The sequence below is a fragment of the Typha angustifolia genome, chromosome 9 (genome assembly GCF_048772165.1).
Source record: "Typha angustifolia cultivar Huaian chromosome 9, ASM4877216v1, whole genome shotgun sequence".
In the NCBI taxonomy this organism is placed as follows: domain Eukaryota; kingdom Viridiplantae; phylum Streptophyta; class Magnoliopsida; order Poales; family Typhaceae; genus Typha; species Typha angustifolia.
This window is the reverse complement of record NC_133247.1, coordinates 10,913,350-11,047,173: the sequence shown is the minus strand read 5'-3', so window position 1 is coordinate 11,047,173 and position 133,824 is coordinate 10,913,350. Positions and strand designations below refer to the sequence as shown.

The window sequence follows — 133,824 nt, the reverse complement described above, 5'->3', positions numbered from 1 at the left end:
TTAATAGTTATTTATGTAATACTAGACTAGACTAGGTTATAACAAGATGTTCGAAAGAGATATAAGAAGAGTGATAAATTATAATAAAATATTTAAGAGAATTTATATCCAAAGGGAAATTGGTAATTATGTTAATATATGATATAAGATATAATTCTGATAAATAATATATATATTTTAGGCTCAAATAATATATATATTCTGTAACCACGGTGGTTAAGTAATTTAATCTTTTATTTTTTAATTCGCCTACATTGCACAAAATGCCCACGTAATATACTTATAAACACCCAAATCCTACGTCATGTCCCCTTCTCTGTCTTTGCCACGTCATCAAAGAGAGTGAGTGGCATGCTATCTGGGAGGGAGCACTTAATTTGCTGACGTGGCCGGCTTGGAAAAACATATTTATTTAGTGGGTTAATGGAGTGTTTGATAGAAATTAAAACTACCGAGTAATTAAATCCTCTTATTTAATTTTATTTTTAAGTGAGTATTTAACTCATTCAAGGACTCCTTTAAGATTCATCCGGCCCACGACTTTAAAAGACCAAAATACCCTTCCGAATTCTTCTCTCTCTATTTTTCTCGTTGAGAAAACCATAATTATGTACATACAACCTCTATAAATTTAGAATTTATTACTTATTACTCTGAAGTTAAATACATATATAAAAAACCATTTTAAAATTTAATTATTTAAAAAACTCTATATCTTGCTCTCTAATTAATAACCTATCATGCTAGTATTTATCCCATGAAAGGATTTCTTCTATAAAAAAAATGGGTGGATTGTGTATGTGTAGTCTATTTATCTTAGCTTATAAATTAGCTTAACAGCTCATAATCTCGAATTAATGTAATTAGTAATCAAGGGGGGGGGGGGGAATGCAGGTATGTATGTACAGGAGGATCAATCACGGACATCTTCTGCCTGATAAGATCACGACGGTAGAGTTTCTGCCACGTGGACAGTTCAGTTATACCGGCTCGGTTAAAAGCATCGATTGGATCATTTATTATCGCTAACGATCGGGTCCCAATCCCAGTCGGAGTTGGTCAGTTTCCGCCTCCTTCCTTCCCCAATTCCTTTTTCTTGTTTATTTTATTCCCTCGGCTTTATAAACCCCCGACGCCGCGCCCAGTTCTCTATTTCCCCATCTCTCTCTCTCTCTCTCTCTCTCTCTCTCTCTCTCTCTCTCTTAGGGTTTCTCCGATCTCCATCGCTCGCTTGCTTTCTTTGGTAGGGTTCGATGGTTTCGTACTATGAATACCTCTCGGCGGAGGGAGAGAAGGACGAGGAGCTTTTGGCTGGGGTGAATAACCTTGTTCACCTGAAGAAAGGTATACGGAGGGGGATGCCGGAACCGGGTGTCGTTCCCGATCTCCGTCCTCCTCGCCAAACGGCGGAGTCGGTTCAGGCGGCGGCGGCGGTGGAGATTCGGGAGAGGTATCTGACGTGGCCGACGCGGAGGAGGAGGTCGCGGATGATGACGATGGATGGGATCCGGGAGGCGCGGAGGAGGGATTCGGCCGCGGCGGCGGCGGCGGCGCCGGCGCCGGTGGTGGAAGTGGATGCTACGATCGCTGTGCCGATGGAGTCATCCCCGCCGCTAGACCCGGAGGCAGCGGGGGAGGGGAAAACGACGGAGTGTGAGAAGCGGAAGCGGAAGAGTCCCTCGACGCCGCTCCAATTCAACGGCGGCGACGGCGCGTCGACGAGCGGCGCGAGCGGCGCATCGACGAGCGGCGCGAGCGGCGTCGAGGAGGTGCCCAGCTGTCCGGCGAAGAGGCCACGGCCGGCCGCAACCGGGACCAAGGTATGTGGTTCTTGTCCACTTCCGTTATACTATTTGACCACATTACCCCGATCAAGTAGTGGAAATTACTTTCTTCGGACTGCAGTTGCCTCAATTCTACCCCCCGCTGTGCGTTATCTCGTTTTTGGATTCGTTAATTTTTCCATACTACTTTTCCAAACAAGATAATTGTTTTTATGTTTTCCGCTTTACTTAGTGTTTATCTTGTCGATCGAATCTTTTTCGATTTTGAAAAAAATCCTCTTTCATCACGCTTCCAGAAGTAGGAATTCTTTACTGTCATGGGTTGGCAATTTCCCCAAGGGCATTATGGTCATTTAGGAATAGAAGTGGGTACTCTCCCGTCTTCTCCCTCTGTCACCATGCTCCTCCTCTGACTCTGACTATGAACTCCCCAGAATGACCCTGCGAAATAATCCCCGATATTTTCCGCCCCGAATATTTTCCACGTCGGTCGTCAGGTGGGTTCTCCATCCGCGTCCGACGGTCAAAACTGGCGTGGAAATAACCAAAGCTTCGGTCGGTACTATACGCATTAGTGATTAGGCCCATGTTTCCTTCGTGCGATCGGATTCATATTCCGATACGTACGCGTGGCATTGTCCTATTCGCTGCTGTATAGAAACTACGTGGCACGTCCTGGGCGCCCTAGTCCGGCGGACAGCTGTGGGGACGCCGACGTGGCATGCCTAGCGTCCGGCGGCTGGAGTCCAGTATCTTTTAACCACGTGGCGATCACTGACGCAGCTTTTCTAATTCTTATTATTTTTTAAAATTTCCAGGTGGTGGTTATGGTGCCGCTGGTTTCCCAAACCCAGGGTCCGCGACCGAAGAGCCCACGGCCGAAGAAGACGATGGTACGTTTCTTCGTTCACGGCTATAGCCGGAGGGTATTTTGGTAACTTTCGGTCTATTTTTTTTCTATTATTATTAACCGTGGGTGCGGGTTTTTGCGGTGATCCAGAGGCCCCTCGAGCTGCAGGAGACGGTGAGATCACTGGAGGAGGAAAGAGAGGTGCTTCGCAAGGTGAATTAATTGCCTCTCTTTTTAACATTTTACCCCCTAAATTTACGTCATAATTGTTACCGGTCCGCACTAACGTCGAACGGAACACAGGAATTGGAAAGGTGGCGAAAGATTCGCGAGGCGCTGGCATCGGAGAACGGGGAACTCAAGGTGACCACACCACCCCTCTCTCTCTCCCCCTAAAACCGCATGCTCTTTTTTTCTTGCGCTCATTTTACTAATTGACTCCTCTTTTTTAGGTATATATGTAGATTACCATTTCGGACTAGCTATTCTTTATTCTTGACAAAGAAAAAAATAAAATCTTTCTGCAAATATACCTGAAAATAAATAATTTTGTACACGGTGGGCTTTCCCTTTAGGTCAAAATGTAGCTACGATTGTGACATGTAGAGAAACCTAATTCCGGGTGAGGACTGCTTAGTAACTTAGATCGGAAGATATGTGGATTGCATGCGTTGGGGTTTGGTAAGCGCTTCGTATCATCTGTCAATTACTTTTGTCCTGGGAAAGAAGTGGTGGCATTGTTAGGCTTTATTATTAGCTAGGTTAGACGTCCATCTCTTATCTTTACCTGCAGTATGATACATAATTCGTAGGTTTAATTTACTAGCCGGAAATATCAAATGAACATTTAACCATAAATTTTACTCTCTTTTTGTGCTAAAATAAAAGTTAGTAGATCTAAAATCACACTCATGACACTCATGGGTAACTAATAGATGAGTATTTCAGATGTTTCTTATAATTAAGAGAGTCAATATGTTACGAAAAATAAATGAGATGATCTATATGGTAATGGGCAACAGATTTAGAGGTTTAGATCTAAGTATCCCCAGTTAGTATCAGAATAAGTTCGTTACTGGTCCTATGCTCTAGCTAGGTGTTCTTTTCAAAGTTTTCAGAGTTCATGGGGTAGCTAAGTATTTACAGTGGAGATGAAAACAAATGAAATAAAAGAGCAAGCAGAGGAAGGGAAAGTCGAAGACTTGATATGTACGTCCCACCTGCTGACCCACCTAAACCTTGTTTGGTAGGTGTACTTAACGGTTGCAACTAACCTGTGACCACCAATTGAGGTTGCTGACTTGATATTTTCGTATTATTATATAGTTTCCTTCTCATCCTTCCAAAGTGAGGTTGTTGGCTTCAGAGTTATATGAGCTAACGCATAGAGAAAGATTTAGATCTCAACTCTGCATTCGAATCCTCTTTTAGGCAGCTTTCCCCCTCTTCAGTGTTCTATAATGTGCAATAACGTGAGGAGCTAGAAGACTTGTAAGATCCTGTTTTCAATCCAATTACCTGCACCACTTAAATGCGCAGCTGCAAGATTTGATGTGTAGATTTGCATATTTGTCAGAGGATCTTTTAGAGTCCTCGTGATGTGTACCTAAAACCTTGAAACAAACTGATTGCTAGACAGCAATAACAACAAAAACTATCTTCTCTTGATCTTATGTATGCATAGATATGATGGATATCTCAACTCCCACTCTCATTAATTAGCACAGAAACTATTCTCACATAGCAATTTCATGCATTTTTATTTTACAGCAATTCCATTTCTGATTTGACAATTAATCATGTCTTATATCTTGTGCAGTCAAAGCTACAACAGCATGCTGCACCAGTAGTAACTTCTTCAACGGAACATGAAGCAAACCAGCAACAGCCTCAAGTAGCATCTCTCCAGGTTGCCTCATCTTCTCCCGCACACCTTCATACAGGCGGCTTTGAGTTTGAGTTTGATCTGAATCTTACACCCGACGAATTCGAGCTGATGCTCTGAGCCCACATCGGCGATAACTGCAATTGTATATATAAAAGAAGGCCCAGTCCAGCGGACATCACTAGTGAAGGCGTGCGATAGGGTGATTAATTTCTTAGGCTTTGATAAGACGGCTGCTGAAGAGGGTGGCATAACTTACATTTTGATTATAGATTTATACTACTCGTTATTTAGGGCTCCTGGATCTGCTTGCTGAGTTTATCCCTTACTTTCTTATTCTCATTTACCCTGATCACCAAATTTCAATTGTAATTAATTTTGGTAGTCACACGTTGCTCTGGGGGTGGATGAATCATTGACAATTGTTATCGTTATTATTTTGTTGCATATTATATATAAATCTCTTGATTCAATTATCCATCAGTTGTTCTTCTGCTTCTCTTTACTTTATTGCGATTAGTTTCCATTCTTTGCTTTGTTCTTTTGATGACGGTAGCGTCAGATACGTGCGTTAATCTGCTTTCCTGATTTCTCCAAGCAACCTACGTAGTTTACTTGCGGGTAAAGATTAACTATTATACCAAAACCAAAACCTCTTCTAATAATATTTTTGTACTTCTAATACCTCTCTCTCTCTCTCTCTCTCTCTCTTTCAATAGTTCGTCCCCTTCTCAAGAAAGAAAAATTAAGGACAACTAAAAGAACAAAAAAAGAAAAGAAAAATAGATTAGTTTGTTGTCTCTTGGGCAACTCCCAAATTTCTTAGACGCAATTGCTATAACATTCTTGTGCGGACGCTACCAAGCAAGTAAGTTAACAAATGGTTGCAAACTGTCTTTGTTAATCAATCATATATATATACATATATATGTTTACACACTTAAAACAAAACCGTGCACAAAGACAAAAAGGTTCACGAAGGATCGATCAAACTTGTATAGCTGAAGAGCTCCGAAAAGCTCATCGATGGCCACCGGAGCAGACGCGCTGCTCCGGTGCGTCGTCTTCGAGGGCTGCATCACGGCGCCGGACTCCGAGATCGACCGCAAACCGTACCATCGCAACTGCAGGTGTGCCTTGCATAACCCCAAGGCGTGTTCCAAGGCTTCTCCATGCAGGAGGATCTCGTATCCCCTCCGTCGTTCTTGGAGTGCGAGTTGCTTGATCTCAGGGTCAGATGAGTCCTTACACCCTCCTCCCTTGAATTCTTCTTCTGTTACCTCCTCTAATGGTGATCAAGATTAACGCATGATAGGAACTGCATGGGTGCATGATGTCTTTCTCCAATAAGAATGATTGAGTCTTTACTTTACCAGAGATCTTGCAGTTGATTTGGTTTATCTAATGCAAAGTTTTAAGAATCATCTATTATGAGCTTTTCAGATGAAAGAGTGATGATTTCAATTGTGAGATATTTGAAAAGTTTTATGGTGGCAATCATATAATATAACCCTTTTATTTATAGGCATTGAACATAGGATATTGGACTGGGTAAGCCAATATTGCTATAGTCCACCAACTAATACATTAATATGGATTGCTGAAAAAAAATTATTGCCATTAGAAACATCTCAAAGGCAGGGCAATGCAGTGAGATCAGACACCTTAAAATTTTCAGATATAATCAGAAAAGTTAATTCCTAAAGAACCTGGAGCAAAATAATATACAGCACAATTATTTTTTTATTTCAATCGGCAAAAATAAAATGCGACAGAAATTCGCAACTTTAGTTACTTCTAAAATCTCTGCACTATGAATGAGGAAAAGACTTCAAAAGACATCAAAATTGCTAGATATGTCTTCAAACAGAGGCAAGATACAGGTCTAGGCTTTTCCATTCCTTTCCAGATGATCTAATACATATCAATAGCCTATACTAGTTCGTGAACGAACATTAGCCTCACAATTAACTTTTATAGTTTCTAGTTTAACATTTTCACGCTTGCTGCTCAATATAAAGACGGGTGTGGTCACGCGTCTTCAAGTGGGGGGAGGTGAAGTTTCTCCAACTCGGGGCGGATATCAATTTCAAACTATCTCCTGCTGTTAGCAGTTTTGGTCTTGCTGAGGCTTGCAAGCTCTTCAATCAGTTTTCTCTCTTCGCTGTTTAATCTCTTCGGAATCTCTACCTGAACACGCACCAATTGATCTCCCCTAGTGTTTGGCTTCCCAAGGAATGGAACCCCCTTCTTGGCCATCACCAATGTTGTTCCTGGCTGCGTTCCAGCTGGGATCTTTAAATCTACCATTCCATCTACTGTTGGGACCTTCACCGTGGTTCCGAGAATTGCATCAATGTAAGATACCTTGCATGTGTAAAGAATGTTGGTTTGATCCCGCTTGAGGACAGAATCAGAAAGAACTTCAATGAAGACATAAAGGTCTCCCGGAGGGCCGCCTCTCCTTCCAGCATTCCCCTCTGATCGGACCCTCAGCCGGCTGCCAGAGTCCACTCCTGCCGGAACTTTGAGACTAATTCTTTTGTTCCTCCTCACACGCCCATCACCTCCACATGTACCGCATGGGGTAGATAATTCCCCAGTTCCACTGCAAGTAGAGCAAGCCGTGACCTGCTGGAATATGCCAAGTGGAGTTCTCGTGGAAGAAATAACCTGACCTTGACCTCCACAAGTATTGCACTTGCTCGGCTTTGTGCCAGGTTTGGCACCAGACCCATCGCAGGTCCCACAAGTCTCAAGCCGAGTTATCTCAATCTCCTTCTCCACCCCAAACACTGCATCTTTAAAATTCAGGACAAGATTATAGCTCTCATCATCACCTTGCATAGGTCGATTACGAGCAGCTCTGCTTCCCCCCATTCCGCCCATTCCACCCATTCCACCCATCCCTTCAAACAATGACTCGAAGATATCAAAAGGATTACTGAAATCCTGCAACAACAGATTGCACATTAGAGAAAATAACAAACTATACCGAGAATAGTGTCTAATAAAAAGAAACTAAATAGCTAATTGATTATTGAGACTAACCCCCATGCCCATTCCTGCACCTTTGAGGCCAGCTTCTCCATACCTATCATATATAGATCGCTTATCATCATCAGATAATACCTGCAACACAATGTCCATTAGGGACATCAGAGGAAATCAATGGTTCTTTTGCAGCTGCAATAGATAATGGGGGCTAACCTCATAAGCATTGCTAATCTCCTTAAACTTCTGTTCTGCACCAGATTCCCTAAAACAGATATAAAGAAAGTTAGGTCTTCCAAGTTATAAGAATGCTAAGAGAACAAATCACCAAAATTGGTCAAGAAACATAAGCAGTGTAGGATTACAGTATACAGTTTTCCCTCAACATGCCATACCTGTTCATGACTTTCTCACCAAAAAAAAGGAAAAAGAACAAAAAAAAGAATACCCATTCATCAGGATGATAGGCAGCAGTGACTGCTATTAAAGTGTCATTGCATTGCTGCAGAACATATCTGCACAAGTGTTCTGCCATACTTTTACAAGATTTCGATGTATCAATGATAGAAACTACTCTTTTAGATATATTATCAATGACATATATTATTTACCCCGCATCCTAAGCCTGTCGTGTCCTACTTTTTTCAAGATTTCCATAGTAGTATTGTCCTTGAATATACATCTGACTAACCTGGTTGAGTTACATCATTAAGATATCAGACTATAGATAATTTAAGCATACAATTTGCTACAAATTATAATAAATCCATAGAAATTGTTGCGAACTCTTAGCACAGATAAACTCAAACAACACAGGATAGTGTCGCTAAATTCACCAGGCAATTATTGGGTAGCATGACTTGCATTGATGGTTGCAGTCTAGACTCTATGACCAATTATCATTTCTCTGAAGTTCCTCTTAACATGGAGAGAATATACAGAGAAAGATGGTAAGTTTACGTGCAGGAAATAATTTCAATGCAAAAGACATAAGGAAGCCCAATTTTAAATAAGCCACTAGTACATGACTTCAACTCTCCATGCAACAAATAGAAACCTCTATTTTAGTCCAGAGTAGTATCTTATAATGAGACGACTTGTAATCAGGAGAAAAGGATGATGTTTGCATTTCCTTTATAATATGATGTTAAAGAAGATAAAGGATCATATAATAACAATCATTTGATCTATCAAAGGAATGATCAAAATGATTGACTGAATAAAAATAGCTGTTGCAGCAATTTGTGATAGTTAAGAACAGTCCTATAAAGTTTAAAACTTGGTGTGGCTTGACTTTTACTAACTCATTGCATCAAGTTCACTGAAGGTTTTCAAACTTTGCATACATTAGGGTTGCCAAATTTCACCAGATCTAGATATGCTTGACTTAAGATTATGCAGAAAATAACCTGAGGTAAATTTATCTTCACATATATACCCAAAGCATGCACATATATACCCAATCTAACCCTCCAACACATGCACATATAGTTTATTAATTATCTAAGGATCATAACATATGACACCTAATAGTTTTTATGCTAATGAGTTGTAATATTCTAATACATTATAAGTTTAACCTTACTTCTAAACATAATTTCAATTTGTATAGGAAATGAACTAACTTGGAAAAGGTTCGTAATAATAATTATATTAGTTTTGGTGATTCCCTATCCTGAGACTGATTAGCATTAGGGCATAGTTGGGATCTCTGAAAAGAAAGGTTGAATGGTTTAGCCCTCTTCAACCCAAGCCCATAGAGAAGGGAACGGAGGGGTTGATAACTTCCTATAACAACCAATGCAATGCAGCAGGCTTTTCTTAAGCCCAAGTGGCCTATGAACTTTAGGGGCAAGGGGTTCTCCACAAACAGCTTCCTGTATTAACTGATACAAGGTTTTTCTTTTGAGCCCTGAGTGGCATGACCTTAGTAGTCAATTTTACCTCGCCGCACACTGAAAAGCGTGTGATGAGGAGTTGAAGACCAGGAAACTTTAGGTAAAATTAGAAAAAGATGCATAATTTCTCTAATTTCTACCACAAACTGAAAATTCAAAAATTAGGCTAAATAAGTGAAACTATTGATTATTGGATGACACATCTTGCAGTTTTGACCTTTTAATAAGACATCTCATAAAAGTTGCCTTAAATTTAGGCTGAAATTAGGTCAAATTAGAAAGAATTAAAGAAATGAATTTAGTCTCATCAAGTCACCCTAACAGTTCTGATGAGGCATCTTGTGCATATTCCTAAATTAGGCTCGAAATTTCAGGCCAAAAAATGTTTGAAGGTTCAAAAGAACAAAAACTCTATGTATAGAAATATCAATAACCATTTCCACCACAAAGATTATTCTTAGAGTAAAAGCTGAATGATTGTTAGGCAAGTGTATTTCATGAAAGGAAGATAAACAAATATATCCTTAGAAAATTAACTTGTATCTACTTACTTGTTCACATCCGGATGATAACTCCTAGCAAGTTTCCGATATGCTGGGTAACAAAGAAAGAAAGTAACAATATTAGATACCTAAAAATTACCATGTGATCATGATAACCATATTCAGAAAATTAAAAGAATTAAAAAGACAAATGCACAGACAGATATACCACATGTTGAGATGTGAACATGTGCGTATGGGCAAGTGGTATATGTATGCATGTGCCTTCATCAAAAAAAAAAAAAATTGTATGCATGTGCATAAAAATATTCAGACACTTTCCAACATTAAAAAATTGGTTTAACGAGTGTGAGTGACTACAACATTCATAAATAAAAAGTAAGTACAATAAGGTACCATATAGGAAGTGATATAAAGGCCATAGTATGCAGGGAGATGGAATAGGCAAAGGAGAGAGGAGACACTGAACCTGGCTGTTGTAGAGTGAGAAAGGTGGAAGATATAGACAATGCCACAAACACGGCCCGTGCCGACACACAACACAGTCAGCATGGCTAGGAAGAAAGAAGATAAGAAAAGGAAGAAGAGAGGAGAAGGAGAAGATAGAGAAAGAAGAGAGGAATATATTGGAAGCCCTCGCTGGCCATGCTCCATCTTAGTTGTTGTCATCATGGTTGCCATCGCAGCGTTGCAGCTAGGGTTTCACAGCAGCAAGGGATATCGCAAAGAAGATGATGGGTTTAACACTTAAAGGATCGTGAAATATATTTTTGATGGATTGTAACCTAAGTGATAATAGATCTAACTTATATTAAGTTATAAAAAGATCCCAAAGTAATAATGGATTGTATCCACTGTCCTTTATACTTCCCCATCTTCTTCTCTGCACAATTTTGAAGAAAAAACCCTAACAATGGCTGCCACGAAGGTTGAGGGCTTTCCTTCTCCACACGGCACAAACTCCTCTGGCTCCTCTAAGAGATTGTGAAAACCTTCATTTCTCGCTCATAAGAAGATTACTTTTTAGCCCTTTAGGGGATGTTGTCGGCAGACCTTGTGCCATGTGTTGGCCGGCATGATCTGTGCAAGTCGGCACGGCAATCCTTGGATACAACTATACAAGTAAGGCCATTAGATTCTCAATCTTGCTTTAAGCCAGCCAACTCGTGATTTCTAGCTTTCTGTGAATCATATCCATATCGCATTAGCTCTAGCAGGCTCCTGCTCAGGTAGCCTATTAAGGCAACTAAAATCCTAATCTCAAAACTTGACTTGGTTTAACTTATCAGAACCTATTAGAAGAAGTTAGTGAGCAAAACCTAATTCACTTTTCTCTGAGAAAGAAAAGACTGACAGCTTCTGTGGTGGAACCTGATGAAGGCAACGAGTGTTAGAAGGCAAGGGAGCAATGAGCATTATGCATAGGTAAAGGGTTCTTACAATGTCATGGCATAGCACACATATTTCTAGCTATTGCGTATTGCCGAAACGGCATTGCTGCTGCAAGCATATCCTTAGTCCAAAGGGCAAGAGTACATTAATTTAATTCAATTGAATCAGCATTGATACAAGCAGATTTAGTACAAGAAGTTCTAGAATCAAGAGATGACAAATGTCCCCTCAGCCTCAATGTCAAACCATGCGACACTCTTGATCTACATAAAATATATGAAGTGGCAAGTGATTTTGCATGTAAAAGACAATAGATGAAGTAGCAGATGCCAAATTTGCAGTTCAAAAGCATAATTTGAAACAAATGAATAATCAAAAGACCAAGACAAAAGGAGAAGTAACAACTCCACATGGACAAAATCAACCAAGCATGCAAGTAAATCTACTAAATGACACTTACCACTCTTTATTTCAGATTTACTTGCATTTTTTGAGACACCAAGCACAGAATAGTAATCCTGTAAAAAAGATTGCACCCAAATGATAATGTGTAAATTTGCATCGTCAACGATCAAACGTATTTAGTTGTTAATTTTTATGAGAATGTACAATTATACTTACACTATCAGCTCTAACAACAAGCCTAGAGCCCCTGCGATGCCAAATAGTTTGAGGTCTATAGTTAAAAAGAACAGAGGAGGATAACTCAGCAAAGAAACTTGCACGAGATGCGGCCAAATATTTCTCCTTGCTTCTATTGCTGCAAAATATATATAGCAATTACTGCAACGAACTCAATATAGAAAACAAGGAAAAGATGAATAAATTCAAATATTAATCAGTAATATAATGCATAAACTAATCTCCTTCTCAAGTCAGTCATTAACAGTGTTTTGAAAAGTGGCTAAGGCTGCCATCTTGGTGGGAGAACCACCATAGTATTCACTTTCCTTTCTTTCTCTCTCTCTCTCACATTGGGAACCACCACTTCCATTATTTTATTTGGGAATCATCATTTCCTTTATCCTTTTTTTTCTCTCTCTAACATTGGAAACCACCAGGTCCACCACTCCCTTTTCTTTTCTCCCTTCGTTTTCTCTCTCCCTCTCACTAGCTATCATGCACTCACTATTTCTAATTAATTTTAGATGCATTAATAAAAATACATACATACATACATACATATATATATAATTATATATATATATACATATTTGTGAATTGTGATATTTTGTTGTTATGATTGTAAATTGCACTATTAAAATTTCTACATAATTTTTCTAACATATTGTATTAGTATATATTGTATATCACATATAATTATTTTTTAATTATAGAAATGCCTTGGCGCCCGCCTTCCATCTTAGCGCTATGCAATGGAGTGATCACCTGCAACTCGTGGCCGTCTTTCAAAACATTGGTCAATAATAAATTTTTAAGACCCTTTTCTCCATTTAACCTAATTAAAGCCAAAAAAATTTAAAACCTAGGTAATAAGTAATTTCCTGATACCAACTCCAATTCCATGGTTGTAGGAAATTGGGCAGATAAAAGCATAAGAAAGGGAGGAAGTCAACCAGATTAGTATTGTTAGAGTTGTCCTATGCAAGCTTTGGAAATACTAAATTGACACTAGAAATGACCAAAAGAAAAAGAAATACTGTGATAAAATGAGCTTATTAAGCAAAATTAGTAATATATATATATCAACACTGAGAATTATATTAAACTATAACTTTCATATACTCTACATCTCTAGAGGGATGTCATTATGTTAACAGTCTGTTGCGAAAAATTGTCTAACTTTCTGTAAATCATTTTCAATATCAAAATTGCTGTAGCTAATGCCATAGCTACTTAGAAATTTATAGAAGAGATTTACATATATACACAGAAACCCATGTGTCAAGATAGTTACTAACAAAATTATACAAATATAGGAAACGAGGTTCCATAATTGTAGCCGTAGGATTTGGAATGCGCATCTATCTTCCTACTGAGATGGTTAGCAGTGAACGGGGGGACAGTCACATGTATTTGTAAAAGGAATCTCTAAAACTTTGAGTTTTTCAGAATCTAAAGGGAACCTAAAACCTTATCCATTAAAAAAGAGAGGAAGTACAAAATTTTCATCATAACTTAAGAAAGAAGTAAAGAAGATATTAGCTGCCCAGATGAAAAAAAAACATAAGACAATCATAAAACAGTAAGCAGAAAGAAGTACATATCAAAAATTCAAAAGTATTGACTTACCAATTTTGCAGCATCAACAACTTGTTAGTAAAACAGCATGCCCTTGTTCCTGGAGGAGTATGTCTAAATACCAATCCAGGTTGTGCTCCTAGCTGAGGTACTGAAGTACCTCCACACGGTATGATTGACATCAGACAGATTTTGGCAAAAAGGATAGATTATATATTCAACTGCGTCACTGCAAGCACAAAGAAAAGTCATTATATCACACTTGAATCAAAATAAGAGTGGACCACATAGAGCACATTGTAGCAAAATATGGAGGACAAAAACATGTATGTATATGTATGTCTCTATTTGTGTCTAAATTGTCTATAGTTTAAAGACATAAGTTTGGGTGTCTGTTTGTGTAACCTTCAGTAAAATCAGTACGATATCATATTTTTCATTTTCCCTGCAGAAATTATAAATCTTTGATATAGCTCCATAAAGAAAAAAAGAACAAGCATTCCACTAAAGATCATCTACACTATGATTTTGGAGATTGGTGGACGAACTTCAAGTATCATATCAAAGAAATAGATACAGACGAGTACATTAGTAACAGCAAGAAGTGAGCTTTACCTATAAAAGAACGTGATTTTGGCGGCATATTTCAGCTGATTTTTTTCCTCAATGGAAATTGACAAAAGTATAGAGAATGTAGTAATATGTATACTTTGTTACTGAAGACCTTTTTTTTGTTTAGAATTGTGAACTGAGAATGCTTCACCTACCACTGAAGCCTGACTCTGCTTCTGACAGCACTAGATAAGCATGAAGCATCATGTCACAGATACAAGCTTATCTACTTATCTACAAATGGGAGGATGCATTTAAGAACTTATCTACTTATCTACAAAATACATAATGACATATTATTAACTAGCATTATGTAGCACCTAAAGCAGAGCTAGTAAGTTCAAGAATATGAACTTGAAAATGAGAACTTGAAAATTAGTCATTTCAGTCAAGGCTTCGGCTTCAGTTCAATTCAAGAAAAAAACAATAAAGTTTCAGACCATTTTGATCAATCTTCGTTTGGTCTCAAAAGTTTTGATTTATGTATTAACTAAAATTATCCTAGAAATTTAAATGTAAAACAGAAAAATAAAAGAAGGAAAAGTAGTATATCACTATTTCTCCCTTAAGATTGATAACATAAATGAAAAATCGAAAGCCAAAAACACTATTAGAGAAAGAGGGAAGTATACTCAGTACAGGCAGACTCCATCTAAGCCATCCATCCAAGTAACCTTCAGATGCGCACCGGCTCATTGATTGTGCAAACCAGGATCACAACTGCTCTAATTTACTGGGTCTCTTGTATCCTATTTTGGGCATAATTGTGGTTGTCGAATGTACACAATCGATGCACTAGCGCATATCTGATGGTGCACCTGGATGGACCTAGATCTGTTAGCTGCATTGAAGCCCCTCTCTAAAAAGACAGGCTCATACTATCTAAGTCAAGAGAGGATAAAGATGCCTAATGCCCAAAGGGCAGTAGTGTAGGAATCCCTCAAATCTCTTCCAAGAGTCAGGTAGTTTTCCGGCACAGCTATGTAGCTTCCCCTCTGCTCCTATTACCCTGTCCCTCCTATAACTATTGGAACCCTCGCCAACTACTATCAATAAACACTCTCTTTTCATTACTAGTTCTAACTCTCAACTGCCATTGACCATCGTCAGAAGACATATAGCAAGAGAACTGATACTTGACTTCTCTCTCACTCCATGGTCATAAAAAAACATCAAATTACAAAAGTTTCTTTCCTATAAACTAATAGGCAACATCTAAGTTAATAAAGTTCACTTATTTACCACATGTTCTCCACAAAGTAAAATCTTGGCGCGCCCCAAACGAATCCCTCGACAAATTCCCCAACTTAGCCCGCACCCCCTAAAGCAAATCCCACCATTAACCGCCCTCAAAAAAACCATTAGCAACAAGCATACAAATCAAGAAACAGAAGTAATATAACCTATTCGGATTAATTTGAGAATCTAATCGTAGAGAGAGAGAGAGAGAGAGCGATTGAGAAGCAGGCGAAGAAGACGGACCTCAACCCTAGAGAGATAAAGAAGAGAGAGAAAGCGGTAAACAACGGCAGAGACGACGGCGGGGATCCTCCCGTGAGAGGGGAGGGGCGACGGAAGTCTCCAGACGCTTCTAAGCCGTTGGCTTGACGTTCTCTTCTCTCTTCTCTGCTATCTATCCATCTATCTATCTACTTTCTACCAACAATGGAGATGACGAGTGGATGTGAGCCGTCGGATTGGATGTGTGATGATGTGAATGGGCTGGGCTTATATTGGATCTCAGTATATTTAGGGACGTTTGGTTGCTGCTTGCTAAAAAAAAAGTGAGATAAACATTTACTTTCAATAACTTCTCTAATTTTAATATTTAATTATAAATATTAAACTAAAAAATTCATTTTTTTTAACTTAACAAAAAATAGTTTTATTTTTTATTTTTTATTTTTTATTTTTTTATTTTTATAAAATAAGAGTAACTTTACTGAAGTGAGACACTTTCTAACAACCAAACACATTTTGAAATAAATCCTTATATTTTGTGTTTATTATCACCTATATAGTTACACCATAAATTTTAGATTATTTTTTGATAGCCCATGAGCCCTAGGCTAATTAGGCAGACAATTAAATTAACACACTTTTATATATAGGTTGGACAATTGGATTATACATTATTACAAAATAGGCTGTAATGGGATTAAAATGATATACACATAGAACTCTAGTAAAATAATCTATTATAATAACTATAATGTTCATAACGCAATTTAAACCTATGAACCATGACATCTATTATAAGCTAGTGAAATTCGACAATTGAATTATAATGGCAACTTAAATTTTGGAATTCACTACCATAATTTTTATTTTGTTATAACATATGTTAACTTAATCAAATATTTTTGACTAGTTTACTTTCATTGTCAAAGAGTATTATTGCTTTACAATAAACTTCGATTTAGTAGACTTCACCGTGATCAAAGTATGAAGAACTTGCACTTTTGTTTTTCAAGTTCCTCTCTTAATCTTCATCAAAATACACTTTCTTTTACATATCTCTCTCAAGAGGAAAATAAATGAATATAAAAATACATTATCTCGAACTTAAATTTCAGCTTTGATTCATCGATTCGAAATATATATATCATATTAGAATGTTTGTTCTTCTCGTGTGAAATGAACTAAATTTATCGCATATTAGTGAAAATTATTTAAAGTATGTTCGAAACACACTTCAAATGTTAAAAGTTTGTCTAAATGACTTCAAATAATAAACAACTTCCTTATTTAATCTTCGTTATAATTGGATCTATTTATCTCCAAGTCTCTATAAGACATCATGTTATAGCTTATACAGTAAACTAGTAAAATTATATCACGACTCACTTTATTTAGACACAAATTTATTAGTTACAAAAATTAATAAAATTTCTCTTTGGTAATTTTGTGGTAGAATAAAAATTTCCTAAATATGTAATTTCTTGCGATACATCATCTAATAGAATTAAGCACATAAATTTCTTTAAATGTCTATCAAATCTAAATGATAATATTTTGCATTAAATATATTTTATCCCTATACTTATGCTCAAAATCAATTTATCTCTTCAAAAATCTCAAACCAGTTCTTATATTAACGACTAAATTAAGAAAGCGCACTCAAAAAAATTTCAAAAATTAAATGGTTGGTTAAATTCTCTCCATTTTTATTTTTTTTATAGAGAAAAATATTCTTTTCCTCTTATATAACCATTTTTTTCTTCAAAAAATACCCACATATTTTATTCTCTTCCTTTCTAGATTGTGCCAACTATATGAAGTTTAATAGTTATATCACAATTAAGAACAAGACAAATATGGGTTAACAAAAATTAGATCAAAATTCATTTATTTTGCCTAATAAACATGAGCGGGCATTTTGATTATTTGAATATACTCCATTAACTTTGACTGTTACATAGTAATATAGCTTAAAAAGGCCATCACTTTTGAAGAAATTATTTTATATTTCATTCTCCTAAAAAATAAGTTGTAAAATAGATAGAAAGCCAGTAATATATATATTTTAATAGCTAGTTATATTATGCTGACCTATCCTCCTGCTGGGATAACGGCCTCCTCCAAAATGAGGTTACATAATTCTAGGGGGAGAGGGTCTGTTGGCCCAAGCCTAACAGACCCCAAATCTCGTTTTCCATATTTGGCCGCCCAATCGGCCACTTTGTTCCCTTCTCACCTTACATGACTCGGGCGACAATTTACAAAAGAGCTGAGTAACGCGGCGCACTCAGCAACTAATCCCCTAACTTCCCACGGACAACTGACTCTTTTCTGTATGATCTGAACTAACTGTAATGAGTCGGATTCTACCACCACCTTGGCGTAGCTCGCAGCAAGTCGCAGTCCCAACCGGAGGGCGTGCCCCTCGGTTCGTAGCGACGACTCGCCGACGGACGATTCCCACACTATTGCTACCAAGATATCGTCCGCGGCCCTTATTACAGCCCCTGCCCCTCCAAGCCAATCAAGAGCAAGTTTGTAAACCATTTAATGACATAGCAACCAATTTAGAAAAACTAAGTGACAACATACTTAGTAGAACCATAATACTTTAATAAATGATTTAAAAACTATACTAAAATAGTAATAATTTTTGCTAAGTATATCAAATTTGTCATAAACTCACATATTTGTCTAAAAAGATTGTTTCTTTTATTTGACCAGTGCAATTATTTTAATCTTTAGCTATGATAACTGTTTAATTGAAAAATTAATAGTGGGTGATTTTATGTAATATCATCCCCTATATTTATATCCTTCTTTAGAAAATCCTTCTCTTTTTTTAACTACTCTTTTTGCTATTTCATAACAAGATTCTCTTCTCTATCTATTTATTTTCCAAGAGAAATCTTCTTCTTCACCTATCATTTCTACCTTTATACAAACAAATATATATACAGAATGTCAAAATATTTATTTATCTATGATTAATATGGAATGTTTGCATTAAAAAATCATAAAATTTTGGTGATAATAATAATAATAATAATAATAATTTTTACAAATATTTTTGTATATAAATCGTGTGCACTTTATTATAAAGGAAATGTGCAAATGTAGTAGAAGAGCTCAATCTTCTTCTTCTTTTATTGAAATTTTAAGCCAAAACCAAGCCAAGTCTATGATAACATCCCACCAAAGCCTAACAATGGAGTAGATCTAGCCAAACTATTAACAATATAGTTTTAAAGATCTATCAATAAAAGAACATGTAAACTTATCTCTTTTATAAGAGCTACTCCATGCAAGAAGGATTAAAAATAAATCACATTCTCATTAAGAATAATCACCACATCCTTGGCATTAATTTTAATAGTAATATCAAGTAAAATAGACTTTGAGTTTACCTTTAAAAACTAAGTCTACTAAACCTTGCCATAGCACTGAACTCTTTTTGCAAGGCTTGCTAAGGATCCAAATCCCAAAATCTCTTGTTATTACTAAAATTTAAAGGTTTTTCTTCTTATATCTAGAGAAGGACTTCATTTGCATAAAAAGGCCATTGCAGGCCTAGCCCAGTTCTTGATTTTATAAAAGGCCTACCCATATTACCTTATGATGAAGGGAAATTTATAAACAGCATCCTATATTTTGGATTTATTATCTCTAACACCTTTTTGTCCTTTATATTCATGTCCAACTTTTTTATTCTTAAAGAATGATATAACCCTATAAAAGCAACTTTCTCCCACCAAACTTCTTTCCCTTTTTTTTTTCCTTTCTTAGATAAATAAATAAAATTTAATAGTGTCCGAATTAAACCGATGCATTAGAATATAAAGAACTTTTAATCATATACTATTCATTAAGATAAATTATCTAGATTAACACAAAGCATAAGGAACCTACCATGTCTTTGTGGAGTCTCTCATCTCCTGAGTCAAGAGAGAGTGAGAGAGGCTTCATATTTTAACTAGTATACAAGAAGACATGCTAATGGATAAGATCAGGATAGATGATGGGTGGATAAGATGAACACTATCTTCTTCCTCCAGTAAAAGAGAAGCAATGAAGCATACTAAATGGCTTGCTGTTTCCTTTTTCATTTCAAGTTTGTAGATTATTAATTCAATACTTATAATTAAATAAATAAACAAACACAATGGAAAGAAGAAATAATGTATCTTGTCATTAAGACATAATTGTCTGTGTCTGAGACTCTTAGGTGCAAAGTTAGAAGAATGACCAGTAAGTAGAGGTGGACATGTTTGTCATCTAATGAGATGACCTGGTTAGGCTAACCTAAGAAGGCTGTTTTTTTTCTCATTTATCTTTTAAAAGCACAAAGACTTAATATAGAATAGATAAAAAATCAACCCTACTTAGATATAAAGTCACTTAGGCCTACCAAACTTTTGGCTATGTGCGTCGTCGAACTAATATTTCAAACTAAATGTTATCGAGACATTGTTTCAAGTCATCGTATTGTCGAGCTGATCTTTCAAGCTACTGTATCACTGAATTATCAATCGAGCCGAGTCGTTAGGCCAAGAGATTAAATCACTAAAAAAAAATTTCAATAATAATTGTTTGGGGTTAGAATCAATCCTACAACCTCCTTAGTCGAAGGAAGTTAATTACCTCTCAGCTTTGCTAAAGTTAGTTAGTAATTATTGAGAAATATTAAGTTACATTTGTGTCAAAAGACTTCTAAAGGTGATGTAAGGATATAAATACATGAGATCAATCATTTCTATAATTGTTTGCTTTGGATTTGTACGAAGAACCACTAAACTAGGCAAATATTAATTAAAAATACACTCAGATAGAAGAAATACTAATTGCTAGAATTTAAATGACAAAATCTCTATCTATTTAAATTAAGTCTATTTCGGGCTTGTTAAAAATAAAAACTATTATTTTTTATCAGCTTAATTTTTTAGAGTAATTGATGAGTTAACAATAACAAATAAACTACAAATAATACTGAAACAAAAAGATTTATAAAATTTAGTTCTAAAATGAAACAATTTCAATCCTCTAATTTATTTATTTCCTAAGTAACAAGCTCATAGGATTAGAAAAAAAAAAACGATAGCCATCGCCATCTCTGAATACGCTTGATTGGATAGCTGAGCTAACACTTCTAAGAAACGCATTACAACGAGACACGATTAACCCAAATCATTCGTATATACATAGTGCTATATTAAAATAATTTTTTTTATCAAATATCAATCTCAATGTCTATATAATCTCTATCATAGAGTGATAAGGATCGAGACCACATTGGCTCAATCTTCCAATTTCTTCCCTTCTTGGTGTGGGGACTTCAATCCCTGGGTTCTCTGAAAGTGCCCTAATAAGAAGAGCTATCACTTGGGGGAAAAGAAGCAGAGCTACTTTTCACCAGAGACAGACAATTTATGGGATGAGCATCAGATGCTCAGCTTCAATTATTACCATCAAACCCAACTCACACAGCCCTTTCCTGATTCACTTCTACCACAGCAGCAACAGCAGCAGCAGCAGTGGCATCCTTCCTACCTTTATTGCATGGCATGCAAAGCCTGAGGGAAAAACAAGGCAAAGATGGGTGAACATAAATGTGCTCATTATTATGACAATTCTATATTGCAGTACCTTTTGACTCTTAGCCAAAAGCCAATGAGGGCAGTGAGAAATTGGAATTCCTGTATGCTTTTTCTGCTGTACTTAGAGAAGAGGACAAGGAGCTGATCCTGTGGCAGAAGAGAAAAAGGATGCAGCATTGAGTGCAGAGTGATGAGTGATGAGTGACTCAAATAAATTCTTTTGCATCAAACTCCCCACCATTTGGTACAAACATCACCAGGCCAAGACAATGTGTACTTAATTGTTGAAAAGGGAGAGGGGGGGATAGTGTTAAAACAAGGAAGAAACAAGGGGAATTTATTATGGAACACACCCTCTTTTATTGTTCTTCTTCTTCTTCTTCTTATTATTACTATCATTAAATATGCTAGGTTAAATTTAGATTTTAGTTACATTTTTGTCCCCTTGATGCAGCATTGTTTTTGAATCAAACTCTGATTTCTTTTTAAGTTCTACTTGAATTTTGTTTTAAAATAGAGAGCCTTTAAATATATACTAATTTTTTTAATATATGATAATTTTTTATTAAAGAAAAGCATTGGAGATTGTAATATTTAACCTAACAATTGCTAATATAATAGAGCATATTCTTTCACTTTTTTTTAAAAAATATCTAAATGCCCAATCATAAGTACCCATATTGCATAGTGTTAATGACAATAAGAGTAAAATTAAGATTAAAAACATTAGAGATGATGGAAGCAACATGTAAGTAGAGAACAACTTCCATTAATTATGTATTTTAATGACTCTTTCCTTGATCCCAATAAGAAGGATGGACCATATAATGTCCCACAAAAAGGCCAAAAACCCCCTCTTAATTAGCAATATTAGGATACTTGATGCTTATATTTAGTCTTTAAGAATATTCATCTTGAAGAAGTGCATTAACTTCCAGTACAAGAAGAGAAAGATCATGCCAAGTTGTCCACTAAAATAAAGAAATTTTGGCACTTCTTAGCTTGAAAAGTACAAAGCCAAGCATGAACTAATGGCATCTCTAAGCAACTTGCAATTGGAACATTATGAGCAATTTCCATCTTCTCAACATGAGGTAATGCATCATTAATTAATCTTAATTCTCCACATATTTTTTTTTAAAAAAAAATTAAACAAAGCTTTATTAAACACATATTTATGTTACAAATTTGCAAGCAAACGTGGCGTGGGCCGATTGGGACCACGTCAGCGGATAGTGGATTCCTCACGAAAAACCCAACTACCTACTAATAATTATTATTAATTAAGTCTTAATGATGGGGTGTGAGAATCTTTTCAAAGCCGCAACGTGGCATCGTCGGCGTCCACTTAGGGGGATGCATGGGAAAGAGGGCGATTGGAGCGTCGGCGAGGGTGGCAGATGCTGTCGGAAATTAATTGCAACGCACGGGAAGGAAGAAAGCAATTGACGCGCGATGTCTAACTCCCCTTGCTGGGCCTCACCCTCTGCGATTAGCCATTGAAATCATGGTCGAAATCGAAATACTAAGAGTACCCAAATGCATAAGCGATGTAATAACAAAGCTAGACTCAAGGGATATAGATAATTAAGTAGGACTTAAGCTTATCCACTGCTAGATTAATAAGGATAAGAGATGACATCTCTTGATATTATCTTTAACCTCCTAAATATCTACAAAAGATATTTATGAATATTAGTAGCTAAGATAAGGGTCTGAACACTCTACTTGTAAATCCATTTAAAGTTAAGTAAATAAAATAAGTGAGAACTTCACAAAGAAAGCTTGTCTAAGTTATTAAAATCTCTCTTTTTTTTTCTTCTATACTATTTTTGTTTCAATGCTTATTTTATCTTCCGAATAAGATGGAGTGCGACAGATAAAATTATTTCTTTCTTTCCTGTAAATTTTATTTATTAATTGTCAAAAGTGGCATTTGCACAAAACAAACCCTCTAAGTTTTTAAAAATAGTAAGTAAAAATGGTTCCTTATGCATATCTCTTATATAAAAATATACGTGTCTACTATAAAAAAATAAAGGCAATCAGCTTCAAGAGCTAATCTTAGTATTAATAAAACCTAAAAGTTTCGTTTACTTTAGGAATAAGGTCAATTCTAGAATAAATACTTCTTTGTTATCCCAAATTAAAGTTTTATTCTATAAATTACTATTATTTCATTTTATATCAATAAAGTAAAAGAAAAAAATAGGAAAAAAATATTTTATTTTTTATAAAATTACTTTATAGATATATGTTAACGTCTCTATTTAACAATTATTTAACAATCTATATAATATAGAATAAGGATATTATTATTATTATTATTATTATTATTACTACTATTATTATTATTATAAGAAGATCAAATTAAATAAGAGGTATTGAATTAGTAGTTTTAGGTATAATGGAGACATTCCCAAACTAGAATAGTAATTGAATAGTCCTAGGTGTTGCAATGTTAAGTCTTATGTTAGCCACTATGCACTATTTTATACAATGATACTATGAAAGAGAAAGACTAGACAAATGATATTCTTATCTATTAGGATACATTAGAGTATATTCCATCAAGAAACATTAGGATCAGAATAATCAATTGAGTCTTATCATTTAATATCATATTTGGTGGGCACTCTAAATTAGTCCCACCTAATTAAAAATGTAGAATTTCTTCTTTTTATTTTTATTTTTTTGTTGTATATGTACCCCTTAAAAATCCTCTTACATTTGTTGTATGGATACCATTTATTATTATTTTTTGACAATTAATAATTCTCATTTTTCTCATAAACAAAATAAATTATGAATTAAAATCGTCACGCTTTTAAGAACCGTAAGATCAAAAAAATAGCTTTGCGTGTGCGGATAAAATGCAGCCGTTTGTTATTTAAGAGCCCATAGGTTATAAGCTTGATATTAGGGTCAATCACCCTCGATAATTTAGCTAGACGACTGTGAAATATGCCACAATATTAGAATACAAAATTTCAACTGAAGTTTTTAAAGTAATCAGCGAGTTATCATGGTATTAAAATAGAGCTCCTAAATTTGAATCATGTGATATTCATCTATAATTTAAATTATAAAATCTTTAATTATCTAAAATAAGACTATTTCTTAAGCTCGGCAAGTAATCTCACCCATCTTCTGCTAATGGTTGGCCCTCTGCTATTTTATTTATATGCTTGGATTTTAAGCATTCATAAATTATCAGATTGATAGGGGTATAAATACAAATAAAAAATTTAAAAATATAAAATAAAACGCTGTTGATTTAATTTTTTCTTAATAAATTATGAGTTAAGTAGACTTTCTCAATATATAATTTTGATAACCGAGTCAATTTTCCTAGAAAAATAAATTAATATAAAACAAACTTAAATAATATATAAAGAGATAAAATTAATTAAACATCAATCTCAACGGCCCCACGGAGCGAATCGAATCCTATCAATTATTTAAGTCCTATTAGATTCGGCTCCTAACCTTTTATCACATCCTCCGATGCGCAGCGCGAGAGTATATTAATACCCCTCCAAGTACCAACAGTGTTACAGCAGAAGTGGGGGTATTTCCGTCATTTCATCCGTCGGCGAGGGTACAATCTTCTCTCCCGACACCACCGCATAATTAATTACCGCAGGCGTCCAAAAGGTCCGGGGACCGCTCTATCCTCACCGCCGCGGGCACCACGACGTCACGCCAAGTGGCTAAGTTCTGTAGAGCACGAGGATGGGGACCACCTCGGGACCGGAGCCCGGGAGCCAGTGGAGGAAGTGGGTGCAAAGGTGGGGGACCACTCCACTTCCGGATGAGGCATTTAAAAGCTAATCAAGTGGTCCGTCCGTCCGTCCGTCCATCCGTCAACCCGTTTGGTTTCACGGCACTACTAAACGACGGAGGCAATCTTTCATTTCACACCCTGTTACTTGTGCTTATTACGCCCCAAATCGAATCACAATAAACCTATAATATAGGGTGTAAAATGAAAATATCTTGTTCTTTGATAAAAATATCTTTGAGACGATGATTTTTTCTTCTTCTTTTTTTGTGAAATATTGTACAGTTTGAAAATAGGATGTGAAATAGACCTTTTCCCCCCAAAGAAAATGACAAATTTTGCTTGCCTATTGCTTTACTACGACGGAAAGATACTCCTTGTGGTCCCAAATTTTATTAGAATTATTATTCAGGACCACAAACCAACTGACTTGGCTTCTCAAGTACGAACACATACATATCAACGTAGACTTCTTCGTCAATTTTTCCTGACATATTAATCCTCCTAATTATCTAAAATTTTCTAACACCCCTACCGTTAGTTATCCGTTATAATTTTTTTAACTTAAAAATATGATTAATTAAAGAGAGAAAACTTAAATATCATAAAAAATAAAAATAATTTACGTGATAATATATTATAGTTCTGAGGTTTTATATATATATATATATGTTGGACAGAGTGTGTTACCTAACTTAAGTAAAGTTAAAATTGATAACCTGATTCATATTAATTATGCTAGATATGTGAGTTGGAAGATTCCGCTCTTCGAATCATAATGACACTCCTTTAGTTGAGACACCATTAAATTCTCACTTTTCTAGATAAAAAATTAATCTAAACGTATGCACTATTGTGAGTGCCTAGAAAAACCCAAACATATTAAAACAAGTGTCCAATTTAGGGTTTCTTTAATGAAAAAATAGTTTTTTAATGAAGGGTACCTAACACTAATATCCACCACTTTTTGTTATATATTTAATTATATAATTTGAAATGCTTTTATTTTTCATTTTGATGGTGATATTGATCATAATACACATTTAATCGATGAAATCGTTATCATAATTCATATATATGACATATATACGATACATATATTATTGTTCTTTATACTTTTAATTCAGATGATTTGGTGATAGAAAACATAAAAGTTAGAGAAACTAAAGTAATTTCTACTCAAACAAATAACATTTATAATAATAATAATAATAATAATAATAATAAAATCAAGGGGGTCAAAATGATTAGTGGTTGATGCTTAACCATGGCCTTTTCTGATCATAAGATATTTTCTTATACACGTTAGGTTATTAGATTAAAGATACTTTTAGCCGAATAGAATTGTATGAAAATATTAAATAAATAAATAGCTTTGCAAGAATGTCTAGAAGTAGGCTAAATTATATGGAAAATTGTAATTTAACCCAAATTTTGTTTTAAATTATAAAATTAACTTATTAACGATTTATTTAGGGAGGAAAATATTGAGCCAATAGAACACCGTAATATTTGGATGGAAAATCTAACTGTTACTGTTTGTCTACCGTTTTATTCTCCAGGGGTTCATATCATATTCGATCACAATGCAGGGCTTAAAATGCAATTTAGCCACACAGAAAAAATCTAGGAAAACCTTGACGGTCGCCGTTAAGGACAAGCCTAACGGTTTTATCAGAGTGGAGGGAGGGCGGGGTGGGTGGGGACCACGCGGCAGCAACCGTACAAGTAAATATGGGGGCGTGTCTCAGCCTCAGCCGCCGGCGCCACCTTTTTGTCTCTTTCCCATCGCCTAAGGTCAAGCCCACCCTCCCCCCTGGGGTCCCACCACCCGTCGCCACGCGTTGCGTCCTGATTAGCCGCGCCCCATAGCGTGCTCCTTATCTGGGCCCCGCCTAGGTGGTCCTCGGCGCCTATTTCCTCCACGTGGGTTCTCCTTCTCGTCCTCGCTCCCCCAGCGCTGTTCTAATCATGGAACAAAAATATCGTGGACGTGGTGGTGGTGGTGAGATGGAGTGGGGTTTGGGAACGAGGGGGGGTGAGTTTATCACCGAACCGCCACCTGCCCAACTAACGCAGCGGGTTGGGTGGTTTAATAATCGCTTGTTGGGGTTCCTAACCATTATGAATAATAGATTGCGATCGTGATTCCCTTTATTAATCATTTGGAAAATTGGGGTTCCTTTTCTTTTTGATGCAGATTACCCCCTAGGTTTGAGTCTTATTAAAAGAGGTGAGTAAAATGGAGGGGGTTAATTGTAATTAGATTAAAATATAGGCGTTGATATGCAAAAGAAAGTCATTGAACAAGGCCTAGATAAAAACAATAACAACCAACACAACTACTAGTCCTCTCTCTCTCTCTCTCTCTCTCTCTCTCTCTCTCTCTCTCTGATCGTGGAGCTAGGCGTCTCCGAGTGGGGGATAGAGAAGAGCGGAATCGGGTCACCGCAGCGTGACCTTATGGCGTTCCACGGCCACCTCTCGCACGACATGGGAATCCCTCCCCAGTACGCGGAGCAACACCTTGGCGACAACCATGCGGTGCTGAGACCCACCATGGACCAGCTTGATGGGAAGCCTCACCTCGGCGCCGGTCCGGCGTGGCTTCTTCGGCAGCAGGGCGGCTACTCCGACGGTAGCTTCCTCCACCTCCAGACCACGTCCGACTCCTCTGCCTCGCCATCGTCCGCCGCCGGATGGATGCCGCGCCCGGCGATCTTGCAGAGGAACGGCAGCGCCGGCGGAGGAGGGGGCGGGGAGTCAATGATCGCGTCGGCGGCGGCGATCTCCGCGGATCCCGATGAGGGACACGTGGCTACGGGAGAGGCGGCCGCGGAGGAGAAGGCGAGGTACAAGGCGGAGATCTTGGCGCATCCGCTGTACGAGCAGCTGCTGTCGGCGCACGTGGCGTGCCTCCGGATAGCCACGCCCGTAGACCAGCTCCCGAGGATCGACGCGCAGCTCGCGCAATCCCAAAACATCGTCGCCAAGTACTCCGTCCTCAACGGCGGCGGCCAGATGATCCCAGACGAGAAGGAGCTCGATCAATTCATGGTGAATTCCCCCCCTCTCCTCTCTCTTTCTCTTATGCAAAATTTTTCAGGTCTTTGGTTCTTGAATTCCTTATACCTTGTTAGCTCTCAACTAATCCAGATTTTTTTTAAAAAAAGATGCTTTGCATGCAATTTTATAGCTAAAATGGATATCATACAGATGCTTTAATAATCTAATTGGAGGAGTTGTTTAAAGAATTCAATGGTTGCCGAGATATTAAATGTTTTTGGATGGGATTTTTAGAAGTTATGTGCTTCACCATCTTCTTCTTTTCTTTCCTATAGGTTTAAGTTATTCCCTAATCTTTTTCTCTGATCTAATTCTTTCTTGAGACGACTATGTCGGCAAATCCCTGGTTGTGCGCTTGGACCTTTGCCAGAGAAGAATGATGTCTAATATCTCAGCATTAAATGCTGGATTTTTACTTATCTTGTCATTAAGCAATTTATTATATTGAAGGATTTGTACCCACTTTGCTCTCTGGGCTCTGATCAATGCAAGATTGTGGAATGACAATTTGGAAGTTCATTAATTTCATCTCATCCGATTCAAATGTATGGAGCAACCTTAAATCCTTCAAATACTTTTTGTTGTTGTTGTGCTTTCCGATGACTAAAGTTGTTCTCCCTTCTTTGTTAGGAGGTACATCTTTTACAGTGAAGAAGTGAATGGAGACCACATGGTGAAAGAGAAATTGGAGTTTAACAGATTGCAAGTTGCTAACCAAAGATCATTTCCTTTCTTTCTTGAACTTGGAGATTTTCTTTTTGAAATTTGATCACCAAGAGAGCACATTAATTCAATTAGGCAAAAAATTCTTTCTCTTTAAGTATATCAGGTGGATATTCCTCATTATTGAGGCGGACCCCACCCAACACCAGTTGCTATTCTTTTTCGTTCAAGCATCAAGGAGAGACAGATAGCTAACTAAGTTACAGAACTGACATGCTACTTCAGGTAGATCTGATTGATCTAGAAATTCTGTAATTAGTACTAGATGGAACAAAGTCGTAAACAATAAAATGTGAAAGGTGGGTATGAACAGAGGGATTTGACTCGGTGGATTTGCATTCATCAGTTTATTTGTCATGTGGATTTGGAGCTGATTAAAGTTCAAAAACCCAGTTTCTATTGAAATTTAAACACTTACTATCGAGGGATAGGGTTCACATTGGTGTGCGCCTTTCTTGCTTCAAAAGTGTGATATAATTTTGATGCAGTTTCTCTTTTGATCAAATTATGCTGTTTCAAGGTCTGAAGTAACTCCACAGTCCACGTTGATGTTCAGATTTCCTTGTTCATTGAAAAGAGTTCTTGATTAAACTTGCAATTTTATTGGGTCACTTGATAGTTGATACAATGGTCATGCTAATTGCTGCAGGTTTTCTCTCATTGTTCACTGATAAATCTCTTGATTCTGAATTTCAGGATCAAAATAATGTCTGTTTCTTTGGACATTAATCGTTCTATCTTACTCTTATTTTTTTACTCTGGCTGTTTTGAAAAAGATATAGGGCTTGTAGCCTTTTGTGAAGCTCATTTGTTTGTTTAATTTAATACAAGAAAGCGAAGTTATAACATCTTCCTCCTCTTTTTCTCAGACACACTATGTCTTGCTCCTATGTTCATTTAAAGAACAACTACAGCAACATGTACGGGTTCATGCAATGGAAGCAGTGATGGCATGCTGGGAGCTTGAACAATCTCTACAAAGCCTGACAGGTGAATTTCAACTGCTGCTACCCTTTTTCGTGGGCTTTAGATCAATGAAACAAATAATTTGCAAACCTAGCACACGCATCATCTTGGACCTCAGGCATACTTCACTTCTGACCATGATGTGGCTATATAGCCTATATTTTTGTGGAGTTATTTGAAATTGAGCTTAGAAGGATTGATAATCTACATATACCAAGTGGTTTGACCCTGTACATATTGATCTTACTAGATCAATGGCACTGGAGTCCTTATCTTGTCATTAGGATTATAAATCAACTTTAGTGTATTCACATGAACATGTTTAGCTACGGGTATGCATATCAATTTGACAGTCCAGATTTAGCATTAGCACTTTCTGTAGAAAGCAAGTTCAGAACTTCAGATTAATAAACAAACCAACTATTCTTTTCTTAGTATAGCATAGTATCAATTAGCAAGGATTCTAATTGTTGTCATAATTTATAAAGACTATTGTACGTAAAAGGTGTGAAATGTAGTCACTGTGAAAGAATTCAGTATTCAAACAGAATCTTGTTATCCTTAACATGGTATTAAAGATTACTTTTTCCTTCGTACTTATGTTGTTTCTTGTCCATCCTTTTACATATTTTAAGGTAAATTTATTCTTACTATGTGCTTTTGCCATGTGTATAATAGAAAACCTGTCAGAGGAATATTGACCAATGGCAGAGGAACTTAGCAGTAAATCTACACAAGCAACGTGCTTATTGGATAAATTTCCATACGGAAACCTCCTGATAATTTAATGACAAACATACTTATGCAGTTTGGCTTTCTATGTACTTTTGGTTACCACTACTTAATCTGATTGTAATATATGAATGCTGCAGGAGTATCTCCTGGTGAAGGCACTGGAGCAACTATGTCAGATGATGATGATGAACAAGCAGATAGTGAGACAAACTTGTTCGATGGAAGCCTAGATGGACCAGACAGCATGGGCTTTGGCCCCCTTATTCCGACCGAGAGTGAACGATCATTAATGGAACGCGTCCGGCAAGAGCTGAAACATGAGCTTAAACAGGTAGGCAGCAAACATTTTACTGCAGCTGTCTTGATTAATAGTTTATTAACTAAATCTCTTCAATTTTCAGGGTTATAAAGAGAAGATTGTGGACATTCGTGAAGAGATTCTCCGCAAGAGAAGAGCCGGAAAACTTCCAGGAGATACAACTTCGACTTTAAAAGCTTGGTGGCAATCCCACTCTAAGTGGCCCTACCCAACGGTAAGTGAGGATATCGTCTTTAAGCAAGCACCAATTCATTTCTATTGGATTGCTGATATTTAACAAGCTTAGTAAGTACTTAAGCTACATTGGCGGCTTCAACCAGAATTATGTGATTATAGCATGTAGAACCTTCTTGAACTAGGACTATTTTTGAACTCATGCAGGAAGACGACAAGGCAAGACTGGTGCAAGAAACAGGGCTGCAACTAAAGCAAATTAATAATTGGTTTATCAATCAAAGAAAAAGGAACTGGCACAGCAATCCATCCTCATCATCTGCACTAAAAAGCAAACGAAAAAGGTATCACATGGCAACCTTCTTTGTCTGTTTCCACCTTTTTTCTTCTTCTCTAACACTTTCTGCTTATTGAAGTAATGCAGGTGACAGAGATGCCTAATACCTGGGGTAGATGATCGCTGGAATGAAATCATAGAAAGTGTGAAAACGTTTTCAGTGTGCAGAACAATTAAACTCAAACCGAAAAGTGCACAACAATCTCCAGAACCACCACCAGGCAATCACCCCAATGTTTTTTCAAAAGGAAAACACTTAAAAATCATAGCATGAAGGCAAAGGCAAATAGTACTGCAAGTAATTGATTATGAATCATTGTAGCAGCTCTTTTACAGGTCTATAGAGCAGTGGCAGTAGTAGTGGGCATTGATAGATGAGGTAGTATAGTAGTAGTGTTCTCTTTCCCCTCATCACTGGTTGGTGGGGTTTAGTTTATTTTGACCCTATACATGTACTTTGTTTAGATATATACAAGTGTGGATGTATATAGCAATAAATTGCCATGACAACAAATTGCTAAAATTACTACCAATTGACATTAGTGAGTATAAATTGTGGGGGTTAGGATAGCCAAATTGTGCAAGGTGTACCTATATATATATTTGTAATAGTCGTACTTTTATTGAAGTCCTTCATCATGGTGTGCTCCGAATCACTCTTATAGTCTTTATCTGTTACAAGTGAGTAACAATTCTGGTTCTAATTTTTTTTCTTTTTTTGCATGCAGCTAGGTAGTCATTTTATTAAAATCTCCAGGTTATGGGAGCATTTGTACAGAAAAGCTTTTTTATTTTCTAAATAGAAAAAAAATAGACTCATGAGCGTATCTTTTATATAAATTATGTATATGTTTTTATATAAAAGTATGTGGATCTAATATAAAAATGAACTACTTTAGTTTTAAGAGTTCAATCTTTATTATTACTAGAACTTAAAAAAGTGCCATCTCCATGTAACATATCAAACGAAAAGAGGAGAGGCCTATTGCAAAATTCCGGAAGAAGAATTCATATGGATGCAATAGAATTTAGTGCGTGTTGGTTAAAGTTGCACTTTCCATGAACTTGAAAAAGATTGCCATGAGGTTAGTCTTTAGTTGGACGCATAGGTTGCTGGAAATTGAGCATGTCTCAACAAACTTAAATTTATGACATCTTTTGTCCCTTTTTATTATCTCTTTGTGTTTTAGTACTTGATCTATATAAATTATGTCTTAAAATTTAAAATTTGAGTTATTTGTCCCTAAGTTAGAAGACCCAAGAAAAATAGGGAGGAAATCAAGAGAGTAGGAGAGTGTTTTAGGACTTTAATTTAGCCGTAAAATTCTATAATTGGGTTTTTAACATAATTGCCACCGAAAACTTTTTAAAACTTATTATTCTTGAGAAATTATATCATATGATTAGTTTCAAACAATCGATTAAAAATTGATGCTTAAAGAGGGGGAAATAGGACCACAACAATGGGTAAAGTATTAAATGCAAACACTGAGGAAGACTACAAGATACAGAGTCTTAAAAGCAAGCCATTCGACTGGCCAATTGTGCCAGCACAACAAGTTTTAAACAGCAATAGTCTTGGAAGGCAAAGTTATACAACAGAAGTAGCACATCAGGAAAGACTCACAAGTAATGGAGTACTACGTCTAGACCACTAAAATACCCATCAAACGTAGACCAGAGAACAAGTTATAGAATCAAACATTAAAAAACAAAATCTAGCTCATGCGTGTACATGCACACACAAAGATGCAAACCAAGTGGAGGTAAATAGGCATGGCCGGCGGTGGCTATGTGCGGACGGAGACGGGGACGAAAGTGAAAGTTTCGACGGGAGGGGAGAGGGGAAGAGCCACCCCCCTTGGCAAGGAAGAAACCTCTTCGACGAGGGAGGGAAAGTTTGAACCCTAGCTGATGCCAGTTTTAATAATTTATTAGTTACATATTTAACCGGTGAAATGATATTTTTGAAAGAGTTTAATGAATTTTGAAGAATATAGTGGGTTACCGGCTATTATCATATTTTAACAACTTTCTATGGCCATTATGTAAAATCCCTTTATTTTCAGACAACACCTCCGGCCCTGTCATAAGATAGGGTGAGAGAAAAATAAGAGACTATTCACCTTCACTTTTTATCGCTCGTCACTTGCCTAGTCTCCGTCACCTAAGAGACTATTCACCTTCACTTTTTATCGTTTGTTGCTCGTTACTTGCCTAGTCGCCATCACCTGAGTTCACGATTAGGGTGCCTTAGCTCAAGGGAGGAGAGAGAGAGAGAGAGAGAGAGAGAGAGAGAGAGAGAGAGAGAGAGAGAGAGGGATCGATTGGCGAGCGGCAATGACAAGAGCAAGTTCAATGATGCGGTTAATAATAAACAGTAAAACTATTAAGAAGGGTGCAGTGCGGTATAAATTGGCAAAGGAAAATTTGTGAACTCGAGAAGGTTTCCTAGCTCTTAAGCGTTGATACATCCTCTAAAAGGGGATTTTGTCACCAAGTAGGCGGTTGGGTCCTTGCGCCAAGAAAGCGTGCCAGTTCACATAGAACATAATTTTTCTTGAGAAACTTCAAATTCAGAATATTGACTTCTGCAAACAGAATAGAATCATCAATCTGATTGCAATATGGGCTTAGCCTTTCAATGCACTCTGATGATAATTATCAAAAGAAATTGGATACCTGTCACTGTAGACACATGAATAAATTATAATTATTCTGGACAACTTGACACTGATATCGAACAAAATTGGACATTACTTGTTTATTAAATGGACATACTTGGCCAGTTTAAATGAAAGAATTGAGGAAGAAAGTCCTTCACAACACTTTGGAGACAAGGGTAGCAACTGCGGTAACAAACTATGAAACAATTGGCAATAGTATTAACAAATGCTATGGACACAACCCTCTACAGTGTTTTCCTAAAGGCTGCACATAATACCTTCCAAAGGCTAATAAGCTGCACACAAAATGACAAGCAGGTAAAATCCCCAGAGTATCAGAGTGATATACAAAATTGTGTCTGACTTGAGTCTCGACTTCTGGATGCGTCTTGGTCTTAGGCTTGTCCTTTTTGTGGAGAAGCTGCCATAGAACGCAATCGGCTAGCAATCACTGTAAAGCTTGGCCTATCTGATGGTTCAGTAGACCAGCATTGCTCCATCAATGATCTCCATTCTGGGTCACAAGACTCCGGCACTTGAGGACGCAACGTGTTACTCACAATACCACCTGTCAAAAATGGAAATATCAAGTATATGCGTCTAATGTTTGTCTACAAAGATGAGAAAATTCTGTTCCGTCAATAATGTGCCGAACACCAAGGAAAATAGCAGTTTCATCCCTAATGAAGGATTAATTTTCTATTTAGAGCTTAGTTCGATCAGCCAATGGGGATTCTTCAACTTATGTTTAGTCAAATTACTAATCTCTGCAATAATTCCTCCCAGATGATCAGAATCCTCTAGGAGTCAGGATAATAGATTAAGTTATCATAGTAACATATAAGTTTATATAACAGCTCGGTTCTACAAGATATTACCTATAATGACTCCATAGTGTAAGTCTGCATAAGGCTCATCTCCAGTAAGCAGTTCCCACATCACAATTCCAAACGAGAAAACATCAACCTGAGAATAGGTTTCAATCAGACAAATGGTCATACAGGATAAAATCATAAGGAGCTGACATGACGACAATCTAGAAGTAACGTGCTGATCTAAGAACAAAATGCAGAGAGAAAGCAACAGATATGGGGGGAAAAAAACATTAGTAGACCTTCTCTGATACCAAACTACTGCCACCATTTAGAAGCTCAGGAGCCATCCAAGGAAGTGTTCCTCGTACACCACCAGAGATTAAGGTCTGGCATTTCACTTTTGAAAGACCGAGATCACCAACCTGCAAGATGCATAAACCAACCACAGAGACAAATAAGAAAATTTCATTACGTAAGTGAGTTTCCACATATTCCATGTTTGCCCGTCGTTGCCTGTCGAGTTATATAATTCCAAGATAAGTTATGCAGGTATATGCTTATGACAGTTACATATGCAAAAAAAAGAAAAAGAAAAAATAAGAACTATCCTTCACATTGAAACAAAGCATCACTATCATAACCTGAGTCCCTAATCCTGATAAGATGTAATTGTGAGCCAGCATGTTGACATGGAATATGTAGCTCCAAAAAAACTAGTAATATAACAAACAATTCTCCCAGAAAAGTTGTTATTCATATCATAGAAGAGAATTCTGATTATGTTACTCCCAGTAACCATAAAAACCAATACTATGCAAACAAAGAATTCACCCAAGTGTTGGAACCGATTTCAGACTTCATAACATACTAACATGATAGATCAACATCCCATTACAATGCAACAAGGGACTCAAGTTCACAAGTTAGCCCTCATGAATCATTCTCATGGCAATGCGACGAAATAGCAGAATAGAGTGTGCCACAATAATATTCCTCTAAGGAAAACTCCTTCAACAGATTCATTTTGTCATCCTCTTTGTACACATCTAGCCATGAAATAGATGATAACAAACTGGCACCAAACTTGAGAAGTGGAATCAACTTGATTAGGATGACAGTTCTTAAAATTCAAACCATCCAGACACATTGTGGTAAGTAGCAAGCATATTCCGCTTATCACCATTCAAACCACTTGGGCACATTGTCTAAATAGTAGATACTAGTAGCCATTAGCCAATTACAAGGTAACATCAAACATTCAATTGATATTCAACAAATGTTCCATATAAGCATGTATGCGAGAGAGATGATAGTTTCAAGTTGAAGATTCATCAAGGAGCCATGCCAAACAAGCACTTGCCGTGCCAATGATGAATCAGCGCCCAAAACCCACTAACCCATTAAGGGTTAGTCAAAACCTCAAAGGCCTTTGGCGGCAGCCACTTCTTTACTAGAAAAAGGTTGAAATGAGAGAAAGAGAAAGAGAGGAGATTAAGGAGAAATTCCAAAATTTCTTGGTCAAATCCCATCAAAAGGTAAATTATTCTTTTATTCGCTTAAGTATTTTCTTTGTTTTACACTTTAAAAACTAATTTGGATTTGTACTAATACTAGATCTAGCTCAATTTTACCGGATCAATCATTTTTAAAGATCTTTATATATAGATACAATATTTGATGCTAGATCTATGAAAAACACTCTTTAAAATGTAGGAACCAAAGAGAAAATTTGATTTTCTCCATTTATTTCCCCCAGATTTCAAAAATCTTGAAATTAATATATCAAATTCATTCAAATTAGGTCAAAATTGATATGTGAACATGTTATATATTGGTTATTGCTATAACTTCAATAAAGGCATTTACAATATTATGTAAGGATAGAAGACTACTGTAGGCTTTAAAGCATATATTCAAACAAAAAACATATATTAAAAGACTTTTTCAGGGATAAAAGGCATTAAAAATATATATTATAGGTGTATATTGACCGGCTATCAGCATGACACGCCCTTCAACACGACAATCCTTAAAGATCATTTACAACATTTAAAGACTTAGAAACCATAATTCATAAATCAAGTCTCTCTTAATCAAATAGAACACAAAATAATGTTTTAAAGCTCCAAATGAAATAAAATTTGTTTAAAAACAAAGAAAATTTCAAAGCATTATCAAGATCATTGGATTTGATCCATCATCAAATTACCTGACAATGAGTTGTCCTGTGTACCCTTTATCACCACTATCCAATTTGTGAATTCTTGATGGAAAAGTAACATTTGCAGCATATAATTGAATACTAGGTAGTTGGGATGTTCCAAATCCTATTATATATATATATATATATATATATATATATATTTATATATTTATATAAATAATTCTAATCAAACGATATTGAGGACTTCTTCCTATTGGAAGCTCTCTCCATATATTTTTCTTCTCTTCCAATTTCATTATCTAGAAAGATAACTATATATACATATCTTATTGACATTTTTGGACAAGTCTAGAGTACACCACTTTAATTGATTTCCTCTCCAGTGAACTCAATTGTTGTAGCTTCAATTTGTCAAAGATGCAAGTATTTCTTCTTATCCTTTATAGAAAAAAGACGCATAAATTTAGGCTTGTTGCTTTCTTATCCCACAATAATAAACAAGATGTTTTGGATATAGATGCTTATTTAGATCACATAAATATAAATTATGCAGAATTAGATATACACTAATAATAAGACTACACATACCAAGTTTCTTAGTTTCAGCTGATCCCGATCCAGATTGACTGAAACGGATTAGGATCGGTCATAGCCGATCTGAATCCCACTACAAAACTAGTCTATTGATTGATTTCAGTGAGGTATCGACCAAATCAACCAATACCAGATCCAGATTGGGTAAGTTTTGGCTGAAACGAACCAAAATCAGAAGAAAGAAAGGGAGAAAGAGTGGAGAGAGGGAGAGAAAGAGAGGATAGAGAGCTCATCAGAGAGAAAATAAAGTAAAAATGACATATTTGAAGTTGCTGAAGGTTGGCGCAGCCTGATTGTCGTTGGAAGAGTTCGTCAGACATTGACGGAGGTCAAAACTACGTTAAGGAAGCATCAACTTTGGGGAGAGAGGAAGTGGGAGAGAAAGAGGGAGAGGAGGGAGTTGGAAAGGGAGAGTATCAGTTTGGTTTTCTTGAAGTGAGTGAGATTAGAGATAAAGAGATTTTTCTAAAATTTTTAGAATTTTTCAATGTCTTAAAATTTATTCTAAAATACAAGCTGATATGAATAGCCAATACTGTCGATACAATTGATATATATCGTTTTTTCGGACCGACAAACTATATCCTGATACTTGGAATCTTGGTGCATACGAGGTCCTAATTACTATCGAAATATATGTCCAAACTGCTTGGCTTTTAAGAGTTTAATGCAGACAAAACTAGTCACATTTCAAACATCATATGGTCCTAGACTCCTTGGTAATTTGGTAGCAACATGTATACATTCAAAAATATATCTTTTTTGGGCTTTTTACATAATTGCCATTGAAAACTTTCAAAATATCACAATTGCCATTACATTCTTTAAAATATCAAAATTGCCACTAAAATATTTTGACTTTTTCAAAATTGCTATTATGATTAATTCTAAACAGAATGTTCCTAACAGATTATTATTAAAGCTAATAGACACATAAATTGCTAAAATACCCAACTTTTTTTAAGTTTAGAGTGTAAAATATTTATCAACAATTTTTGTCACATAAAATAAGATATATTTCGTTGTACTATAGTAATGAGTATAATATCGGATAGCTTTTAAACTATTTTTAATAATTTATATAATAGCAAAATATTCTTTTTCAGATCTAAGTTGTATTATAATCATGATATGTTAGATTTAACAAATGGATTGCATTTTTGAAAGAGCACAATGATTTTAGTGGTACTTATGATATTTTGAAGAATGCATTTTAAAAGTTTCGTGACAATTATGTAAAAATCCCATCTTTTTTTTAACATATTTGTATGGCTAATGTCAACTATAATATTGCTGAAAAAAACATGCTTTTGATAACTAAGTACGCAAAACTAATGATGGATTGAATGGCTATATGATGTACTCAAAAGAGATTCCATCAATTTTGGCATTGCAACACAATCAAAGATGCTTACCTTGCATATTGGACGCTGAGGGTCCCTTAAATTCACGAGCAAATTGTCGCTTTTCAAGTCAAAGTGTACAATATTCTTGCTATGCAAGTATTCCATTCCAAAGGCAGCATCCATTGCAATAATTAAACGTTTACGGCGATCAAGTGTCCTGTTGAGGAATAACGAAGAGTCAAAACACTCTTTTCTATAAAATTATAATCTTTCTTTTTACACTTATAGAAGGACCACAGTAGCCTAATACTGTAAGGATATAAACACATCAGATAAAAAAGTCTTGTAATTTGAGGAAATACTTGTCATTCTTCTGTAAAGCATGTCGAAGAGAACCATTAACCATGTATTCTGTCACTGTAGCAATGGATCCTCCAGGTCCATCCAGCACAACACCGTAAAATGCCACAACATTTGGGTGGTGTAAATCAGCAAGCTTGGATGCTTCATTCCAGAAGTCAGACCTCTGAGGAAATCCATGAATACTGATAAAAGCAAGACTCAAAACAATAATACATGGCAATAAGTTTAACAAATCTGTGCATACCGTGCGTTCCTGCTCTGATGGTTTCCCAGCGAAGCACCTCTCATTAATTCTCTTTATTGCAACATCAGAACCTCTCCACTTTCCATGATACACAGTTCCAAATGTTCCTGAACCTAGCTCTTGCAACTCTTCAAGGTCACTGTTCTTTATGATCTGGAATGAAATAGAGAAAAGGCAAATCAACAAAAATAAATAAACGTATTAGGCTTATTCATAAAATTCTTAAAGATGAAAAAAATAAAAGAATTCTAAATCGAACCTGCAGGCGTCCAATGTCATCTGCAATTGGAAAACCAAGACTAGTCCTCTCCGGCAATTTGCTTTCTAGGACCTGAATTATGTTCAGTTCAGCACCAAGAGAAATCAAGAGCATAAGATTGTATAGAAGATAATTTGCTCACCTCAGTGATGTGATCTTCCCTGACTATATTACTATTGATAGTGCCACTTTCTTCATCAAATAAAGCAACAGATTCTTTTATTTCACGAGCAAAAGAAGTTTCAGATGATTGGAGAACAGATGCTACCATGCCCTCTTCCATAGCTTTCAAATCTAGCTCAAAATGTTCTCCTGAACACGAGCCAAGAAAAACAGAGTATAAGAAAGTATTTATCTTTCCAAATCCTAAACTCAAGTTGAACTTTTACACATGTCATAAAATAAACTAAGTTAGCAATCCAACCTTTGACGCCTTGAACAAGTTCCTGATGTGGTTCCTTGTTTAGTATGTTTGGTGTCTGGTGAAAAGCACTTTCATCTGAAGGTACAGTTACATCTGATAATTTGCTATTTGACAAAGAGTTGTCAGAGCAAAGATCCTTTGGACTGATCGACTCTTTAGAAGCAACCTTCTTAGGTCTTGGTGGCAGTACATTTGTGTTTCCTAATACTTTCCAGGGGTCCTCGTTGCCAAAAACTGAATCTGATGAAACAGGTTCTTGCAGCTGTTCCATGCTCCCACTGTGAGTAGTAGCAGTTCCTGAAGATAACTGAACATTGCCACTTAGCGGGATGATTATATCATTCGGGCGGGTTTGTGGAACCGCTTCTTTCCAGTCCATAATAGGGTTCTTCATGATAGTAGTACTACTGTAGGCAAGGTCTGTACCATAAGATGATGTGGGTACCCCAGCAACACCAAGTCCTGTTTCAGGATGATAAGGATAAGGGTTATTCATACTTATCATGCTTGGCATGTGGCTTACATAGGAAGGTTGAAGATTCTGCAATTGTGTCATGGTTGAAGAGGTATATGTCGATGGTTCAATTAGAGTATCTGATTTCCCCTCTGGAACAACACTGAAAAAGGTGTTAGTATGATGCACCTCGTTCTGTCCTTCTGGTCTCACCACAAAATTACTCTCTGCAGCATTCTCGGTTTTAAAATCCTGGGGAGTGGCAACATCAGGTGATACAATGGGTTTCCACTGTTCATTAGGACCAGAAGTGTCAGCTGAACTCACTCGTAGCGCTTCCATCATCCTATCCACAGGCTTAACATAGTTAACTGAGAATGCTGGTACGTTATCTTGAAACATCTGCCCATCTCCATGAAAGTTTGGATTTACAGTTGAATTAGCATCAAGAAGAAATGGATTATTGGCAATGTCCTGCTCAACTGGATATCTACGTGCCCCAATATTTGGTGGCAGTTTCTGCGAAAAGTCCTCATGCCAAGGGCGTGTAGGGTCAATAAACATTGCATATGAATTTTGTGCATTTGTTGGCAAAACCATTGAACTTGGTGGAGGATGATCTGCATAAGAAAGAATTACTTTCTCCTTGTCATGCGGCATCTCAGGGGTGATCTGACTAAATCTATAATCCCCTATAGGCTGCGCAGCAGCTACCATCTTCTCCCCACGAGATTCCATCCCACGATCTACTATGCCTCCAGAGATTACTCTTTCTGGTGCGATCATCCTCGCGACATCCTCAGGGCGGAGGCTGTGGAACATTGGACTCATCAAAGGAACAGCATTTGCACGGCCATCAGCATAATCATTTAGCAATGTATCAGAATGAGCATGTGGTAAGCCTTTATGGCACATATTACAATCCTCCAATCTCAGGTTCTGACCTTGCGTCAAAGGCATTACTGGGTACATCCCGAACTGCTCCCCACCCTGGGTATTGAAGAAGGAAGGTGGCAAAGGCGGGAGCTGGGACAAAGGCTGCTTATATTTCGCCTCACCAGGAGGGTGAGATGTCCTTTGCTCGCTTGGGTTATCTTCCGAATAAGGATTTACCCTAGTTTCAATGGGTATAGTACCACTACTAATTTGGGAAATTGGAGGTTTTGTAGAGTTTGGTGTCAAACCTGCAGATTGGAAAGTCGCAAATAGGGCATTGGGCGGCTCTACATAAGGCTGCGGCACATACGGTGCGACAGCGGGCCGTTCAGAGTTCATGGAATTCAAGATCTGCACATACCCACCGGACCCGGAGGCATCCACAAGCGGCGGAGGTGCTCCAAAAACAGATCTTGATGCATCATTTGAAGCCATCGAAGTGGGAGAAAGAAGACCGGGCGACATACCTCCTTCCTGAGCGCCGCCACCAGCCGCCATCGCATCTGAGTTCTGCGTCGACGACATGCTCACTGCGCTGTCCCTCCTCCGGATGCCATTGACCGCCTCGAGATACTGAGCTCCAGTATCTTGGAGATCTGCGTCCGGATCGTCGTTACCCCCGGTGAGGTCGGCGACGGGAAAGAGGAAGACCCGGAGTTTCGGCGAGGGGCCGCCTCGATGGGTCTCCTTCGCGAGCTTGTCGTACTCCTCCATCATGTTCTCGAGGTCCTCGGGGGTGGACACGGAGATGAGGGCGTCGAGGTCCTCATCGGGGAGCTGGTACTTGATCGCGATCGGGACGGCGGCACCGCCAGAGAAGTAAGCGTCGGAGATCTTGGCGACGATGTCGGCCAGAGCCGAGGAGCGGACGACAGAGACGATCCGGGTGTCGCCGCCGGCGTATCGGAGCGCCCCGTCGCTGGGCCGGCGGAGGATGCGGCCGCCGAGGCTACAGAGGAGCTTGACCCTCTCGCCGCCGTCGCCGGATGTGGCGCCGGCGGCGCCAGCCGCCATGGAGGAGATCGGCTCTAGGGTTAGGGTTTTTAGGGGCGGGGGCAAGAGGAGACGGAGATGCGAAGCAAACCGTAGAGACGAAGAGGAATAGCGGATCAGGGCATGGACCGATGGAGGAATAAAGGAAAAATATAGGGGTGGAATTAGAAAAAGTGGTAGTGGTGGAGGTGAAGTAATGTGCACTGAGACTGGAAGAGGAGTTCAAAAGGAATTAGGAATTATAAGCCCTCTCTCTCACTCTCTCTCTCTCTCTCTCTCTCTCTCTCTCTCTCTCTTCTTTATTTTTCTTTTTCTTTTCCTTTTTACCTTTGTGTTTGAAGGGTATAGAAAAATATGGCTTTTTAAATCTTTTTTTCTTCCTTTTATGATTATAAAAATATAGAAAATAATAATGAGGAGGTTTTAATAAAAATATTACAACTAAAAAGTAAGAGTTAGAAAATTTATTAAAATTTTGGTCGAGAATTAAAATAGTTCTACTTCTCTTTAAACAATTAAAAAGGCTTATGCTGTACGAATGCTTTTCTTATTCGAATCCTAGCGGTATCGGTATATTTTCCTATTAAGTAGACTACATACTTTCTTAACCTAGTTCTCGAACATTATGGTATTATTAGGTAGAAATATCACACTTGCGAACGTTAGGTAAACCTAATAGTCTTATTAGGTTCTTACCAAATAACCCTGTGAGAGATAATGACACAATACCAAGTGGGTAACTTTTTATTTTAATAAGTTCCATAAAGAGACAAGACAAAATCTCATTTGGATTTATCTTCAAAGCCATGATGGAAGATTCCCAAGTGAAAAATAAAATGGTTAGTTGTACAATTGTGATGCTAAATTACTGGATCTTTGTCCCAAAACCTAGAAAGTTATGAGAGGTTTGTAGGTCTTCTGCTTTGAAAAGTATTTGATGCAATTCATTAACATTTCCCAATTCATTTTAACCTACAATCATCAAATAGTATTTAGAAATTAACTATTATGATCTTTCCTTAGTAATTAATTAAAAAATTAATTAGTCAACTTTTGGCCGCGAATATTTATAATCAAGTGATCAAGAATTAACATACCTCTTAATTATTTTTTTTAGAAAAAGGGTTAATGACCATCTAAGAAGAAAAGTAATTAGATGGAGTGCATTGGGATTTCATACTCACATGATGTTCTATTAATCTAAAGTGCCTTGGGATTTATCCCAATGTGAGCATTGGGGGAGAAAGCCTAGATTAAAGTTTAGATCTAATAAAAATTCTAATTAAATGAGTTTAATATGCAATGCCGACATGAATCAACAACACACATTGCCAACCTCAATTACTAGGAATATTACTCACTGTATCCAGATTGGACTACTACTCCCTTTTTACTTCTTTATTACTTCTCTTGCTACTAAGTGTAATAAATATTCCCCCACTTAGTGGCACAGTTATTAAAGCATAATCTCATTGGTACTTGGCTAATGTTACAACATTAGGATAAATTAATTATATATCCCTTGATTTATGAAGCCCTTTTGGTTTAACCTAGGTGATGAGAAGGGGAGGATGGGCAATTGAATAGAGTGGTAAGGTGTTGGAAAATTATAGTTGTTAACCTAACTTTTATTTTTTTGAAGCCTAAATAGACTTGTATAAGAAAATAATTGGAGTTACAATTCTAACAATTTTAGATATAGTCCTTGCATTTTATTTAGAAAATAATGAAGATTTTTATATAAGGAATAATTCTTTTTTCATCCCCTGAACTACCGTCATTTTCCACAACGAAACCTTGCACTATTTTTTTGATATTTTTGATAGTTCAGCTAGTCATTGTGTACTTGAAAAAATAGTTCATCGGATGTCAGGATGTCATTATAGAAAAAATGGTGGTAGTTCAAGGGCATAAAGAAAATTATCTATTTCTATAATTGCCATAGTGAAGCTTTATAAAATAATCTATCCTTTGATTTTTTTTAATAAAAAGATAATTAGCAGAGAAAAAGGAAACAATACATTTTATGTAATTCTCATTTGAATGTCTCTTATATCTTAGTTGCATTATCTTAACAGCTCAACAACCAGAACGTCGATGTGCATAGGGCCTTAGTCAATATGGAGAGCTCACATTATATTGTAGGTCGGTCTATATCAACACTCCCTCGCAAACTCAATGGAGGAGTTTGAGATGGAGAGAGAAATCAATGGTGATGAAGATTCATAGTTAGCATATCACCTATCTAATCCATCGAATGGATGACATAAACTCAGTGCGAGCATGAAATACTAGATTAGCCACTATATATATAGTGCTCATATTGTCATAATACAATCATATTGGTAGCAAAGCTATGAAGGGCGGTGTTGAGTTGGTGGAGAGACCAACGCAAGGAAGTACCTACACTAAGGAAGTTTACATGACATAGCTAAACTTATCTTAAGAGCTTACGTAAGAGATAAATATGAATCAATTAAAAAATAAATATACTTGATTTATCAAACTCAGTGTCCTCATGATGTAATCCGATATGACTCGGTTAGTACCAATACCGAATGGAGCCATATGAGGATGGTGAGTGTTGCCTTTAGACCGCATGGTCATAGGGGTGATGAGATAATAGGGATGAGGTTGCATAGGAATGGCCAATAGCTAAATAGGAGCTCTAAGTTGTATGCATGAAAAAAAAAATTAGACTCATCAAAGTGAACATCCATGATATGTATATTTTGTTGATGGAGATGTCTAGACATTGATAACTCTTGTGATTAGAGCTCTAACCTAGGAACACACACTTAATAATATGTCATAAGAATTGCCAAGATATGGATAGAAGGCACAACCAAATGTATGTAGGAAGTCATATGATGGAGAGAAACTAAATATGCACTCAAATTATGAGATCCACTAAAGCTACATCGTGGGTAGACAATTGATGAGGAAGACAACTTTGGAGACAGTCTTGACCCAAATATTTGGAGGAACTTAAGAGGTGATAAGTATAGTCTGAACCATGTCGGCTATGTGACAATGTTTGTGTTCCATAATGCCATTTTGTTGGGTGTGTGAAGAAAAGAAATCTAATGGTGAATGCCCAAGGATGCAAAATGTTGAGACATGTGGATTTCTGATAGAATTAAGAATTGTTTGAATATGAGCAAAGGCTATAGTCTTGCAATGCATGGGATAAATCCAAAAAAGTGAAGAAAACATAATATTTGAATTATGAGAAAGAAACCATATAGGACATCCATACACCTGAATGAACAAGGTGAAAGGGAACAGATGCATTTAACTTATTTGAAAGAAATGGGAGATATTTAAATTTACCCAAAGAACATTTATTAAAAATGAAACGAAATTTTTTCGAACATGAATCTAAACCATTATTAGTCCTTAAGAAAGAAAGAATTTTGGATGATGAATGGCCAAGATGATTGTGTCATAGCATGGGAGAATGGTGAGAAGCAGCGAGGGCTTGAGGGATATGTCAGACTAATATTAGATAGATCATTTGTATAGAATAGCTAGAAGGATCAAAAGAAGATTGAACTAAATTATTCGTCCTAAGGTTTCTTGGGTTGTGTCGAGCCTAGAGGTGATCATCGGGCGGGGTGGGCCGAGTTCGAGCTGACTGGGCTTAAATATTTGTTCATGGATTGACCCACCAATCACTCAAGTCGAGCTAAAATACTTTAGCTTGTTACCACTCACTAGCCGATTAGATATTGGGCTTGGGTTGAGCATAATGAGTTAAAACTTAAAAATATTATATCTCATTGGACCGAGTTTAGTGGGCCTATGTGATGACATTTTAATTATCTTTCATGCGGACATACTTATTTATTGATATACAGTTTACTAAATATCCGATGTAGAACTAAAAAAACTATGGGAATAAGTATGCATTATGGATGTCATAGATGGGAGTAGTGGGTCAAGCTTTTGAGCCAAGTCGGGCAGGCAAAGGTTCAACCCATGCCACTTACTACCATCTCGAGCTTAGCCCAATTAAAACCCGACAGGTTGGGGCCGAGTTTGGGCGGATCGAGCCTAATGATTTTTTCTAGTTGAGCCGAACTACTATAGCAAGGATTAGCTTAGACAGGATGGCAATGATAAGACTGGCCAAGGTTTGCTCGGTATAGAACCAAGCCAAGTAATGAGGATTAGGTCGGGTGATGATGAGGTCATTGCCAGAGGGAAGGAATCATGCAGTGCCAGAAGTTCCAGCCTAGGAGAAAATGTTGCATCTATTTTTGCCAAAAGAGGTAGTTCGTGTCTGAAAGTTTGACGGTCACTAGATTAGTGATGTTTGGGATAGAGAAGTTTGGGTTAAGGTTGTTAGAGAGCGAAGAGGGGGAGGAGGATGCCATTGAAAGAATAGGATAGATCCATGAAAAGGAAAATAATATCTTTTTATATATATTCCCATATGAATGATTACACTCTAATATATAGAAATTACATAACAATGAGATAAATGTATTAAGAGAGCTCTTATCTCTTAAGGTAAATGAACTTATTTCTTAGTTATATTATTCTAACAACATAACGACCAGAAGCCACAACAACCTGGACGTAGATGTGCATGGGGTCTCGGTAGACGTGGAGAGCTTGCGTTACATCGCGGGTTAGTCTGGATTAACAAGTAATCATCCCATCTTTGCTTTGAGTTTAGGGACCTCTCTAAACTGGTTTAGAAACTCTTAAACTGGTTCCGTAACCAAATATCTTTTTATCTTTTTCATATCTAATCAAATTTACTTTCTAAAAAATTAAGACTAGCTAATCGAGTTTGACACTTAATTTCAAACCAAACAAGGCAGAAAATAACTTGCCGTTAGAAAAATAGTGAAATGAAAGACTTGCAGTATTTTATGCAAAAATAAAATCATCTAAATTAATCACTTAATGTTGCATTATTTTAAATATAAAAACATTAAGATCTAGTTTAATTACGTGATACTTGTATCTTTGCAGAACTGGCCGCCATATCTCTATCTCAAGTTTTCTAGGTTAAACGCAAAATAATCCAAAGCAAGATTATGCCCTATGTGAAAATTTCACCATAAATCACCTCCTATGCTCAATGTATGAATTGATACTGTGGCCCTTATTTCTTATCCCATCTTTGTTAGGGTTGTCAAAATAGTCGAGTCTGCTCGAGTTTAGCTTGATCCACCTCGGCTCATTATTTAAATGAGTCAACCTTGACCAATAAGTTTGATCACTAGACAGCTCGACTGATAAATCTCAATTTGATAAAGCTCAATTAATATTTAATATTATATAATATATGATATTTATAAAAATATGAATTCTATAATATAGTAGTTAATATTATGTAATATAGTTATTATATATTAGTTTAGGTTTATATAATCTCTATAATTTTGTACTTCAAGTTTTCACATACAACATATTCAGTCAAGCCTAATTCAAGTCTGATACAAATTCAATCCAAACTTAATCTAGGCCTGAATTGAAATAGGCTTGAATCTATTATTGAGAGGCTCGTTTAGGCACAAGATCGGCTCGAGCTTGAAATAGGTTTGAATTGGAAGACTCATTTATGACAAAATATCATAAATAATCATCTCTTATTAAATAATAGGATTTTTTTTCGTGTGTGCCCTTCTAAAAATATCTTATTTATATATATATACACCTCTCCAAAATATTTGAGTTTTGCATATGGATACCCCTCAAAATGAATTAACGGTTAAGATCTCATAAAATAAGCTATAAAAATATAGTAATATTCTTATTTTCATTCACATACATTTATTTTAGGTAAGTGTATATAATATGACTCGGTCTATATTGGCTATACTCGTGACATTGGGTTCATTGGGATGAGTCTATTTATCTAGTTGAGTTTTGTTAGAAACAATAAAAGAATTTTTACCGGGGCCGTTCGAATGCAGGGACCGTGTTTGAATGGGTATGCGATGCCTGCACACGTTCGCAATAATAGACTCAAATTGTGAGTTCGAATGGAATCGGGCCGTTCAAACGCGGTCATTCGAATGCCTGCATATGTTTGCATTGCCTAAAAACTGAAATTCCGCATTCGAACACAATCGGGCGCGTTCAAATGCACCATGGCGAAAGTTATTAGTTTGTGAAGGTTTTCTTAATTTAGTTGATGGGTCTCTAGAGTGAGCCTCTATAAATATGTGGAGAAAATCCTAATTGGAGTTTATCTTTAATAATTGAAATTAGCTTTAGCTTTTATTTCCTTCTCAACTGTCTCAAGCCATTGGCGCCCTCTTCCACCGTCCAAGTCTTTGGTCGACCTTTTCTAACTCCTAATCCCCTATTCTACAAAACATAGCATCTATCTAGCTATTGAAGGGCTATCAAGCTAGGGTTTAATTGACCTTCAATCATTGTTCGGTCGGTATCTCATGATCTAACCGTTCAAATCCTATGATCTTTGATTCGTTGGAAAGCTCTTTCCAAGAGCGACAACATATTCAAAATTCAAGATGATCCATCAGTTAGATTGTTCACAGATCTCCTCGAAAATTACAAGTCTAATCGAGTCCAAAACTATTTCGAATCGAATTATATCGGTTCGTAATAGTATATTTGTGTTTTTGTCTGCTGAAAAATCTTACATATTATGTAACTTACGGTCACGTGATACTAAAAAAGTGTAATAGATTTTAAGATAAAAAGGTCAACAACATAGTTAACTTTAGATATAAGCTTTTAGAATTACAATTTAATTAAAAATAAGAAAAAGAATATTGATACAAAAGAAAGATTTTAAAATTACTTTTAAAAAAATATTGATACTTTTAAATGTGTAATAGTTTAATTATACTTTGTTTCCACAAACTTCAACTCATTGTCACTTTTCCACTCCATCCCTTCATAAAGATAAATATTATAGCATTTTAAATAATTCAGGGGGCAAAATAATACTGAGTCAAAGTTCAAGGGAGTAAATTGTAATTAAACATGCATACTTTATAGTGAGAGATATCATGGTCATAAAACGTTTTTGGGTTGAAGCAAACTTAAATTCCTCGTAAACCACGTAACTTGTAGATCACATTGTCCCTCTTGATGTCGGCAACGAGTTTGTGCGAACTCGACGAATCTTCCAAAACATTTCTGCATAACACCCTATATTTTCACTATATTATAAAGAAAATTTCCTCTTTTCATTATTTATAAATTAAGCTACCACTTTACCAAAAAAAAATTGCCAAGGCATACATGGGAAAACGAATAAAATATTCTCCTTTTCAAATGAAATTTGGAATTAAATAATAATAATTTTGGATTTGTTGATTGAGATTTTGGAGACTAGATTTGGAGTAAAGCTATGTCTAAATGAAAAACATATTTACAAATGAGTGCTTGCAAATGTTAATTAAAAACAAGACCTCTAGTTGCTGAATTAAGGAGAATAACATAGATGCAAATTATTCGAATGGTTTGCGAATGATTAGGGTTTGGTTAGGCATGACCGCGATTTAATTCAAACTTTCAGCTCAAATATTTTCACTAATCGATCTCAAATATAGTAAATTTTATGTCTAATTTGTCGAAGATTAATTAATTAGGACGCGGGAGGACACTTAACTTCCATGTCTACTCAAGCTTTCTTTGTTTATAGGGAAATTTATATATAACATCTTGTTTTATAACATAATTATAGTTTATGCCCTACATTTTCACTCTTTACAAATGGATCTATCTGATTTAGCGAATATGTGTAGAAAACATCCTGGGTTAGATTTGAACTAACACGGTCGGAATATTTATTAAATAAATATATTTTATTTTTAAAATAAATAAAATGCCCTTATTTTTAAAATAACTAATATACTCATAACTTGGTTAAGGGTATTTTTATAATTTTCTTAGTTTAGTTAATTTAACTCAGAGATTTGGTTAAGTTTAACTAACTAATCTAACTGCAATTTGTTTTATTTTTGTGCTAATATTCGCTAAATCATAGGGCTCGATTTATAACTAGTGAAAATATAGGGTGTAAACCATAATTTTATTAAAAGACGGGTGTGTTATATACAAATTTCCCTTGTTTATGTATTAAATGTAAAACATATGAAATATTTTATTGTATATATAAGAACTGTTTTTATTGAAGTTAATTTTAACAATTTAATCACCATTAGGTATATATATATATATATACATACATACATATGAATGTTTAAAATGGTAGAAACTTTTTTTTACAAGTTATTCCTTTATTCCTAGCTAGATTGGTAGAGGGGATAAAGTATCCTTTATTCATAGATTTGTTCTAGATATATATTCTGATAGGAATAGGATATCGGAAAACTTGGTATTTTAGAAAGGAAAAAAAGATGCTTTTATCATATTATTAACAAATAATTATACCAAAAAATGTTAAAGAATTTTCATCTCCCTTTTATATTATCAACAAATAATTAGTAAGAACAAGACTACAAGAGTATAGAGTATATAGTCTATGAAGCAGCGTATTTAGGTAAACTTAATGTTTAAGATTATAAAATCATTTTCACTAAAAATAACTCTCTTTTTTAAATATATTATTCCGCTGTATTAAAAAGTGATTCAATGGATCACCCTTAGGGTTAAAAACTTGCATAATATATAACAAAATATTAGTGTTTTTTTTTATAAGAGTATTGGTGTTAGTTAAAGCACTTAAAAAAAGGGCTCAAATAATTTAGGTAAATTACAATTTTTACTTCAGTGATTCGAGTGATTTGGTTCGATTTCAAGTTACACTTTTTAGGTTTTAGTTGGTGATATCTCTACAAGCACATCCGAGTTGAGCACAAGTCAACTTAGGTCTCAAATAGAACTCAACTTATTTATAAAAAAAACAAGCCAAAAGTGAGGCTTTTTTTTACCGAATTATGACTTTTTTTATTATTTTATTAAATAGAGTCTAATTTATCGTAGTAATAATAAAAACGTTAAATTAATCGGCGTTTATCGTTAAGTAATTTTTTTCCTTGAACTCTTGAAAGATTAAATTAAAAAATTTATATACATAAAATGCTAAACTTATTATCGTTTTAAGAACAGACAAAAATATTAGTACAGTAATTTTATTAGGATTATAATAAATTAGACATTATTTACTAACAAGTTTGATGAGTACTACAGTGGAACAAGACTAGTTTTGTCAAAAGCTCGCCAAAGTTTGGGCCCAAATGATTCAATCCAATTATTGAAGTAACCGAATTCAAACTGAGTTTGACAACGAGTCAAAAGCTCCAGAAGACGCCGTTATACGATGTCCAAATCGCCAGCTGGCGTCCGCCGGATATACCCAAAAGCCAGCGACCCCCCGAGCCTTAGATACGATTCCCCTCCGATATTTATTTTATTCCTCCCCGCTTTGACCGTCATACCCTCGTCACTGTTAATGATAACCAAATCAATCATAACGCCCGAAGGCACACGTTAGCGCCGATCACGCCTGCCCAAAAATTTTGATTGGAAAATAATATTTTGTAAATTAAAACATCAATCCACGCTCGGCAATCGAGGAGCGATTCCTTCGCCAAATCAAAACCTCCAATTCTTACATATAGACATAGAAGTAACAAGACACGGATCAGAGGGAGAGTATCAGGCGATCGCTACTGCGGCGGTTGGCGGCCGAGGTGGTGAGGCGGGGAGCCGGGCGGAGAAGTTTCGGTAGCGGAACCCCTCGGCGGGGCCGGCGGCGGCGTCGTCGTCCTCGATCCCCTCGTCGAAGTTGAGCGCGTAGCTAAGCGGATCGTATCCGAAGTCGCCGGAGAGCCGGCGATGCCGGCCGATCCGCGAGACGAGGCCGCGGCACCTATCCCCGATCTCCGGCAGCTCCTGCGCCCGCGCGCGAATCCAGGTAGAAGAGGATCGGATCAGAGAGATCGGACGCTCCTCCTCGTCGCCGGAGGTGGCGGAGGCGCCGCCGCCGTTGAAGCAGCAGGAGAAGCAGATCGAGTTGCGGAGCTTCTGCTTCAGAGACGAAGGCGACGAAGGTGAGGTAACCCCATATCGCTTCTCGAAATCCATGGCAAAGGTGAGGGTTTAGGGATTGATTGGGAACTAGGGTTAGGGTTTCGTGAGGAAGAAGAGGAGGGAGAAGAGAGATGGATCTGGACATGGGAGTCGGAAGAGAGCGGAATTTATATTTATCTCTGTGGGCAAAAAGACGGATAAGGACAAGGAAAGTGGTGGGAAATCGATGGGCGGTAAGGCCGCGTACAGTGAGCTGTAAGGGGTATTTTGGGAAAAAGAGGAGGTTTCTCGGAGGGGCCCGTGAGTGTAGGATTGGGTACGGTTAATGATCCATTGACTATTATTGTATTCTATCCTACCTAATTTGATTATTAATCAGTAATTAGATAGGTAATTAACTTTGGTTTTAAGGAAAGAATTACATGATTAGAGCTCAATTTTGGATTTTGGAAGGGTTTTGAGGACGCCACGTGTCTTGTTAGGTCTACGAGTAGAGATTAAGCTTTTGGTTATTTAATAATAGTTGTTCAAGTTTATGCATAATGGGAGTTAGCTACTTCTAAAATAAATATTATTATTTAGATTTTAGGGTTTAAACGAGTTCTTTTCGTCTGAAAGGAGTCAAGCGAGTTATTTCTAATAGTTTAGAGTTTATTATGTACTAATAGTTTAGTAGGTGAAATTATTTTTATTTATTTCCTTAAATACGGTTTCGCTTTAATTATTCATTCAATAAGAGCCCAATTATAACCTAATTTTTTTTTATTACTTCAAACTTAAACACTTTTAACTTCTTTTACATTGATTGGGATATAATAAACAAATTAAGTTATCTCCACAAAACCATAGTCTCATTTAAAGATAGTAGAGTAGTTAACTAGCTTCAACAAATACAAGAGAAACAAAAGCAATAGTTTTCATAGACATAAACTATAATTTACTCTCATTTTTCTTTTCTTGTTTGATATCTATCATTATTATATATCCTACATGCTTAAAATTTTAAATTCAAATGTGAACCCAACCACTCATTTGACAACTAACTCAGGAGTTAATTTGATTGGTAAATCTAAGTGGATGAGGGCTGAACCATTTGTACCATTCACCACCACTTAATGTATATATGTTTATTATTTTCTTTTCAAGAAAAAATTGTGTTCCTTAACAATGGGAAAAGGCCCTTTTCAAGCCATTTTAAGTTAGATAATTATTAGATGACTTATTAGTTTCTCAATAGATATATTTAGATTTAATACAATCATAATAGAAGCTTAAAAATTATAATTCTAGAGAGCTGGGTAGATGCCATTAAGAATGGTAATAAGCTTTCAGAGCAAATGAGAGATGTCCTTTTTACTGATATATTATATACACAGAGGAGATGGTTGGGTTGTGAAATATAAAGATGGAGTAAGAGGAGATGATTGATTGGGTTCAAATAGAAATAAGATATTGGTCAGCTTAGATGTGCCAAAAAGGCTTTGGAACTTAGTGGCAACTTGCAACTAAGACTAGGGTAGGGTAGAGAGAGGGAACCTTTTACAAGGGGATGTATACTTTGGATGTCTACTTTGAATAAAGAATAAGAAGAAAGAGAGGATGTAATTGTAGAATGTTCACGTCAAAAGTTCTATGCATGATATGAGATCATGAAGCAATACAAAAGTATATCACTGTCTACATATATACATATATGTAGAGAGAGAGAGAGGGAGAGAGGATGTGGCATATTGTTAGTTAGAAAAATGTATCAAATATAGGGTATACTTTGTAGTTCTTTATCATTTATATCTTACTGAATGGTCCCCCCTCCCAATGGTTCTGTGGCCATTTTGGCATCAGGCAAGGGGATCCTATTTAGCCTTATTTATTTATTTTGATTACCCAGTTGCTTTTGAGTCTCATTAATCAGGCTATTAATGATGGTAAGATTAATCCTTTTTTTATTGGTAACTTTAAGCTTAGTCATTTATTATATGCTGGTGATATGCTTGTGACCATCCAAGCGGATGTTAATTCTTATCACTGTGCTAAAGTGGTTTGAGAATCTAACTAGCTTATCATTAATATCTTACTGTATCGTTATTTATTTGACTCATATATTTTATTCCTTATTGTCTTATGAAAACATCCTGAGGTTATTTATAATCTAAGGCAAGCTAATGGGTTCTTACTTTTGAAAATTAAATTTTTAAAAAATTACTAGAGGATATTAAATTTATAGTTTAATTTAGGATTAAATATATTTTACCTCCCTATATTTATATCTAAAATTACTTTATCTCACGTACTTTAGAAAGTCTCAAGCTAGTCCTTATGCTTATGACTAAAATGAAACCGTTAGTTTTTCTATTAAACTTACCTGAATAATATCAAAATGACTAAAATACTACTATCTTGTTTATTAGAGAAGACATACAGATTTTGATATAATATAATAAAATTATGAAAATAGTCACGGAACTTAGTTAAATTTAATAGAATAACTAAATGTCTTAATTTAATTATAAGTATGTGAATTAATTTGAAAGTTTTTAAAGTACATAGGATAAAGTAATTTTAAGCATAAGTAAAATATATTTAACGATAATAACTGCCTTTCAAAAGAAATATTTTATTGAGATATTATAAACAAAATAAAAAGGTCAAACTATAAATATCATGATAAAGAGAAACATTAGCGTAACGTGTTCTTGATAAAATTATCTATTATTTGATTTAGTATGTAGATTCAAGAAACGTCATGGCCCTGATTCAGAGGTATTTCCAGAATCAGTTCTTATCTGTGAATAGTAATTAATGATGTGGGCATTTCTTGCCTTCTTGAGGGGGAGTTCATGGGTTTTAATATATTATAAATAATAGATAGTTCTGAATCATTGCTAACAACCTTATCTTTGTAATGTATATATATATATAGAGAGAGAGAGAGAGACTGATGAAGATTGGCATGACTTAGGTGTTTCCTTGAGTTAAAAAGTGGCAATGAAATAATTGGTTTTAAAATAGTGAGAAGGGGAATTAAAAATTAGCCTTTTAAATATCTCTTATTTATTTGTATTGCCAGTTATTTTTCAAGCTAAATCTTAATAATTCAAAAAGAAATATATATATATATATATACCTTTAACTAGAGTAATGATAGTTTCTCTTTTTTTATGTCTAAATTGTTTAAATTTTAATTATTACTTAACTTCAAAAGGTGTATCCATTAAAAAAAAACATAAAGATTTTAAAGAGTATATATGTAAATATCAAAAATTTTGAATGGTATTTATTGCAAAAAAAAAGAATTTTTTTTATCAATAGATGAATTTATATTTTATATCCTCTTCTTTTATTTTATTTTTTGACATTTCCAAAAGCACCCTTAATAACAGAATAGCATAGTATCATAATATCATGGTTACTTGTGATTAGGTTAAAGTAATACTAGAGTTAGAATTAGTCCTAATTATATCATGATATTTTTGGGTGGCAATAAAAGGAAAATGAAACCTCTTAAACTATTATCAATTTTTACATAGCCCAATTTCGGTGACACTTTACTCTCTCATCTATTTAATATATCGAAGTCTTTGTATGATGTTAATGAAAACATCAATGTTTAACTATTAAATTTTATCTATTTTCTTCTTTAAAATAAAATAAAATAGTACCTAGATGGCATGAAATTTTTCTCTGTTTTTTTTCCCACATATGATTAATAAAAAGAGTATTTCTAAAGTTTTATACAATTAAGTATAGGATTAAAAACTATATATATGTCAGCAAAAATTAAATGTGAAAGTCTATGTGAAAATAGGTAACAGTTTACTTGTCTAAAATATAATTATTATCCCTTTCAGTAACAGGGTGCAAACTATGCAGTAATTGGTTTTGGTGTATATTTTGAGGTAGAGAAGTTAATTTTTCCAAGCTTACTGAATTAGGCTATAGAGATTAGGTCAACTTCACCTTAATTATTTCCACTAGGGTGTTTAAATCTCAAAGATAAAAGTACCAAAGGCATCTACCTTACCCACTTCTTTAAAACACTCAATTATTTCATATAATATCTTATGGATTCTTATGGGACTACAAAGGTCTTGTTCATCAATTCCAACCTAATGCTTGTTTTCTTGTAGGACTCTAATCTTCATCACATCTGCTTACCTCATGAGCTCAATGTGAGGGTATAGTAATCTTTGTTGCTCTTGCCAACTATGATGAGTTCTATTTGACAAGTATGATGATCAAACCATTATATTCTTTGCCATCTCTATCAAGGTGATACATTTTTATTTTATTTTTCCACAGTCTCTATCAATCTAGACTTTCTGGGTACTCTTTTATGTCCCACATTAGACCCACTGAGATGGTACATGTTGATGTAGACAAAATTAGCTTTTATGAGAAAGATATATTCTCATTTGTTCACAAGTGTTCTTATCCCTATTGTCTCTATACTATCTTATCTGTTCATTGATAACTTAAACCAAACCCAAAAGATAAACAAGCAAGAGAGCATCAAACAGAGGTGGTGTTAATATTATATCAGAAAAGGAAGAGTTGGTTTAGTAATAAATGGCATAAAGTGGTGTGTTATGATAGTTTTATTAGACTGATAACTATCTAATTTTTTTTTATCAGAATTGATATTTTAAAAATGATACATGTTTGTTTAGGCATCCAATAATTCACCATTTGTAAGAGGATTAAGCTTTCTAAGTTGAAATTTGAACCATTTAATAGGAACAAAAAGAAGAAAGATTAAAAGTACTTGTGGCTAAAATAAAAGTACATACGAAGGAGAATAGGGGTAGCATTCGTCTCTCTACACTTTTAAATTGGTGCAATTGACTTAGCTTTAACAAATAGTGGGCGGAGGATATACATGCAGAAAAGTATTGTTCTTTCCAGGCCACTAAAGATGGGATTTGATGGAAAGACACTGAGTTTTGTTCTTTCCACGTTCAGGTTCACTCTGCATTGGAAGAAACCAAACACTATTAAGGCATCATCATCATTATCATCATTATTATTCCATTCCTTTCCTTTCCTTTCATTTGTTCTCTATCTTTTGGTGGTCAACTATGCATGGACTAGAAGAGATAAGGTTTGACGTGCCGTCGACCACCTACGTTATTGACGCGCATAAATTCATTCATATGTATGCTGACAAGTTGTCGATTGGGATTGACGATAAGCAGCAATACACGCACTTGTGGATCCCCAGTTGAGTGGAAAGGTGCAGAGACTATTATGCACCATTTATTCTTTCAAGGATAATCTGAGGTTGTAAAAGGAACTCTGACTGGATGTCAAAAGGCTTAAACATGTTTCCATTGCTTTAGGAAGGCTAATTATTCGATGAATTAATTAATTAATTAGTAAACCTACCTAAAGCGATCTGTAATAAGGAGATTTTTATTCTCCTTCTGAGTCCTGATGCCCACATCAAACCCCTTCCTTGGTTGAGATCTTTTTAAGTTGGCATTGGAAAGAATATTAAAAGAAGTGACCAAACTAGAGTTGGTAGATAACTTTCTCCATCAACTCTAGTAGAATTGGTAAGTGCTTTCTCTATGACCAAAAGATCATGAGTTTGACTTCAACCCCAAACAATATTATAAAAAAATTATTTAAAAGTTTGGTGGCTTAACTCAATAATTTGACTCAGATTGATGGTTTGATAGTGGGATGACTTAGAACTTATCTTGTAATATTTAGTTCAGAATAATTATTCAGTGAAGCACGTAGCTTGAAATCTAAACTAAGCTGCTTATTATATTAGCTAAAAACTTGATGAGACCTAAATGCTTCTATATATAGAGAGAGTTAGCCCCCTGTCCAACCCATACTTAGCTTACATGAATAATAATACTAAAAAAAAAGATTAAAAGAAGAGAAAAAATAGTGCATGCATTTTTGACACAATCACACCACATTGAGATTTGAAGATCCAACCAACTTTAAGGATTTTTTAGGGCATCTAAAGTGAACAATATTTTTACAAGATAACGAAAGAGCTGTTTCGATTCACAAGCAGAGTAAAACCTTCCCCATGTCATATTGCATATATTGAGTAGAAAGAAGTACAAAACTATATATTCACAAAATGTGTATCAGAGTCAGAGCTGAGAGACAAATTGTTTTTACATTTACAAAAGATATGAAAAATGCTAATGGGCCTTTCTTTTCTTTCTCTCAAAATTTAGCAAATCATCAGACTGACAAAAACTATTCAATTATCATATACTTGAACTTTAATAGGAAAAGGGCAAAACTCACTGCTTGAATATGCAGCTCTCAGAACGTTCTACTTCAGCAGTTCCACAATAGAAACGTAATGCTCAGTTCTTTTTCCGGTTCCTGGTAGCACGCTTAACGCCATTATTACTTGAAGAGGATGTAGAAGGTAAGGGTAGAACTGAGCCACCTTTTGTGTCACTTGAAACTGAACCAGGAGGTTCATCCTCTGTCTCCTGTCCTTCAATGTGAACTAACAAAACTCTTAGCTGGACAAAAGAATCATGGATCAGTTATGATACAAAGCAAAAGTTGCAGATGTAGAACACAATTTACCATAATACATCTCCCAATGAGTAGATAAGTGAATGGAACATTTAGAGACAATCAATTGGCCCAACCCGCCAAGGTCTGATCCGAACCCGATTTTAACAGCGCTAAACCTAGCACGGATCCGGTTTGGGCCCGTCCCAAGCTGGGCTGGGCCCAAACTGGTAATGGGCATAACGAGCTAGGCCTTTGTCTGCCCAGCCTGAAAGCCCTTTCAGCATCTCACACCTACTCCTGCCCTCAAATTCTACGCAGCTCTGCTCTCATCTTCCTCCCCAAAAGTCAAAACCTATCCGGTTTATCACTCTAGCTTAAATGCTTGAGGTTGCTCTCTGCTTCCGCTAAAAACTCACATCAAGGGTCCTGCTCTAGCCTCAGATCCTAATTCCCATCTTGTATCTCTTTATGCTGTTTTGTTTGCTTATACACAATATCCTTTATTTTCTGATTGTCGTTTGCATATTTCAGAAATTATCTGAAGCAAATAAGGGAGGAGACAGAGCAGAAGATTGCTCAGCTGTGCTTACAGATCTAATGGCACCCCAAACAAATGGTGGCTGGCTTTTGCAAAGAGGAATTTCATGAATATTGTTGTGCAGCTGTAATCGTCAATTAACAAGAGATGATGGATGATACTTTTGAAAGTAGCCTCTCATGTATTTGATTTAGATGGTTTCAGTCATTTCTTTGATTTGTTCTGCTGATAAAGTAGCAATCATCGAGGCCAAGCAAGCCGAGGCGGAGGAGTGCGAGCATGGCAGCGGACCCAATCCTCGCTGTAGGTGAGCCGCCGAAGAACTTCCTTAGCCTCACGGCTAACCCCATCCTCTCGGCGACCGGAGGAGTGCAGATGTGGAGGCTCTGCTACCCCAGCAAGCAAGCTGAGGTGGAGGAGCGTAGATGCGTAGGGCCCACCTAGCCTGCCTGCTAAGTCTGGCCTAGCCCGGCTCGCCCCACTGATCCCACTCTCTCACGAGCTGATGGACGGTAATAGACTAGACTATTTTAACCTAGTTCGGCCCAACCCTTACGTGGGCGGGCTAGCAAACAGAGTGCTCAGCTCGGCTCATTCAATGATCACCTCTAAAAATAGTACAACATGTAAATAACTTCACATTTCAATAAGGATAAAGCACAAAAAAAAATCATGGGGTGACATCATGGACAATAACCAGAGTATTAAATAGCACAAGGTCAATCATATCCTAGAGCAATATTGTGCTCAACACTAACTATGCTAATCCAAGAGATTCTTTATCATCATTGTCTGCCTAGGCGGAGGATTTTTCTTGTACGTTCTTTATAAGGGACCTTTCAACAGTCAGATAAGCAAATGTACAAACATTAACTAAGGGTGAAAATCTACATCTTCAAATGAGCAATAGATTAGGTTATCTTCACCATCCACCAATGATAGGGAGGAAATGAGAAAGGAAAAAGTTCAGCTGGAATATTCTCTATATCTGTAATACCACAAATGCACAAGAAAAGAATTAAGGTACAGCTTGGATTTATATTTCCAGTCTTGGGTTATGGAGATAGGATAGAATACAAAGTTAAAGATTGGAAAGAAACTTATGATATAAAGGTTTTGAGGATAGAACACAAAGTTAAATATTGGATAGAAACTTATAATACAAAGGTTTTGAAATAAGTAGCTCTAAAAGTGAGAAAATGATAAGAGATACATAATTTGGAGGGTATTTTGTAATGAAAATAAGATTAGAGGTAGTAAGTTAAACTGCCTTATAATTCAGGATGTGTTAGTATAATTATCCCTTTAATGATTTTTCGTGTTCGAGGTGAACGGTCATTCAGGAACGAAAACTACTTTAGGTTGCAGAGCAGAAGAAGCAAAACCTCCCAGGGCAGTTCTCCTATACATAAAAAAGTTCTTTTTGTGGGGTGTGGAATAATAGGTCTTGAGAAGGAGAAAACTGAGTGACACCTGAAAAGAACATGTTTGGGGCTGTTGTTCTTGAAACGAGTTGAAATCCATTGTTCAACCTCGATTCCAGCTCAACTAGTGGATTTGGACCACCGCCGAGGTGGAATCAGCTCGATTTCAATTGAAACCTTAAATCCTGTTTTCCTGGGGATGTTAGAAATTAGTTTTTCTCTACCTATTGAATTGGTCAATATATACTGATGATGCAAAGTTTAAATGCCGTTATCATATACTTCAAGTTTTTCTCCAACAATGGCAGTCGTTCATAGCATAATTAAGAAGCTTCATAAAGAATTAAGAAGTTGTTACGATCAGATTGCATCCTTAATCAACCCTTCGAAAAAAATAATACCCAAATTCATAGAAGTGAAAAAAGAAAGATATTTGGTGCTAAATTGCTTATTGTCAGGTACAAGTGTACAGTTAAATCTAATGCAGCAAAATAGTCATCCATCAAAGCTCTCAGGTCAATGAGAAGTCTAAAGGGAAGAAAGGTAAGTTATTTGATGAACAGAATAAAATTGCCCTCATTTTCTGTGGCATTTATATGCCAAGATTCTAATTGATATAGTTGTTGAATTGAGCACAAAATTATAGAACATCCAGACTCTAGAAGACAATATATAAGAAGATAAAAGACACATTTATGTTAAATGTTCAAAGAGTACTAACCTGTTCCTCCAGATTTTGTATTTTCCCCTCCTTCAATCTAACTGCAGCTTGCTCCCTGAAAATACAATTAGTGCGGTGAATTGTATAAATTAGAATAATAATGAAGGTAATTTAGGCTTTTAGCATCTCCACTAGTGATTAAGCTAATAATAAAAACAAGCATTTGAAGAATCAACTTGCATTAGCTTAAGATAAAAAATATTCCACAAAAGTAATTTATTCAATAAAATCAGATTTGAGGAAAACAAGTATTTGAAGAATCAACTACTTGCATTAGCTTGAGGTAGTAAAATATTCCATAGAAGTTAATATGGAAACTATATGAAAGTATATTGCTGTTGAGTTCATATATGAGAGTCTGTGACATACTATAAAAGCTTCAGATTGGAACATGGTTAACCATTTCAAGATTGAGGACTTTGCCCTACCTGGTACTATTAAATATTAACTATTGAATGAATATGTTCCAAAATGATGTTCTCTAAAAGTCAGTATGCATTTTCAATGCGAGAAGTGCTACAGAAGACAAACAACATATTTAAAATACCCTCCGACAAAATCAATGTGTTACAACTTGCATGAACAAATGGGACCTATACCTATAAACACAAGTTTAGACTAAAATCACTTTAATGTAGCTTCTATTTTCTTAGATTACTACTCTAGTTAAGCATGGTGGACAGTTACCCATATGCCCCTCAAGAAAAAAACAAAAACAATGGACAAGTTGCTTCAATCAGAACCCTTTACATGGCTCAAGGAGAAAACTAAAATACATTTCTAAAAGATCATTGAGACACTTCAATCAGAACCCTTTGAATCTGCTTGTCCTCAGCTTTCTATTATATATGAGTGATCCCAAAAATGAAATAGCATGATGAATTGTGGAGTGGTTTTTTTTTCCTGCTCTCTATTCTTACAGCTACAAGGTGGCAACCATCCGTTCAGTCGAGTCCCCTAGGATACTGATACTAACAGTAATATATTTTAGGGGACTAAAATGGAAAAAATACATCAATTTTTGCACTCACCTGATGCTGGATTAGATAAGCAGACTATAAATGTAAAGAGGCACTATATTAAGAGCCTCTGTAGACTGATGGTTAACAGAATAGTTATTCAACTGAAAATTGAACCATCATAGGCATTTAGCAGATCAGCAAGGACATAAAACTTCCACAGAAAGAAAGAGAGACATTTTTAAGTGAAGAAATCCCAAATTGTCAAAACAACTACTCGCCAACTTATAGGAAAACTGAATTGCAATTCTTCTCTCATTGTTGGTTGGAAAACATGGCAACCAAGTAATCCCTTACTCCTTTCTCTAGATGATATGACTGATGGACACTAGCGCCTTCAAGGGTGTGTCATCTAGAGTGAAATTTCAAAACTATTATTTCAACAAATTTCAATCTGATATAAAAGAAAACTGCGGCTATTGGGAACGGAAATTCATTTTGCAATCTATGTCCTCATTTTTCAGCTTCATTCCTAATCTCGGTTAAATACTTCTCTGAGATAGCAATATCAATGCTGAATCGTATATCTAATTGTATTCATGGGAGGTGAGGGCTCAACTATGCTTGGACATTAATACAAAATATAAACAACAGGAATGAAATTCCAAAAGAAGTATCCAAAGTTCCAAACCTGCTAATATGAAGTGGTTTTAATAGGTTCACTACATTAAATATAAAATCTTTGTTATTTTTACCTTGGTAGATTTGTTTTTGGCAAGGAAAATGTTTTCTATCTCTGGTTATATATCCCTTGGATATAAAGTTTGAACACATTTCATATTATATTCTATAGCATGTTGGAAGAAAGTAACCATCTAAGTATCTAACATCTTTCTTGTCATTCCTTTAACAAGTGATCACAATCATATGCTTGCAGCTTCATATGTCTAAGCATGTGGAACAAATGTAGAATATCTCTGCACATAGAGACACAAGAAATCACATGTATCTCACTCAACTTCTCACATAGCAAAAGAGCATACCTTTCTTCGATTTGCAGAACCTTTTGTTTCCACATCTCTTGATTCTTCATAAGATTTTCATTAATCTAGAAGAAGAAAAAAATAGAAGCATCAAGTTAAACGAGAATACATCTCTCAATAATACAGAAGATATGACATACCAGTGAAATTAGTAACTGTCTCTTATCAAATAGTTTCTTTACTTTCAGATTCTACAGCTAACGGGTGCTTACATCATCAAGAAACTTCTTCTCTTCCATACACTTGGTGAGCTTCATTTGTAACTTCTGCAGCTTTAGACCCACAGCCTTCTCAACAGCCTCAGAAATTTCTCTCTCATTTTCTTCCTTGACTTCTAGCAGAAGTGATTCATAATACTAGTTCCAACAGAATAAACAAAATCCAACAATTGGTTAGGCCCAAAGTGAATATTATCATACATATAGAAGCTCAAATAATTACAAAAATGACAATTTACAAGGATATTGGAAGAATACACAAAAACTATGCTGAATGTTTCAAGATGAATTCTAAATAAAAGTTGCAGTATCAAATAAACCAAACAGTAAAAGCACATACTTTTCTTTGGTTTTCGAGTTCAGATGTGAGGAGGTCATTGTACTCTTGAACAATCTGAAGGGAAGAAAAGGAAAGAAGTGCAAAACAAGTTCTAGAGGTTAGAGGTTAACTAGTAAGGAAATGAAGAAAAGATTCAAACAAACATGTTAAAATAATGTATTACAGCATCAACTTTACTGTTGAAGAGAGCCTCGCTAATTCCAGAATCTCCGCTACACTCACAAGTTCCACACATATCATCTGTGTGAGCACAAGGGAGATTTAACTCAACCGGTTTCCCATCAGTTTTTGATTGAATTAGTCGATGGACATAGTTGTCACCAACATAATCCCAAACTCTTTGCGTCTCTAATTCAAGTGAATAACAGTGTTGTGTTTCTTTCCAATGTCTGATAGCATGTCCTTCCTTGTACCTGTGGGGAATTTTATCCAAATAAAGACTATTACAAAATACATTTGATAACATTCTCCTACTATAACAGAACAAAGCAGAAGAACACCTTCCGCAACCAACAAAGCCACAGATAAGACATATCCATAAGTTCTCTGAAGTCCCACAAACAGAACATGTTGATTTTTCAGGTTGTTGCTGGCAATATCTGCAAACCTGGAGTTAATATTCCAAACAACACAAAAAAATGAGGAAACTCACATAGGACGTCTATGAATAATCAGATTCATGACATAGTTAAAAGACTACCAGAGAAAAAAATAGACAAATGAAAGGTGGACCAAAGGTATTGCTTCCAAACTAGCTTTTATTTTCATAACATACATTTTGAAATAAAGTATCACCCCAAAAACAAAAAAAGAACACTGGTTGAATTACAAGCATTCTGCTATATAATAAGCAACACAAGACATAAAATAAGAAAAATGACACTAAACCCTCTGAAATTAATTTTGAGCATGAAAATTGTTTAGGCTCATAAAATAAAACGTGTCAACTGTGATGAATATAGAGATACAAGCCAGGCTTTCATGTTTCTGTGCAAGGTTACAACAGAAGCATCACTATTTAACATATCAATATATTCCAAAAGGTGAACCAGTGAGCTACATGCAAGTAAATGGTCTGTGCATTTGGTTTGGTAAAGTTTCGAGATCACGAAAAGTATGGATTCAAGTATTGGCCAATCCCGATAAGTATTGCCAATATGGCCAATTTAGTCAATCCCCAATCTAAATTGTCCAAAATGGAACAACCAATATGGCAGATATATATCGTTTTTTCAAGCACCTAATCCCAATCCCGAAACCCATATGTAGAACCTTGACGAAAACCACAAGATATACAAAAGGATGAGAAAATTTTGGGACTAAGGAGTAGGAACCCTAGTGAGAGTAAGAACCTAGGCGAGTGATGACAAATGTGTGGGTGAAAAGCCATAATCATATAAAGAAATTAAGATGGCCACAAAAATATAACCAAGAAGCATGGAGCTTAAGAAACACAGACACAAATATATAACCGAAAACCCGACACTTAGCATTGGAGAAGAGCATAAGGATAGTTCGTTCTTTTGGTAAGGCTCTCGAATGTATAGCTATCAAATACCCTGCTTATTTTCTTCCTTTCTCCAGTAAAAGAATTTCTTCATCTAGCCCTCGGTTACCCACTTCAACATCCAAGCATCATTTCATAGGTAGTGCACCTAGCTAGTGAAAATGCATGGCACTTCAAGAATTGTCAAATGAAAATATGCTACTGTTAGGAAGTCACCAGCTTGATCATATGCTATTTATAGTGTACTCAATCTCTTTTCAGTTTCCCACTTTCCTTTTTTATTCAAATAAAACAGCAGTGAATGCTTAATTACTTAAGCATAAAGAAAAATTAACGCACTGATCATTTACAGTAGGAATAAAGAGAAAGTACTTATTGCTTACAGGACATGAAGAATCTGTCCATTTTGATATACATGAACAATGGAAAGAATGATTGCAAATCGTTGTCAGAATGCCACTAGTATCTTGGTCCAGCCTTTCTGGAAAAAAAGAAAACTCATTTATACTTTTATTGTCAACAGAAAAAGGAGGGAGTTCAAGTAAATACAAAATATTCATATAAAAACATTAAAAGAAATAAAAGAAGAAAATAAAAAAGGTAACATGGGACAGAAAAACAACACAGACAGAATAACCATAAATTCTTTTTCTTATTGTGGTAGCTATTACGGCGTGGTGGAAATGAACGAAAAGCGAGATGAACATTGAAAATCAATTGAGTTATCCTATCCAATCCCCTTATTATTGATAGATTCCCTCTTCTATCCATTCAATCTTTCCGATCTATCAAAAGAGATCAGGCCATAAATCAATTAATTTTCAAGGTTCATCTAAGCAAGTGAAACAGCTAGAAGCGGTTGCTTTGCCACAACATGTATATATACATATATATATGCCATTGATCATGATCTATGATAATTGAAGACTGAAGTTACCAGAAATGGATAGTCATGATAATATGTCATCAACTTCCATGTTCAAGTGCACCAACACAACTAATGCCAGAGAGCTATTCTGCTAGAACATAGGTTGGGGCAGCCGCATGTGACCACATTGGTGTGCCCATATGCACATCACCTATGTAGAAAAACTTTTTAAGGGGGCTGGTGGGTGAGGCGGGTCAGCCAAGCGACAACGCAATCGGGTTGGATGAGAAAGTTAGCTTCTTTTTTTTCAAAAAAAAAAACAAAAAGAATCTTCCTACCCTAAATAGTAATCAATCACAATCCCATTTCCTCTTTGAGTTGTCCGTACATTGCTTTTGCGGGTAAAAGAGTGATTGAACAACAAGGTTTAAAAAAATTATAGATAGCAGATGGGCAGACAAGGAATCATGTGGTGCTTAGGTGCTAGGCGGGCGATCAGAATTCAAAATGGTTAAAATATAAATAAATTAATTAAATAGTAGTTAGAGTAAAAGTTAATATTAATACATACAATCTAATTGATATATTAGTGCATTCTTGTTAAAAACTGTAGTAACCTATTAGAATCCACTAGTTTATCAGCATGTACAATAATTTTAAATATCAAAGTCAATCTACGCAGTAAATTATGATTTGATATGCTAAGGCGGTCACGTAGACAAAACCTAAATAGAGTCTACTTATATTCTATCTAAGACGAAAGCCTAGGCGTTTAGGCCGAAGTTAAACAATGTTGAACAAACATTGAATAAGACTCGAAAAGATTGGTTGATTATCCAAAACTGCATTAGTTAGATATTCACATCTGACTCTTGTTGTCTTGACTTCTTAATACTGTGTGTGATAAAACGAATATCAAATCATGATATATATAGTGTTTAATATATAACATATTCCGCCTGCAACGGTCCAACAAGCGGCACATGGCTGCAGTGGAGACCAGCAATCAACTTTCTCTCCTCTCTCTCTCTCCCACCAGCGGCCATCGCCTCCCTCTCCCCCTCCCATCTACCCATTAATTAAGAATCTAAATCTGATTTTTTTCACCAAGAAACATTACTAATTTGGAAGCTTCTAAGCAATAAGCAAAGTGAACACCCCAAGCGAACCATCAAATTTTATTAATTTAAGAGATCTTATTTAACAAGAGTTTGAGACCTTCAAAAGGTGTTAAGTTTGATTCTAGACACATACATGTTGTACATAATGTTAACAGTGTTGACATTGTTCTTAATTCCCTATCATTGATCCTCACGCTTTCACATTATGGAAAGAAAGGCTCAATACTTCCAAGTATCCTAGCACAACTTCTTCTCTTTGTATATATAATGTGATTGCGACAAGTATGTCAAATGTGATTAGGAAGATGGACTTTGCCTCTTTCGAATAGGATTAGATTTCTTTAACCAAGAAAAAAAAATGAATTCGATTCCAAAGCGTTTATTCTCTGTTTCAAGTTTCAACCAATATTTTATTTTGCATATGAGGTTGACCTCAACTCTAAAATCATTCTAGGTGGCACAATATGTGTCCAGAAATCATACTACAATCTGTAATATCTTTCCTTGCCATGTTGGTACTTATAATTAGAAGTTCTAGCAAAGTGAATAAAGTATAGCAATAAGCTTTTTTCTGTGGTATTCAGTAGTTACCAATATAGGTCACCCTCATCGTTATTATCTTCCCTGCTGTTCTCCCTTTTTTTTTTGTAATTCAAGAGAGGCAATTTTTTTTTCTTAATCTTATAGCATTCTAAATCTGCCGGTCTGCTATCTTCCCTACCATTCTCCTTTCTTTGTTGTTGTAATTCAAAAGTAAAGCAAGCTTTGTATATCTCTTAATCCGTTAGCATACTGAATCTGATGGCCTACTATCTTCCATTAATTCATAATTTCATACAATCTAATTTAACTCGATTTAGCTATCAACCGGATATAATTCAGATGAAAAGGTTATCCACAATATTCCTACAAGAATAGTTTACATCACAAGTTCTTAAGAAGAGCTTGTTTCTAGAATATCTTTAGTGAAGATAGATTAGACCTTGCTATCGATGATTAGATCATTTCAAATTTCACCATCTAAATGAGGCACTTACTACCATTTCTCTTCAGACTCAAACTGCCCAAATGAACAACCAGTTTGATAAAATAAAATATGAGGATACTTAGTTGGATGCACATTATAGCCTACATGCTACTAATGAACAGAAATAAAATGTGTTTCGGTCACAATTGGTAATAATTACTTATATAGAATCCTATTCTTGGACCAAAAGGGCCCCATGAGTTGCAATGAGAAACTTAATTTTCCAAGTTCTAATTATTAGAAGACCATCCGTCACTAATCAAGAAAGCCTTCCTAATAAAACATTCTGAGATGAATCTAGCACATTATTCTCAAAAAAGAATCCAAAGTACAAAGACAAAGAAACCAACAAAAAGCAAACCAGAAAGGACCCATCTTATTAAGGAAACTAGGTAAGTAAACTACAAATACAGAGAAATGAAGTGAATGAACTTACCAAGACATACTGGACAAGTAGGCTGTTCAGCTGAGCTCGTGAGCGAACACTGTGCATGTTCAACTGACCCAGTGTATTGCACATCTACAGTGTAACGAATATTACACACATCACCCTGTACCCCAGGTGAGTTCCCAATAAATACCAGTATACCACTCTAGGTGCCAATCTAATCATAATCCTATGCAACAAGGTTATAAGATTGCAAACCTCCAATGAGGAGAACTGCTTCCCATTGAAATGCTTATAAAAGCTGTCGGTCGAACTTTGATCATCAAAACTTATAATAACACTATATTGATCCTCCACCCCATCATTCCTACACCAAGAAGTTATACGATCTTTAACCTATAGATCCATAAAATAGAATCCAAAATTCAGAAGACAAAAGATTTTTACCTCACAATTCGCATCTCGAGCATGTGTTGCAAAAAAGATCCGCAGAATTGGCAGAAATCTGCGTAGGTCATGTGGTTCGGCACTGATAGGACACAAACCAGAGGTTTCCTTCCTACCTGAAACACCCAATCTTTAGCTCGTATGAAACCCTAAAAGCCTCCAAGATTTCAGTAGCTTCACAGAGATCGGGTCGAAGCGTTCATTACCGGGAGATTGGAGGGAGAGGAGGGAGAGGAGGGGTCGTACGGATAGAGGTAGAGGATTCCTCGCGTCTCCTCGATTCTAGGGTTTCCGGAGGAGAAGGGGACGGCCTGCGTGGGGAGGGGAGAGGAAGTGTCGACGAGATCACCGGAACTGCGGGGAGGAGACGAGCGTGACGACTCTTCTTCTGCAGCGAATGAGGCGCCAGCTCCGGCGCCGGAGCTGGTGGACGTGGTGGCGGACATTGCGGGGTTGTGACGAGAGAGAGAGAGAGAGAGAGAGTTTTCAACTGCTGCAATGTAATATTTGCAATGTCGTCCAATGACTAAGAAAAATATTAAGGGCTTTTTCTGCAAAGAAAAAAGCTATCACTAAAATCTCCCTCCGTCGAGATCGAAATCCAAAGTTTGTTCTACCGATGGTATCTTTCGAAGGCCTCTCTCTCAAATAAATAAGTCTAAAGTTTGGCTTCGTTCCTCGGTGATTGTTCTCTTCTAGCTGACATGAAGAAGATACAGAGATGCTGTGTTTTGTTTGGGAATCTCTACCCCTTGATTGATCCTTTGTGGATTGGTATGATATTGGTGGGGCTGGATTTGTAGTCAAACTACATAATAAAAACCCTCTGATGCAACTCTGTGATGCTAGTCAACATTGTCAATGGGATCAGCCCTGCATCTTTTACAGTGGACTCGATCTCCGACGATATTATAATATTAACTCTTAACTTTTAGTATTGTAAAGTTAATCACATTTTTCATGAAGCTAATCATATTGTTGATTGGTTAGCCAATTCTTAATACTTTCCTATCAACCTTATATCATATCAAATATAATTATTATTCCTTATACAAGCATGAAACTAAACATTAAAATAACTTAAACTAATATTATGTCTCCTCTTCTGGTATAAAAAAATTAAAATAATTTATGTCTATTCCACTATTATTTCAAAGTAAAAAAACAGCTTAAGAAATGATCGCTGATTGTAACAAATTGCACGTTCCTATCTAGTCGATGTTCCAGAGACAAGCTATCGGCTCATCAAAGAAACCTTTGATTTCCTCTCTCGAGGAAAAGGGTACTTGATCTAGAAGTTAATAAAAGAACAAATCTGCAACAAGTTCCTGTAAACTAGCATAGTTTTAACAAAAGATAACTTGTTGCTAGTGGCTAAACTCCAAACCATTGATGTGGCTAAACTAAGACATGCAACAATGAATTATGACATACAACAAGCCGATGGTTGCTAGTGGATGTTCAATTCATGAAAAGATCCATCTCAAAAATACAATGATTCAAATACGACAAGGATGCTTCTCATTTTGGAAGTGCAACAAGACTGCATGATGAGAACTTAAAATGAGTCCCTATATGTAAACAAGATGGCATGGTAGAAACTAACATCACTGCTCAAAGCAACATAAGTCTTTTCATAAACTGCAAAACTTTCGAACATTATACGCAAAACTCAAGCAGCAGTAAAGGCCTTCTTCCCCCCGCCAGTTGACCCAGCAGGAATAACTTTCAGCACATTGAAGCGAACAGTCTTTGACAATGGCCTGTACAAGAATATAAACATATGAACTAAACATCAGTTTCACTTTGCTTTCAGGTAAAATTGCTAGCAATCCTCTTTAGTATTATAGACCATAATGGTAACATCACTAACTAATGATCTTCAAGGTGGTGAAATAATTGTTACCTGCACTGACCAATGATGACATGGTCACCTTCCTTCACACGGAAGCATGGGGATATGTGTGCTGGGATGTTTGAGTGCCTCTTCTCATACCTAAAGAAATAAAGTTAATCAAACTCCTGGAAGAAGCAATAAAAAGCACCAAGTATCACAATAAATTTGCTTGCCTTTGGTACTTCTTCACATAGTGAAGGTAGTTCCGACGTACAATGATTGTTCTGTTCATCTTGGCACTATGGCATGTGCCTGCTAGGATACGACCCCTAATTGAAACATTGCCGGTGAAGGGGCATTTTTTGTCAATGTAAGTTCCTGCAGATAATATAACATATTTGAGTACAAGCATGAAGAATACAATTAAATATGTCTATTAACTAGATGGTTTAGTCATCAATGGAGAATACTATGGGCTTACTCGGAAAAACTGATATTAATGTCCATCATACATAATTCACCTAATCAGATGGTTATAATAGTTAATGAAGGATACCAAACACATTTCTAAGAAGGAGCTAGTTTTGGTAAGGTGAAAAAGAAGTCATATGAACGTAGGGCTGTTAAGATAAATAAGTGGCTCAAGCTCGGCTCGATTAGAGTTGAGCTGAGCCTGAGCTCAAGTCAGCTTGCTCAGGCATGACTTGATACTCTCTCTCTCTCTCTCTCTCTCTCTCTCTCTCTCTCTCTCTCTCTCTATATATATATATATATATATATATATTGTATAATTTATAATCCTTGGATCTTTGTTCTAATGGCTAATTATCTATTCTAACATTTATCCCTACCCAAACACTAAATCCCTTTTAACTAAAATCCCACAGCCACCACTCATATCCCAAATGTCAAATCCTAAATCTCTCACAACACAACTACCCTAAATCCCAACTTCCTCAGCAACATCCAAGCCTTCTTCCCCCCTCCAATCCTTCTCCTGCCTTCGTTATCTCCTCCTCTGATGGCATGGCCTTTGGCGGTGGCAGCTCGGCCATCAGCTACCCCCTAGCACCCGTGCTAGCAAAGTCCATGAGCAACTAGATTCATCTTTGGCAGTCATTGTTGGAGAGGAGAAAGCTTTCCTCTCCAAGGTCATGATGATATGGGTTTGATGAGCAGCAAGAAGAATACCCATTATTATCTTGGGCTTCAACTCATTCACTTGTTTGCTCTAAGAGTACACTCTGTTGGGATGCGTACTTGCCAATATGCTTTGTTTGGAAGTTTCTCTCTTAGCAGGAAGAGGTACCACTGCTGCCCCCAACAAATGTAGTTTGCTAAAAATTCTAATTCCATATATTTTGTTCATTAATAGCATGAGATCGTGTGTCTGCTTTGAGCTGATACTAGATGTCTGTGAGGACTAAGAATGGCATGAGAGCAAAACATCTTCCACTCAACTCTGTTTGCCATCCCAAGTTCCACTAGTACGATGTCTATGACGACTCCTAAGCCTCGCGCTTTGTCATCTTGCTCCACAACGGCGTGGTGCAACTAGCATTCTCGTCAGCGCCCTTGCACCAAATACAAAGATTGGTTCTCCTACTCCCTCTTTGACCTAATGGCTGATCTAATGGCCTGAAAATTGGCTCGTTCATAGCTTGGCATTGGCTTGAGCTCGGCTGCAGCTCAAGCTCGAAGCAGAAGCCAGCTCGCTCAAGCTCGACTCATTTACAGTTTTACACCCCTATATAAAATGGTTTCTCTACAATTGTTACGTATTGTCTCTGTATGATAGATCTTCTAACATTGGAGGTATTCAGCCTCAACAGCATAGTAAATGAAATATGAGAATTCCAAAGTCATATATGCTGAATGAAAAAGGTTAAGCATACTGGTCAGACTCTAATCTTCTGCAAAGTCTCCAATATTATAAACAAATATACCAGAATCGCACCTTCAATAGCTTCCCTTGGGGTCTTAAACCCAAGTCCAACACTCTTCCAAAACCGGTTTCCGCCCTTACCAGGCCTCTTCCCTTTTCCAGATTTCTTCGAGCTGCAAGATTTCCAATTGTATTACAAAATACTCCGACTATTATCGTTTCCTTTTCATATAAGTAAAATGCCAGTAGAGGCCCAGTAACTTACCATAGAAACACCTTCGGCTGCTTCAAAAAAGCCTTCTCAGTCTGTATTAGATTGTAAAGTACAAAAGGTAATTAGGATTACACAGACTATGAATATTGAATTGTTAAATCAAAAGTAAACAGATGTGCATTCCCCATGAAATATATGGACATAAAGAAAAATGGATAAATAATTGATAAATGGTCTAGTAGGTGGAGAAAATGATAAGGCAACAAAATCAACTGCGTAAATTTCTCAAACATTTTTCCTTCTTCTTTATGGAGATGGACCACTAAATAGAACTTGGTGTGAAACAAGTTTTGCCGCATGAGATTATGAGCATCTGAACTAGTAAATTGCTTCATAACAGAGGAACTAAAAGATCACCTATAAAAGTTTGACTAAGAAAATTTTGCTTGTTCTTATGAATACATCCCAATATCCACATCCGAAAGCTAATACCTTTGGAATCTACCAATTCTTAGAATTTAGATGCCGCCTTTTACACCAAGAATCTACAACTATTCCGATCCTTCAGATCCACAATAACAACTCTAATCCTTAACCACGTCACCTAAGATCACACTACCTCTCACTCCAAGGATCCGAAGGACCAAAAATTAAATCTTTCATCATTCAAGTGAATAAAAGTTTCGACTAAAGAAGAGAAAAAGGAAACAGGGGAAGGGTTGAGAGATCGAATGACAACGAAGGCAAAGTATCAGACCTGCTCCGCCATGATATAATCGGATGACGATTTCGGAGGAGCAGAGAAGGCTGCGGCGAACGGCTAATAAGAGAATAGAGAAGAGAGAAGAGAGCTCAAGCGCGCGAAGGAAAACCCTAATAACACAGCCATAAGTTAGGCAATGGATCAAGGCCGTCCGTGGAATTAACTATGCGGTTCAGATTAATTGCGATTATTACCGAGGAAATTTCTCATCTCGCACCCTATACTTTTATTATTTTAATTTCAACCCCTGTATTTGTCCTTTAATTTAGTTTTAAAAAAAGAGGATTTAATGTAATTTGATGACAAAAAATTGTAGTGAGATTAAGAAGAGTGAAAAGAGAATATTATTAAATTACTACTACTCTTGAGAAAAATAAAATTGCATGCTATTACTAAGTCCATGAACAACATTATTTCATGGAATTATTGTTTTTATTACTTCTATTTTTATTTTTATTTTTCATATCACACATTGAAATAAGTGTTTTTTTTTGTGTGATATTAATGGCCACCTTATAGAGCTGACAGGAAAATGCTAAATTTATTAACATTTTACTTAAGATGTAAACACTAAACTCATTAGTGTCTATTATGAGTTTGTAGCATAATGAACCTCTCTAGTTTATCCAAATAATCAATGATAACCTTAATCACCTCCTAGTTAAATCAATTGCGTGCGTATCATATAATGAATATCTGATCCATTAAATGTTCGACGAGTAAGATAATATTATATAGGGAATGGTTTACGGTTTATATTTTTTATTATTTATATATTGATTCACATAATTTAGTAAATATGTGTAGAAACACTCTGAGTTAGATTTAAACTAACACCATAAATAGAGATATTTTATTTTTAAAATGACTAAATTATTCTTATTTTTAAAATAACTAAAATATCCTTAGTAGAACTTGATTGAAGTTAATTTAACTCAAATGTTTAGTCAAATTTAACTAACTGATGTAAATAATAAAAATATAGGGTGTAAACCATAATTTTGTTAAAGACAGAGTGTTATATATAAAATTTTCTATTATATAATATGTAGTAGGATTCAAGCAAATGATTCCAGCCAATTTAGTTCCAATTATCTTTAGCTTTGCTGATAACATTTGGAAAGTCCAATTTAGTGCCAAATGATTTCAAGGAAAACTGCACACTGGCATTACCAAATAGAGCATGGCAAACAGAAGCACAGTGGAGCTAATGCAAATTTAAACTTACTGTTAAACAATAACAGTTCATTGGGCTGTGATGATTATTTTGACAAACAGACCCTGCTTGATAGTTGATACATGCACAAATGCTGTCAAGAATGTCAATTTCCTATGTGTACAAAATGGTGGTGGGGGCCACCTATTGATTGAATGACAATAGAAAGGTTATAGAAGAGCACTCAAGATGCAAAGAATGTAAACAAACTAATGGCTAGTAGCCTCTCTTCAATTTTTCCCAGAGGTCTTTCTATCAACAAATATTATCTTTCTATCGGAACTCCTGTATCATCACGAACATGGATGGCATTCCAGCCTCCAGGGTCAGACAACCTGATCGCGATCTCACAATAGAATCATGAAGAAGAAGCTTGATGAGCACCCTCCTCCAATGCTGAATGGAGTGCATACCCCGAAATTATTTCACTCTTTCTGCAAAAATGAAAGAAAGTAATTGTAAAATGTACATATAACTAATATTGTTGTAGAGTAAGCAATTATTGTGAAACAGGTGAGGGAGTATGGAAGAACAGAGAGATAGTAGTGTCTAGTTTACCAAGTAAAACAAGCTTGATTACTAATGCGCAGTCTTACCAGAGAAATCCATGTCTATCGGGTGACAATCTTTACCAAAAATAACAAAAGAGATGATTCCATTGACGATGAAACTGTCCATATACTTGGATGGAGCATGGATGAATTAAGAGTTGACACAATGATGGTATTGAGGTGGGTGAATCAAATTGAATGACTTGTAAATGATTATTCTTTTTATTAACCAAGTACCTTGTGAATGATTGTAAACCAGACAGTCTGAACCTATGTCTAGTTATGTGCCAATGTGATATGATGAGCATGCTCCGACAAATATAATACTAACTTAAATAAAGGACCATGTTCTCTATGGCCTAGCTATTTGTGTGGACATCTATCTGGTGCCTTTAAAGCATTAAATAGTCTTTCCTTTTCTTAGCATCAGAACAATGTCTACCATATAACATCTTAATGACAGAGGATTTACTGGAAGCATACCTTCGGTCGCTTAGGATTTGGACCCTCACATGAATCACGAGGATGTCGAGAACTACTTTGTTCATTCAAGCTCTCCCTAGGCTGCATAAATTCATCATTAAAATCATGTATCATGAAAATGGCTTATGATGTTCAATGGCTTTCTGACATTTGGTAGAATAAGATCATAAATAGCCAATCAATCTTACCTGTCCATTTGGAGAACTATGATTATGTGCTGAGCCATCTGGTACTACTGCTGTTCCATGAGATATGAATGGCATAAGTTGACGAACCATATTGGAAAAGAGCACACCCTCTTCAGTGACTCCTACCACCTCAGGCATTTCAGCATTTCTGCTTGTGCCTAACTGTTCTGCAGCAGAACCTGTAGCAGACTCCTGACGGTTGCTGCCAACAGGAACTTGCTCACCAGAAAACACTGTTCTAAGAAACTGATCAACTCTACTGAGCAACTGAGAAACAGGGCTTTGGTTAATTTGCTGCCCAACATTTTGAGTATCGCTCCCTCTATTACTACTAGGTGGCTCCTGTTGACCTGTAACAAATCCCATGAACATACTTTTAGCATGCCCAATGACCATATTCAGGAGCAAACAAGAAGCATTTAACAGTATATAATCATATAACATAATGGTAGACCACTTCAATACATTGATTATGAATTGCTAGGTAGTATGTTCCAGTATGACTAGTTAATAACCATTTTATTCATGCAATAGTAGCTTACTAGCACTCCAGCAATCTGGCAAGACAAAATCTTACCAAAGTTTGAAGCGCTCTATGATGTGATTTTAGTCTATTGACATTTTCTTGAAAGATGACTACTGGTCTTAAAATAAGAAAAATCCATCAATGGAGGCTTTTCAAATATTTGGGTAGAGCTCAATGATACAATGAGAAAGATATAGGCTATAATTGCTGATAACAATGTCATCACATGGCTATAAGATCACAGTATAAGATGTTAGTCAGTAGACCTAATAATTTCTCAAATTTGACCCCTCAATAGATCAATTAATTCCAAAGACCGCATTCTGTATATCTATCATCTTGAGTAGTCTTTCTCCTTCCAAATAAGCTTCAGTTCTTCATTACGTGTTTCATCAAAGTCTTGCAGAATGATCTGATACTTGATTTTCTCATTCTCAAGTGCAGAAATTTCTTTCTACTACTTGTCTGAATAGGTTGCAGAGCAAATCATCTGTTTCCTGCATTTACCTTGGCGAGAAGTTTAAATTCGTATTAAGGTCGATGATGAGTCACATACTCGCATAATTGCTCAATCTTTACAAGAAATCTACTCAACTTTGAGTTCAGCTATAATAGAAGTAGACAAAAACAGGTTTGCAACTTTGCAAAATGAATGACCACTAGAAGGGCTTCTGGAATAGTTTTTATCCAACAGAAAATCTATTCATCGAGCACTGAACTTCAGTCATCTTTACTTCTTGTAATCAGTTAATAGTCACTCTTCTCACAACCCTCTATAAATATTCTTGTGTATAATGTATTAAGATCAAAACCCCTATAGAACACTTTGAGGATACCAAATAATATATTTCACTTTATAACGAAAACTTCCACTTTCCTATGACCCAGAGGTTTTGTAAAACAAAACTTACACGCATGGATCTAGTCACATAACAAGAGGAGAGCCAGTATTATATAGAAGAACATACAAGGCACATGCTGTTGCACAACGTTATGTCAGCATAGTAACATGTTGACTAGCAGTCACATTGTGGCGACAATAAAAACATCACTTACAAATAAGAAAGCAAAAATTGCATTTAGCATGAATAGAATTCATAGGTCTTTAAGAAACTACTATGTTAAGCATGGTCTTCAGCTCTTTGCAACATAATAACTATTAGGGAAATTTTGAAGGAGAAAAAAACTTTTTATGGTTCAAAACCCTACCTCGTTCTTTTTCTGAAAAAGCTCATGCCTCTTATAAAAATATATCCAACTAACACCTTATTGTTACCACCATAGCACTTTAATGTTACCATCACAAAAAATAAGTAATCATACTTCTCAAATTATCTACTGAAAGAGCAGTTTGAATACCCATTGACATTGGAATAGTTTTAAATTAAAAACATAAAAATTAGAAAGTAAGAATTGGAACAAAATTATATGACTCTGGGAGTAAACCATTACATGTGAGCTCATTGTGGGCATTGATGAGAGTAACTTATAAATTAAAAGTATCGCATTGATTAACATTGACTATTTCTTTCTAGATTCTTATATGTTAAGGTGAGATGAATTAAAATTAACCCAAGGTGTTAAAAGTTAGGGGATTTTTCTAGAAAAAGCAACAAGGTAGGGTTCAAAGTTTCAAACCAAAACAAACCCATAAGATAAGTTTTCTTTTTCCAATTCCCTGAAGATTATAATGTATTCAAAGTTTCTTGCTTAAGTGTACAATCACCTGAAAATATTGTCAATTTAATAGGACCAGGAGATCTAACCAAAGGAAATCCAAAACTGACCTTGGCCACCTGATTGAGTTGCTGAAAAGGATCCTGAAATTACAGGCGCAGAATTTGCAAGTAAAATGTTGCCATTTCTTGTAATACCTCCACTGCTAGATTCTAAATTTTGCATTTGCATTGCAGGTTCAAGATTTGCTGGTTGAATGACATTGGGGCTACTCTGAGAGGGTTCATTTGATGAATGAGAAACTCTATCACTAGTATTCCCAAGAATAACATGTTGAACTCTGCCAATCAGAGGGTGAATTACACCAACTGCACTGCCAGCTGTACCTGATTGGGAAATGTTGACTCCAGCAGGTACAGCAACCACTGTTCTTACTGGTACTACCCTTACTGCAGAATCACCATTAAGAGAAAATGCTTGATAGCCAGCATGTATACCAGAAGAATTTCTCGAATCTACATGCTCTTGTGATTGCTGTGCACCAGCCTGTTGCCTCGGATTAGCAGTGACAACAGGAATTGACTGTCCTACTAACAAAAATGATTTCATTAAGAATCTGAGAGACATTGAAGAAAACATGCAAGAGTGGCAGTACCTGAACGCATATGTACATCAATATTTCTATTACGAAATATAGAAGCAAGTGATTCACCATGTAGACCACGACCAGGGTATCCAGCTCCCAAGTGCCCACCAATATTTGATGGATAAAAAGGAACAGGCTGCAGAGAAAATGGTAAGAAAATAGAAGAAAATAGTAACCAATTTCAATAAATTTGAACTTGTACAACCTGAACCATCAGAGGGGTTGGCCCAGATGCAGATATGAAAACAGCTGGCCCAGCCATGATCGTGGCTTCCATCTGGACAGGAAAAGCATCTTATAGGTTGCAAAACAGCATTGTAGGTTCTGAAAGAAGAGAAATGGTCATCCACAAAACTTACTGGTGCTTCACCCATGCGTGACATCATTGTAGTGCGACCAAGCTCAAGTAACAAGGAACCCAACTCTTGTAACAATGTTCCCGATCTAAAGACACTATTTTGAAGATTCATCCGCAACATTGAATCATTCACATTTACATGATCCTCCAGCTGCCTTGCAAGTTGCTGCATGATGGAACAAGATGTCATCAATTATCACAGAAATCAGTCACATTTAGAATATCTGAAAAACAAAGAAACATAGACGGTGCCTGCCTAAATTTGTTATAGATTGTTATCTCTATTTTGAATATAAATTGGATATTCAAACAAAATATTTGTGAACAACAGTTAATTGTCATTGTCATGCAAGACATTTTCCCATTTCCCAACAATATAAGGTCCACTAGTTACTATGAGTCCGACAGAGTTACGTCAGTAGCTATCAACTTGATATTAGCCCTCCAGAAACTATATACTCCAACAATAATGTAGGATGATACTATGATTTATCAGTGTTTTAAAGAGTCCAGTCCATATTGTGGTCCAAAGTTCTACACTGGTGACTCAGTTGTAGAATTTTGTCATAAATATAAGATATTAAAATTAGTCATGTGTAGATAAATATGACAGTCATTCTTCAAAGAGAAGCATGCATGTAGAAGTTTGAATATTAACTGAACCAAAATATCAGCTATCATGTCTTTCATACTGAAATTTCTATGTCTGAAAAACTACAACCACATGAAGGGTGAAAATATTTAAAAACAAGATTTAGAAACTTAATATCAAATCAGCCACCGGAGAAAACGATACTTATCGACCGTATCAGCCGCTAGTATCGGATTAGAATATTTTCAATTACGTAATTCTAAATATTGTTGAAAAATACAGGAAAGTTTTTAAAAATAAAAAAAAAACTGACAAATAAGATAATAAAAGTTAGTCACATATAAAGTCTAAAAAGCAAAGAAAAATATCACTTAAAACCATAATGAATTTTGAGCTGAATTTAGTAAATCTCTATGCTCGTAAATTATTGCTGTAAAAGTAAGACGAAGAAAAAGATAAGCTTGTGAAGTGTGAAGGGAGGATGGAGAGTGTATATAAGAGATAAAAGATAAAAACTGAAAATTTAAAAAGAAGACAACTGGAGACATCAATTACTAATATCTCCTAGGTAAGATCCATCTTAGATTTGACCTAAATCTTAAAATTATTTAGTTTCGGCCAAGTTCGACCAATCAACCGATGCGGTCGATCCCAAGCTGAAATCAGTTCAGGTTACGATCGAGATCGGCTGATTTTGCAAACCATGTTTGAAAAATTCGTAATAATTATCTGAAGTTCTGAATGCACTTATTCTCTTATTGTTGGTAACTTATGAACTTAAAATTAAAATATATATAGTAAGTTGAATGTGAACAAACACAAAACAGAGTAGGTACATACAAATAACCATCCTTCTGCCTGTTCCATGAGAAGTTGTCTGGTGGAGAGAATAACTTCTGCTAAAGATGCTGGATTACCACTATGTCTGAAAGCTGAGTGAAACTGGTACTCATGATTCCTCGCTTCATTAGAATGAATTCTAGAAGCTTCTACACCATCATTCGGCCCCCTTCCTGAAGGAAATGTACCTATCACACTTGACCCAGCCCTCCTGAATTCATCCCTCATAAAGTCCAAATACTGATGTATGGTGGTCAAAGAATCAGGAATGACCTGCAGAAAAGTAAAATCCAGTAAGCATATATCAATCATGTACAAGGCATTTGTGTTGACATAATGGTTGAACATTAAACTTTTATGATGGTTAGTAGGCTAGATAACAGCCTTAAAGAGAGGTATACATTTGCATGAGAGGCAATAACTTACAGTTGGTTGCTGAGACCCTAGAGGAGATTGAAATTGAAAAGGACCCTGTTGTGAGTCAAGCTCAACCCTCAAAGAAGCTGGATTTGGATGAGGCTGGCTAGAACCCGAGAGACCAGTATCACTAGAAGCATGTGCAACCTGCTAAGCAAATAATTGGAGGTTATATTGTTGGAAGTTTATAACTTGTGCTATATTAGATGACTTATCCATATAGTAGATCACCATTGGATCTGTCGCAGTGCTCTGGAATCCAGTATTTATACCAATAGAACTTAGGAGACCAGAAATAACCTGCTTAGAGAAATCAGTAGAGCATATGAGAGTACAAATTTGAATTTAACTAAGCACTGAAGTTCTATAATTCGATATCATTCTATGTTAACCTCTCACCCGATTGAGGTGCGAAGTATGATCACCCCCTTGATCCCCTTGATCTATATTGACAGCCTCAAACACAATACTGTGAGTCAATGGATCACCATGAGGACCAGCATTACTTGAAGAAGTATTTGTGGCTGTGATACATAGGGGAGTGAGATTGCATGTGCAACTTCAAGGTGATCAAGTTCAGGAAAATTGACATCTCTAAAAGAAACTAATACAAGAAAATATCAAACCATGAGGTGCAGAGTAATATAGTGGGCAAACTATTCAGTAAATGATACATAGTGCAGAGTAATATAGTGGGCAAATATAGTGGGCAAATATAGTGGGCAACTGGGGACATCAAACTCCCCCGAGTTACAAGTCTCAGTACACCATTCCTCGCAAGAAAAATGATTTATTTAAGAATCAAACACTTGCAAAATGTGGAAACCCTAGCATAAAGATCATCCCTTTCCCTAAGTTTGAGGGTAGCGAGCAGCTAATTCATGAACCCTAATCCATTATTGAGTTTCCGAACATTGGTCTAAACTATATTTGGCATAAAGAACATAATATAATCATAACTACATAACAATAGTGCTCGATTATTTTTGGGTTAAAGTATTGTCTATCCCAACTAATCTTATCCCACGCGCTTAGAAAAAATTTCAAGAGCAAAATAACATTCTAGGGATATTATTCTCATCTTATAGCTCCTTTTGGAAAGAGGCCTAAAGATATTTAGAAGGATTTTTAAATCCATCAGTGACATTAAAGATTATTTTATTACAGAGGATATTAAAAATGAGAAGGGAGGGAATGGCCTTCCCTTGGAACATGGCCCTCCCTCCTTCCCTCCCTATCTCTGACTTGCATTGGAGGCTCACTTTTTCAACACAATAATTTGGAATGCATTATCCTATTCCCTACAAATTTTCTTACAAAAATCAGATCCTAATTCTTTTTTAATTTTTTTTTTAATTTCCCATTCCATTATATACCACTTTTACACATTCTTTTGCTTCTCCATTCTTCTCTCACTTGTCCATCTATCCATCTTTTGAAATTTATTCCACTATAAAAAGGACCAATAACATTTACAACTTGTTGTAACCCAAACTAGAAAAGCCTATAATTATCAAACAGCATTTCAAGGAATTTGCTACTCAGTAAACCAGTTTACAGAAATTATGTTGTCGTAAGAAGGATCACATAATGCCGGAATTGGGAGTATATCTTCATACCATTCCTAGAAGATTGGAGCTTTATGTACTCTGTGAAGCTACTCATGGAGGAAAAAGGAAAAGAAGCATGGACATTTGGAGGTCAAATATATTTTTCCGGAGGTCAAATGTTCAAGCACATATGCAAGCAGTTTTTCTATTGTGTAGCTTTCATATAAGGCAGCTTAGTATTCACTTAGGCCAATTATGGGATCCACAATAGAATACAGGAACAACTTCCTGAAAATGAACTGCTAAACTGCTAATATGACTGGGCATATATATATATTCATGATGGTATAAACATGGCATAACCTGGTTCAGAAGATATAGCTTTCAGAAAATATGAAATCAAGTCTTCAGAATTTGGATTAACAAATAGAGGTATAAAAAATTTGAATGGTAAAATCAAAGTTCTTCAACAGAATAGGTGGAGGAAAGAAAATACAAGGTATGTAAAAGAACAACAATTGATGAAAATATCCTTGTATATATGACTGGATATATATATATATATGAAATGGAGAGTGTATACATTGTTTTTTAAAGAAAGCAAACCTGGATGGCTTGGTGCACTGTCAAATCCTCGATAAGCTGTTGAAGGCAATGATGAAGACTGATTTGGTTGTCTAGCGACAAGATGCAATGTGTGACCATCTTCCACATCTAAACAATTTGTATCAAGGAACAACACTTTCAAGCTAGTTATAATTAGTTAACCATATTTATGAAGAAATAAGGCAAACATAGATCTAGTAGTAGAGAAAACTGCCTAAGGATAAAACTTGATTATTCACATGCTAATACAATTTAAAGAAAAAGAAATAGTAAAAGTGAGATAGTACAAGCAATGTATAAGTGGCAGGCCCTAGCTATTTACACGGTCAGAGATACTGTAGCCTTGCAGCATAAATGAAGCTTAGAATTCCTAAGCATGCTTTTGCAGCAAGAGTCACTAATTATCCGTACAGTGGTAATACAACACAAAACAAATCTACACTACCAAGTGTAGAAAAAAAGATGACATTTGGAATATAATGAGAAGATAAAGATTAAAGAGGTTTCATTTAGTGATTTAAAAGCAAAAGGAGAAATCACAATGTTAGAAAAGTTCACTCACTAAGCAAGTGCATGAGAAAGACTTCTCTAAATGCTACTTTTGTTGTCCAAAGCTGTACTCTGGGTACACATCATGGAGCCCAATATGTCCCTCAAAGTTAAGGAAGATATATAGCTTCAAAAATTTATGTTTCTGTTACACAACAATATTGAAACAACTGAGGAGGGTTGGTTTGCATTGGACAGCCATCTAACAGGTCTAATTAGGTCCAAAGCACAAGAAGTACAGTTTAAATTAGGCATGAGCATAGAGTGTTTCAGTGCATGAGGCGCCCGTATGTGGGGTTTGGGAAGGAAAGATAAATAGATTCTCACCCTATTTCTAAGGAGGTTATTTCCAATACTTGACTACCTAACCTCTTGAATATAAGGGGAAGCTTTACTGTCACATCAAACGGCATTCTCCACAGACCCCACACAGGCATGATCATTTTCCATGTACAGATAAATATTCATAAAAAAAAAAGTACAGATAGATAAATACATCTATGCTTACAGCTATGGTCTGCTAGTGAAACTTATGGCAAGATGCTTTAGAATATTAGAAGGAAAATGAAGGGTCCATGTTAGCAATAGCATGAAGACATTCTTGAATTCCATATTGAGTCAACATCTAGAGGGCCATTTTGGGGTTTGCATAATTTTCCCCTATATCTCAAAATTTTCAGATAACTTGATAAAAAGTGAGTTGCATCTAACATTATCACAGATGTACATAATTAAGGAACACAAGACAATCAATAATAAAGATATAAACATTCAATTCATGGTCTGTTGGTCACAAAATTTATTGCTGTAATATAACAAAACAGCGTAAGTCATTTACTAAAACTAAAGCTTCTGTACAGCTAAACTAGATCATCTTAATTTTATGAAAACTCAAAATTAATACATTGAAAGGAACAATCGTTGTCTTTCATACTCGTATGAACCACAATAAAAAAGAAAGGTCACTACCTCTTAGATTAACATAAATTCAGTCCTGAAAGAGGCAGTACTATATCAAAGAGCCAAGGAACTAACATTAAGGTGAAACTATGACATTTCAAAAGAACTCGTATATTTGACAATAGAATAAGTATAAGCTTAACATATAATCAACATTCTTATTGATATGCTTTCAAGAAAAGAAACAGAAGTATCTAATCCATCGCAAAAGCATAAGTGATTACAAATGATACAAATATACATGAAGCATATTGTAACTTAACTTGATAAAAAAAACATAAGTATTGTAAACAACTAAACAAGTGCAAATGGATACGGTATGCAGAAAGTAGTTCATCATCTTTCAAAACCTTTCCACGAGAGATTAGGCGTTGTTGTTCTGATACTACCCCAGTGACACTAGCAATTTGTTCTTTCAGCAGTGGAACTGGAACCTGCAAGGATATCAAATGACAGAAAAAGTGATATAGACATGATCTAACATAAAGAAGATAACAGGAACATGTCAAAACAACCTCAATCTGATAATCTGATAAGATATCAAATGACAAGGAACACATTCATGCCCTTGTGTGCTGACATAGCTGCATAGGTGCAAGATAATGCGATGCCTCACTTCATGCAACTGTGCAAGCTCCATAAAAGGAAAAGGACAGTCTACTCACCAAATAGGCAGAGATATATTTTTAGACGCCCATACTAATAAGCAATGTAAGCATATCTTAAAAGATGTAAAATCCCAAAAAATGTCTTGCCAAGGAACAAGAGAACATAAATTTTGTACAAACTGTTTTAGAACGAAAAAAGGTACACGAAACTTCCACTCAATTGTTCAAATGAAAAAAAATATATATTATTGGAAAATAAATGTTGGGCCTAAATGAAGTAATGTATCACAAATGGGAGGGAAAAATCTGTAGACGCATGATGAATGAGAATGATGTGTTTACAAGAGCATAATCCTTAAGCCATACTACCTAACCTCAAGACTCACCTGACTTTATATCACTACATTTAAAAGGCAGTATATGTTATAACCATCATCAATAGCAGCCGCCAAAATTATGCATATGTAGGCTTCATCTTTCACTTGATTAATAGGTATAAAGAACATCTTTAATTCAATTCACGCATACTAATTTAGATCTATTTTCCACCAATTTTCTGTTTTCCTGAGTCCTGAAAATAAGCTTAAGTGTTAAGTTTTATACATCTTCATACTTGGGCTTACACCTCACCAATGTGCACAGATATATCTAAGTCTGAGCCAGTCCAATAGCTTCTTGGATTCCATAGTCCAAAGATTTCAGAAGAGAAAAAAAAAAATGTGAGGCACCTAGATGAGGCAGCAAACAGAATAAGCAAATTAATCCAAATGGAACATACATGTGACTTCGGCATTCCAAGGGATGAGAAAAACAAAAGAAAAAGTAGATTTTACTTACCACAACTTGCCAAACATTAAGTACCAATACCATTGCAGTACCAAGTACCAGGGGACAAATAATAAATGTTTAGCATATAGATTAGCACCTATCAAGCATGGACATGATACGGTAGGGAGACGGGTTCGGATAAGCCGGCCGATATGGTAAATGTTGAAAAATAAGGATATGATACACTTAAAATATATAGCTCATATTTGAACATATTTATGTTTACACATATATATTAGTGAACATATGTACTTACATTTTCTTAATTGAGGAATTATATATTATTGTTACATGTGATAGTTTATATAAGGAGACTTCCAATTTATCCATTAAAAGAACTACCATTCGTAATAAAGGTCTAGCATATTACGTAGTATATTGCTAACTAAGGTGTAAGATAAATAAGCGAACTCAATCTATAAATAAAAAGAATTGACCATTTTCCCGATACAGATTGTCAAATTAACAAGCAAGATCAACCTTTTTACAAAGAGAAACCTTCTAGATCTAATAAGAAATGAAAGGTAATCATCTCCTTTGATTTGACTCGTATTGGCAGGAATCTTAAATGTATCTAAGTATTCGAGAACTATCCACAATATTAATTTCATTTTCAAAAATCGGATACTCTAAGAAAGTATCCAACATAGATATGGAAGTAATCGATGAGTATCGTATCCGATATGGATACGACAAGAGTTTGGGAATATCCGTGTTTCCTAGAATAGCACAAGATAAATAGGAACAACCCATTGGCGATGGAATCAAATCATTAATGCATGCAAGGGAAGTAAATAACAAGTTAAATAAGGTGTGCCAAGAAGGATGTGCTAAGACTACCTGAAAATTGAAACTGAAGGGAAATAAATTAGTATGAGAGGCTCAACCAAATTATTATGATGTAAATAATCCAGACAAAATCAATGATTTAAATGCACTCTGATGACAAGTACCAAATCCCAACTGATGAAATATGATCAAAAGAAGTTAATCACTATATGAACTGAATAAATAAATAAACAAGCACAAAGTACCTACACGCTTATTAACACGCAAAGTGTATGTCTGTGAATCCAGAGTTTTAATTTTTATCTCGATAGTAGTCTCGGGATCCTTAGCCACATCACCCTGTGAGGTACTCACTTCAGCAGCACCATTGCTCCCCATCTGCCTAAACTCAAAAGCACCTACATTATGTATAAAAATTTCATTTATTATTCAAAGATGATCAAAGGCAATAATTTGATAAACTATTAAAATCAATAATATCAAACAATAGTCCAATATCTGCCCTATGGCCAATACTATATGGCAATACTGCTCAATTAACTTTACTTTTTAATCCACAGGACGCTATCGACCGATTTCTTCAAATAGTCAAAACTTATATCATGTTCACATTGCACTGAACAGGACAACATTTCTTTAACCCTCAATTGGCCCCGCAGTTACTCGGAATTCCAATATTCCCCAACAATACTAATCTCTCGCAGATTCTCGATGGCCTATCGAGTTGATCACAATTCAAAAACTCAACTTTATCTAAAGAAACACTGAGAAAAAGCAGTATTCACGAATAAATTCAAATATTCTCCAACAATCATCAAACTTCTAATAGCTCACGAATTATCCACGGCCTATCGACTTGCCCACAGTTCAAAAAACTCAACTTTACCCAAGAAGAACACCGGAGAAAGCAACCCGTACAAAGAAAGACAAAATCTTTGAAGCACCCAGTTCCCAAAAGATCAAAAGAGGCGGCCAACGGGTTCAACTCCACTCGAATAAGATGGATCCAATTTTGAGACCACGAAAATGAATCCAATCTGATGGAGATCTTTATGACTCTATTTCCTGGAATGGCGACTGCTCCGAGACGAACCTTCGAAGGAAGAACGAGACAGGAGAGAGGAGAGAGAGGAGAGGAGAGAGAATTTAGGATATCGATTGCTCTTCTCCCCGTTATATAAGTGGTATCTTTTTATATTAATTGGATGTCTAGGAGATTATTTTAGTGGGAGGAGTAAATCTAACAATAATAATAATAAATATATATATCAATATATATATGGAAAATTGAGCAGGGGCGGCCGCTTACTTGGCCTTCAAATTTTCAGTAAATTTATGATTAATTCTTGTGTTAGATACATTCTACCCTCTCCGTATTTGGACCAAGATAACTTTTACTTCCTAAACTTTATTTTATATCCCTTTACTTTTTTGCATTTTTAACTAGTATTAATTGTTAAAATTTTGTATTCAAACTTTGCCATGCTAATATTCTTTGTAATATAAAAATCGTTACTAGCTTGAAATTTTATTTTATATCGCTGAGCTACCGGTAATTTCTATTTTGCACTAGTTATTAGCTTTTATAGGTCGGACTCGGTCTCGAAATATAATATTTATTAATATATATATATATATATATATAACTCGTCTAAAATTATTCCCCTTTATAAACCCAACTTTCTCTTTTTCTATAGCTGAAGCTTAAGCTTCACTCGATGCGGCTCAAATATAATATTTATTAATATATGTATATATAATTATTAAATATTTGATTTAATGTTTGCTATTCTATTTAACCCTAAGTCTAAAAATATTCCCCTTTATAAATCCAACCTTCTCTTTTTATTAATAAAAAATTAGATAAATTTTAAAACTAAAAGTTGGAGGAGTTAACAACTTTTTTTTGATAGAAGAAACTGTATTAATTGATAACATGACACAAAAGTACCTTAAGTATTGAATTTTATACATGGTGTATTCCTGTATAATATAATGCTTAAATAGAAGAAAATCCTTGGGCTTTCCATAGTTTAGCTAACCGGTCAGTAGCCTGATTAGCCTCTCTTTATCATTAGAAGGCGATCAAAATATGAAGAGAGAGAAAAGTTGAAAAAAGTCTTGTGATTAAGAGTGTTGATGAGAATTTTTTCCATAGTTTAGCTAACCGGTCAGTAGCCTGATTAGCCTCTCTATATCGTTAGAAGGCGATCAAAATATGTTAAAAAAAGTCTTGTGATTAAGAGTGTTGATGAGAATTTTTGAGTTCAACTCCACAACGATGTTATAGAGACTACGGTCATAAGTATATAAGAAGCTACCTTCTGAGTCTCCACTTTCGTCTACAATGAGTCTTCCACTTGAGTAGAGGGGCATCATCCAGGAGCAGTCAACTCATATTATCATGCGCTTTGAAGCCCAAGCAAGCCTTAGATACAGCGGATGAGAAGGCACCATCACAGTCGATTTTGATGGTGCCTTCAAGCGGCATGGCCCAAGTTGCCATTGAGTAAGACCTTCTTGGACTAGGCTTAGACTTTGATAGAGCATTTGGTTCATAGTGGGATGTTTGTGAGAGAAAGCTAATTCATTTCAAGACTTCCAAAGTTACTACACTCCATGCAGATTGGTTGTCCTTGAACCTGAAAGATAAATTTAAATGCAGTTCCATGGCTTGTCACATAGCTGTTGCTCATGAGCAATGAAATAAAATATGATCATCAAGCTCCTCAATGCAAAGTAATACCATGCAGATAGGCATCAGAAGGAAGCCTTCCCCATACTACCTTCCAAAGGAACACTTCAATGTTAGAAGTACTAATAATCTCTACAGCACTTGTTAGCCCTCCCAAGTGGACCTATGGTGGGCTTCCAGGTATGATTATAGCTCTCTTTGATATCAGCTAAGCATTCATACTGTGGTGATAAATCTTTAATCACAAAAACTCTTTTTTCTTTTTCTTTTTTACTAAGAAAAGATGGTTAAAAATAGCTAATGTTACATGAGTGTTTCGATTTTGAATTTGAACTACACGAATTTAATAAATCAAAACTGAAAAAATCTACGATTAAAGAAAAAAAATTCCCAAAAAATAGCTCATAAAAATTTAAAGTTCATATGCATCACAATTCACAACCCCATCCTTCTCCTTTATTTTTTCCTTTTAATCTTCATCACATTTGCTACGAGGAAGATCCCCCCCCACAAATAACCAACGGTCGAAATCCTCGCACGTAAACTATAACTACTCCCAAGTGGCGAGCTTGAGAGAGAGAGAGAGAGCGCGATGGGTTCCCTCAAGCAATTTCCCTTCCAAACCCTTCCGAAACCATCAAATTCTCTCCGTGTCCGCCCTCGCTCGGGGCTCCTCCTCCGCCGCCCCTTCCTCGGAGTCCGAGCACGTGCGGCCGCAGTTGCCTCGGAGCCGGTATGCTTCCTCTTGTGATCCAATTCGCCCTAAAGATTTCTCATTTCTTTCTTATTTCCAAAGGAAGGTTTCTTGTAGAAAGATTACCATTCTCCTCGTGAACATTTAAGTATGCAACCGTGTTTTGTCGATGTTCCGTTCTTGTATCAGATCAATTGGAGAGAATGGTGTGCTTCTTTAGTAGACATTTCGAGATGTATGTAGTAATTGTGGCAGTTCGTGTGATCATTCAATTTATTGCATAGAGTGAAGGGCTTGAAGGCTCTTATTTAAGTGCATACCTTCTAAATTCACTTGCTCTCTACATGGTTATCCTCTCAGCTTACTTTCTGATGAAAAAGTTGAAACAACCATGTCTTATGTAAAAAGAAAATAAAGAATGGCTTTTCTCATCTCATTGTTTTCTAAATGGTTCAAATATTTATTTGTTTGTTACCAAAAGTAATTTTTACAGGCTTTGAGGGGTGTCCATGAAAAAATGAGGTGTTTTGAAGATTATACAGAAGAGACATATTTTATAGGGGTACATAGTAAAAGCTCTCCAAAACTTTCAGATGGCTGTAGGTCATACGGTTTGGGTGACATAAAAATTTGTATGTGTATCATATGGTTTGGGTGCATAAAAATTTGTACGTGTATCATATGGTTTGGGTGAGATAAAAATAAGGATTTTCGAAGGCTATACATGGTAAAAGCTCTTTAAAATTTTTGGATAGCTGAATGTCTTTATGTTTTGGGTGAGATAAAATCTAGGGTTATTGTATCCAGTAGTAAGGATGGAGAACGTTTTGAGGCCATTGGATTTGATATATTTGCATGTGCTGCATCTGTAGAAAGTAACATATAATTTGAAACCAACATCAGTATTAAACTGATTCAAGTTGCCAACGCACATTGCACCTGTTATATCTTTGATAATAGGAGTATTGTAATTTCGCCTTTTCTTTTCGGCCATGCTTAAATAAAGCACCTTCTGTAATTTCACTATGTTTTTCAGGAACAACTTGCTTTGTTAACTTAAGATCCTCTCAGTTTCTATATGAATGGGAAACTTCATGACGAGACTACTTTTCAGGAGACTCGAATTCAGCAAGATAATTCTTTGAAGGCTGACTTACTTGCCTGCCCAATTTGCTATGAACCACTGATAAGGAAAGGGCCTTCGGGTTTTAACTTGTATGTATTTATGATTCTGATATTGAGTTATCAGTTGACTGCATGAGCCATTTTGTGAAATTCTTTGCTCTCCATGAGTGGCAGGCCAGCAATCTATAGGTCTGGATTCCAGTGCCAAAAGTGCAATAAGTCATTCAGCAGCAGAAATGTCTTTGTGGACCTCACAATTACTTCAGGAACAAAAGAGTACAGTGAAACAAAGCCTGCTAGAACTGAGCTCTTTAGGTATAAACAGAATCATTTCTCTATCCTTTATGCATCAACTTGGATATAGTGGTTTGGGCTAGTAATTTAATTTATTTTGTGAAAGATAATCAGTTTTATCCTTAGTTTCAGAATATGTTGCTGATGTGAGGTTTAAAAGTCAACCTGTTGCTACATATTTGAAATTTAAACTTAGAACAATCCTTATGCAAGAATATGCTTTTCATTTGCACCTTGTCATATTACAAAAAAAAATTATGTTGCTTTCGATACTGAATTACTGAGTATTTCTTTTTTCCTTTCTATAATTTCCATTTGGAATGTGAGACATCTGTGCACTTAATTAGAGAATCAGGAACATCTGACATAGAAGTAGCAAGAAAAGCATTCTGTCAAATATATTGGTATAATTAGTTGCTGCTCTTTTGCCTTGTTAGTCCACATTTAAGGTGTTATTTCATTGTAGGCTTATCATGAGTGTCTTAAATACTTATTCTAGGTTTCAGCTTTGTTCTTTGAAAACTATGTATCAGGAAATTTGGGAGGAGAATGCTCTCTCTATATATACCACCTTTATTTTATAAGTTGTAATGATCATTGCTCAAAATGATTTGCAGTTATCTACATTTTCTTTCTCTTTATTCCTTGAAATGTAGAAATGTTTGCTCTTATAGGTTCTCTATTTGGGTTTTCATCTGAGAGGAAGAGAAAGACATAATTATGCAATTTGTTAATATGATTTACAGCAGAAATTACACTCCAATTTTATAAAGCTATTATTCTGCCGCAAGTACCTAGATAAAATTAGAAAAGAATAGAGAAAATAAGAGAAAAATACATGTAAATCACAACGATATATGTAGTTCCTTTGAAAATCTACCTCTACTCCTGAGGACAATGTAGCATTTTTAAGGTATTGTGGTGATAATCTTGCTTGCAAGATATCTTTAAATCCGACCTTGCTTGCGCAACTGTTAAAGGAAGATGTCATACTAAAATTCTTTTATCCTCACAAATATTCTCTTCTATAGACTATGTACCAGTCTTCCATCTCAATCTCACTGTCAGGGCCTTGCAATTCCTTTGGCCCTTGTATAGGCATACTTAAGAGGCCGTTTTGTTAGTACTGTAGCTCATTACAGCAAGACATCAGCATAGAAGATAATTTAAGATTTATTACATCAAGTATCTTAGTTCTATCTGGACTTCTTAGCTAATTCAATAGTGTTGATTAATTATATTTTAGCTAGGTTCTGACAATGCTAAGCACTTTTCATTCAATAGTATGACAAGGATGGTTAGACAATAGACATTCCCTTAGTGTTCCAGAGAGCATATGCATTGCGCATGCATAAGCCCAAATGATAGAACTGAACGAAGCATTAGATCGAACTATTTGCGGCAGCTATATGAGTCTTTTTTCTTTCCTTCATTCAGATCTATTTTGATTCAGGTTTTAGAAGTCAAGCATTTAAATTTTCTAGGAGATGCCCAACTGATATGTTAGCGGAACTCTTATTTGCTTATCTATCAATCTTAGTATGTGGTTGTGGTATTTCTCAACACTCTATAATCTATTCTATAAAGGCATTATTACCGGGATAATGAAATTTTAGAGCTTGTCTATCTTGTATGATGAATGAATAATAAGGTATTTTTTGTTGTTTTTTGTTATCTCAACTGTAATCTGTATACATTTTATTGATATACTTCTTTTTTGTGGTAGTATCTTTCTTATTATATAATGATATTTCACCTTTCAAGATCTAGATTTTGAATAAGCTAAATTTTCATAATCTTATCTTGATTATATTAGGAGCCCACTGGTCTCATTTCTTTACGAAAGAGGATGGCGTCAGAACTTCAACCGGAGTGGCTTCCCAGGTCCTGATGAAGAGGTATTCTTGTGATCATTGTTGTTGTTTTCCTTTTTGGTGGACTATATCTTATTATCAAGATTTCATGGAAGGGCCTCTCTACAGATATATTTTGTGTTATTACTTAGTATATGGAAGGGCCTCTCTACAGATATATTTTGTGTTATTACTTATTATCAAGATTTCATGGAAGGGCCTCTCTACAGATATATTTTGTGTTATTACTTAGTATATGGATAATACATTATTGACTCAGTAGTCCACCCAAAACCTTGCTGGTACTCTATTATTTTTGTCCAAATGAAATGCATTGAAATTCTTATAGTGAACCAAGCATTCTCATGATAGGAGAATCTCCAAGTATTAAATTACATGTTTCTGATCTGTTATTGGGTTTGGCAGTTCAGCATGGCTCAGGAATATTTCCAATCAGTAGCAGGTGGTCTGCTTGTAGACGTGAGCTGCGGTAGTGGCTTGTTTTCTAGAAAGTTTGCAAAATCTGGATCTTATTCCGCTGTTATTGCTTTGGATTTTTCTGAGAATATGCTTCGCCAATGCTATGAGTTCATCAAGCAAGATGATTCTTTATTAAATACGTAAGTGTTTGATCATACTACATATTGCATACTTTCACTAATATGGTTGTTGCAGACTGCTGCGAGGACTTCGATTTTTATTTCCAATAAAGAGAATTCATACAAACTCCTTTCTTGTCATCTTCATTTTCAAATTTGCAATAATGAAATCATACTCCATGATCATCTCTGCTAGTTGACAATATCTCAAGAACCAGTTTGATATAGTGAACAATATGGGAGTTTTGTGTTCAGAGATTATTGTACTACAAGGCCTATGAAGAATTTCGTGAATATAAATCAAAATCATGATGTTGTCTTGTAAATGAATGATTAAGTCCTTAGTTCAGTCCATTATAGAGCCCATCCATCATTACATTTGAGGTTTTCCAACAGCTACTGAATTATGTTTGTGTGGTTGTGCCTTACTGATGCTTTCTTTTGTTTATAAATAGAAATCTTGCTCTTGTAAGGGCAGATGTTTCAAGGCTTCCTTTTGCATCATGTTCAGTCGATGCTGTTCATGCTGGTGCTGCCCTGCACTGTTGGCCCTCTCCTTCAAATGCTGTAAGACCTTCATCCCTTTCTTCAGCTGTTTAGTGCGGAACTGACTCTGAATTGTTAATTAGTTTCTGGTACACTGACTACTTCATGTTGAGAGAGAAACTTATATTCCAAAGATGTAGTGCAATACTGAGTTGTGAGGTGTTCTTTTAGTTTTTCATATTCTTACAAGGTCACAGTTGACAAAGATATAGTGTTCTATTGGCTTAAACAATATTAAGTTTTCTATAGATATAAAAGCAATAGTTTAATGTCATCAGAGTTTAGTGCATTAATTGATGTTAATTTATACAGTTGCGTCCAACCACCTGTTAGAATTTTATTTTGCAGTTACAAAAGAGATGATTAAATTGCTTTGGTTTGTGACAATTAAGCGAATTGACTCTTCACTAAACCACTGTTACATCAAACTAGTGATCACATCCATAACATGCTTGATTAAGTATGCAGCATGAATTATCATTCCTTTTCAATTGGATTAATTACCAGAAATAGAATGTAGTAACTACCTTCAGATCTTAAAATGAATAAAAATGTAGTGATGTGTCTGAATGTTGTTAGTGTTGAATATTACTAACGGAGTTCAGTGTCTTCCTTGATCTATGAACGTCTTAAAAGATAAATCAAACACAGAAAGGGCTACTGTTCAATGGTCAATACTACTACTTGCTATGGAATGTCGTGCCATTTTGCCTTGTCCTTCTAGTGCAGTTTGCTGTATGTCATAGATTATTGGTTAACTGTTGCAAACTGATAACTCCGGTGATGTTTCTAGGTAGCTGAAATAAGTCGTATCCTGAAAAGCGGTGGTGTCTTTGTGGCTACTACATTCTTATCATCACCCTTGAATAGTCCCCTTTCTTCTGAAGCATTGAGGCCTTTAAGACAGGTAAATGGTCATCACTACATATTTCCATACTGATACGATTGAGCTGATTTTTGTATGGATTAATACAGTTCATTGGACAATCAACCAACAACTACAATTATTTTACTGAGAAAGAGATAGAAGACCTGTGCAAATCTTGTGGACTAATCAATTATACCAGTGATGTTCGAAGGGCGTTTATCATGTTCTCTGCACAAAAGCCGTAATACAGGATGGTTATTGAGCTGTATCAGGCCACAGTATAATCTCACCTTGGTTCAGCAGTGTTAGAGAATAAGATTACGAATATAAGGAGAAAAGCTGTTTCAGCTGGTTTCGTCGACAAGGCAAGAGACCAATTTGCAAGCATTTATAAGTACTATTAAATACCGAAACACGCTATAGATTTGATCAAATTAGAACAATATATATTTTTTCAATTTTTTTTACACATTCCCCAATTACATACATCAGTGGGGATTATAGTCTATTTTTGAGGATGATGAAAGCCATCACCTGATGTATATACTATATACTATATAGTTCATTATGGAATTTTCTATTCCTTATTGAAACTTCAGAGTACTCCTTTTAATCACATTTCGTACTTAGAATCAGGACACCAAATTAGTAGTTTCCTTCAGCTAATAATCGTATATGCGATTTAGTATATGGATCACATTGGTTGTTCAACAAAAACAGTTTTCCTTTTCTGTGCAATTGCCTGCAAAATGTATATGAACTCTACACAGGATACAATTTTTCACAAATTTTTTTCTACTACTTTCTTTTGATCTTTTAGTAGTCTTAGTTGATAAATACTCCTGGATTTAGTTGATGTTGTTCCTATTTAAGCTGAAATGCAAATAAGCAAGTGGCCCAAGATTTTGTGATACTACCCAAGGACGGACTCAAAGTGGATTTCAGAGAAGTTAAGCTTTCATCTCACTCATTTTTATTATAGGCTTTTGACTATCTGTGTATGGAGAAAGCAAATTAGATCAAAGCAAACTTATTTCTTAATTGTTGGTTGACAATTTGAAAGTGTTATCTGGTTGACATCCTATCCATAGGTTGCAAAGAGAGAAGCATCTGCTGGATGGTTAAAAACGTAGTCCATTGCAGTGAAAACTAATCAATCTGCTGGTTGAAAAAGCAGCCGTGGACGTCCGAATTCACCGACTTTATCAAAGCAAAAGGTGATCTTTGGGAAGTCGAGGAGTATGCATATGATGAGAGAAGTATAGCTTTTTCACGCACTAAAGCTGTTCGATAGAATGCCTCTGGAGAAGGTTGGAATATCAAACTAAATAGGAGTGAGGGTGATGAAAGACCATTAGATTGATTATCATTTGATTAATTCCTAGATTAGATTATTATTAAATTATTACTTATATTTTTTATTTGGTTTTTTGGTTGCCTATCCTATTAATCGGTTCTATTTCTTGGAATAAATTGTGATATTCCAATGAAATTTTATTTATCATCCACATCTAAGAGTATGATATTACTTTTATTTCATTGTCAACATGTCCATAGAGCATCATTAGAAGTCCATCTGATTCTTGTCAACGAGAAATGTAGTAAAAAGAAGTTTAAAATTACACTCTACTCCTGTGTTTTGGATCAATTACAGCATACTCTAGTATACTTTAAGCATTTATTTAACCCCCCCCTAAAAGGAGTAATCAAAGTATTATTTATGATATAGAATGTGCTGCTACAATTACATATCTGATACAGATGAGCTAGAAGAGATCAAATGACCAACATATTTGATACATACCTACTTTTTTATTTATTTATTAAGTGTGATCGAGCACACAGTTTAGCAACACACATTGGCCAATCTCCTTGGAAACTCCCCAGTAGCAGCACCAGACTCCTCTGCTTTATTTCTTCTTGATTCTGGCAAACAGTCTAGCCCAATTGAGAACCATAAACACATAGATCTTATCGTATGTGTTGTCAATGAAGATAAAGTAAGCAGTCCTCCAGGTGCTCTTCAACAGCAAGGGACCAAACACCAACCAAAACCCTGTGGCAAATCCAAGACCCATGGAGAGATAGAAAGACGACATATCATCTTCATCTTTGTATTCTGGAAGAGCATCCAGAATCGTGTCATTTCCTGAACAATCTTTAGAAACAGGAGGCCCACACAGATTTACGTTGCCTTCGTAGATAGATGAATCATTGAGTGTCTGGAGCTGGTGCCCTGTTGGTATTCTTCCCGAGAGATTATTGTAGGACAGGTTCAAATAAACTAAAGAAGTTAAAGCTGATAGATTTGAAGGAATTTGGCCGGAAAGCTCGTTGTTTGATAGATCAAGAGATTCCAATGATAGTAGGCCACCTATTGTCTCTGGAATATTTCCAATCAATTGATTTCTGGACAAGTTCAAGTTTATTAATCTAGCAAGGGCACCTATCTCTTCAGGGATCTCTCCTGTCAGATAGTTGCCTGATAAATCAAGGCTCACCATGAGTAACCTAATTTCTGTGTAGTATTCTAAAGTTTGCCCTTTCATGGTCACTGATAAGCCAAAGAAGGGATTGATCCTATAATTACCATCAAATTCAATAGCAGATCTGAAATTAGATTCCACAGACTGAGAGATTATAGTCATTGCTGGTAAATTCAGGAGAGATGGAGCTATAGTTCCTGATAGATTGTTGTGAGAAAGGTCCAAAACTTGAAGATTATTAAGTTTTGAAAGTTGAATAGGAATATGTCCGGAAAACATATTAGACCTTAATAGGAGGAAAGCTAACATTGGTAATCTTTTAGCTATTCGTGTAGGTAAGTTTCCAAAGAAGTTATTATAGGAAAGATCAAGAAAAGTAAGTTGTGGGCATCCCAGGGTGAACAAAGGGAATTCACCAGAGAGATTATTGTTGCTAAAGCTTATAACGGAAAGTTGTGAACTTACAGGTTTGAGGTTGTTGTGATTGGCTTTAGAAGATTTACCACTTGTCCAGCATTGAGGAAGTTCTCCCAATAAGTGGTTGTTCGATAGATCCAGTAATTGTAAGGACTGTAGTTGGTTGCACATACATGATGGGATGGGGCCACTAATAAGATTGTTTGAGAGAAACAACTCATCCAGTTGTACATTTCCAAGATTCGGTGGCAGCGACCCAGATAGATAATTTCTTGAGAGATCTAAAGAATAAAGACTTGCCGGTAACTTCGGTACTCCACCTTCGAGACGATTTGACCTCAAATTTATAGAAGATGCCGCAGACATGAATTCTAGACTCATCGGCAATACTCCGCTAATCTGATTGTGGGAGAGATCAAGATATGTGAGCTGAGGCATTACATGCCAGAACCAATCAGGCAGCTTGTCGGCTATTTCTGCACTAGACATGTTTAAGAAAGTAATGTCAGTTTGTCCTTGTATCCATGCAGGAAAATGGGGTCCCAGCTTGCAGGAGCCAAAATCTGCCACTTCCAATTTGAATGGAGGGATCCAATTTGGGTCTAATACAATGGTCAGATAGTTATTGGCCAAATATATGTACTTTAATTTTATTAGGCTTGCAAAATGATCTTCTATTATGATGCCATCCAAGTGATTGGAACTCAAGTCCAACTCACTCAAATTACTGAGCTTTCCCATCCCTAAAGGGATGGAACCGACGAGGTTATTGTCACTAAGATCAAGAACCCTTAGACTGCTCATATGAGCGATGCAACTTGCCAGACTTCCAGTAAAATTATTTTCAGACAAGAACAATGACTGTACCTTATTTGGCAACCTCTCCATCAGTTCTGCTAATTCACCATTGAACTGATTATACGATAGATCAAGAAATTTCAAGTTGTGTAGATTCTTCAAAGTCCTTGGTATCACACTGGAGAGATCGTTGTCCCCTAGTAGAAGCTGTTCAAGGAAGGTCATGTTTCCCAATAATTGCCCATCAGGAATAGAACCATGAAGCAAGTTTATCGAAAGATCAAGACTCACAAGTGAGGTGAAGTTTGAAGAGTACTTAAGGAGAAAAGACAATGTGGTGTTGATATTACAAATGGATAGGTCAAGGGTTCTTAGAGAAGATGGAAGCATGATCAATGATTGGACCATGCTCAAATTATTCCATGATAGGTCAAGCTCATCCAAGTTGCGAAGATTCTTCAAAGTCCCTGGTATCACGCCGGAGAGATCATTGCTCCCTAGTAGAAGCTGCTCAAGGGAGGTCATATTTCCCAGTAGCCCATTAGGAAGAGGACCATATAGAAAGTTGTGTGAAAGATCAAGACTCACAAGTGAGGTGAAGTTTGAAGAGTACTTAAGGAAAAAAGACAGTGTGGTGTTGATATTACAATTGGATAGGTCAAGGACTCTTAGAGAAGATGGAAGCATGCTCAATGATTGGATCATGCTCAAATCATTCCATGATAGGTCAAGCTCGTCCAAGTTGCGAAGATTCTTCAAAGTCCTTGGTATCACGCCGGAGAGATCATTGTTCACTAGTAGAAGCTGCTCAATGGAGGTCATATTTCCTAGTAGCCCATTAGGAAGAGGACCATGAAGCCAGTTGTGTGAAAGATCAACACTCACAAGTGTAGAAGAGGAATTAAAGAGGGAAGAGAGTGTGGTGTTGAGATTACAACCGGATAGGAGAAGGACTCTTAGAGAAGATGGAAGCATGCTCAATGGTTGGACCCAATTGATGACGACAACACTGAGGTCCACACCAGCCATGTCAAGATGCCTCAAAAAAGAGAGACGTGGTAACCAAGCTACCAAATCTACTGACTGCAAAGTATTCTCAGCAAGATCAAGATATAGCAACTTAGAGAGATTGCCTAGCTGAGGAGGTATGCTACCACTGAATCCTGCAAAGCTGAGATTGAGATACCTCAAGTTCTTGAAGGAGCCCATGAATTCTGGAATCCTCTGACCTCCAAAGTTGTTGCTGCTTAGGTCAAGGTATCTGAGATTCTTTAGAGCCGACAGAGAAGGGCTGATATCACCGCCCAATGTTGGATTGCCATAATAACCGTCATCTACTTGAAGATTGCACATGTTGTGGAGGTCAAGCTTAACAACATTGCCGGTCAAGTTGCTACACGTCACGCCCCACCATTGGCAGCAGTCTTGGCCTTTCCAAGAAGGTAAGAGCTCTCGAGTATATTTAATGCCTGTTTTGAAGGAGAGAAGAGCATCCCTCTCCTGCGGAATGCAGCTACCTACGGCTTTCAAGGAGAGAGATGGAGAGATGAGTAGGAGAAGCCAAACCATTAGTATTACTACTCGGTTTGCCATTAAAGCAATTTCTAGCTTTTATGGTAATTATGATAAGCTTAGATATCGATTAAACTTCATATATATATTGATCAACATAGTAGGTCAAGGTCTAAAGAAGCATAGAATGTTAGTTTGTTACTATGACTTGTTGACTTGCTGGTGTAAGAAACATAGGATTCCACATCCTATTGAAAGATAGTGGAAATTGCCTTGGTTTGGAATCTAACTTAGCTTTCCCAAGGAGAGTAGGAGACGTGAAGCATTGAAGTAGAGGTATGGAGTGATGCATACGCCCAAATCATTAGAATTACAGTTAGGTTTCCCAATATATATTTATATGGAATATTTAGAGTAGTCTCTACTCCACTTTCTTTTATTTCACTCACCTATCATCCTAAAAAATAGACTATAATTCCAAGTGACAAATATAACTGGGGAATGTGTTAAAAATAGAAAAATAGATATATTTGTTCTAATTTGATTAGATCTATAGGGTGTTTTATTTGTTAACAGTAATTATGAATGCTCGCCTGTAAAATAACTGGTATATTGATTAGCCCACAAGATTTGAAAAAGTTTTCATCTCTTTCTTAGAAAAATAATAGTTAGAATATCAAATATAAAAATTATTGTTCTCTAAGCCTCCGTGCGCTTCTAGAGTAGGAATAGTCTTTTTGAATAAGCTTTCTGAAGTAGTAATTAAATAGAAACTTAGCTTCTTTTAGTATACTAATTCATTTTTCTCTTTCATCTTATTTTATATAAATTTTTAAAAATAATTAAATAATTATTCAAAAATACTACTTTGCCTCTAGAATAAACAATATTTTATTAACTGTCACTTCAGCTATAGTTGGAATTCTCTCTCTCCTCTCGAAAGGCAGCATTTTAAGTTAGCAAATAGGGAGAAATTATTATTAAATGCAATGTAGTGGGGATATATGGAGCATTTTATGTCCGCAAATATAATAAAATATATTAAAACTTTAGATAAATATATATTACTACTACTGCTTTACATCCAATTAAGAATATTTTCATCATTTGATATAATACATAATAATTTCCAATGGAAATTCACTATCCTAAAATACTTTAGTAACAACGTTATATTAGATCAAATATAATTATTACTCTTTACACTAGTATTCAATGAAATATTAGAATAGCTTATATCGATATTAGCTCTCATCTTCTAATATTAAAAATCATAATACATCTTTTATAAATTGGCCATATTCGATGAGAAAAAAAATACCTAGTAGTTTATAAATTGGCCATATTCGATGAGAAAAAAACTACCTAGTAGTTTAAACTTTTATAAAAAATAATTTTTATATTTTATATTCTAAAAATAATTGTAACTGGTCAAGCTAAATAATATCTCTCATCGTCACCGTCACCGTCACCGTCACCTTTGGAATCTAACTTAGCTTTCCCATGGAGAGTAGGGGATGTTAAGCATTGAAGTAGAGAGAGATGGAGGTATGGAGTGATGCATACGCCCAAACCATTAGAATTATTACTCTTTACACTAGTATTCAATGAAATATTAGAATAGCTTATATCGATATTAGCTCTAATCTTCTGATATTAAAAATCAGAATACATCTTTTATAAATTGGCCATATTCGACGAGAAAAAAATACCTAGTAGTTTAAACTTTTATAAAAAAATAATTTTTATATTTTATATTCTAAAAATAATTGTAACTGGTCAAGCTAAATAATATCTCTCACCGTCATCGTCACCGTCACCGTCACCTTTGGAATCTAACTTAGCTTTCCCATGGAGAGTAGGGGATGTCAAGCATTGAAGTAGAGAGAGATGGAGGTATGGAGTGATGCATACGGCCAAACCATTAGAATTATTGTTAGGTTTCCAATATATATTTATATGGAATATTTAGAGTAGTCTCTACTCCACTTTCTTTTATTTCACTCACCTATTATGATAAAAAAAAACTAATTCTTTTACTCCCTTATTAGGCTAAGTTGAGTTCAAATTAATTTAGAATATTAATGCATGGGCTTTTTTTTTCTTTTAGGAAAAACAATAATGTAGAGTTAGAACTATAAAAAGTTCATAATGCATGTGTTTTTTTTTTTTTTGTTTTCTCTTTTGCAAATTTTCCTAACATTTAAAATTAGATTGTAGGGATGATTTTTTTTTCCTTAAATGATTTGGGATAAGTTGCATGACATGACTAAGACTAAGACAATCTTGACATTTAAATTCACCGCTAATATAGTTTTTATATTCTATCTTCTTCACCCTTGCTCCTTTATAGAATTTCATAAACTAATACAATATTTAGTATCTTTCGATGAATTTTATTTTTGTAGTTTTATTGTAAAATTCTATATATCGAACACTCCCTAAACCCTAGTCGGTCAATGATTCATAGTAACAAATTAACTATCAGCGCGTTGTTAACAAACTAACCCAAGTTTTGGTTTATAGAATTCTAAAGAAAGAAAAGGACCAGTACAAAATCTATACTAGTGGTTGTGGAATTCCAACTTCAAGAATGACACAACTTATGACATAACATTGCCAAGTTTAAAAGAGAAAGTGACTTGTAACTTTTATAATTAATTCAATTTTGTAAAATTAAAACTAGTTCTATGATCTGGTACTCCAAAGAACTAACCAAAACTTGCGACTTCTATAATTAGTTAGATTTCCTTAATGTTTGGCAATGAGCATTGAGCAGCACATAGATCCTCCTCTTCAATAGTATTGCACTATTAATCCTAAATCCATAATGATAAGCTGCATAACTTGAGACAATTTTGGTGCTGGAATTCTATAACCGTCGTTATAATTTTTGTACTCTAGCTTTGCTTTTCTAGAATTATACAAATCAATATAATTTTCAGTATCTTTCAACGACCATGTTTTAACTGTCGTGTTGTGGAATTCTATATTTCGTTAGACCTTGTCGACATAGAGTGTCATTTTATCAAACAACTGTAGTGTCATTTAGCACTGCCTTATTGTAGCTAGACTTTGAGCATGAGTAGTCCAACTTGATAAATTTGAGAGTTCGATTTATAAAAATAAATAAATTATGGTGTAAACCGCAATCAGATAAAATGTAGGGTGTTCAATTCAAATTTCTCTTTTCTAATTATAAAATACAAAATGAGATAAATTAGATTTTCTGACATTTGGAAATTGGAATAGAGGTGATCATTGGGTCGAGTTGATTGGGCTTGATACTTTTCTTTGCAGCCCATGAGATATCGGCCCGAGTTATCAAAAATATTTTATCGTAGTGGCTCGAGTGTAGTAGCCCACGAGTTAAGTCTTTGGTAACAAAACTTTGGATGTAGACTAAAAAATCATATGATAAGCCGGCATAGCAAGTTGATCTTTTGGGTCGGGTGGACAAAAGCTTGGCCCTTCCCACCCATTACCATTTCGGACTCGTGTGAGGTTCGGCCCAAATTGGGTTGCGACAAAGCTTAGCCGAATCAGAGTCATGCTAGTTTGGGCCGAATTCGAGCGGGCTGAGCCAGATTTCGACATCTACTTTAGAACAAGAGTGTTCACTTCAATAGAGCTCTTCAAAGCTTGGGGTGAGCTGTTCGTGAGGTGCAATGCCACCTTTGGGAACAGAGTTCTTTATCTAGTCAGGCAGGGCTGCTAGGAATGAAACAAAATTCTAACCCCACCCTACTTTATATATAGTTATTATGATTGAATGATTATTAGAACATCAGTTTATTTTATCACAGCTATATCTTTTAGCTTAAGTTGACTTCAATCAAATTTAGATCAGACTGATCGAAACTGCAACAAGTAGGTTATTGATTAAGTAAAAGCCTGCACTTTACATTAATCAATCTTCATTATTTCAGTCTATACGCATATTATTTTGATCCATATTTATAACAATTTTCAACATAGTCAAGTTAGGAGACTAGAGGGGGCATATGTTTACATGCACTTTAACTAGCTCAAAATGAGATGTTGCACATAAATACAATGTATTCCAAATACTATAATAATAAAAGTAATCCTTAAGTATACTCACTTATTAGCATTGTTTAATAGGAAGAGTACCATAACTTGCAAATTTTATCACACATATGCACATAATTCTAAATTTTATAATTATATAATTACTCTTGAAACATAAATATTATTTCAAAATATTTATATCACATATAGAGATATTTTGGTAATTTTGTTTACCGAAGTATATTTAAAAGTGCACACCATTTAACATTCTACGTTTATATTATCAAATTTATGTTCAGATCACAAAATATAATACTTGTTCTATACCTCATGAATATTTTAAGAATTTTACCCAATGCCATAGTATTTTAGGCATTTGATTTGGTAAGTTCTAAATGATGTATAATGGTACCTTATACTATCTTCAGCCTAAATTGAACATTAGATAAGCTTTGAACTATATCTTAACATTGAATTGACGTATTGTTGCGAATCGGTCTGATCTGATTTGCAACGGTTTTGGACTTAATGAAGCTCGTAACTTGTGAAGGGATCTGTGAACAATATAACCGACGGATCCTTCTAAATTTTGGATATGTTGTTTATCTTAGAAATAGCTTTCCAACGAATTCAAGATCATAAGATTCGAATGGTTAGATCTTAAGATATCTACCAAATAGTGGCCGAAAATTAATAGATCACAGCTTGATAGCCTACCAATGGCTAGATAGATACTAGGTTTAGTTCTTAGTGTGAAGAGGAAGAAGTTGTTGTAGAAGAGGGGGGTTAAAAGCGAAAGAGACCGACCAAAGACTTGGGCGGTGGAACAAGAGAGGTGGGAGAGGGTGCCAATGACTAGAGACAAGTTGAGAGAGATAAAGGCCAAAGCCGATTCAATTATCCAAGATAAACTCAAATTACGGTTTTCTCCACATATTTATAGAGGTTTACTCTAAGAACTCATCAACTGACTTAAACAACTCTAAACAACCCTAAGAAAACCCACACTTTTACCGCGGTGCATTCGAACACGCTTGATCGCGTTTGAATGTGAAATTTTCCTTTTCTGTCGATGCGAATGTATATAAGCGTTCGAACAGCCCGATTCCGTTCGAACGCACAATTTGCGTTCTATGTTTTTGCTACGTGTGTAGGCATTCGCAACCCCGATCGAACACGGTATCTGCGTTCGAACACGCTCCGGCAAAAAATGCTTTTATTGCTTCTAACAAATTCAACTAGATAAATAGGCTTATCACAATAAATCCAATGTCACGTGTGGAACTAATATGGATCGAATCGTATCACATATTTATCCATTTATTGATTGTTATATACACTTAAGTACAACATGAGTATTTTTGGTACTGTACGGTTAAAATCTAATATACCTAGCACCATGAGTTAAGTAAGATTAAGTTTGATTTATTAAACTTTAAATTACCATCTTCATGATATAAGTATATCTTTTAAATATGTTACATTCAAAATTATGCACGCAATGAAAACTTTTTTTTGCTATATGATATTTTTATATTGGGCAAATGTATTAATTAGATTAACACTTAATATTGTGGACTTTATGCTTTCTTTATCCATATGAAAATATGATTGAGTCTAATTTCTACTTCATTACTGACATCACTTTTCTCCCCTCAAGGCATATTGAAGGAAAATAAGGAGGTTGAAGAAGGATTTGATCAACAACATATGTGAGAATTCTAAGTTCATTCTAAGCTCTTTAGAAACTCTTTCTTCTATTCTTTTACCCTTTTCTATTTATTTCGTCATCCATTTTCTATATGCGAAGAAGATCTATATCACAATAATGGACCCTTACTTATACTGTACTGTAGCTTTAATTTTGATGACAGTAAAATCTTTTCAAATCATGTATTTTGGATCACGATTTTATTGTTGAATAACCATTGAAAAAAATGGGGCTTTTATCACCATATATATATATATATATATATATACATAGTTGCTCATATTCAAGTATTCAAATTCTTGCGATAATATTAACCATAATAACAAATTATCGATCCAGTCGTTGTTAGAGACAAAGACTTACAATGTGACATGACATTAAAAATAATGCGGACTATAAAAATTGTGATGGTTTTGTTATTTCATTAAAGAAATAAGAAAATATGCAAATCATAAGTGATTGTAAGATGCAAAAAATTGCACTAATTTGTGGAATTTTAGAAAAGGAAAAGGAACAGAAAGCTCGAGTATAAAACTTATATTAATGGTTGTTGAATTTCAGCATCAAGATTCTATTAAATCTTGCAGCTTGTGCCATAGCCCTATCAAAGTTTAAGCAAAATAATTACCTCCTCTTGAATTATCCCATACTTAGTTTAAATTATGTCTTTTCCTATTATAAGTTTAGGATGTGTTTGATTATAGGAAAGTAACCAAAGTAATGTGCCTAGTTTTAGGAAATAGCCCACTTTATATTATTTGGTTCAAAAAAGTGAGTTGAGAATTAACTCATGTTTTGACCTTCAGCATGATTATATGACTTTATCTAGAGATGATTACCGTCGAGCATATTTTTATCATGCATGTAATTAGGCTGATCTCTGATATAAGTATGATAATGATAAATAAGGATGGTTGGAGATGATTATACTGTTATGGTTTTATGTCGAGATGATTTCTAGTATGAGTGTGCATGTGATAGACTAGCGAGAGTATGCATGTGTTAGATACATGGTTGGAGTTTGCATTACATCATTTTGCTCTTGATTCCTATTCCACCTAAATTCCGGTTATGCATTGACTTGTTATTGTACTGGATATATGCATATGATTTGTCATTTAAAAAGGAAAGCATGAAATGTGATTGATAGGATAGTTGATAGAAAGCGTGAGGATACCCGAGTGGGCGCGAGGGTTAGGACGCGCTTGGTGGATGATTGATCGCTCGACATGGTCGCGATCCTGTTGGCCTTACGTCCGAGGTCGTTAGTCTGTGTGCGCAGCAGACATTCGGACACATGCCGTTCGCCAGGGCATATGTGGCGAGTTATCCTCACGAGATTTCTATCAGCTAGAAGGGTGCCCGGTCTGGATGGATGTTGATACCCTAGCGGATGGCAGGGTATGGTTATATTTGAGATACTCTTTGCGGATGGCAGAGTATGCTCTGAGCCTTCGGGCATGATGTTGAGACCGGGTACCGGGTGTTGACTGTGCACAGTGGTCTAGTATGATGATATTATACCGAGATGTCGGTGATGATCGTGATGTTGAGAAATGCATATGATTTCATTATCATTCGGTTACCTGATTATCGAGTGGTCAATATGCATCATATATGGTTGCATTTGATATCATAGCATAGTCATGATCGGCATGCATCATGTGTCATATTTGAGAGAGAGTTATGATGATAGATGACATGGAGATTTGTTTACTCATGGTCGAGGATTATATACTTTTATCAGTTATGACATGTTATCTTCTTTTCATTTATATATTATTGAGGATACATTCATATACTCATTCATGACATGATACTCTTTCTGATTCATATTATCCAGTACATGATTTACTCTCTGTTTGGCATCACTGATTCGGGGTAAGGTCTATTCACTGAGCCTTTTGCTCATGACTCTCTTTATTTCTTTTCTAACCCCCTCAGATATGTGGTACGTGATAGCGACTTGAGAAGATATTTTAGAGCGATGATGAGGTGAGCTATAGATACGAGATGGTATAGATGATAGTTTATATAGAAATCGAGTTGTACCAATATTTGATATTTGTACTCTTTTGTATTAGACAATGATTTGTATAATACAGGTCGAATCATAGTGTTCCCTTGTATTAGTTATTTAGTTGTATCTTGATGGTTTGTTGTGGCCTGTGTGGGTCCTACCAGATTATGTAGCGGTCTAGTGTATATTATTGTGGACTTTGATATTCATATGTTAACAGGTTTATTTGGTTAAGAGTATGATTTATTTGGTGATGGATTATGTGATCATGGATATGTTAGCAGGTGTTATTTGATGATGTCATGAACGTATGTGCACAGGAGTGTATCTGTGCGTGACAGGCCCCGCCCGACCTGTCGCGTGCGCCGCGCGTGCCGTGTGGGCGCGTGTGCGTGCACGTGCCCGTGCCGGGCGGGGGCGTTACATTAATTTAGCTCAAAGAATACTTTATTATCATATATTCATTTAGTCGAATCCATGAATCGAAGTGAATGAAAATTGGCTTTAAAGTGGGTATCATAGCAATTGAAAATAAAGAAAAATGAGTTTAGTACCATATTGGATATTTGAGAAATGTTAGTGTGGTATATAAGTAATAAACTTCTTATAGGCTTTGGACCCCAAAAGGGGTACCTATTTTGTAGGTAAAAGTTACTATGCAACTTAACTCACACGTGCGCGCCGCCCAGCTCGGCTCGGTTCACGGGTCAAGTCCCTTCATTGAGTTTGTGGAAGTATTGAAGACAATTGCAATTAGGAGTGGCAAAATAAACACCACTCGTGCTCCACTTGGGTTTGTCTTGGCTCGAGCCAAACTGAGTTTAAACAATATTTTGGGCTCAAAATTAATTTTGACCTGAGCCTGTGGAGTTGGCCCGCTCATGCTCGGCTCAATAGGCTCGGCTCAAAATGTATAATATATGGCTCAATTCAGCTCGACTTGAAAACAGGCTCTTTTTAGGCTTTGATTTGGCTTGGACTCGATCTGGCTCAGTCTAACTCGGCTTGAAAATATGTTTGATTTAAGCTCAGGTTTGGCTTGGGCTTGGTCTGGCTCAGCACAACTTGAGCTAAGCCAAGCCCACAAGGAGCCGGCTCAATTTCGGCTTGTTTACACACCTAATTGCAATTTTTCAATGGAAGAATGCTAAAAAGTAACAAAGGAATGTATTTGAATGTTATTTTTGCAAAAATTGCTTCCTCAGATGTAGTATAAATACTTAAAAAACTTCGTTCCAATTCTCTGATGCAGCTTCCAATCTGTTTTCAAATTTTCTATTTTGATTAGGATAGAATTGATGGATTATTTTCTTAAAAGTCCATATTGTAAGTATTTCTTCTATTCAGTTAAAAAAATAGTTGACTTCTTTAAGTTAAGCATTATTAAGTTTTCGGTATATATAAAATGATAGTACATGTGATTAGAGTTTAGTAATTAATTAATGTTTATCTACACGGTTTCATCCAATCAATCACCAATTAGAATTTTATTCTGACAATTACCAAAAGAGATGATTAATCTATAGAGTTCCATCCAACTAACCAATCAATACAGTTCATCTTATTGTTAGGTTTTACTTAATTAAGTTAGTTTGGGCTTGCCCCATGAGGTGATTTACTTAGCTAATAAATGGTTGTGTTAGACTTTTGTTAAGGGGTACTTTTGCTCATGCCACTTAGTAAAAAAAAAAGAATACAAGAGAAAATGAGGATTTTTTTTTCTACATAAAAAAAGGGTTTGCAACTAAACAATTTCTTGGTTGGGATCAAGAAACAATGATTTTCTTCTTCATATCTACAACGCTATTCTTGCTTCAAGAAGGTTTGAATTTCTCTATTTGAGATGTTCTCTAAATTTTAAAATTTGAAGCTAAGGTTATTGGTTTCTTGTGGATGTCATTCTTATGATCTTGAGAGACTTGTTGTGGTGATATTTTTTATACCAATTCTCTTGACAGTGTATTCAATTTTATGCTCCGTGAATTTTCGGTTTGAAAAGTGTTTTATACAAATTCGGTGTTCTAAATTTCTTTGGTTTCTTGGTGTTGTTAATTGCATATCTTTCTTAATTGGTATTAATTTTAGCTTTCATTACCATAGATCTCTTGGGTGGAAAATAGAGCTATTTTCCAACACTTATGTTTACATGCACTTTAACTTGCATCAATTTTTTTCCATTTTTTTACACATTCCCCAATTACATACGTCAGTGGGGATTATAGTCTATTTTTGAGGATGATGAAGGCATCACCTGATGTATATACTATATACTATATAGTTCATTATGGAATTTTCTATTCCTTATTGAAACTTCAGAGTACTCCTTTTAATCACATTTCGTACTTAGAATCAGGCCACCAAATTAGTAGTTTTCTTACAGCTAATAATCATATATGCGATTTAGTAGATGGATCACATTGGTTGTTCAACAAAAACAGTTTTCCTTTTCTGTGCAATTGCCTGCAAAATGTATATGAACTCTACACAGGATACAATTTTTCACAAATTTTTTTCTACTACTTTCTGTTGATCTTTTAGTAGTCTTAGTTGATAAATACTCCTGGATTTAGTTGATGTTGTTCCTATTTAAGCTGAAATGTAAATAAGCAAGTGGCCCAAGATTTTGTGATAGTACCCAAGGACGGACTCAAAGTGGATTTCAGAGAAGTTAAGCTTTCATCTCACTCATTTTTATTATAGGCTTTTGACCATCTGTGTATGGAGAAAGCAAATTAGATCAAAGCAAACTTATTTCTTAATTGTTGGTTGACTATTTGGAAGTCTTATCTGGTTGACATCCTATCAATAGGATGCAAAGAGAGAAGCATCTGCTGGATGGTTAAGAACGTAGTCCATTGCAGTGAATACTAATCAATCTGCTGGTTGAAAAAGAAGCCGTGGACGTCCGAATTCACCGACTTTATCAAAGCAAAAGGTGATCTTTGGGGAAGTCGAGGAGTATGCATATGATGAGAGAAGTATAGCTTTTTCACGCACTAAGGCTGTTCGATAGAATGCCTCTGGAGAAGGTTGGAATATCAAACTAAATAGGAGTGAGGGCGATGAAAGACTATTAGATTGATTATCATTTAATTAATTCCTAGATTAGATTATTATTAAATTATTACTTATATTTTTTATTTGGTTTTTTGGTTGCCTATCCTATTAATCGGTTCTATTTCTTGGAATAAATTGTGATATTCCAATGAAATTTTATTAATCATCCACATCTAAGAGTATGATATTACTTTATTTCATTGTCAACATGACCATAGAGCATCATTACAAGTCCATCTGATTCTTGTCAACGAGAAATGTAGTAAAAAGAAGTTTAAATTACACTCTACTCCTGTGTTTTGGATCAATTACAGCATACTCTAGTATACTTTAAGCATTTATTTAACCCCCCCTAAAAGGAGTAATCAAAGTATTATTTATGATATAGAATGTGCTGCTACAATTACATATCTGATACAGATGAGCCAGAAGAGATCAAATGACCAACATATTTGATACATACCTACCTTTTTATTTATTTATTAAGTGTGATCGAGCACACAGTTTAGCAACACACATTGGCCAATCTCCTTGGAAACTCCCCAGTAGCAGCACCAGACTCCTCTGCTTTATTTCTTCTTGATTCTGGCAAACAGTCTAGCCCAATTGAGAACCATAAACACATAGATCTTATCGTATGTGTTGTCAATGAAGATAAAGTAAGCAGTCCTCCAGGTGCTCTTCAACAGCAAGGGACCAAACACCAACCAAAACCCTGTGGCAAATCCAAGACCCATGGAGAGATAGAAAGACGACATATCATGTTCATCTTTGTATTCTGGAAGAGCATCCAGAATTGTGTCATTTCCTGAACAATCTTTAGAAACAGGAGGCCCACACAGATTTACGTTGCCTTCGTAGATAGATGAATCAGTGAATGTCTGGAGCTGGTGCCCTGTTGGTATTCTTCCCGAGAGATTATTGTAGGACAGGTTCAAATAAACTAAAGAAGTTAAAGCTGATAGATTTGAAGGAATCTGGCCAGAAAGCTCGTTGTTTGATAGATCAAGAGATTCCAATGATAGTAGGCCACCTATAGTCTCTGGAATATTTCCAATCAATTGATTTTTGGACAAGTTCAAGTTTATTAATCTAGCAAGGGCACCTATCTCTTCAGGGATCTCTCCTGTCAGATAGTTGCTTGATAAATCAAGGTTCACCATGAGTAAGCTAATGTTTGTGTAGTATTCCAAATGTTGCCCTTTCATGGTCACTGATAAGTCAAAGACGAGACTATCGGCAAGATCATCATACGCTATAGTACCATTAAGGATAATAAGATCAAAAGAAGTGCGGGTGATTGTAGTCATTGCTGTTAAGTTCACTAGAGATGGAGGTATAGTTCCTGATAAATTGTTGTGAGCAAGGTCCAAAACTTGAAGATTATTAAGTTTCGAAAGTTGAATAGGAATATGTCCAGAAAACATATTAGACCTTAATAGGAGGAAACTTAACATTGGTAATCTTTTAGCTATTTGTGTAGGTAAGTTTCCAAAGAAGTTATTATAGGAAAGATCAAGAAAAGTAAGTTGTGGACAACTCAAGCCAAACCAAGGGAATTCACCAGAGAGATTATTGTTGCTGAAGCTTATAATGTAAAGTTGTGAACTTACAGGTTTGAGGTTGTTGTGATTGGCTTTAGAAGATTTACTACTTGTCCAGCATCGTGGAAGTTCTCCCAATAAGTGGTTGTTCGATAGATCCAGTATTAGTAAGGACTGCAGTTGGTTGCACATAGATGATGGGATGGGGCCACTAATAAGATTGTTTGAGAGAAGCAACTTCTTCAGTGGTATAACTCCAAGATTCGGTGGCAGTGGCCCAGATAGATAATTTCTTGAGAGATCTAAATAACAAAGATCTGGTGGTAACTTCGGTACTCCACCTTCGAGACGATTTGACCCCAAATTTATAGAAGATGCCGCAGACATGAATTCTAGACTCATTGGCAATACTCCGCTAATCTGATTGTGGGAGAGATCAAGATATTGAAGCTGAGGCATTACATGCCAGAACCAATCAGGCATCCTGTCGGCTATTTCTGCACCAGACATGTATAAGAAAGTAATGTCAGTTTGTCCTCGTATCCATGCAGGAAAATGGGGTCCCAGATTGCAGGAGCTAAAATCTGCCTCTTCCAATTTGAATGGAGAGATCCAATTTGGGTCTAATACAATGGTCAGAGAGTTATTGTTCAAATATATGTACTTTAATTTTATTAGGCTTGCAAAATGATCTTCTATCATGGTGCCATCCAAGTGATTGTAACTCAAGTCCAACATACTCAAATTACTGAGCTTTCCCATCCCTAAAGGTATGGTACCGACGAGGTTATTGTCACTAATATCAAGAACCCTTAGACTGCTCATATGAGCGATGCAACTTGCTAGACTTCCAGTAAAATTATTTTCATACAAGAACAATGACTGTACCTTGTGTGGCAACTTCTCTATCAATTCTGCTATTTCATCACTGAACTGATTATATGATAGATCAAGAAATTCCAAGTTGTGTAGATTCTCCAAAGTCCCTGGTATCACGCTGGAGAGATCGTTGTCCCATAGCAGAAGCTGTTCAAGGGAGGTCATGTTTCCCAATAATCGCCCATCAGGAATAGAACCATGAAGCAAGTTATTCGAAAGATCAAGACTCACAAGTGAGGTGAAGTTTGAAGAGTACTTAAGGAGAAAAGACAGTGTGGTGTTGATATTACAAATGGATAGGTCAAGGACTCTTAGAGAAGATGGAAGCATGCTCAATGATTGGACCATGCTCAAATCATTCCCTAATAGGTCAAGCTCGTCCAAGTTGCGAAGATTCTTCAAAGTCCTTGGTATCCCACCGGAGAGATCATTGCTCCTTAGTAGAAGCTGCTCAATGGAGGTCATATTTCCTAGTAGCTCATTAGGAAGAGGACCATGAAGCGAGTTGTATGAAAGATCAAGACTCACAAGTGTAGAAGAGGAATTAAAGAGGGAAGAGAGTGTGGTGTTGAGATTACAACCGGATAGGCGAAGGACTCTTAGAGAAGATGGAAGCATGCTCAATGGTTGGACCCAATTGATGACGACAACACTGAGGTCCACTATAGTCATGTCAAGATGCCTCAAAAAAGAGAGATGTGGTAACCAAGCTACCAAATCTACTGACTGCAAAAAATTTTCAGCAAGATCAAGATATAGCAACTTAGAGAGATTGCCTAGCTGAGGAGGTATGCTACCACTGAATCCTGCAAAGCTGAGATTGAGATACCTCAAGTTCTTGAAGGAGCCCATGAATTCTGGTATCCTCTGACCTCCAAAGTTGTTGTAGCTTAGGTCAAGGTATCTGAGATTCTTTAGAGCCGACAGAGAAGGGCTGATATCACCGCCCAATGTTGGATTGCCAAAATAAATGTCATCTACTTGAAGATTGCACATGTTGTGGAGGTCAAGCTTAACAACATTGCCGGTCAAGTTGCTACACGTCACGCCCCACCATTGGCAGCAGTCTTGGCCTTCCCAAGAAGGTAAGAGCTCTCGAGTATATTTAATGCCTGTTTTGAAGGAGAGAAGAGCATCCCTCTCCTGCGGAATGCAGCTACCTACGGCTTTCAAGGAGAGAGATGGAGAGATGAGTAGGAGAAGCCAAACCATTAGTATTACTACTCGGTTTGCCATTAAAGCAATTTCTAGCTTTTATGGTAACTAAGATAAGCTTAGATATCAATTAAACTTCATATATATATTGATCAACATAGTAGGTCAAGGTCTAAAGAAGCATAGAAATTACTATGACTTGTTGACTTGGTGATATAAGAAACATAGGATTCCACATCCTATTGAAAGATAGTGGAAATTGCCTTGGTTCGTGGAATTCTGTGAAAGTGAATAAGAGCTAGAGTATGAAAATTATATTAATGATTTCTAAACATTATATTTGCTAAATTATACCTCTCCGGGTAAATAAGATTTTGAAAAATTTGCACAAGAAACCCAACTTTATTATATTTCTTTTTAAAAAAAATCCATATATTTGACCAAAAATATTCTTTTAACACTGTTGAATTAATTTTAACTCACAAACAAAGAATATTTCATTTATAACACTTTTCATGGCAATATGTATTTTACTCACCTATTACTCACCTACCATGACTAAATGCGCACTTGGCTCTATATTTAATATTTAATATTTAATTACTCACCTATTACTCTCCTCTCGAAACGCAACATTTTAAGTTAGAAAATATGAGGAAATTATTATTAAATGCAATGTAGTGGGGATATATGGAGCATTTTATGTCCTCAAATATAATAAAAGATATTAAAACTTTAGATAAATATATATTACTACTACTGCTTTACATCCAATTAACAATATTTTCATCATTTGATATAATACATAATTATTATCCAATGGAAATTCACTATCCTAAAATATTTTAGTAACAACATTATATCATATCAAATATAATTATTACTCTTTACACTAGTATTCAATGAAATACTAGAATAGTTTATATCGATATTAGCTTTGGTCTTCTGATATTAAAAATCAGAATACATCTTTTATAAATTGGCCATATTCGACGAGAAAAAAAAACCTAGTAGTTTAAACTTTTATAAAAGAATATTTTTTATTTTTTATATTCTAAAAATAATTATAACTGGTCAAGCTAAATAATCTCTCTCACCGTCACCGTCACCGTCACCTTTGGAATCTAACTTAGATTTCACAAGGAGAGTAGGAGATGTCAAGCATTGAAGTAGAGAGAGATGGAGGTATGGAGTGATGCATACGCCCAAACCATTAGAATTACTGTTATGTTTCCCAATATATATTTATATGGAATATTTAGAGTAGTCTCTACTCCAGTTTCTTTTATTTCACTCACGTATCATCCTAAAAAATAGACTATAATTCCCAGTGACAAATATAACTGGGGAATGTGTGAAAAATAGATATATTTGTTCTAATTTGATTAGATCTATAGGGTGTTTAATTTGTTAACAGTAATTATGAATGCTCGCCTGTAAAATAATTGGTATATTGATTAGCCCACAAGATTTGAAAAGGTTTTCATCTCTTTCTTAGAAAAATAATTGTTAGAATATAAAATATAAAAATTATTGTTCTCTAAGCCTCCATTCACTTCTAGAGTAGGAATAGTCTTTTTGAATAAGCTTTGTTATTCTGATGTAGTAACTAAACAGAAACTTAGCTACTTTTAGTATACTAATTCATCATTCTCTCTCATCTTATTTTATATAAATTTTTAAAAATAATTGAATAATTATTCAAAAATACTACTTTGCTCCTAGAATAAACAACACTTAATTAACTATCACTTCAGCTATAGTTCGAATTCTCTCTCTCCTCTCTCTCCCCTCTCGAAAGGCAGCATTTTAAGTTAGAAAATATGGAGAAATTATTATTAAATGCAATGTAGTGGGGATATATGGAGCATTTTATGTCGGCAAATATAATAAAAGATATTAAAACTTTAGATAAATATATATTACTACTTCTTTACATCCAATTAATAATATTTTCATCATTTGATATAATACATAATTATTTTCCGATGGAAATTTACTATCTTGAAATACTTTAGTAACAACGTTATATCAGATCAAATATAATTATTACTCTTTACACTAGTATTCAATGAAATACTAGAATAGTTTATATCGATATTAGCTCTGATCTTCTGATATTAAAAATCAGAATAAATCTTTTATAAATTGGCCATATTCGACGAGAAAAAAATACCTAGTAGTTTAAACTTTTATAAAAGAATATTTTTTATATTCTAAAAATGATTCTAACTAGTCAAGCTAAATAATATTTCTCACTGTCACCGTCACCGTCACCGTCGCCGTCACCTTTGGAATCTAACTTAGCTTTCCCAAGGAGAGTAGGAGACGTGAAGCATTGAAGTAGAGAGAGATGGAGGTATGGAGTGATGCATACGCCCAAACCATTAGAATTACTGGTAGGTTTCCCAATATATATTTATATGGAATATTTAGAGTAGTCTCTACTCCGCTTTCTTTTATTTCACTCACCTATCATCCTAAAAAATAGACTATAATTCCAAGTGACAAATATAACTGGGGAATGTGTTAAAAATAGAAAAATAGATATATTTGTTCTAATTTGATTAGATCTATAGGGTGTTTTATTTGTTAACAGTAATTATGAATCCTCGCCTGTAAAATAACTGGTATATTGATTAGCCCACAAGATTTGAAAAAGTTTTCATCTCTTTCTTAGAAAAATAATAGTTAGAATATCAAATATAAAAATTATTGTTCTCTAAGCGTCCGTGCGCTTCTAGAGTAGGAATAGTCTTTTTGAATAAGCTTTCTGAAGTAGTAATTAAATAGAAACTTAGCTTCTTTTAGTATACTAATTCATTTTTCTCTTTCATCTTATTTTATATAAATTTTTAAAAATAATTAAATAATTATTCAAAAATACTACTTTGCCTCTAGAATAAACAATATTTTATTAACTGTCACTTCAGCTATAGTTGGAATTCTCTCTCTCCTCTCGAAAGGCAGCATTTTAAGTTAGCAAATAGGGAGAAATTATTATTAAATGCAATGTAGTGGGGATATATGGAGCATTTTATGTCCGCAAATATAATAAAATATATTAAAACTTTAGATAAATATATATTACTACTACTGCTTTACATCCAATTAAGAATATTTTCATCATTTGATATAATACATAATAATTTCCAATGGAAATTCACTATCCTAAAATACTTTAGTAACAACGTTATATTAGATCAAATATAATTATTACTCTTTACACTAGTATTCAATGAAATATTAGAATAGCTTATATCGATATTAGCTTTAATCTTCTGATATTAAAAATCAGAATACATCTTTTATAAATTGGCCATATTCGATGAGAAAAAAATACCTAGAAGTTTAAACTTTTATAAAAAATAATTTTTATATTTTATATTCTAAAAATAATTGTAACTGGTCAAGCTAAATAATATCTCTCATCGTCACCGTCACTGTCACCGTCACCGTCACCGTCACCTTTGGAATCTAACTTAGCTTTCCCATGGAGAGTAGGGGATGTTAAGCATTGAAGTAGAGAGAGATGGAGGTATGGAGTGATGCATACGCCCAAACCATTAGAATTATTACTCTTTACACTAGTATTCAATGAAATATTAGAATAGCTTATATCGATATTAGTTCTAATCTTCTGATATTAAAAATTAGAATACATCTTTTATAAATTGGCCATATTCGACGAGAAAAAAATACCTAGTAGTTTAAACTTTTATAAAAAAATAATTTTTATATTTTATATTCTAAAAATAATTGTAACTGGTCAAGCTAAATAATATCTCTCACCGTCACCGTCACCATCACCGTCACCTTTGGAATCTAACTTAGCTTTCCCACGGAGAGTAGGGGATGTCAAGCATTGAAGTAGAGAGAGATGGAGGTATGGAGTGATGCATACGGCCAAACCATTAGAATTATTGAAGTAGTCTCTACTCCACTTTCTTTTATTTCACTCACCTATTATGATAAAAAAAAACTAATTCTTTTACTCCCTTATTAGGCTAAGTTGAGTTCAAATTAATTTAGAATATTAATGCATGGGCTTTTTTTTTTTTCTTTTAGGAAAAACAATAATGTAGAGTTAGAACTATAAAAAGTTCATAATGCATGTGTTTTTTTTTTTTGTTTTCTCTTTTGCAAATTTTCCTAACATTTAAAATTAGATTGTAGGGATGATTTTTTTTCCTTAAATGATTTGGGATAAGTTGCATGACATGACTAAGACTAAGACAATCTTGACATTTAAATTCACCGCTAATATAGTTTTTATATTCTATCTTCTTCATCCTTGCTCCTTTATAGAATTTCATAAACTAATACAATATTTAGTATCTTTCGATGAATTGTATTTTTGTAGTTTTATTGTAAAATTCTATATATCGAACACTCCCTAAACCCTAGTTGGTCAATGATTCATAGTAACAAATTAACTATCAGCGCGTTGTTAACAAACTAACCCAAGTTTTGGTTTATAGAATTCTAAAGAAAGAAAAGGACCATTACAAAATCTATACCAGTGGTTGTGGAATTCCAACTTCAAGAATGACACAACTTATGACATAACATTGCCAAGTTTAAAAGAGAAAGTGACTTGTAACTTTTATAATTAATTCAATTTTGTAAAATTAAAACTAGTTCTATGATCTGGTACTCCAAAGAACTAACCAAAACTTGCGACTTCTATAATTAGTTAGATCTCCTTAATGTTTGGCAATGAGCATTGAGCAGCACATAGATCCTCCTCTTCAATAGTATTGCACTATTAATCCTAAACCCATAATGATAAGCTGCATAACTTGAGACAATTTTGGTGCTGGAATTCTATAACCGTCGTTATAATTTTTGTACTCTAGCTTTGCTTTTCTAGAATTATACAAATCAATATAATTTTCAGTATCTTTCAACGACCATGTTTTAACTGTCGTGTTGTGGAATTCTATATTTTGTTAGACCTTGTCGACATAGAGTGTCATTTTATCAAACAACTGTAGTGTCATTTAGCACTGCCTTATTGTAGCTAGACTTTGAGCATGAGTAGTCCAACTTGATAAATTTGAGAGTTCGATTTATAAAAATAAATAAATTATGGTGTAAACCGCAATCAGATAAAATGTAGGGTGTTCAATTCAAATTTCTCTTTTCTAATTATAAAATACAAAATGAGATAAATTAGATTTTCTGACATTTGGAAATTGGAATAGAGGTGATCATTGGGTCGAGTTGATTGGGCTTGATACTTTTCTTTGCAGCCCATGAGATATCGGCCCGAGTTATCAAAAATATTTTATCGTAGTGGCTCGAGTGTAGTAGCCCACGAGTTAAGTCTTTGGTAACAAAACTTTGGATGTAGACTAAAAAATCATATGATAAGCCGGCATAGCAAGTTGATCTTTTGGGTCGGGTGGACAAAAGCTTGGCCCTTCCCACCCATTACCATTTCGGACTCGTGTGAGGTTCGGCCCAAATTGGGTTGCGACAAAGCTTAGCCGAATCAGAGTCATGCTAGTTTGGGCCGAATTCGAGCGGGCTGAGCCAGATTTCGACATCTACTTTAGAACAAGAGTGTTCACTTCAATAGAGCTCTTCAAAGCTTGGGGTGAGCTGTTCGTGAGGTGCAATGCCACCTTTGGGAACAGAGTTCTTTATCTAGTCAGGCAGGGCTGCTAGGAATGAAACAAAATTCTAACCCCACCCTACTTTATATATAGTTATTATGATTGAATGATTATTAGAACATCAGTTTATTTTATCACAGCTATATCTTTTAGCTTAAGTTGACTTCAATCAAATTTAGATCAGACTGATCGAAACTGCAACAAGTAGGTTATTGATTAAGTAAAAGCCTGCACTTTACATTAATCAATCTTCATTATTTCAGTCTATACGCATATTATTTTGATCCATATTTATAACAATTTTCAACATAGTCAAGTTAGGAGACTAGAGGGGGCATATGTTTACATGCACTTTAACTAGCTCAAAATGAGATGTTGCACATAAATACAATGTATTCCAAATACTATAATAATAAAAGTAATCCTTAAGTATACTCACTTATTAGCATTGTTTAATAGGAAGAGTACCATAACTTGCAAATTTTATCACACATATGCACATAATTCTAAATTTTATAATTATATAATTACTCTTGAAACATAAATATTATTTCAAAATATTTATATCACATATAGAGATATTTTGGTAATTTTGTTTACCGAAGTATATTTAAAAGTGCACACCATTTAACATTCTACGTTTATATTATCAAATTTATGTTCAGATCACAAAATATAATACTTGTTCTATACCTCATGAATATTTTAAGAATTTTACCCAATGCCATAGTATTTTAGGCATTTGATTTGGTAAGTTCTAAATGATGTATAATGGTACCTTATACTATCTTCAGCCTAAATTGAACATTAGATAAGCTTTGAACTATATCTTAACATTGAATTGACGTATTGTTGCGAATCGGTCTGATCTGATTTGCAACGGTTTTGGACTTAATGAAGCTCGTAACTTGTGAAGGGATCTGTGAACAATATAACCGACGGATCCTTCTAAATTTTGGATATGTTGTTTATCTTAGAAATAGCTTTCCAACGAATTCAAGATCATAAGATTCGAATGGTTAGATCTTAAGATATCTACCAAATAGTGGCCAAAAATTAATAGATCACAGCTTGATAGCCTACCAATGGCTAGATAGATACTAGGTTTAGTTCTTAGTGTGAAGAGGAAAAAGTTGTTGTAGAAGAGGGGGGTTAGAAGCGAAAGAGACCGACCAAAGACTTGAGCGGTGGAACAAGAGAGGTGGGAGAGGGTGCCAATGACTAGAGACAAGTTGAGAGAGATAAAGGCCAAAGCTGATTCAATTATCCAAGATAAACTCAAATTACGGTTTCCTCCACATATTTATAGAGGTTTACTCTAAGAACTCATCAACTGACTTAAACAACTCTAAACAACCCTAAGAAAACCCACACTTTCACCGCGGTGCATTCGAACACGCTTGATCGCGTTTGAATGCGAAATTTTCCTTTTCTGTCGATGCGAATGTATATAAGCGTTCGAACAGCCCGATTCCGTTCGAACGCACAATTTGCGTTCTATGTTTTTGCTACGTGTGTAGGCATCCGCAACCCCGATCGAACACGGTATCTGTGTTCGAACACGCTCCGGCAAAAAATGCTTTTATTGCTTCTAACAAATTCAACTAGATAAATAGGCTTATCACAATAAATCCAATGTCACGTGTGGAACTAATATGGATCGAATCGTATCACATATTTATCCATTTATTGATTGTTATATACACTTAAGTACAACATGAGTATTTTTGGTACTGTACGGTTAAAATCTAATATACCTAGCACCATGAGTTAAGTAAGATTAAGTTTGATTTATTAAACTTTAAATTACCATCTTCATGATATAAGTATATCTTTTAAATATGTTACATTCAAAATTATGCACGCAATGAAAACTTTTTTTTGCTATATGATATTTTTATATTGGGCAAATGTATTAATTAGATTAACACTTAATATTGTGGACTTTATGCTTTCTTTATCCATATGAAAATATGATTGAGTCTAATTTCTACTTCATTACTGACATCACTTTTCTCCCCTCAAGGCATATTGAAGGAAAATAAGGAGGTTGAAGAAGGATTTGATCAACAACATATGTGAGAATTCTAAGTTCATTCTAAGCTCTTTAGAAACTCTTTCTTCTATTCTTTTACCCTTTTCTATTTATTTCGTCATCCATTTTCTATATGCGAAGAAGATCTATATCACAATAATGGACCCTTACTTATACTGTACTGTAGCTTTAATTTTGATGACAGTAAAATCTTTTCAAATCATGTATTTTGGATCACGATTTTATTGTTGAATAACCATTGAAAAAAATGGGGCTTTTATCACCATATATATATATATATATATATATATATATATACATAGTTGCTCATATTCAAGTATTCAAATTCTTGCGATAATATTAACCATAATAACAAATTATCGATCCAGTCGTTGTTAGAGACAAAGACTTACAATGTGACATGACATTAAAAATAATGCGGACTATAAAAATTGTGATGGTTTTGTTATTTCATTAAAGAAATAAGAAAATATGCAAATCATAAGTGATTGTAAGATGCAAAAAATTGCACTAATTTGTGGAATTTTAGAAAAGGAAAAGGAACAGAAAGCTCGAGTATAAAACTTATATTAATGGTTGTTGAATTTCAGCATCAAGATTCTATTAAATCTTGCAGCTTGTGCCATAGCCCTATCAAAGTTTAAGCAAAATAATTACCTCCTCTTGAATTATCCCATACTTAGTTTAAATTATGTCTTTTCCTATTATAAGTTTAGGATGTGTTTGATTATAGGAAAGTAACCAAAGTAATGTGCCTAGTTTTAGGAAATAGCCCACTTTATATTATTTGGTTCAAAAAAGTGAGTTGAGAATTAACTCATGTTTTGACCTCCAGCATGATTATATGACTTTATCTAGAGATGATTACCGTCGAGCATATTTTTATCATGCATGTAATTAGGCTGATCTCTGATATAAGTATGATAATGATAAATAAGGATGGTTGGAGATGATTATACTGTTATGGTTTTATGTCGAGATGATTTCTAGTATGAGTGTGCATGTGATAGACTAGCGAGAGTATGTATGTGTTAGATACATGGTTGGAGTTTGCATTACATCATTTTGCTCTTGATTCCTATTCCACCTAAATTCCGGTTATGCATTGACTTGTTATTGTACTGGATATATGCATATGATTTGTCATTTAAAAAGGAAAGCATGAAATGTGATTGATAGGATAGTTGATAGAAAGCGTGAGGATACCCGAGTGGGCGCGAGGGTTAGGACGCGCTTGGTGGATGATTGATCGCTCGACATGGTCGCGATCCTGTTGGCCTTACGTCCGAGGTCGTTAGTCTGTGTGCGCAGCAGACATTCGGACACATGCCGTTCGCCAGGGCATATGTGGCGAGTTATCCTCACGAGATTTCTATCAGCTAGAAGGGTGCCCGGTCTGGATGGATGTTGATACCCTAGCGGATGGCAGGGTATGGTTATATTTGAGATACTCTTTACGGATGGCAGAGTATGCTCTGAGCCTTCGGGCATGATGTTGAGACCGGGTACCGGGTGTTGACTGTGCACAGTGGTCTAGTATGATGATATTATACCGAGATGTCGGTGATGATCGTGATGTTGAGAAATGCATATGATTTCATTATCATTCGGTTACCTGATTATCGAGTGGTCAATATGCATCATATATGGTTGCATTTGATATCATAGCATAGTCATGATCGGCATGCATCATGTGTCATATTTGAGAGAGAGTTATGATGATAGATGACATGGAGATTTGTTTACTCATGGTCGAGGATTATATACTTTTATCAGTTATGACATGTTATCTTCTTTTCATTTATATATTATTGAGGATACATTCATATACTCATTCATGACATGATACTCTTTCTGATTCATATTATCCAGTACATGATTTACTCTCTGTTTGGCATCACTGATTCGGGGTAAGGTCTATTCACTGAGCCTTTTGCTCATGACTCTCTTTATTTCTTTTCTAACCCCCTCAGATATGTGGTACGTGATAGCGACTTGAGAAGATATTTTAGAGCGATGATGAGGTGAGCTATAGATACGAGATGGTATAGATGATAGTTTATATAGAAATCGAGTTGTACCAATATTTGATATTTGTACTCTTTTGTATTAGACAATGATTTGTATAATACAGGTCGAATCATAGTGTTCCCTTGTATTAGTTATTTAGTTGTATCTTGATGGTTTGTTGTGGCCTGTGTGGGTCCTACCAGATTATGTAGCGGTCTAGTGTATATTATTGTGGACTTTGATATTCATATGTTAACAGGTTTATTTGGTTAAGAGTATGATTTATTTGGTGATGGATTATGTGATCATGGATATGTTAGCAGGTGTTATTTGATGATGTCATGAACGTATGTGCACAGGAGTGTATCTGTGCGTGACAGGCCCCGCCCGACCTGTCGCGTGCGCCGCGCGTGCCGTGTGGGCGCGTGTGCGTGCACGTGCCCGTGCCGGGCGGGGGCGTTACATTAATTTAGCTCAAAGAATACTTTATTATCATATATTCATTTAGTCGAATCCATGAATCGAAGTGAATGAAAATTGGCTTTAAAGTGGGTATCATAGCAATTGAAAATAAAGAAAAATGAGTTTAGTACCATATTGGATATTTGAGAAATGTTAGTGTGGTATATAAGTAATAAACTTCTTATAGGCTTTGGACCCCAAAAGGGGTACCTATTTTGTAGGTAAAAGTTACTATGCAACTTAACTCACACGTGCGCGCCGCCCAGCTCGGCTCGGTTCACGGGTCAAGTCCCTTCATTGAGTTTGTGGAAGTATTGAAGACAATTGCAATTAGGAGTGGCAAAATAAACACCACTCGTGCTCCACTTGGGTTTGTCTTGGCTCGAGCCAAACTGAGTTTAAACAATATTTTGGGCTCAAAATTAATTTTGACCTGAGCCTGTGGAGTTGGCCCGCTCATGCTCGGCTCAATAGGCTCGGCTCAAAATGTATAATATATGGCTCAATTCAGCTCGACTTGAAAACAGGCTCTTTTTAGGCTTTGATTTGGCTTGGACTCGATCTGGCTCAGTCTAACTCGGCTTGAAAATATGTTTGATTTAAGCTCAGGTTTGGCTTGGGCTTGGTCTGGCTCAGCACAACTTGAGCTAAGCCAAGCCCACAAGGAGCCGGCTCAATTTCGGCTTGTTTACACACCTAATTGCAATTTTTCAATGGAAGAATGCTAAAAAGTAACAAAGGAATGTATTTGAATGTTATTTTTGCAAAAATTGCTTCCTCAGATGTAGTATAAATACTTAAAAAACTTCGTTCCAATTCTCTGATGCAGCTTCCAATCTGTTTTCAAATTTTCTATTTTGATTAGGATAGAATTGATGGATTATTTTCTTAAAAGTCCATATTGTAAGTATTTCTTCTATTCAGTTAAAAAAATAGTTGACTTCTTTAAGTTAAGCATTATTAAGTTTTCGGTATATATAAAATGATAGTACATGTGATTAGAGTTTAGTAATTAATTAATGTTTATCTACACGGTTTCATCCAATCAATCACCAATTAGAATTTTATTCTGACAATTACCAAAAGAGATGATTAATCTATAGAGTTCCATCCAACTAACCAATCAATACAGTTCATCTTATTGTTAGGTTTTACTTAATTAAGTTAGTTTGGGCTTGCCCCATGAGGTGATTTACTTAGCTAATAAGTGGTTGTGTTAGACTTTTGTTAAGGGGTACTTTTGCTCATGCCACTTAGTAAAAAAAAAAGAATACAAGAGAAAATGAGGATTTTTTTTTCTACATAAAAAAAGGGTTTGCAACTAAACAATTTCTTGGTTGGGATCAAGAAACAATGATTTTCTTCTTCATATCTACAACGCTATTCTTGCTTCAAGAAGGTTTGAATTTCTCTATTTGAGATGTTCTCTAAATTTTAAAATTTGAAGCTAAGGTTATTGGTTTCTTGTGGATGTCATTCTTATGATCTTGAGAGACTTGTTGTGGTGATATTTTTTATACCAATTCTCTTGACAGTGTATTCAATTTTATGCTCCGTGAATTTTCGGTTTGAAAAGTGTTTTATACAAATTCGGTGTTCTAAATTTCTTTGGTTTCTTGGTGTTGTTAATTGCATATCTTTCTTAATTGGTATTAATTTTAGCTTTCATTACCATAGATCTCTTGGGTGGAAAATAGAGCTATTTTCCAACACTTATGTTTACATGCACTTTAACTTGCATCAATTTTTTTCCATTTTTTTACACATTCCCCAATTACATACGTCAGTGGGGATTATAGTCTATTTTTGAGGATGATGAAGGCATCACCTGATGTATATACTATATACTATATAGTTCATTATGGAATTTTCTATTCCTTATTGAAACTTCAGAGTACTCCTTTTAATCACATTTCGTACTTAGAATCAGGCCACCAAATTAGTAGTTTTCTTACAGCTAATAATCATATATGCGATTTAGTAGATGGATCACATTGGTTGTTCAACAAAAACAGTTTTCCTTTTCTGTGCAATTGCCTGCAAAATGTATATGAACTCTACACAGGATACAATTTTTCACAAATTTTTTTCTACTACTTTCTGTTGATCTTTTAGTAGTCTTAGTTGATAAATACTCCTGGATTTAGTTGATGTTGTTCCTATTTAAGCTGAAATGTAAATAAGCAAGTGGCCCAAGATTTTGTGATAGTACCCAAGGACGGACTCAAAGTGGATTTCAGAGAAGTTAAGCTTTCATCTCACTCATTTTTATTATAGGCTTTTGACCATCTGTGTATGGAGAAAGCAAATTAGATCAAAGCAAACTTATTTCTTAATTGTTGGTTGACTATTTGGAAGTCTTATCTGGTTGACATCCTATCAATAGGATGCAAAGAGAGAAGCATCTGCTGGATGGTTAAGAACGTAGTCCATTGCAGTGAATACTAATCAATCTGCTGGTTGAAAAAGAAGCCGTGGACGTCCGAATTCACCGACTTTATCAAAGCAAAAGGTGATCTTTGGGGAAGTCGAGGAGTATGCATATGATGAGAGAAGTATAGCTTTTTCACGCACTAAGGCTGTTCGATAGAATGCCTCTGGAGAAGGTTGGAATATCAAACTAAATAGGAGTGAGGGCGATGAAAGACTATTAGATTGATTATCATTTAATTAATTCCTAGATTAGATTATTATTAAATTATTACTTATATTTTTTATTTGGTTTTTTGGTTGCCTATCCTATTAATCGGTTCTATTTCTTGGAATAAATTGTGATATTCCAATGAAATTTTATTAATCATCCACATCTAAGAGTATGATATTACTTTATTTCATTGTCAACATGACCATAGAGCATCATTACAAGTCCATCTGATTCTTGTCAACGAGAAATGTAGTAAAAAGAAGTTTAAATTACACTCTACTCCTGTGTTTTGGATCAATTACAGCATACTCTAGTATACTTTAAGCATTTATTTAACCCCCCCTAAAAGGAGTAATCAAAGTATTATTTATGATATAGAATGTGCTGCTACAATTACATATCTGATACAGATGAGCCAGAAGAGATCAAATGACCAACATATTTGATACATACCTACCTTTTTATTTATTTATTAAGTGTGATCGAGCACACAGTTTAGCAACACACATTGGCCAATCTCCTTGGAAACTCCCCAGTAGCAGCACCAGACTCCTCTGCTTTATTTCTTCTTGATTCTGGCAAACAGTCTAGCCCAATTGAGAACCATAAACACATAGATCTTATCGTATGTGTTGTCAATGAAGATAAAGTAAGCAGTCCTCCAGGTGCTCTTCAACAGCAAGGGACCAAACACCAACCAAAACCCTGTGGCAAATCCAAGACCCATGGAGAGATAGAAAGACGACATATCATGTTCATCTTTGTATTCTGGAAGAGCATCCAGAATTGTGTCATTTCCTGAACAATCTTTAGAAACAGGAGGCCCACACAGATTTACGTTGCCTTCGTAGATAGATGAATCAGTGAATGTCTGGAGCTGGTGCCCTGTTGGTATTCTTCCCGAGAGATTATTGTAGGACAGGTTCAAATAAACTAAAGAAGTTAAAGCTGATAGATTTGAAGGAATCTGGCCAGAAAGCTCGTTGTTTGATAGATCAAGAGATTCCAATGATAGTAGGCCACCTATAGTCTCTGGAATATTTCCAATCAATTGATTTTTGGACAAGTTCAAGTTTATTAATCTAGCAAGGGCACCTATCTCTTCAGGGATCTCTCCTGTCAGATAGTTGCTTGATAAATCAAGGTTCACCATGAGTAAGCTAATGTTTGTGTAGTATTCCAAATGTTGCCCTTTCATGGTCACTGATAAGTCAAAGACGAGACTATCGGCAAGATCATCATACGCTATAGTACCATTAAGGATAATAAGATCAAAAGAAGTGCGGGTGATTGTAGTCATTGCTGTTAAGTTCACTAGAGATGGAGGTATAGTTCCTGATAAATTGTTGTGAGCAAGGTCCAAAACTTGAAGATTATTAAGTTTCGAAAGTTGAATAGGAATATGTCCAGAAAACATATTAGACCTTAATAGGAGGAAACTTAACATTGGTAATCTTTTAGCTATTTGTGTAGGTAAGTTTCCAAAGAAGTTATTATAGGAAAGATCAAGAAAAGTAAGTTGTGGACAACTCAAGCCAAACCAAGGGAATTCACCAGAGAGATTATTGTTGCTGAAGCTTATAATGTAAAGTTGTGAACTTACAGGTTTGAGGTTGTTGTGATTGGCTTTAGAAGATTTACTACTTGTCCAGCATCGTGGAAGTTCTCCCAATAAGTGGTTGTTCGATAGATCCAGTATTAGTAAGGACTGCAGTTGGTTGCACATAGATGATGGGATGGGGCCACTAATAAGATTGTTTGAGAGAAGCAACTTCTTCAGTGGTATAACTCCAAGATTCGGTGGCAGTGGCCCAGATAGATAATTTCTTGAGAGATCTAAATAACAAAGATCTGGTGGTAACTTCGGTACTCCACCTTCGAGACGATTTGACCCCAAATTTATAGAAGATGCCGCAGACATGAATTCTAGACTCATTGGCAATACTCCGCTAATCTGATTGTGGGAGAGATCAAGATATTGAAGCTGAGGCATTACATGCCAGAACCAATCAGGCATCCTGTCGGCTATTTCTGCACCAGACATGTATAAGAAAGTAATGTCAGTTTGTCCTCGTATCCATGCAGGAAAATGGGGTCCCAGATTGCAGGAGCTAAAATCTGCCTCTTCCAATTTGAATGGAGAGATCCAATTTGGGTCTAATACAATGGTCAGAGAGTTATTGTTCAAATATATGTACTTTAATTTTATTAGGCTTGCAAAATGATCTTCTATCATGGTGCCATCCAAGTGATTGTAACTCAAGTCCAACATACTCAAATTACTGAGCTTTCCCATCCCTAAAGGTATGGTACCGACGAGGTTATTGTCACTAATATCAAGAACCCTTAGACTGCTCATATGAGCGATGCAACTTGCTAGACTTCCAGTAAAATTATTTTCATACAAGAACAATGACTGTACCTTGTGTGGCAACTTCTCTATCAATTCTGCTATTTCATCACTGAACTGATTATATGATAGATCAAGAAATTCCAAGTTGTGTAGATTCTCCAAAGTCCCTGGTATCACGCTGGAGAGATCGTTGTCCCATAGCAGAAGCTGTTCAAGGGAGGTCATGTTTCCCAATAATCGCCCATCAGGAATAGAACCATGAAGCAAGTTATTCGAAAGATCAAGACTCACAAGTGAGGTGAAGTTTGAAGAGTACTTAAGGAGAAAAGACAGTGTGGTGTTGATATTACAAATGGATAGGTCAAGGACTCTTAGAGAAGATGGAAGCATGCTCAATGATTGGACCATGCTCAAATCATTCCCTAATAGGTCAAGCTCGTCCAAGTTGCGAAGATTCTTCAAAGTCCTTGGTATCCCACCGGAGAGATCATTGCTCCTTAGTAGAAGCTGCTCAATGGAGGTCATATTTCCTAGTAGCTCATTAGGAAGAGGACCATGAAGCGAGTTGTATGAAAGATCAAGACTCACAAGTGTAGAAGAGGAATTAAAGAGGGAAGAGAGTGTGGTGTTGAGATTACAACCGGATAGGCGAAGGACTCTTAGAGAAGATGGAAGCATGCTCAATGGTTGGACCCAATTGATGACGACAACACTGAGGTCCACTATAGTCATGTCAAGATGCCTCAAAAAAGAGAGATGTGGTAACCAAGCTACCAAATCTACTGACTGCAAAAAATTTTCAGCAAGATCAAGATATAGCAACTTAGAGAGATTGCCTAGCTGAGGAGGTATGCTACCACTGAATCCTGCAAAGCTGAGATTGAGATACCTCAAGTTCTTGAAGGAGCCCATGAATTCTGGTATCCTCTGACCTCCAAAGTTGTTGTAGCTTAGGTCAAGGTATCTGAGATTCTTTAGAGCCGACAGAGAAGGGCTGATATCACCGCCCAATGTTGGATTGCCAAAATAAATGTCATCTACTTGAAGATTGCACATGTTGTGGAGGTCAAGCTTAACAACATTGCCGGTCAAGTTGCTACACGTCACGCCCCACCATTGGCAGCAGTCTTGGCCTTCCCAAGAAGGTAAGAGCTCTCGAGTATATTTAATGCCTGTTTTGAAGGAGAGAAGAGCATCCCTCTCCTGCGGAATGCAGCTACCTACGGCTTTCAAGGAGAGAGATGGAGAGATGAGTAGGAGAAGCCAAACCATTAGTATTACTACTCGGTTTGCCATTAAAGCAATTTCTAGCTTTTATGGTAACTAAGATAAGCTTAGATATCAATTAAACTTCATATATATATTGATCAACATAGTAGGTCAAGGTCTAAAGAAGCATAGAAATTACTATGACTTGTTGACTTGGTGATATAAGAAACATAGGATTCCACATCCTATTGAAAGATAGTGGAAATTGCCTTGGTTCGTGGAATTCTGTGAAAGTGAATAAGAGCTAGAGTATGAAAATTATATTAATGATTTCTAAACATTATATTTGCTAAATTATACCTCTCCGGGTAAATAAGATTTTGAAAAATTTGCACAAGAAACCCAACTTTATTATATTTCTTTTTAAAAAAAATCCATATATTTGACCAAAAATATTCTTTTAACACTGTTGAATTAATTTTAACTCACAAACAAAGAATATTTCATTTATAACACTTTTCATGGCAATATGTATTTTACTCACCTATTACTCACCTACCATGACTAAATGCGCACTTGGCTCTATATTTAATATTTAATATTTAATTACTCACCTATTACTCTCCTCTCGAAACGCAACATTTTAAGTTAGAAAATATGAGGAAATTATTATTAAATGCAATGTAGTGGGGATATATGGAGCATTTTATGTCCTCAAATATAATAAAAGATATTAAAACTTTAGATAAATATATATTACTACTACTGCTTTACATCCAATTAACAATATTTTCATCATTTGATATAATACATAATTATTATCCAATGGAAATTCACTATCCTAAAATATTTTAGTAACAACATTATATCATATCAAATATAATTATTACTCTTTACACTAGTATTCAATGAAATACTAGAATAGTTTATATCGATATTAGCTTTGGTCTTCTGATATTAAAAATCAGAATACATCTTTTATAAATTGGCCATATTCGACGAGAAAAAAAAACCTAGTAGTTTAAACTTTTATAAAAGAATATTTTTTATTTTTTATATTCTAAAAATAATTATAACTGGTCAAGCTAAATAATCTCTCTCACCGTCACCGTCACCGTCACCTTTGGAATCTAACTTAGATTTCACAAGGAGAGTAGGAGATGTCAAGCATTGAAGTAGAGAGAGATGGAGGTATGGAGTGATGCATACGCCCAAACCATTAGAATTACTGTTATGTTTCCCAATATATATTTATATGGAATATTTAGAGTAGTCTCTACTCCAGTTTCTTTTATTTCACTCACGTATCATCCTAAAAAATAGACTATAATTCCCAGTGACAAATATAACTGGGGAATGTGTGAAAAATAGATATATTTGTTCTAATTTGATTAGATCTATAGGGTGTTTAATTTGTTAACAGTAATTATGAATGCTCGCCTGTAAAATAATTGGTATATTGATTAGCCCAC

At 35.6% G+C, this 133,824-nt stretch overlaps 12 protein-coding genes across 19 annotated transcripts; 3 read left to right on the top strand and 9 right to left on the bottom strand.

The window, feature by feature from the left end:
• The first annotated feature begins 1,055 nt into the window (after nucleotides 1–1,055).
• LOC140766520 (uncharacterized) lies at nucleotides 1,056–5,001 on the top strand. Its single transcript, XM_073105909.1, has 5 exons — nucleotides 1,056–1,820; nucleotides 2,603–2,677; nucleotides 2,785–2,847; nucleotides 2,938–2,997; nucleotides 4,454–5,001. Exons 1-5 carry the CDS (start codon nucleotides 1,254–1,256, stop codon nucleotides 4,637–4,639), a joined length of 951 nt encoding a protein of 316 aa, XP_072962010.1. The 5' UTR covers nucleotides 1,056–1,253; the 3' UTR covers nucleotides 4,640–5,001.
• A 1,243-nt stretch (nucleotides 5,002–6,244) lies between these two features.
• Nucleotides 6,245–15,763, bottom strand: LOC140766742 (chaperone protein dnaJ A7A, chloroplastic-like). 2 transcript variants are annotated; one of them, XM_073106334.1, is made up of 9 exons: nucleotides 15,603–15,753; nucleotides 15,363–15,441; nucleotides 13,560–13,737; nucleotides 11,928–12,066; nucleotides 11,767–11,824; nucleotides 9,963–10,005; nucleotides 7,730–7,778; nucleotides 7,571–7,651; nucleotides 6,245–7,471 (listed from the first exon to the last, which is right to left on the bottom strand). In XM_073106334.1, the coding sequence occupies exons 3-9, from the start codon at nucleotides 13,688–13,690 to the stop codon at nucleotides 6,614–6,616; spliced, it is 1,359 nt and encodes a 452-aa protein (XP_072962435.1). In that variant the 5' UTR covers nucleotides 13,691–13,737; nucleotides 15,363–15,441; nucleotides 15,603–15,753; the 3' UTR covers nucleotides 6,245–6,613. The 2 variants fall into 2 exon arrangements, with proteins under 2 accessions (XP_072962435.1, XP_072962434.1); XM_073106333.1 differs by lacking the exon at nucleotides 15,363–15,441 and having other exon boundaries at nucleotides 15,603–15,763.
• Nucleotides 15,764–27,217: 11,454 nt separating this feature from the next.
• On the top strand, nucleotides 27,218–31,935 carry LOC140766604 (homeobox protein knotted-1-like 13). 2 transcript variants are annotated; one of them, XM_073106035.1, is made up of 6 exons: nucleotides 27,218–28,016; nucleotides 29,618–29,738; nucleotides 30,587–30,780; nucleotides 30,851–30,982; nucleotides 31,150–31,286; nucleotides 31,367–31,935. In XM_073106035.1, the coding sequence occupies exons 1-6, from the start codon at nucleotides 27,423–27,425 to the stop codon at nucleotides 31,368–31,370; spliced, it is 1,182 nt and encodes a 393-aa protein (XP_072962136.1). In that variant the 5' UTR covers nucleotides 27,218–27,422; the 3' UTR covers nucleotides 31,371–31,935. The 2 variants fall into 2 exon arrangements, with proteins under 2 accessions (XP_072962136.1, XP_072962135.1); XM_073106034.1 differs by having other exon boundaries at nucleotides 27,223–28,016; nucleotides 31,359–31,935.
• A 2,083-nt stretch (nucleotides 31,936–34,018) lies between these two features.
• On the bottom strand, nucleotides 34,019–42,756 carry LOC140767614 (uncharacterized). The gene is made up of 9 exons (XM_073107601.1): nucleotides 40,155–42,756; nucleotides 39,873–40,042; nucleotides 39,731–39,802; nucleotides 39,472–39,624; nucleotides 39,227–39,390; nucleotides 38,934–39,081; nucleotides 35,060–35,182; nucleotides 34,824–34,911; nucleotides 34,019–34,513 (listed from the first exon to the last, which is right to left on the bottom strand). The coding sequence occupies exons 1-9, from the start codon at nucleotides 42,556–42,558 to the stop codon at nucleotides 34,341–34,343; spliced, it is 3,495 nt and encodes a 1,164-aa protein (XP_072963702.1). The 5' UTR covers nucleotides 42,559–42,756; the 3' UTR covers nucleotides 34,019–34,340.
• Nucleotides 42,757–51,613: 8,857 nt separating this feature from the next.
• LOC140767796 (uncharacterized) lies at nucleotides 51,614–52,686 on the bottom strand. Its single transcript, XM_073107839.1, has 2 exons — nucleotides 52,113–52,686; nucleotides 51,614–51,943 (listed from the first exon to the last, which is right to left on the bottom strand). The coding sequence occupies exon 1, from the start codon at nucleotides 52,582–52,584 to the stop codon at nucleotides 52,156–52,158; it is 429 nt and encodes a 142-aa protein (XP_072963940.1). The 5' UTR covers nucleotides 52,585–52,686; the 3' UTR covers nucleotides 51,614–51,943; nucleotides 52,113–52,155.
• A 5,912-nt stretch (nucleotides 52,687–58,598) lies between these two features.
• LOC140767599 (BRAP2 RING ZnF UBP domain-containing protein 2) lies at nucleotides 58,599–70,362 on the bottom strand. The gene is made up of 12 exons (XM_073107582.1): nucleotides 69,836–70,362; nucleotides 69,630–69,745; nucleotides 69,441–69,549; nucleotides 69,231–69,345; nucleotides 66,162–66,259; nucleotides 64,772–64,878; nucleotides 64,435–64,684; nucleotides 64,272–64,325; nucleotides 63,926–64,069; nucleotides 63,714–63,778; nucleotides 61,712–61,766; nucleotides 58,599–59,030 (listed from the first exon to the last, which is right to left on the bottom strand). The coding sequence occupies exons 1-12, from the start codon at nucleotides 70,073–70,075 to the stop codon at nucleotides 58,866–58,868; spliced, it is 1,518 nt and encodes a 505-aa protein (XP_072963683.1). The 5' UTR covers nucleotides 70,076–70,362; the 3' UTR covers nucleotides 58,599–58,865.
• A 711-nt stretch (nucleotides 70,363–71,073) lies between these two features.
• LOC140766450 (small ribosomal subunit protein uS17) lies at nucleotides 71,074–74,440 on the bottom strand. Its single transcript, XM_073105794.1, has 6 exons — nucleotides 74,323–74,440; nucleotides 73,617–73,657; nucleotides 73,424–73,524; nucleotides 71,700–71,844; nucleotides 71,536–71,625; nucleotides 71,074–71,392 (listed from the first exon to the last, which is right to left on the bottom strand). Exons 1-6 carry the CDS (start codon nucleotides 74,332–74,334, stop codon nucleotides 71,302–71,304), a joined length of 480 nt encoding a protein of 159 aa, XP_072961895.1. The 5' UTR covers nucleotides 74,335–74,440; the 3' UTR covers nucleotides 71,074–71,301.
• Nucleotides 74,441–75,552: 1,112 nt separating this feature from the next.
• LOC140766927 (ubiquitin-like domain-containing protein CIP73) lies at nucleotides 75,553–88,870 on the bottom strand. Of its 5 annotated transcripts, none has more exons than XM_073106617.1 (15): nucleotides 88,594–88,870; nucleotides 87,962–88,110; nucleotides 85,804–85,921; nucleotides 83,979–84,086; nucleotides 82,222–82,346; nucleotides 82,054–82,122; nucleotides 81,832–81,969; nucleotides 81,406–81,678; nucleotides 79,975–80,139; nucleotides 79,821–79,892; nucleotides 79,625–79,751; nucleotides 79,080–79,559; nucleotides 76,767–77,116; nucleotides 76,579–76,659; nucleotides 75,553–75,978 (listed from the first exon to the last, which is right to left on the bottom strand). In XM_073106617.1, the coding sequence occupies exons 2-15, from the start codon at nucleotides 88,088–88,090 to the stop codon at nucleotides 75,970–75,972; spliced, it is 2,244 nt and encodes a 747-aa protein (XP_072962718.1). In that variant the 5' UTR covers nucleotides 88,091–88,110; nucleotides 88,594–88,870; the 3' UTR covers nucleotides 75,553–75,969. The 5 variants fall into 5 exon arrangements, with proteins under 5 accessions (XP_072962718.1, XP_072962723.1, XP_072962719.1 ...); XM_073106622.1 differs by having other exon boundaries at nucleotides 79,080–79,556; XM_073106618.1 differs by having other exon boundaries at nucleotides 88,599–88,870.
• Nucleotides 88,871–90,973: 2,103 nt separating this feature from the next.
• LOC140767886 (uncharacterized methyltransferase At2g41040, chloroplastic) lies at nucleotides 90,974–96,979 on the top strand. Of its 2 annotated transcripts, none has more exons than XM_073107965.1 (8): nucleotides 90,974–91,140; nucleotides 92,216–92,316; nucleotides 92,401–92,541; nucleotides 94,337–94,418; nucleotides 94,800–94,993; nucleotides 95,428–95,539; nucleotides 96,312–96,425; nucleotides 96,494–96,979. In XM_073107965.1, the coding sequence occupies exons 1-8, from the start codon at nucleotides 91,000–91,002 to the stop codon at nucleotides 96,629–96,631; spliced, it is 1,023 nt and encodes a 340-aa protein (XP_072964066.1). In that variant the 5' UTR covers nucleotides 90,974–90,999; the 3' UTR covers nucleotides 96,632–96,979. The 2 variants fall into 2 exon arrangements, with proteins under 2 accessions (XP_072964066.1, XP_072964067.1); XM_073107966.1 differs by having other exon boundaries at nucleotides 91,002–91,140; nucleotides 92,138–92,316.
• Nucleotides 96,980–98,067: 1,088 nt separating this feature from the next.
• LOC140766447 (receptor-like protein EIX2) lies at nucleotides 98,068–101,775 on the bottom strand. The gene has a single exon (XM_073105791.1). It carries the CDS (start codon nucleotides 101,678–101,680, stop codon nucleotides 98,297–98,299), a length of 3,384 nt encoding a protein of 1,127 aa, XP_072961892.1. The 5' UTR covers nucleotides 101,681–101,775; the 3' UTR covers nucleotides 98,068–98,296.
• A 10,943-nt stretch (nucleotides 101,776–112,718) lies between these two features.
• LOC140766552 (receptor-like protein EIX2) lies at nucleotides 112,719–116,093 on the bottom strand. The gene is made up of 2 exons (XM_073105956.1): nucleotides 115,672–116,093; nucleotides 112,719–115,568 (listed from the first exon to the last, which is right to left on the bottom strand). The coding sequence occupies exon 2, from the start codon at nucleotides 115,512–115,514 to the stop codon at nucleotides 112,989–112,991; it is 2,526 nt and encodes an 841-aa protein (XP_072962057.1). The 5' UTR covers nucleotides 115,515–115,568; nucleotides 115,672–116,093; the 3' UTR covers nucleotides 112,719–112,988.
• A 12,986-nt stretch (nucleotides 116,094–129,079) lies between these two features.
• LOC140766545 (receptor-like protein EIX2) lies at nucleotides 129,080–132,454 on the bottom strand. Its single transcript, XM_073105943.1, has 2 exons — nucleotides 132,033–132,454; nucleotides 129,080–131,929 (listed from the first exon to the last, which is right to left on the bottom strand). The coding sequence occupies exon 2, from the start codon at nucleotides 131,873–131,875 to the stop codon at nucleotides 129,350–129,352; it is 2,526 nt and encodes an 841-aa protein (XP_072962044.1). The 5' UTR covers nucleotides 131,876–131,929; nucleotides 132,033–132,454; the 3' UTR covers nucleotides 129,080–129,349.
• Between the last annotated feature and the right edge of the window lie 1,370 nt (nucleotides 132,455–133,824).

What these genes read in the sequence shown, in the direction of transcription:
- LOC140766545 (XM_073105943.1), bottom strand. Translation starts at nt 131,875, where the DNA reads ATGACTATAGTGGACCTCAGTGTTGTCGTCATCAATTGGGTCCAACCA.
- LOC140766447 (XM_073105791.1), bottom strand. Translation starts at nt 101,680, where the DNA reads ATGGCAAACCGAGTAGTAATACTAATGGTTTGGCTTCTCCTACTCATC.
- LOC140766742 (XM_073106333.1), bottom strand. Translation starts at nt 13,690, where the DNA reads ATGTCAATCATACCGTGTGGAGGTACTTCAGTACCTCAGCTAGGAGCA. An exon ending in TTGTTGTTAGAGCTGATAGT is followed by an intron (nt 11,825 to 11,927) that starts GTAAGTATAATT and finishes TCTTTTTTACAG; the next exon opens with GATTACTATTCTGTGCTTGG. An exon ending in TAAATCTGAAATAAAGAGTG is followed by an intron (nt 10,006 to 11,766) that starts GTAAGTGTCATT and finishes TTTGTTACCCAG; the next exon opens with CATATCGGAAACTTGCTAGG.
- LOC140767599 (XM_073107582.1), bottom strand. Translation starts at nt 70,075, where the DNA reads ATGTCCGCCACCACGTCCACCAGCTCCGGCGCCGGAGCTGGCGCCTCA. An exon ending in CTCGAGATGCGAATTGTGAG is followed by an intron (nt 69,550 to 69,629) that starts GTAAAAATCTTT and finishes TTCTTGGTGTAG; the next exon opens with GAATGATGGGGTGGAGGATC. An exon ending in GGACAGATTCTTCATGTCCT is followed by an intron (nt 64,879 to 66,161) that starts GTAAGCAATAAG and finishes TATTAACTCCAG; the next exon opens with GTTTGCAGATATTGCCAGCA.
- LOC140767886 (XM_073107965.1), top strand. Translation starts at nt 91,000, where the DNA reads ATGGGTTCCCTCAAGCAATTTCCCTTCCAAACCCTTCCGAAACCATCA. An exon ending in TCCCAGGTCCTGATGAAGAG is followed by an intron (nt 94,419 to 94,799) that starts GTATTCTTGTGA and finishes TGGGTTTGGCAG; the next exon opens with TTCAGCATGGCTCAGGAATA. An exon ending in CATTGAGGCCTTTAAGACAG is followed by an intron (nt 96,426 to 96,493) that starts GTAAATGGTCAT and finishes GGATTAATACAG; the next exon opens with TTCATTGGACAATCAACCAA.
- LOC140766520 (XM_073105909.1), top strand. Translation starts at nt 1,254, where the DNA reads ATGGTTTCGTACTATGAATACCTCTCGGCGGAGGGAGAGAAGGACGAG. An exon ending in CGGCCGCAACCGGGACCAAG is followed by an intron (nt 1,821 to 2,602) that starts GTATGTGGTTCT and finishes TAAAATTTCCAG; the next exon opens with GTGGTGGTTATGGTGCCGCT. An exon ending in CGGAGAACGGGGAACTCAAG is followed by an intron (nt 2,998 to 4,453) that starts GTGACCACACCA and finishes TATCTTGTGCAG; the next exon opens with TCAAAGCTACAACAGCATGC.
- LOC140766927 (XM_073106617.1), bottom strand. Translation starts at nt 88,090, where the DNA reads ATGGGGAGCAATGGTGCTGCTGAAGTGAGTACCTCACAGGGTGATGTG. An exon ending in TAGGGTCTCAGCAACCAACT is followed by an intron (nt 81,679 to 81,831) that starts GTAAGTTATTGC and finishes ACTTTTCTGCAG; the next exon opens with GTCATTCCTGATTCTTTGAC. An exon ending in CAACCCCTCTGATGGTTCAG is followed by an intron (nt 79,752 to 79,820) that starts GTTGTACAAGTT and finishes TTTTCTCTGCAG; the next exon opens with CCTGTTCCTTTTTATCCATC.
- LOC140766450 (XM_073105794.1), bottom strand. An exon ending in CCCAAGGGAAGCTATTGAAG is followed by an intron (nt 71,845 to 73,423) that starts GTGCGATTCTGG and finishes TATTATCTGCAG; the next exon opens with GAACTTACATTGACAAAAAA. An exon ending in GTCATCATTGGTCAGTGCAG is followed by an intron (nt 71,393 to 71,535) that starts GTAACAATTATT and finishes ATTCTTGTACAG; the next exon opens with GCCATTGTCAAAGACTGTTC.
- LOC140766604 (XM_073106034.1), top strand. Translation starts at nt 27,423, where the DNA reads ATGGCGTTCCACGGCCACCTCTCGCACGACATGGGAATCCCTCCCCAG. An exon ending in ATCTCTACAAAGCCTGACAG is followed by an intron (nt 29,739 to 30,586) that starts GTGAATTTCAAC and finishes TGAATGCTGCAG; the next exon opens with GAGTATCTCCTGGTGAAGGC. An exon ending in CTAAGTGGCCCTACCCAACG is followed by an intron (nt 30,983 to 31,149) that starts GTAAGTGAGGAT and finishes GAACTCATGCAG; the next exon opens with GAAGACGACAAGGCAAGACT.
- LOC140767796 (XM_073107839.1), bottom strand. Translation starts at nt 52,584, where the DNA reads ATGGATTTCGAGAAGCGATATGGGGTTACCTCACCTTCGTCGCCTTCG.
- LOC140767614 (XM_073107601.1), bottom strand. Translation starts at nt 42,558, where the DNA reads ATGGCGGCTGGCGCCGCCGGCGCCACATCCGGCGACGGCGGCGAGAGG. An exon ending in ATGACATTGGACGCCTGCAG is followed by an intron (nt 39,625 to 39,730) that starts GTTCGATTTAGA and finishes ATTTCATTCCAG; the next exon opens with ATCATAAAGAACAGTGACCT. An exon ending in CATCAGAGCAGGAACGCACG is followed by an intron (nt 39,391 to 39,471) that starts GTATGCACAGAT and finishes GGATTTCCTCAG; the next exon opens with AGGTCTGACTTCTGGAATGA.
- LOC140766552 (XM_073105956.1), bottom strand. Translation starts at nt 115,514, where the DNA reads ATGACTATAGTGGACCTCAGTGTTGTCGTCATCAATTGGGTCCAACCA.